This window comes from Cygnus atratus, chromosome 2, assembly GCF_013377495.2.
Source record: "Cygnus atratus isolate AKBS03 ecotype Queensland, Australia chromosome 2, CAtr_DNAZoo_HiC_assembly, whole genome shotgun sequence".
Lineage (NCBI taxonomy): Eukaryota > Metazoa > Chordata > Aves > Anseriformes > Anatidae > Cygnus > Cygnus atratus.
The window spans coordinates 63382253-63501119 of record NC_066363.1 but is presented as its reverse complement, the minus strand read 5'-3'; the positions used below and the strand labels follow the sequence as shown (position 1 = coordinate 63501119).

At 41.6% G+C, this 118867-nt stretch overlaps 1 protein-coding gene across 1 annotated transcript; it reads right to left on the bottom strand.

The window, feature by feature from the left end:
* Positions 1-38620: 38620 nt before the first annotated feature.
* Positions 38621-118179, bottom strand: SEPTIN7 (septin 7). The gene is made up of 15 exons (XM_050708760.1): positions 118105-118179; positions 117162-117563; positions 98170-98272; positions 65343-65449; positions 59486-59586; positions 58743-58877; positions 55632-55749; positions 53708-53800; positions 52375-52471; positions 50230-50281; positions 49476-49601; positions 45412-45432; positions 42511-42646; positions 40193-40332; positions 38621-39638 (listed from the first exon to the last, which is right to left on the bottom strand). Exons 1-15 carry the CDS (start codon positions 118177-118179, stop codon positions 39599-39601), a joined length of 1746 nt encoding a protein of 581 aa, XP_050564717.1. The 3' UTR covers positions 38621-39598.
* Positions 118180-118867: the final 688 nt, after the last annotated feature.

The window sequence follows — 118867 nt, the reverse complement described above, 5'->3', positions numbered from 1 at the left end:
AATTTATTACAAGCACGGATTCCCCATGGGTTCTCCTCCCTGCACCAGGTCAAGCTGATTCAACCCTCTGCTTCAGTCACCTTGTCTATAAAATTGGACTAAAATAATTCGCTTGCTTATAATAAGGGTTATTATTTGATTTAGAGTTTGCTTATAATGAACTTTGAATATCTTATCAATTTGGTGAAAGTGCAAGATGTTGAACTTTATTTTGCTTGAATTTGATTTTGAAATGGCATCATGCACCCTCAAGTCCACTCTCCTTGCAGAAACACGGTATTACTTGACAAAAATTTCAGTAAGAAACAAACTTATCCTATTAATAAAGAGAAAATTAGTTCTATTTTACCAAATACAACTCTTTCTCTTTCTCTTGAGATATATTCCTCAAGTTTTTATCACGATTTATGGTAAATCAGTAAAATGACTTCATTAAGTTCTTCATGGCTCACACAGCTGGTGTGTTATGGCCTGGTCTATAATTAAGCATTTTATTGGTGTAACAGTGTTAGAAGTGTGTTTTCCTATATTAATAGCAACAATAAAGAATGAAGGAAAGAGCAGCAAAAATCCTTTTGCTAATACATTTTGCACGTTGCAGGGAATGGATGCTACCTATAGGTTGTAGGATAAAAAAAACTTGCATGCAGGTGAGATATCCTGCACAGATGAGGTGGAAATGAGCCCAGGACACCTATACCTGCATGCTATACAGCACTTCACTTCAAATACTCCTTTGTAAGAAAGCTGTGGTTAGAAATGAACCTTTCCTGATCCTTTTCTCACCTTCCCTAGGAAGGATACACTTGGTGAAACACAAACAGTTGGACAGTTCGGGGGCTGACCACTGATAATCCCTCTTTCTCACTTGACATCTCTGATTTCACCTTCTAAATTGCTAAGGGAGCATAACTGCTTCCTGATTTCTGATGGTTTGGGCAAATTCCATCTCCATTTCTTATCTAACTGTGGGACAGTAAAGGTCATCTGGGCTTTGAAGACACACTACTTCTTGGCTCTGACTTGGAGGCAGGAGGGATGTGAAAAAACCCTCCTGCTGACTGAAATCCCACCACATCTGTCCATTGGATGGTTTTTACAGCCTTCAACTTTCAGAGTTTCCTGAACCAGTGCCTGAAATCTGCCTCAGATAGCTGAGCTTTTCCTGGGGGAAAGTTAATATTTCTATGAGCGTGAGGTGCTCTGGGGAGGGGTCAGTTCCTTCACTGTGGTGCGCACAGCCCAAAAGTGCAACTTTAAAAATATAATCATGTTATTACTATGGAGTCCAGCACAGCCTGGGAGAGAGCTGAGCATCTTGGCCCAGCTGTCTCTTGGGGATGTCTCTTGGGGAGGACCAACCCTGCAGTGTGCTGTGGTGTCTGGGACCACATGGTGGCCTCTGGCAAGGCCAAGCACAGGGTTGGGCTTTGGTGGTTCACTGAAGCTTCTCCCCAGAGGACTGGAGCTGCTGAGAAGAAACCTGCTCATCCTGTTCAAAACTGTCCATTAAATTCACATTTAAGAATGTCTTCAGGGGTAATTCAGCATTATCTGTAAACATGGATTACTGCCTTTGTTAATATTTTATGATTTCAATTAGTAATTTATATTTTTAGAAACAGAGACCATAAAAAATTTAAGACATTTTGCTTCAGTTCTGCCATGGCAAAGATCTTTTTCTCTAAATTATATTTTGTTAGAGCTTTGTACATCTGATGAAAGGAACTGTAGTGAAGTTAGAACAGATCTGCCTCGTCTCTAGTTTTCCACCAAAATATGGTTCTACCTGAGCGTATGGCAGTGTATATAGTTTCACTAGTCAAGCAGAAAATTCTCCTCTCCAGATTTCCTGACAGCACTGAGTGCCCTAAATACCTCCCATTTCACTCACTGTGTTTCTCCAGGGCTTCTCCTTTTCCTACAAAACAACCTACCTTACAAGTTAAAGCCATACATATGTGCTCCATTATATTTAAAGCCCTTCTAGCTTTTCCATCATGTGAGTATCCCTGCCCCATATATTTCCACTGCCTTGGGCATGTTTCAGCACAAGGGCAATGAGCGGGATGTCTCAGAGCCCAGAGGGGAGCAGCAGGAACGAAAAGTGCTGGTGGCATCAGCAGGGCATGTGGCACAGATGGCACCCCTTGAGCTGAATGCAAACTATGGGCTATCTTCATCTGTGTTTTTTTTGGGTGGCCCATGGTGCTCCAATGGCCAGATATATTCCCTTAGCCTGGTGCTGAGCTCAAGGGCTGCTACTGCTACTCCAGCCCTGGGGATGGAGAAGGGCTGCAGGCTGCCTTCCTCCTACATGGGCATGATGCTCCGTAGATCCTGCAGGGAGCCCAAAATGTCACCTAGCCCATGGCTACCAGCTCACCCACCCTCCCTTCTGAGAGGCTGCAGGGAAAGGGGTTGTGAGCTGGTGAGTCCTGCAGGCGTTCAAAGAACAGGGGCCATGATGATCCATTATCATTTCTCTCTTGCACATCTGATCACAGGCAGGTCTAGATTTTGGTCTGATAAGCTCCGAGCACAAAGATGACCCGTGGCCATCAGTGTTTGGGTCAGCTGTGGTGGACAACGTGGTCTGAAAAGTTCAAACAGCGTTACAAAGGCTGAGCTTGTGCTAGTCCAGGGCGTGAGCTCAGTTCAAGCACACAGATCACTTTAATATCCCCAACACCAGAAACTTTCACTAAATTTTATCAAATATAATAAAAGCCTGCATTCCTTGTGGTTGGCAGGCAGGAGATGGATCTGGGAGAGGCAGCACCTGAACATGAGAGCTGAGGGTGTCACTGCACTGCGTTTGCTCCCAGCTTTTGGCCAAACTGGGCAGACTGCTAGTTTCATGCAGATCCTACTCAAATGCAACTTACCACATTTCAAAAGATTTTTAATGGAGAGTTGGAAGACACAGTGCTGATGTGATGTTTCCCAGGAAGGGGGGGATGACTAAAGTTTTCCTAGAATCCAGCTAATTGCTGATTTGAGAACGGGCTCGGCCCACAAGCATAGAAACTGCAAACGCTGGTGACATCTTTGCTCAAGAGGCAGACAGGGGATTTCAGACAGCAACTCATCAGGGTTATGGATGCTTTTGGCAGCATGTGGCTGTACATTATCGGTGCTCTGGATCTCTGCAAACACCCAGCTGCCCCGGCTGTTCAAAATCGCGGCGCAGTTACAGGCAGGAACACATTAGGTAGTTTTTTCCCTTGTAATGTTATTGCTCACAGCTGCTGGAATTGCACATACTCTGGGTTTCAAATATAGTAAGTATACATTCACTGTATATCTTCCCCAGCACTCCCATTTTTCCACAGCTTGCTTTACATCCTCCAGGTCCACATTCTTCCTGGAGCTTTACATCAGTTTCTAAAACAAACTGGAAGATCCAGGAGGCCCATGGTGGTAAGTCACCACCTTTTTGGTTCAGCGAGTATAAGGTGAAGGAATACTTAGAGCAATGCCAGTTATTCCTCTGAAGTGCTCCCAATCCTTTTGTTTGGCACTTGTGGTACACTGAAAGCATCTGGGAGGAAAAACGTTTAACATGGGAACAAAGGGAAATTAAAGAAATCACTAGAATATAAATCTTCACTCACTCTGCCCACTCTGGCAGGATCTATCCTTCTTAAAACACTTCAAGGCTTACGCTCTCTTAAAGGGAACCTCATCTACAAGCCACAGAATTACAGCCAAGGTTAAGACTCACATTCGTCCTACAGACCTTAGCCTCATGGTACAACACGAAGGGAACAAAGCACAGAGATACAGGCAGGCCATGGTTTCCAGTCACATACCCTCCCTGCTGTACACCCAAGGACCACGCTCAGAGATGTGCCAGAATGTGGGAAGCCCAATACCAGAAATGGCTTTTTCTATGAAGACACGTCAGGTGAGCTCCAATGGCAGGTTTTGGTCCTGTTGTACAATACTGCAGCCAGGAAAGGAGGAAAAGTAATTCCAGTTTGATGTCTGTGTGATGGGACAAACGCTGTGGAACCATCCCCACTGCTCTGGATGGATTTCTCCATTCCGTCCCTGCTCTTCTTTGCATATTTTTGCAGTCTAAAACATTTCTGTACTGTGTGGGTGACAGAGCACTGGCACAGGCTACCCAGGGAGGCCGTGGAGTCTCCTCGGAGATCTTCAAAAGCCGCCTGGATGTGGTCCTGGGCAACCCATTCTAGGCGGCTCTGCCTGAGCAGGGGTTGGACCAGGTGACCTCCAGAGGTCCCTTCCCACCTCAGACATTGTGTGAATCCTTGAAAAGAACCATAGGGTGAGAAAGCAGCTCTGGGCTTTTCATTTTAAATCTCCCAAGAACTGCCTCATGCATCGATGAAACAGATTTTACAAATGTCCTTACATCTGATAACAAACCTACACAAAGTTGTCCCCACGCTTAATGAGATGTCTGAATGCTGCTTTCCTGTCAGGGAGTTGAAAAGGATCTGCTAGCTTCCCTGTGCTTGTTTCCCCTCATACTTTATGAAAAAAAAAAATCTAGTTTCGAGCTACTGAGATTAGCTGGTCAACAGTACAGGGTCAGTCCTTCCAGCCTCCATCACCCAGGGCCTTGGCCAGGGAATGTCACTCTGATAAGAGAATTTCTCCACCTTCTTTATTTCATCATAGTTTTGCTGGTAGACCACCCCCGCCCCCCCCCCCCCCCCCCCCCCCCCCCCCAGAAAAAAAAAAAGGAATGACAACATTGAGGTTAGAGAACACCCCCAAAGACTAATCCATCTGGGAAAGTTTTGCCATTTATGTAAATGGATAAAAGTTACACTAGCAAAACTAGGCCTGGAAGGATATTTATTCTGTGTGCTTTGGTTTGTGGTTTATCTTAACCTCCTTCCAAAATGGCAAACTGGAAAAAAGCAGTCTCAATTACATACTGAAGTAAGCCTCTGTAGGTATGTGTATAAATATTCATATTGCTTCCTTCCAAAGACAAAACCTGAGAAATACACTAAATAATGTATAATATAGGTCTTAGGACAAAAGGACACAATAAATGCATATTACAAGCCCAATTCTTTGCTTGTCTAAAGTGGCAGACTCCTGGAGCTGATGTAACAGTGGCCATGTACATGAGAATTTTGCCCATCTGGTTGGCCACGTGAATTTTAACAGCATTTTCAAAAAAGTGTAACATGCAAAAAAAATGCCCATTTTATGTTTTTGCTTTTAATTAAACATGGTCACCCCATAACAGCTCTACTTCAACCTTGGCAAATCCTCATCCTTCTCCTATGCCCCAAGCCCCTGTGCACCACCTGGGACCTCATGTCCTGCTGGGACAAGACCATGTCCGCCTGGGACCTCATGAGGCTCAGGCAGGACCAGTGGCCCCACAACAGGTACCTAAGGAAATATATCATTGGGGTAAAAGTGATAACTTTTCTTGTGCCTGTGGGACAGTCCTTACTCTTAGTCTGCTTGAAGGAAGCAGGAAGCATCTAACTAGGCTGCTGGAGATGCTGTACTGGCCCCACTAAAACCACCCAAAGGACCCTGTTTGAAATTCATCACCTTGCCCTGCTTTAGAGGAGAAAGTATCAAAGTTACCACCTTCCCTTCCCGATTCCTACATCTGCTCAGTGACCTTTGCCAAGGCATTTCACCTTTTACTGCCTGTACATCCACATCTGCTGAGATAAATGGTAAGGAAACATATGGCATGTGAATGCTGAGCGCCATAGGAAGCTTATCAATGAAGACACTGACAGCGTTAATCAGCAAGTGAAGGCTGGGCAATAAATTACCATTGCTAAAGAACTGTTGCATTTTGCAATGCTATTTCTCTCCAAAGTATTTGTTTCTAGCTGGAAAGTTTGCAGCCCCCCCACATTTCTGGGAGAGAAGTTTTACTTCTCTACTAACAAACAGCACAGAGCTGAAACACTCAAGATGCTCGTATCTCACTCTGTGTGTGAGACCTTTAACAGTATAACCTGATGGTGATGGCAAACAGGTAAAGAAAAAACACGTTCAGCTCGAAACGCGGGTTTTCATAGCAGCATGACCTGGGAAGGGGGAAAGTGCATGGCATGCAGCAAAGCAGCTCCTCAGGAAGCTGCAGGGAGCTCACTTGTGCAAACGCTCTCAGGGCACACATCATGGTGACCACGCGTAGCCACTTGTACAACAAGCTCTAAGAACAGCCACGCTGCACTCCCAAAGCTGGAGAAACACCTGAGCATGCAGGGGACAAACACCCTCGTTGCCTTACCCATTGTGCGTATCATTGGTCAAACCTGCCTTGATTTGTAGCCCACAGTAAACAAGGATCAGCAACGGGTGGAGAGACATTTGTCAGAAATTACTGAACACCAAGAGGGAACATTCAATCATGTATCAAAGCAGAGCCAGCCTAGGGACCTGGGTTTACAGCTAATAATATCACCTCCTGTTAACCTCGCTGCTGTGCAGAAGAGGTTTTTGCAGAGAAATCCATCTGGCTGCAGGGCTTTCACGCAGTGACTTCTCTGCTGCATTCAACAGCAGGAGACAAAAATAGGAAGAAGGTGCGAGAGGCATAATTATCACTGTTAACTTTCGCTACAACCAGTCAATTAGGATGAGCAGTGACCACTTAATTCATTCAAAACAACACCTGTTAGGAAGGAAACTTAACTCAAAGCCTAAGAATGAAAACCAGAAAGATAAATAGACCGTATCATGCCCTTCAAGCCACACACGAGATTGCAGTGAGTGGCAAAGCAGCCCCATGCAACGCCTGGCCATGGCTGCATGGACCACTGTTGGCTTCTGTGGCTTGGCTGACTTTGTGGTGCCTAAAATTGAGAGACGGATAGCAGGTGAAAGGAAGACAACATGAGCAGCTTGTCTGAGCACACAGGAAAATGCGAGCTTGTGTTAACCTTGGCTTGGGGAGGTAGGGAGCCCACCACTGCTCCTTGCCCTGTGGCTTCCTACAAACCTCTGCTGCAGGTACAGCATTTCCAGAGGCAACTGGGCCAGCTGGGAAAGCATAGCAGCAACTACCAGGAGCTGAAAACCTTCTCTATTCCCAGTGATCTTATCTGTTTCAGCAGAAGTTATGTTTTTGAGAACCCCAGCAGCTGCTGTTTGGTGACTGAAGGATCCTCAAGCCCTAGAAAAGCTGTCCTTTAATCGCCTGCTCTCATTTTCCTCTTTCACTGTCAGGTGCTGTGAGAATTAATTTGAGAAAGTATCTGTCTGGACAGTGCTCAAGCTGCAGTGGGCAATGTAGCTGGATGCCACCAGAGGAGGATATCAAGAAATTAATTCCATTTCTCTCTGGCTCAGTACACACCCATTTAACCAGAAATGCTAGAGGAGTTTTAATCCAACATAAGCAACACTTCCAATTTAGCAATAAATCCAGTTTCACACTACATGAAAAATTTTGGGAAGAAATACACCTTAAAACATCTTAAGTGTTTTCACAATTTTTTTATTTTTTATTTATTTTTATTTTTTTTAAGGAGAATATTTAAGAAGATGTGTGAAAAGGTTTGAATCATCTGCATTTATTGAATCCAGCAGTAGGGCTGATACAAACCTTGGAAAGAGCCTGCCAAATATGTGTATCCTATTAGATTTTCAGCTTATTGCTAGCACATTTCAGAGACGGAAAGCAGGCAATTGCTATGGTTGTATTTGACAAACAAGTCTTGTGAGATGTAAATTAAGAAAGCCTGTTTCCGAGATCTGCATCGTCGTTATGCCATGTTATAGCACAGAGGGAACCCTAGCTTGTGCAATAATGACAATGAAATATTTAGATGTACCCAACGGAGAATCAAACTGTCATTTTTCAGCTTTGACTCTGGATTAGATGCTAGCAGGAGCTGATTTTCCTGACGGGAGAGCAACACTCAGTCACTGACAGCAGAAGAAAAGATCACTTTGAAATCTGTTGAGCTGCATGAGTCTTGCAGTCGCTTCGCTACTTTTTTTTTTAATTTTATTTATTTAATGGATGCTACATGAAGGTGGCAGGCTTAAAATGAAGAAAAAGCCATGGTTCTTCACTCAAAGCTTCACCAAGCTACATAGCCAGAGGTGGGGCAGTGCAGCGGTGGGGTCCTGTGCACGTGAGCACAAGAAGAGTGGGGCAAAACCACCCCTGAAACACACAGCCAAATGTAAATAGTTCAACGGATGCCAAAACTGCAGGTGGATCAGCCCTAAGATCATCACCAGGCCAAGAGCTGCCAGGCAGCTGTGGCTCAGAGGCTGACACTGACCAAGAAGACATTTGATTGCGTTTTTCCTCGATGATCTTATCACCTGGCTTGGCTCCTGACATCCCAGCTTCTGACATCTTATCAGCCTTTCTCAAGCCAGAAGGGAAATGCTGAGCCATGGCCAAAAAACTAAACAAGGGAGACAGACTGTTGTGGACAGGCATTAAAAAATAAAAAATAAAGAAAAGAGTCTTAAGCTGCTGGATTAAAGAGACCATGGGGCTTTTATATTTAATTGAAGCACTTCTGTATTATCTCAGTGACAAAGCTTCGCCAGGATTATCCTCTGATTTCCAATCTCATGTCCATGTTTTAGGGCTACCTTCAGCTGGTGAAGTGATTAAGGCACCAGGCGGGCACTGGGATCCTGCTCTGCACAAGTCAGGGTCAGCACCTACGTTTGTAACAAGGGAAAAAGTCCTTAGAATGTTTAGTTGTAAAGATAAAGGTGCAGATTGTAATGATTTGTTATAGAGTCACAGAAACCAGTTCTGGAAGGGACATCAAAGAAGTCATATCCTCAAGGAATATGAATGACCCACTCTCAAAGATCTCTAGCCATGGACCTTGTGCAGTGCCCCAGAAAATTAGCACCTGTGCAGAAACTTGTTGGTTTTAATGAATGTTTTCTTCATTTTTGACACAGTGTCTGGGCTCCTTTCTCCAAGATTCACGTACAAAGGCAGGACAACAATGACGAGGCTCTAGAACTGGATCCTTCACTCCTCCGGGCTTCCCCAGTGCCCATCTCCTCTCATCTTTATAAGCACAGTGAGCTGGTAAGGGTGTGACAGGTTTGTAAGGGCCATCCCAGCCCAGTAGGCGAGATCAGACCTCCAGGTAAGCTCCTGGAGGTTTAAGATATCATTTTCTTCTGCTTGGTTGGTGCCATGGCTAAGTCCCTACATCCTACACATGCAATAAATAAAAAAATTCTGAATTTCTGAGCAGTAATTTAGTACCGGCTCAGGACTTTCCCTGGACTTCACTGGAGAAGAATGAAGTGTGCAGTGAACAGTGCCCAAGTAATGTCCCAAACACGTCCTTCCCTCACAAAGCACATAATGCTATCAGAGACCTCCAAGTGCCTAGCAGCCGTAAACAGCTGCGAGAGCTGAGCTTCCTCCAGCATGTGCCCTGGGAGGTATCATTCATCTCTGCTTCTATGCAATTTGCGTCTCTCACCATTTGTCTCCTGCTTTTTGCAAACATTACACTGGGTCAGAATAGCAGGCTATTTAGAGAACAATGGCTCTGTTGTGCTGGATTTATAAATCACTGCTATATGAGCACTGACAAGTACCGATTGCAGAAGTCATTTGTATCTATATATGTGTATGACATCTAATAACGTTTTGTTATCATTTATAATCTCTTAAAATACATGTTTACCTGTGCACCTGCAGGTGTATCTATATATAGTTCTCTGCATTTATTTGCCAACTTGGCACCCCTATCAGCCTCCTCTTAAAAACAGCTCCAAGGCCCCCCATTTCTTTATCCTCCCACCCATGTCTCCTTCCTTTTCACTTCACCTACCTGTCTTCGCTCCCCAATCTCTTGTCCCCTTCACCCCCACCTAGCCTCCAGTGCCCCACTGACGACAAGCCCTCAGTTAGGCTGTCTGCACAAAAGCAACTCCCTACACCTGTGGCAGAGGCAGTAGCCACAGATGAATGGGAAAATAAAGATATTAGTGTTAATTCTTTCCCTGTAGACACTAAACATAGAATCACAGAATGGTTTGGGTTGGAAGGGACCTTTAAAAGTTCATCTAATTCCAACCCCCCTGCCATGGGCAGGGACACCTCCCACCAGACCAGGTTGCCCAAAGCCCCATCCAGCCTGGCCTTGAACACCTCCAGGGATGGGGCATCCACAGCTTCTTAGGGCATATATTCTCAGAAAGGCCAACAAAGCAGAGCAGACAAGCATCATCTTTCTAAGCCAAGCCAAAAATATGTTCGAGCAAAATAACCCCCCAAACTCCACGACAACATAAGGAATAATTACATATTTTTTTCAATCCTTATAACTTTGAAACATCTTTCCTGATTTTAATAAACCTCACAGGTTAACCTGTACGGGTGAACTAAAGAGAAAGAACATCTCTCTTATCAGCAGACAGGTTTGCCTTTTACCCTGGCAGAGTCTGCATCTCTTCTTAATTTCTCCCCAGCCACCGGCGGTGCAGAAGGGGAGGCAGCAGAACAGCCAGGTTTGCTCATACACGACTTGCTCCCTGTGGAGCTGCTCTTCCCCTCTCTGGTGCCAGCAGATTGGAGGACATGCTCTCCCCACCGCTCCCCTGTGAGCAGGCAGCAGCAGCTCCTCAGCCACCCACGTGGCCAAATGGGGAAGGCAGAGGGACAGGGGGTGTAGGAGGGCAGCACAGCTTCAACCTGGCAGGCTTGCAATGCAAAACGCCCTCGCTGGCATCATGTAGCCAGAGCCAGCTGTGCACTGGGATGCAGCCCCAGCACTTGACAGCAGCAGATCCGGGTAAACAACCCCAGCCAGCCGTCAGGAGGGCTGGCATAGCTCGGCAGGGTGTGAAGGTATGCCCAGGGGCTATAATTAGCAAGTAATTCAGCCCCATGGGTGAATGGACCAAAGCAGCTGGTGTCCCCGCGCTATAAGCAGCCCCAAGGTTTTATTTCAGATGAGGTCTGGTTCTTTGGACTCGGTGTCCCAGAGACCAGATGGGTTTTGGGGCGTGCGTGGATGCAGTTTCTGGTTTGAGTCCCTTTCCTTATCTGCACAGGAGAACTTCAACTAGCTCTGAAACACCATTAAGAAACAAAATGGGGCAAATTCACCAAGTGGGTGAATCTCCTGGAGGCAGCGACGTTACTCAAAGTGTCAATACTACCCTTCATGCTTTTCTTTGTCACGTTATGAAATATGTAGAGCGACAAATAGCTGTTTTGACTGGAAATAGATTTCACCAAGGAAACGTTCACCAATTTTAGCACCCATTTGACCTAGGACAAAAACAGCAGCAGCACGGATCCGTGTCGGCCGCAGAGCAAAGGGAAGGCTGAGCAAATTCTTTTAGTGGTTTGCATAGCTGAGGCCCCAGATGGCCACCGCCATCCCTGTGCTATTAATAAGGACTATTTTGGAACAAATGATCATTTCACAAGCAAACAATCTTATTTATTAGCATTATCGTTGTTGCAGCCAGCTGCAAGGTGTTTCGAATCCCTCGTGCATTGCACCGTGCTGCAGATGTATCCTGACCAAGAGAGGCAATGGTGCAAAGCAGGGTCATGAGTTAGCCTCTCTGCTCAGTTGTACTGCTGGGAAAAATCTCATGGCACTTTTCTGCCCACTTGGCTCCTTACTGTAACGACCTGCAGCAGCCGTTCTCTGGGTTAGTCCCCCCAGGTATTGCTGTTTTCCTTCTCGGTGCGTGCTCTGCAAACGGGCTTTGACAACTCCGAGTGGCAGAGCTGGTCCCAGCTGAGCTGGGCTTCAGCCTACTTGTTGCTTTTTATAGGTTAAGCTCTTGCAAAGTGATGTATTCTGGATGCTGAATAAAACCACAATAATAATAATAATAATAAAAGAAGATGGGAAAGCAGGGAGGAGGATGAAGTGGTGTCAGCCCAAGATAGCACACTGGGGAGATAGATGCTCATTTCAAAGCTATCCTGAAACTTTTACTCCTTCAACTTTGTCACATAAAAAGGCAACAGTGGAGCTGGGGGTCACTGTTTCCTTATATGCTAATATTGTCATTCACTTTACTGTCAATTAAATGTCTTCTCCAAAACGGTCTTTTGGCCTCTTAGTCCTCACTGGCATGAGGAACTATCAGAAATGATAGCACAAAGCCTGATTTTCAGCCCAGATTTCCCCACCATAGTCCTGCACAGACCATGGGTGTAATGTTGGAAGGGTGAGACCTAGCACTCCCTGGGATGACAGCAACCATTTCCAGCCCCATCCCAGGCAGGAGGACGATGCTCCCCACAGCTGGGCTGCTCCAGGCATCCCGGTTTAAAATCCAGTGATGGCGAACAGCAAAGCAACCCCACTTCCATCCTGAAGACTGCCTGCCTACTGATTTTGCAGCATCTGTGAAGTTTTTTGTGGTTTGGGGGAGAAGCCAAAAGCAGGCTTGTAATGGAAGTTCAGCCACAGCCTTTGGCGTAGCTTGGCAGCTCTGATCCTATAATAAAACCCAAAGCACACGTGATTCTACAAAACAGCACCGTGAGCTTTCTATTCCTGTCTGCAGTATTTTTAGTGAACAGAGCAATTTTTAGCCATTGTGGTTTCTTTCTCTTTTGATACAAAGAGGCTGTCAAAACACAACCATCTGCTTGCAGTGCAAGGAGCAGTCGGTCAATTCGGACAGACACCCCTGACATTTCAAAACAATAACTGCTCAGCAATCAAATTCCTGGCATGCTGCGAAATGCAAACATGTGAAACTGTTACCTATGACAAACATTTCTTCACTGGATCTATCACAGGACCGCAGTGAGGAAATCCGAAGAGGAGGGAAAAAGTCAGCGTTTCTGTTGTGCAGGCAGTTTAAGGGAAAGGAATCCTAAACCTTGGGCAGATGTTTGTTTTGCATTGTGGCAAAAACATTTGTTTCCTAAACGCAGAGAGATTACAGTGTGATCTGCATTTTTGTTTAAAAATACTTCTGCCACTGTCTGGGCTGCAGCATAAACAGGATACGTTGACATTTCGGTTCATCCGAGCCATTCGCCACGGCAGGCACATGCTTGTGCTCGTAAATCTAACCCGCCTCCCCAAAATAGATCTCCGTCACCCGTACGGAGCTGGTGTTGCCTGCTCTCAGCTCGCTGGGCATCAGGAAACGTGGGGATGGGAGGCTCCATGGCTGCAGCCAGCGAGACCGAAGGCAGTGGCCAGATCCAGGCCTAGGGGACACGGTGCTTCACAGCCAGAGCCCGAGCTGTGCATGCCTCTCCGTGCCACTGGGTTAAACCCTTTCTGGCCAGTCACCAGCAGTTATCAATGCCCGGCCGTCCCTGCAGACATGGAGCAGGTCTGTTCCTTGGTGATTCATCCCCACAAATGTCACCAAGAGACCAAGATGTTTGTCTTTGGCTGATGTTTATATCGATATGAACTTAAGAAATTGCTAGGGACAATCCCACTTGCTTAATTTTTCTCCATTAAAAGAAACATGACAAGAATCTTGCAAACCCCTTGGGCACAAGAGCTGTCTTTGCCAGCAACAGGCAGCAGCTGAAACGCTGGTGGTTTCCCAGAATAAAGCCATTTAAAATCTACACAGGAAAACTCTGCTGGGTCTGGATCCGAGCTACTGCTACTACACTTCTGCTTTCCTCTATCAAAAGCTGCCCCTGCTTAATCTTCTTAGAAGACTTGTGCAATCTGCAAGAAGCCTCTGCTCTTATACTTCCTATCTTCTACACACTGACGGTGACAAGGCCACTCTCCCAGAAGTGGCACTGCCTCAGTGTCTGCCAGGAAGAGCCAACACTTTCCTTACAACATGCCTTATGCAGTGCAAGCATCTTCCCTGTAAATGCTACTGCCACAGGTCTTCAGTAACAAAAATATTTTTTCTTCTCTATTTTCCTGAGCTCTGACCTGACACAGCACACGAGGACATGCTTGACTTTAGGATGCCTGTGGTCACACTGAAACCAAGAGGGCTGCATCCTTTTAAAGGCTTGTCCTTTCAGAGTTCCAGGGCTGGTACTTGGGTCTCCCTACAGACTGGGACTCTGGGTTTCCAAAGCTCCCAAATCAGATTTCTTAGAAATAAATGTTTCTTGGAGCCCACCTTGACATTAAACACAACCTTATGTATTTTGCCTACTAAGACTTCGGTCAATGAACATATTCAAGTGCTTCTCTGCTCCAAGACCTTATTCAAACATGAATTACATGTAGACCCACAAAATCCAAGTCTGTTCCCACATCCCAAAGGCACGATGTGAATAGCAGAAGGTAGCCCTGGTGGCTGCAACCACATCAAACTAAATTACGTATCCCACAAGCTTGTGTTCCTGCTGAGATTCTCAAAACTCTGGTGAACAAGTTTATTGTCTCCAATGGTGGCATCCAATCAAGCTCAAACAGTGTAAAAAGGTGCTGGGGAAGCATATTTCACTCAACCTTCATCTCTTTAGCAAACAAAATTCCCAGAGAGCTGTCTGGAGTTTTATGGAAAAGCCATTTACCAATGATAAATGCCTTGGCTGTGGGAAAAAATTTACCAGCATATAACAACTGTAAGGGCTAAGAATGAAAGTAATTGCTTAGAAAACAGCTTCACAAAATGAAATAAAGATATTTGTTTCAACTCAGTGAGCATAAACTGCCTGTTGAATGAACAATCTTCTATTTTATTTGCTTCTTTCTGGTTAATGAATAACCAGATACGCTTGGTTTTCAATATGTGGGCAATGACTATAAATACTATGGTCCCTTGAAGCATATCTTTGCTCTCCGTGTTTCAACCCAGAAATTGATGGGGAATGCAAAGCTACTGCACATTTTCTTACAGGCAGTTGCAAATCCTTTACAAAATAGGTTTATCATTAAATATTCCTGGTGTCTCTCCTCCCCAAAACTACCTTGTACTCCAGCATGGAGTGCTCTAGTTACATTAGTATCTGTGTAACAGATCCTTTATGTTTTCCACATCTCAATTCTGCATGCAAAGGTGGTCTATAACATACAGGTGTATCTGCTAAAACACAGCAGGTGCTGAAAGAGGTGAAGGAGAAAACCCATAGAGTTTCCTAATCATTGTAAGGCTCACACAGGTGCCCCATATAGACTTGGATGTCCCAGCATCAATGGAAAGAGAAATATCTGCTCCTATAAGCCCTGAGTGAAGGTCAAGGGAAGCCAGCTGGGATGGCTAGGATGCTTCGAGTGGGCTGGCAGGTCAGGAAGTGCACTTGGGCTTCTGCTGACAGATTTTGGCTGAGCTGGCAGGTACTAGAAACATATGATGAGGAGGCGGCAGCAGTCATGACCCCAGCCTGCAGAGGAGTGCTCTAAAATGCACCCTCACCCCCCTGAAGGGGGAAAGAAAGAGCCAGGCATTTACTGCTGCTTTTTTTTTTGCTCAGATTAGGATGTTTTTATGCCATTCGCATGTTTTCTGGTGAAGGATGGGCTGCTTCACAATTTTCAATGCCAGGAACTGGCAAGGCAGCGAAAGCAAAGATGAAGCTGGCATCCAGCTCTATGAAATGAGAGTGCCTTTTTCCCTCTCCCCTCCCACTCCTTCCCTGCACCAGATGTCAGCCGGGACACACAGAAATGCCTGCCATTCCCCCAGCATGCTGCCTCTCAGTGCAGCCAGCTCCCCACTGATCCTCTCCAGCAGGGCTGACGAGGCATCTGTGCTCACAGCTCTCCATCCTCCTCCTCTCCCCTCTTTCACTAGCCTGCTTGTTATGCATGGCAGGGGTGCCATCCTGGTATGGATAGCAGATATATAAAGGCTGCATTAAAAAAAGCTTAATAAAAATCAAGGCAGGGAGGAATAACCCCAGAAGAGCTATACCAGCAGGGAAATATTAATCATTTCTGATTAATTTCTGCCTTCCTTCCAGCTTCAGACAGGCAGAATCTCCTCCTTTCTCTCCCCTGCTCTGGACTTGGTGCTTGGGTTGGTTTGCAACCAAGAGAAATGCCACATGGAAGGCCACCTTCAGAGCATCTCCATCCCACATGAAAGCAGAGCACATCCAAAGGCAGCACACGGCAACCCACTTGCATGAGACTGCAAGCCTGATATTTATCGGGAAGGCTTTGGCCATACAGAGAGCTCTCTGCAACCAGAGATGCCTGCAGTGAATAGGGTTTTAAAGGGGTGGGAGTCTTCCAAGCTGCTCAGCATTGGCCTAACACTGCTCCCAGGAATGTCGGCTGGAATTTCACACCTGACTCCACTGGGACTAGGTCAAGCCAATGCTTTGTGCTTCCCAAACCCTTTCCCGGAGCTTAGAAACTTGCTGCCCACCTGTCTCTATCCCCCAAACGTAGCTCTGTATGGGATGGCACTCAGAAGATGGGGTTTTATTCCCTCCCTCCAAGGCACAAAGAGGAAACTGAAGTCCTCCAGGACCAAAGCTACATGGAAGCCTTGGCTTGTGAACCAGCCCAGGCCCAGTGGTAGAAATATCAGCTAGGGACAAGCTGAATTTGGCAGAGACTGTATGTCTGTGGCTGAGGAACTTTAGCCTCTTTGTCCTGAGGAAACAAGACAGACTTTGTGCACAGCTCTGGAGAGAGAAAAGGAGAACACAACTGGAATGCAGGGGTGTGCTGCCCATGGGGAGGGCAAAAAAACATAGGGGCAGGGCAGGGGAAAAAAAGTCTGTGTGAGCTCACCAAGCACAACACCCAGTAGGAATCATGTTCAGGAGATCTCTCCATCAGTTATGGGTGCTCTGGAAGAGGCATCACAACCTGGCTCCTAGGGTAACTTTTTGCCACGAGCAGCAGCTGGGGAGGCTTTGCACAGGGGCGCTTCCCTCCCAACACAAGCTTGCATCCCACCTTGCAGGGAACCTACACACAGACCCAAAATCCCTTCACTGCACAGCTTTCCCTTCAGGCAAGAGCAGGTCATGGTCATGGAGAACTGCTCTGAGCAGGGACATGAGATTAAATGGATTAAATCTACTTACCCCACCTCCACCCCTCCTTGCAACAGCTGGTGGAGAAGAGCACGGAGAAGGCCAAAACAGCAGCGAAGATGTAGGGGCTCTGTGGCCTTGTGCTGGTCACCCTGCCTGCTGCCAGCTGCCACATCTTGGCCTTTGTTTTCAAAATAAATCAATGATTTAAGATGATGCCTTTTTAGGGGTGCCCAGATTAAACACTGCAAAAAGATCAAAGTTTCAGAGGGTGTTTGATGTTTTGAAAAAGCAAGATCCTTGCAGGGTGCCTTCAGTTGGTTACCCAAATGGAAAAACTGAGCATTTTACCTTTTCTTACCTTCATCCTCATCACTGGCTAAACAGCAAGATCGTACACAGAGCAAATACCCAGAAAAGTAAAAACTGGTTGGAAAAACACATACAAAAATAGCAGCAGTGACCATTTTGCAATGCAACAGCTGCTCTTGCTTTAGAGCAGCAGCCAGCAGGGGGGTCTGCCATGCAGAGCACAGGATGGAGACTCAGGAGATGGGAATTACTAACCCTTCGTTACCATCCTTCCTGCAGGCTTCTCCAGCTGTGAGATGTGCCTCTGTTCTCCCGCAGCATCCCCGCTGCTGCAGAGCTACATGTGGTTAGTAACTACAGAGGATAATAGTAGTAAAGGTGAGGATATATGTGGATATTCCTTACAAGGTGCTGGTGCACTCCTAATTTATTGCTCAGGCAGGTAGCACACAGTTTCTGAAATAAGGACTCCTGAAATGCAAGCTTGCAGTAACATAACCTTCCCTTCGCACCTCTATTCAGCTCAGAAGGGCCTTTGCTCCCCCACTTGATGTTTCCAGCTCCAGTGCTTCATGAATTTTGACTCAGTCCTTCAGAGCTGCCCAAACTCAGAGAAAACCTTCTTCGCAGGCAGAGCCAGTGGCCAAGCTCCTCAGACCTGGCCATCCCTGGACTATTGACACAAAAGCGGCTCCGGTCCCAGAAAGACTGGTGGCACTTCACCAAAACCTTCTGCAGGGCTGAACTTTCCCCACATAAATGTTAAATAACGCTCTGGCCAGCCACCAAATGGCACTTTTATCTCCTGAACAGCTTGTTTATCATCCATAGCTGACCCACTGACTTTACTTCAGACCAAGGGCAACAAGCTCTCAGGGTTATTGCAAGAACGTCAGGTCTCTGTTCACTACAGGGATCTCAGGCATGGATGAGGTGAGAATTGTAATCCCTTCAAGTCCAAGGGCCCTGATGATGGCCAGGGCAACCTCCTCCATGCTCCCAACATCAGCTTGTGATGGGGAATGTGTCCCAGCATCTACAGGCTGATGTGGGCTGAGGATAAAACTTGGGTGGGCTATTGCTACTACCACTGCAGCCACAAGCATCCCAGGTGCATCAGAGCATTTGTTTTGTTGTCTTCCCCTCCCCCCCCCCCCCCCCACTTGTTGTGTCTTTTTCTGTAAATCATGTGAGTATTTCCACTCTAGGAGGCAGGAGGCACTGAAGCAGCACTCTGGTGAAGTAGCAAACAGCACAGTGCGTTGCTGGTGACTCTGCTTGTGAGGGACGATGGTAATACCCACTTGTCTTTTCTTCCCAAACCACAGTCACTTGTTTTTGCCATGGAATTACACATGGGGCCCACTCTCCCTGACAGGATTATCCACAGGTTGGTGTATGCCAGCTGCCTGCACGCTCATGCGGGGGGCTGGAGGTGAACAGATGTGCCCCACCTTCCCCTCTCTTTTAGCAGAAGGGTTTCTAGAAGCTCCCCAGACTAGGTTTTGGCTGTGGAGCATGCTGCAGGGCATAATGGCTTTGTGAACAAGTCAGCAAATTGGAGTGATAGAGTAAACAGCATTTGTCAAGGCAAAGCCAAGGCAGGGAGACATGGGCAAAGGGCTTTATGGGACTCAGGATGGGGGAAAGTAGAGTGAAGAAGGAGAAAGGTTCAGACTGGAAATAAAATAGTAAATTATGCACAAAGGACAAGTGAGAATGCTAGCTAGCCTGTCGCTGCTGATCCAGCCACATGTACTACAAATTTACTACTACATATTGGGCTACAGCTTGATACATCCTCACTAGATAAAGGGAAGGGGGGCAGCAAAGCTTTCAAAGTAGGATCACAACTTGCCAGCCCCCTCAGTACAAGAACAGAAACCCCAACTTCCCCATCAAGCAGAAGCAGAGCTGGTTTTTTTATTATTATTATTTTATCTTTGCAAACCCAGGAGTTCCATTAGTGGCATACAGAGATCTGGAGTCAGGAGGCATGGTGGAAAGCTGAGATTTGGGCTTGCCCCTAAACTCTACTTTACTCAGCAAGGGCAGCTGCATCACTGGCTGCTGTAGTCAGCAGGAGATACACGTGTGTGTACGTGCGTGGAAGCATAGGCATCTGAGAAAGGTTTCATTTCCCTGCTGAGATGCACCGAAAGTATTTTTGGGAAGCCCGACATCCCCTTGGCATGCAAATCAGCCAAGCAGCCCAGCAATAGCTGAGGCAGCCCATCTTTCATTTTTCACTTTTCAACCAGATGAGGTAACCCCCAGGTCGGTCTCTGCAGTCAAGCTGGGCTGCAAGAGGGAGTCCCCAAAGATCTTGGTTCAACCAGAATGGGCCATGTAACTCCTCCATCACCAAACTGCAGGGAAATCAAGGAAACCAGCTGCTGTCTCCTGCCTCTGAACCACTGCTGCAGCTTCCTTGCCCCTCAGCTTGATGAAGTTTGAGAGTTCGGCCTCTCTGGCAATTGTTAAAATTCCTTTTGTAAGCAGAAAGATGTTATCACAGAGCAGAAAAAAACAGGTGTGGAGCATTTGGGCTGAAGAGCACGCAGCCATCCACCCACCAAGCAGGCCTGCTCTACCCACAAGGCAAACGAGGCTCTCACCATTCTGCAAGGTGTATCACACCTCTAAAGCTGCAGGGCTTGCCACACAGCAGGGCCTTCTGCCTCCTAATGCCTTTGTCTTTCATTTGAAGCCCAGAAGTCATTACAGTCAGGGCTGCACTAGGTATAAACTTCAAGCCAACAGGAGTCTTGCCTGAGAGCTGTTGTTTAGCAGATGCAGCTGTGTTTGGGGTGAAACAGCAAGGTCCAAAAGCTGCCTGCTACCATGCCTTCATTAGGTGGAGAAGTAGCAATGGTGCTCAACAACATCACCAGTTATTTATGCATCTGTAGGTAATGAACACCCTTGCGCTAGCTGCTATTTCCATCTTGTGGATAAAGATGTTAGTGAGCTGTGAGTCACACCTCTGCCCACAGGATGGCAGTGCCCTCTGGTTCACACGCTGCTCCCGAAACCCCCCCAGATGGGTTATGTATGTGACCAAGCCCCCTGGAACAGGGACATCAGGGTGAGGACTTTGTATGGCTTCACTGCAGCAAGGGACACACACACTGCTCAAAAATCCTGATGGACCCCTACTCAGCTTCAACAAGAGCACAAAAACACTAGACTACCTGTCAGGTATTCCGTCTTGCAGTGACTTGCAGCTCACCTTTGACTTTACAACAGCTCAGCACTTGGAAGAGGCTTACAATGAGCAGGCACTTGCAGCATCCTGATACCTCTGCACAGTGCTTTCTCTGGGAACACCACTGTCTTCCTCCCTCCATGGCCGGTGGCACCTCGATATGCCAAGGAGCCGATGCTGTACACCTACCAGAAGGTGACTGACAGCATTTTGGTTCAGGTGGCATGATAAAGGACCACCAGCAGTCAGCCAACACTCTGATGGCAGAGGCAGCTGCTTGAGGCTCGTCGGGGTGCTGGGTCTGATGACCTGAACAAAGCCACCGCTTTTCTCCAAATGGTGTCATTCAGGCACTCCCTCCGAGCAAAACCCGCCTCCATTGTAAAAGGTTGCCCCAGAAGTCAGAGGAGATACCGGGTTCATTGACCCGGTAAGCAAACAGAGCGAAGCTAAGCCCACCTTGCATCACCCATGGCCAGCCAATGCTCAGGTGGAGAGGAGAGCAGGAAGGCCAGTACCCACCCCATGGCTCTTCTCTGCTCCAGCAGGCTCAGACAAGTGACCCCTCCAAAGGACACAGCCGTCAATTGCTTAAAGAAACGCAAAGTTCAGATGACTGCAAAGGACTCACCTCACTTGCCAAAAAATTACAAAACGCCAGTGTTTGCTGAAAAGCAAGTCTGCGCAGCTCACTTGTGAGAAAGGCGTGATGCCAGAAGGCAGTGAGCAGGGCAGATGAGGAAAGACTGATCCTTGCCTAGACAAGACTGATTTTTTTGGCTAGCTTTGCTGTCATTGCCCCAAGAGAAGGGTGTGGGGTCATCTGCAGCCCAGGGCTGGGGACAGCAGTGGCCCTGGGGGGCTTGTCCTGGATGGTGAGGCAACGTTTGCTCACACCTAGCAGAGCAGGCCCGGGGCAGCTCCTTCCACTGTCCGCTCAGTCAGACGGTGACTGACCTCAGCATGGGGACTTTGAAGTCCTGCATCGCCTTTTCATTCAGACAGATTTGGGGATGAAGAGCTGGCCGCCAGGAGCTCGCCATTCCCCTCCAGCCAGCAGGGAAGGCACAGGAGCATCGCCTACTGCAGCAGCACGTTTTGCCATTGCAATGTTGGCGTGAAAAACTGCTGCTCCCCTCTCTGCCCTTGAAGGCAGCACAAGAAGACAGCTTCCTCCTCTGCACAGCACCAGCAGCAGCTGTTACTTGTCACTCTTGTAAAAGCAAATCAACACCACAACCCAAAACCGGTGGCTGGAGCTGTACGTAAGTCCAGTGAACGAAAATCTCAGTGGCCAAGGGGACAGAGCCATCAGTGCCAACACAACTGCCTACATCCAGAGGTTCAGACGGGCTAGAGGCTCCTTTGTGCTGGACACAGCAGGAATTACACAGGCATTCTGCAATTCATGACATGAAGACATGACCGCATCTTCCCCATGCGATCTGTCCAGGGAAGAACAACAAGGAGCACAGATAGCAGTGCTGGAGTGGATGACATTCACCCCAAAATCCCACCTTCAGGTTCAACCAGTCAATACAGCTCCAGAAGATTGAGGGCAGAGCTGGAAATTAAACCTCCACCTCCTGACCATGAGGAGAAGGTCTCGGATAAGGTTTGGTGGAGATGGCAGATGTTGCTAATCCAAGCCCTGTCTTCTTCTGAGCATCGCTGGGATGCTGAATCAGCAGGGAGGTACCCATCCCCTGCTCCCCTGGGGCTGTGCACAGCTTTGGTTCATTTTGTTTTTACAAGGACAAAAGGGATGGCCAAGCCTACAGAGTCAGAAGGAGGGGACAGCCCATGAGGAGCCATTTGCACTGGTCCAGCAGAAGCAGGTCAGCAGGCATAGCAATGCCCTGAGTACCACCCACCCTTTGCCATTCAAATTTCTGTGCTGGAAGCTCTTCTTTTACTGGGAGGAGGAAAAACTACAGAAGGCTCCAGAATGCAGAAAGCCACTTGTGCCACGGGCCAGGAGTTAAGCAGCCACGTAGAACCACCTAGGTTGGAAGAGACCTTCACAGTCATCATGTCCAACCACCAGCCTGACCTGCCAAGTCCCACCACTAGACCATGTCCCTTAGTGCCATGCCCACATAGAATTATGGTGTGGTTTGGGTTGGAAGGGACCTTACATATCACCCAGTTCCAACCCCAACACATGAACCAGGCCATCAGGGCAGATGAACTCTTGGCTTTCCCTGTTCAGCTGCACAGCAGTGCGTGTATGGGTATGCAGCTCCTTGCATACCCCAGGGTCAGGAGTGCTTCCAGACCCACCTCAAGCGGCTCGCCAGCAAAGCCACATTCCTCAGTGTGGTTTGGCACATTAAGAAACCACCCATCCATCCCCCAAGACTACTTTTTGAACAATTAATTTCAGCCCCTCTCACCATCAGTAAACTATTGTTCTTTACTGCTAACTGCAATGCTTTTTTGGACAGCCACTGAACATCTCACAGCACCTCTCCCTTCCAAACACACCATTTTACTCCACACAGAGCTACACACCAGCTGCCCTGCAGCAGGCATTTAAAACCCTAGAACTTGCTTCTTCTTTTCACCACCAAGCCCTACAACCCGCTTGTACTTTGGTTTCCATTACAGGGACAGCAGCCCCCAGATACATTTAGGAGGTAAAACACACTGTGTGAGGGGCTCTGATGAACCACCTTACACCCAAAATCTTTGTCAAAGAAGGGCTCGAATCTCAGCACGTAAAATTTAGCTTCTTAGGCTATATGGAATGAATACAAGAGGCAACAATTTAGGTCTAAAACCTTCCTTTTCTCCCTCACTTAGAAGGGCTTACCTGCCACTCCTGCCCTCAGATGCTGGAAATCTCTCTCCTGAGATCACTTCTCTCCTGAGGTCACCACTGCAACAACACACAGAACAGAGCAGAAACACAGCCACAAAATAACAGCCTCTGGTTCCCAATATAACCTGAGCCATACAATTGGCAGCTGCTGGGGATTACATCCCAGCTGATGGGGGTCAGCAATCACTCACAGCTACCACTCCAGGAAGGTGCTGGGATCTTTGGGGTTGGGGATGAGCCTGAGCCTTTTCTGCTTTATCCTGTGCAGTTGTTGGTGTGTTTCCAGAGCTTGCACAGCTCTGCTCCGTTCTATCCAGGAGAGGTGATGTACAAGGCTTGGGAGTGCCATCCGGCCATTTCCCACCACTGAGCAGGTGTGCTAATTAAACAAGCTATGCCATTAAACACTGAGGAAGATGCATGGCCTGGAACAGCATGTTAGCCTCCCAGCAGGGCCTGAGCCATCATAAATCAGTGCTTGCTTTACCATACCTGCCCAGAGAGAGCATCCTCGGGGAGCATACCCGCACCCATCTGCTGCCAGTGACCAACAGGCGATCAACAGGAACATGTAGGAGGAAGAAATTCCCATAAACACCACTGTCTGCTGCTAAAATTAAGTGGGAAGGGTGCCGCTCCCTAATGTACGATTCCTTCCTGTGGTGTTCCTCCTGCCTGGCTCATGGCGGTGTGGTGAGAGCGGCTCGCTGAGACGGAGGGTGAGGGCTTTCCGCAGCAGCTGTCCCCAGAGGACAGCAAGCCGACACTACATGGTATGTCGATGGGTTTTTGTAAAGGTGTTTGGCTTCTCCTGTCCTTTCCCACTAGTTAAGATAGCTGGGGCCAACACTGCTGACCCCACATCAAAGCACAGAGTGGGGCTGTGTCCCCAGCCCAGCTCTCAATCCTGGGTCCTCCAGGCAGGAATTTCCCTTCTTGTCTGTTTTGGGATGGGATCACCAACGCTCAAACAGGGATCCGCCTCCGGAGCCATGCTGAGCTTTCCAAGGCACCCAGATCCCACTGTATTTCAGCAGAAATTGGAACCAAGCTGAGGTTTTGGGGAAGCTCATAAGGTTTCTACCCCAAAACCATCCCAGCCCTAGACCTGGGCACATTCATGGCCCTCAGGTATCCTTGCTAGGGCTCTCCTCGCCTCCCCATCCTGTGACAGCAGGGAGAAATACCCCAGTTAGGGCTTGGGCACTGCTCTGCAGGCAGGGTGAGCGATGCACCAAGGTGGCTGGGGTGCTACCTCCCTGTTGCTGGAGTCTCAGCCACCTTTTTTTTGTCCTGTGGGATGAGGCATCAGCCAGAGAAGGCGACACCAAACTAGAGGTTTTAAGAGCCTCCTTCTCCTGAGCCAGCTGCAGAATGCAGGCCCTACATCTACTGCATTGGTGCCAGCTGTGGAAAACAGACCTGCCTCTGAACCCAAGGGCAGGTAACCACAGATGCTGCTTGCTTCGCACTAGGGTTAGCTGGTGACTGCATTTCAGATACGTTTGTCACAGGCTGATGACTCCCTGAGGTAGTAGCTCAAGACCCAGAGCTGCCAAGAACACGGAGTTCATCCTGCTGTGTCCTTGGCTCCAGCCCTGCTACCTTCCCCGGCTCGGACAGGCGCCAAGCACTTCCTCTGTGAGGTTAAAGAGAAGTTCAGCACTAATAAATCAGCCTCCCAACACTGTGCAACTAGTTGCTTTGTGCTCCTTGCTGGGCCCGAGGAAGCAACCCTCATCTTTACTACGCCACAAGCAGTGGCACAGGAGGCTTTGTGTGAGGCATCATCTCCACTCAAAGGATGGAGACTTTGGTCAGTGTCCAGCACCCAACAATGAACCCACCATCTCTGTAGGTAATGAGGGGTTCACAGAAACATGGAAGCTGCAACACAGTTGTTTCACTGCTTATTTGGCTAAGGCTGGCTAGGAACTGAAGTCATTCGGGAACCTGGTGGAGGGCCATCCCCCCTGCCAGGTGTTACCTCTTCCATGGGCACCATGTGCTGAGCACCCACCACATAATTTTGCAGTGCTGTCCATTCAGAAATCTTGCAAGCTTTTGTCCGAGGAAGGGTTTTTGCCTTCCTGTCCCGGTGTTTCAGACAGAAAAGCTGGTGCCTCTGCAGCATGAGCAGATTGCTTGAGGACCCCCTGAGCCAGGAACGTTGGTGGGCCCATGGCCAGGATGTCCGAGCTGAGTTCCTACATGGCATGGACCCAGCCGCGGTGTCGCTCTGCGTGGTTTGCGCTCTGGGGTTGGAGCCAGCCCTGGGTGCTTGGAACCGGCCTAGTAAGCAGAAGCTGATAAGATCAGGAAGGACAGCGAATGTGGGTTGAGGACAAAATGCAAAATCATGGTTATTTTTCTGATAAACAATATCTGAAGGCTGTCTGTGGCCCTTTCTGCACAAGCCTGTGCACCTGCACCCAGAGTCAGGCTCTTGACCCAGCCAGACGCAGAGCCGTCAAAAAAACAGTGAGTAAGTGATGGGGAGACAGACCTCCAGTAGCTCTTGGCACCCCAAGCCCAGCCTCCCCATTCCCACACCACTGCCTCTCTACTGGGGCCCCTGAGAAGGAGAAAACCATGCTGATCAGCAAAATTTCCCCTTGCTTGCCAGGCTGCGGTGCATCACCTCCTGCCCATCTCTGACCCTGCTCTCAGGCGACCCACAGGGATTTAACATCCCTGCCCAAAATCCCTCCTATCTGAAGGCAGCCATCCCCTAAAACCCAGCTCATGGTGCAGCAAACCAGCTCAGCACCCCCAGCACTGAGCCCCACGCTGTGCCCATCCCACGGGGCTCAGCAGGGCAGGATGCTGCCGGCTGCGTGCCCACAGCAGCCAGCCACAAATTGAGGCCCCACTGCCCCACAAAGGCACAACCACAACAGCAATGACCCAGGACCCAAAGGATGCTGCAGGGACACCATAGACAGGCTGCTGGTGTGGGATGATGAGCAGGGACGGCACATGCTGGTCCCCAGCTCCCGAATTAGGTCAGTGGAGTTGTAACAGCTGGCAGCGGAGCTGCCTTTCTGCGGGAATTAGGCACAAATGCCGCTCTGAGGCTTTGCTGTAAATGTGCCAGGACGGGGCTGGCGGATGCTGATGGGTCTGAACACCTGCGCTGTGACCCTTCCAGCCTGAGCGGTTTGCGCTGGGACGCCTCCTGGAGCTGGAGCCCCCCGAGCTAAACTGGTGGGTTTAGCTGCCACCTTCGCGGAAAGCAGCACGTGGAATAAAAGTAGCACAGCCACATCCTGCTGAGTCCCCACACAATGTGCCTTCTGCTCTGCCATGAGCTGCTCCCTCCCTGCACCGATAGGGTTTGGGAGCTCCTGGTGCTACAGAGCATCCACCCGCATCACGGCATGGAACCAGGGGAGCTTTTATATCCCCCCACAAACACACAGCATCTCCACTTAAGCAGACAATTGACAGACAGCAGCTTTGCGAAGACACAGGCCAGCCCTCTCAGCCCCAGAAGTGCCTGTGCAGCCCAGCCAGTCACAGGGACATGCACGGCACAGGTTGTCTCAGATAAGCCCAGAGCCAGTCCAGTTCCTCCAAAACGCGACCATCAAGTCAGTCCAGACAGAGCCACAGCTACCACCGGGGCCACAGGTTTTGAATGCTGGTGCAGGAAGAGCATGTGGAAGAGGAACTGAAATTGTCAAGTAGGAAGCAGCAGGTGTTGAGCTCGTGCCTTTTATTGTCATGGAATATGTAATTTCTAAGTAAATGGGAATGTTTATTTGCGTCCTTCTCCATGCAGCTGTATTACCACAGCTCCACGTGGCTGGGGATTGTCCTCATAGATGAAAAGATTGGCAGACATCAACCTGGTATTTACAAGAACAACATTAACTTCGAGAGCGTGTTTTAAAAGGAAAAGTTTGAGGCAAATGGAAAACTAACTGAAGAGTAACGCGAATCCCGTCCCAGGATGACAGCCACTGCAAGAGCACAAGATGAAAAATAAATTGGAAGCATTTTTGTTGCCAGTGCCCACAATGAACTTTGCTACTTGAATTATGTTGCGATTTAAGAAGCTGGTCTCCTCACCACTTTCAAATGTCATCTGCTGGGCTTTGAGGCATTTACTGCTGACCACCCATCTTTATGCACAGAAATATTTTAGTAAACTTTAAATCCTCATCGTCTCTTTGGGAATTTTCAGGACTTTCTGGGCTAGCCTTTACTGTCTGTATAGCTACAGAGATGACCTTTTGTTGTACCAAAACCTTGTAATCTGACTTCATTTTCTGGCTGCTTCTTTGTCCATAATAGCCTCACTTATTTTGTCAGTTCTTGTGTGTTTAAAAAAATATGTAACCTCACCTCTGGACCTCAGGGTTGTCCGTCAGTGCCCCAAATGAGATGGCATTTACCGACTGTACTTTTATGGAATATTATTCTCTGCTTTCTTGGAGTTGAAGCTCACTATGTAGATTTTGCACCATTCTGTGCAGCAACTCGTCTTCACCATTAGCAGCTACTGCCAGATCTGGACATGCCATGCAGAATTGCACTGCATTCAGAAGGGGAGTTGGTTGGTTGGCTTTTTATTATTATTGTTTTTAAACATCCAATTTTTGCACATCACCTTGTTCCTCATCCTTCATACCCAGGACATTTTGGTTTTGCTAGGCAGAGGCAGAGAAGTGTACCATAGAGATGCTTCAGAAGAACAACAGACACAATGGGAATGTAGCACGTGGAAGAATTTAACTGATGTTCTTTGAGTAATCAGAAATCACACTATTAAAACCACACTTGTATGGACCCTGGCCCTTTTGCCTGGATCCCTTTTTTTTGCCACAAATGCCCTAATTTTAGGCTTCTTCAAGCAGTTTCCATTTTAAAAAGTTTTGGCCTTCTCCCTTTTAGGATTAGTCCTAGATGCCTGTCTAGATGCTGGGGCTAAGTCATGCCCAAGCTATCAGCTCTGGGCTGATTACAAATTTGTGGTCCCAAGGATGGCGATGAACATGGAAGCCTGAGAGCCAAGGCTGACGAAACCTGTATATCTCAGGTCTAAGGACTGTGGCATCAACACGGTGCCAGGAGATTCCAGGTCAAAGCTTGAATCCATGTTTAAAGGGCTTTGTTTGCAAGCCAAGGCCCACACAACTGTACTTTGTGAGGATGCTGAGATTTCATGGTGGAGCTAGACAGAACAGTAGTAGCAACTCCATCAACGCACTGCTAAAGGAAATACAAGAAATTCACTGAGGAAGAGGAGCAGGAGGAGGAGGAGGAAGGTTCTGGAGGAGAGAGGTGCCACCAAGCACTTCCCTGCAGGGAAGTGTGGGTATGGGAAATTGCAGATGTTTTTCCAAATCATGCATTTAAGAAGCCATTAAAACACACACATGAACATCCTTGTGTTCAGTGAAAGCTTTTTTTCTGCATCTTTCCCCAACCTTGTCAAAGCTGCCATGTATGAAAAACATTTGTCAGTGTGCATGGAGGCATTCCCACATGCCCTCACACACCACTGACTGTTTCCAGGGAAAACCATTTGACCAACAGGAAAAACAAAACAGAAAAAACAAACAAAAAAAAAAACCACCTTCTCTAGAGGGGGACTGCAGCCCACTGCATTTCCAAAGGCTTTCCTTTGGAGTCATTGGCAAGCTGCTCCCGAGAAATGTAGGGGCTGCAAACAGAACCCGCCCTTTCTTCAGCTCCAAGAGAAAGAAAATAAACCCTTTGAGAACTTCAGTAGAATTTCATACTGTAGAGGATGTTGCCACCTGCTGTTTAAATACATGCAGACACTAGTTTTCCTGGGCTTTGGTGGCTTTTGGTCATTTCTGAGTTTTTGCAGCCTGATAAGCCTGGTCAGTGGTGGGGAAGTATTGTATGTTCCGGTCAGGGCACTAACATTTAACTTTCTGTACTTCTAAATCAACTTTCAGCAGCTTCTCTTCCACTGTACCCTGGCAAACACCATGACATGTGAAACACTCCCTCCATGCAGAGTTTCTTGACTGCACTCAGGATTGCAGATAGGTCGGCTATCACAGCAAGCAGGCATCAGCAAAGTCTCCAGAAGAGCCCAGGTAGGTACTCAAGGGCCACGTCTGCTTTGGTGCCTCTTCATAAAATCATAGAATCGTTCAGGTTGGAAAAGACCTCTAGATCATCTGGTCCAACCTTTAAGCTAGTACTGACAAGTCCACCACTAAACCATGCTATTAAGTTCTACATCTACATGTTTTTTGAAGACCTCCAGGGACAGCGACTCAACCACTTCTCTGGGCAGCCTATTCCAACTCCACACAACCCTTTCTGTAAAGAAATTTCTCCTAATATCCAACCTAAACCTCCCTGGTGCAACTTTAGCCATTTCCCCTCATCTTGGTACGAGGTAAAAGTCTTCTGGGATGATGAAGATAAAAGCTGACCAAATCTTGGGGGTCTGAAACCAAACCTGAGACAGAAGTGTTTATTATTATTGTTGTCGTTTTTAAAGAGCTATAAAAAGTGCTTAAGCTAAACACACTAGGAGCAGGTGTTGAACTGCTGCCCTTATTTGCAGAAGAATTAGGTCATAGTATTGAGGATTAGAGCAGTCACAGCTTGGTATTGGAAAGGGAAAGGGAAAGGGAAAGGGAAAGGGAAAGGGAAAGGGAAAGGGAAAGGGAAAGGGAAAGGGAAAGGGAAAGGGAAAGGGAAAGGGAAAGGGAAAGGGAAAGGGAAAGGGAAAGGGAAAGGGAAAGGGAAAGGGAAAGGGAAAGGGAAAGGGAAAGGGAAAGGGAAAGGGAAAGGGAAAGGGAAAGGGCTCATATTTTGTGAGAGGGTGGCTTGGTGGTCTGGAAGAACCAAGACCAATGCAGCCTGGGCTGTTCTGCAGGCACGGCTGATGCAGCAGCAAGGCTGGATCGCTGTTCCCCCTGACACAAATTTCCCTGGGGAGAGAGCCATCAATTACACGTCCCAAAGAGAGCTTTGGCTGCAGGCGCAGTCATGGTGCTGGGGAGGGGACAGCAGGGCAGAGCTGGGTGTGCTGATCCAGGGCACAACACAAAACATCCATCTGGGGACCAGGAGAGAAAATCCAGCAGAGCTCCCTGCTCAGTAAGGATGGAGATGCGAAGTGTAGGAAATCCGTCTGATTAAATCTGAACATACTTCTGGCTGCTTTCTGTAAGGTCTCAGGGCAGGATGGAGTTACACAGCTACTCTCTTCTTTTCTTGTTTAGTTATCTGGGAGTTGAATCAGGAGACTTTTTCTGTCAGCCTTTTTCCTGCTAGGGCATGGTCACCTTTATGGCTGCTGCCCTCACCCAGTGACCCAATCCCATGATAATTTCCAATCCCCCATATGACTTCCATCTGGGTTGCTTTTTAGGATTTATATATATATTCTTAAATGCCCGGCCTGGCCTGGCGGCCTGCGTGGTCACCAGCCCCCGGCTCCTCCTGCTGGGCCCTGCGCAGCCATGATGGATCCTCAGGGTTGATGTCCTGTGGGGACCGGGTCCGTCTGCGCCCGTCCTGCTCCCAGTGCCAGGAGAAGCTGCAGATGAGCTGCCGTGGCATGGAGGGGCTGCGGTCCCTGCGCCTGGGCGAGACGCTGCGGGACCGGTAGTTGGAGGGACGCCGCTGCTGCTGCCGCTGCCCCAGCCCCGCATTGCGCTGGAACCTTCCCCGGGGCCAGCGGGCCGAGGCATCCCACATGGGGCGCGGCACCAGCCTCACGATGGCAATGATGGGCCGGCAGCAGAGCGGGCAGGTGGCTCTGTGGGTGGCCCAGGGCTGGATGCAGTCCCTGCAGAAGGAGTGCCTGCAGGGGTCCAGCTGTGCTGCGTCGGCCAGCGGGCCCAAGCAGATGGTGCAGGTCTCTTCTCTTGGGGCCTCCACTGGCAGCTCCTGGCGTGGCTGGCTCATGGTGTCCGCGGCTGCTCCGGCGTGGAGATGCTTGTTGTTCCCGGGATGCCGCTCTGATGTCAAACAGGTATCAAGCGCCTCCTGTCTTCAGCACCTCCCTTGCGGGTCAATGGCTGAACTTCAAAGACTCGCAGCCCACCAGCAGCCCCTCAACGCCTTGCGCCCCACCAGAAGGACCTCAATGCCTTGCCTGCAACCAGAGGGATCTCAGCATCTCACGTGCCACCAGAAGGACCTCGACATCTCAAGTTCCACCAGAAGGATCTGGGTACCTCACCTGCCACCCAGAAGGACCTCGCGTCTCTCGTGCTACAAGAAGGACTTTGACGTCTCTTGTGCCACTGGAATGACCTCGACGTTGCACCTTCCTCCAGTAACACCTCCACCTCTCACGTTTCAGCTGTGGGAGCTCAATCTCTCGAGTGCCACCAGCTGGACTGAACACAGGCTGGATGCTCAGGGCACTTATGGCCAGCTGCCTTTTGTGAGGCCACAGGGTGACAGTGACTCTGGGGTGACATCACACGGCTCCTGGGGTGCCCCTGGTGGCAGCACTAACCGAGGTATCGTGACTGTTGTGAGAAAATGCTGATGTGAAATGGCTGCTCCACACTGACAGGGGTAATGTCTGCCAGGCTGGGGTCCAGGCCAGGAGCTCGGCCTTTGGCCTCGGAACTGCACCTGGGAGTCAGGGCTGTCCTTGACATGCAGCTGGACACCTGAGCAGCAGAGACGTCCTGAAGAGATCATTGAGGAGGACACAACAAGAATCTGGAGAATAACTTATCACCTGGGATGGTGATAAAGAGCCTGGGCACAAGGAAACTGTCCCAATAAAGTGGGAACATGCTTGAGAACTCAAGAGGTTTTTTAAGAATATTAGGAACGTGGTCAGCTCTTGGCTGTCCCAGGAGGATGGTAGAAATGAACAGCATCTCTTGGTTACCTGAAGTGGTGGTGTCATCATAGAATCATCACAGAACCACAGAATCGGCAGGGTTGGAAGGGACCTCTGAAGATCATCTAGTCCAACATCCTTGCTGAGAAGGATCACCTAGAGCATGTTGCACAGGACGGCATCCAGGCGGGTTTTGAATATCTTCAGAGGAGGAGACTCCACAACCTCTCTGGGCAACCTGTGCTAGTGCTCTGTCACCCTCACAGTAAAGACGTGCCCCCTCATACTGAGCCGGAACTTCCTGTGCTTCAGTTTGTGCCCGTTGCCTCTCGTTCTGTCGCTGGGCGCTACTGAAAAGAGACCGGCTCCATCCTCTCGACACCCTCCCCTTAGATATTTATACACATCTGGGGGACGAGACGCTGGAGAGCAGCCCCGCAGAGAGGAATCTGGGGGTGATGGTTGATAGCAAGCTGAATGTGAGCCAGCAGTGTGCCCTGGCAGCCAGGAGGTCCAACCGTATCCTGGGGTGCATCAAGCACAGCACTGCTAGTCAGTCGAGGGAAGCGATTGTCCCACTCTGCTCTGCGCTGGTGTGGCCTCACCTGGAGTACTATGTGCAGCTCTGGGCACCACAGTACAAAAAGGACATAAAACTGGTGGAGAGTGTCCAGAGAAGGGCTATTAAGATGGTGAAGGGCCTAGAGGGGAAGACGTACGAGGAGTGGCTGAGGTCACTTGGCCTGTTCAGCCTGGAAAAGAGGAGGCTGAGGGGAGACCTCATCATGGTCTACAGCTTCCTCACGAGGGGGAGTGGAGGGACAGGTGATGATCTATTCTGCTTAGTGACCAGTGACAGGATCTGAGGGAATGTTGTCAAGCTGTGATGGGGGACATGCAGGTTACATACCAGGAAAACGTTCTTCACTGAGATGGTGGTCACACACTGGAACAGGCTCCCCAGGGATGTAGTCATGGCCCCAAGCCTGTTGGAGTTTAAGAAGTGCTTGGACTGTGCTCTCAGCTCCACACAGGATACAGAAACACCAAGCAGCAGCAGGGAGTGAAGGCAAGGAGCAAACAGCTGCACTGGCTCATGCCCTAGCAGGTGATTGTGGCCAAACCTGCTTCCATTTCACTAGTACTGACACCCCTGCCCTCATCTCCTGTGAGAAAGGTGACATTTTTGCTTTTGCATGGAGAACAGAGTATCTGTTCTCTTTTTCATATGGAAAACTAAAGAAAATAATGATTTAGGTGACTCGTCCAAGTTCTCAATGGTCTTTGCTAGCCAGGTGGAAGCCTGAAGGCTGTCGGCAGTTTTCAGGCTTGCATCGTAAAGCACAGGCTTTCTCTTAGTGAGAAATCAGCACCTGCACCCTGCCATGGCTCTGGTTTACCTTTGCTGATGCCCAAAGGGCAGGGCTGCTTTGGCCGGAACGAGGACGGTGGTTCCAAATTGTCTCCAGATTTTAACACCACTTTTTCCAGCATAAGCAAAATTCAGATCAGTGGAGACTTCAGAACCTCATTTACCGCTGTGCTGCTGGAAATCAGGACAGCTTCAGACAGGCACATAGTGGTTGAAACCAGGGCAAAGCTGGGGGCAAGCTGCAGCCCCATACAATGATGGGCAAGGGAGGGGCTGGAGCAGAGCAGCCCTCGCTCCAAAAGGCAGTGGCCACCCTGCAAATGACGCTGCCCTTGCAAGACAAGCACACAGTCCACAAAACACAGCATCACTGTGACTAGTGTGGGACAGGCTGTGTAAGAGCTGAAGCCATGGCACTGGATGAGACATTATTGGGTGCCACTTCTCTCCTGAGAAGTACTTGCTGTGGCTTATCTGTACTCACCTCACAAGAACATGGGGATGTTTCACTTTAGGAAGAAGTGATCCAGTGGCTTCCAAATGGAAGGAACAAACTATTTTAATATATTCATGAGAAGCTATTGGCAGTAGAAAACAGGTTCCTCTTGGCTATCAATAATCTTTAAAAACTATAAAATCTGCCTCTGACATTGCTACACAGCTGCTTTTTCCATTCCTTGGGCTTCCATGAGATTATTGCTAGCAGACTAGGAGGGAATTGGAGAAGGCAGATGAATAATATTCTCTTAATAAATCAAAACCACAAGTTTTATCTTGATTTACGCAGTCTATCTATCTCAGGACAAGCTGCAAGATGATCGCCTTCATTAGAAAACTGCTCTAGCTGCACAAAACAAGCATTGTGGCCACCTCAGAGACCTCTCTGGATGCCAGCATTGAGGTGATACATTACAGAAAGATGAGAGAACTTGAGCTGCACTCCCAAACACAAGGCAAATGGATGAAGATTTCTACTGATTTCCCTACGTCTGTCAGCAGTTTCTTCTGATTATATCGCTTGGAAACCCGGTTCCCTCAGTCATTTGCTTTTAAAAGCTCATTAGAAGAGCGCAGCACACATAGCAGATTATTAGCACTTGCATTAAACAAAGCTGCTCACCGGGGCAGAGCTGCGGGTGCCTCGGCAGCATCTCTGGCTGGCTGCCCAGCCTGCTCTGCAGACCCTGGTCCCCTCCTGCCACCTGGGGGTCCCCCAGGCAGATCCTGATGAATTGTTTGGGCTCCCAGATCTCACAGCTGGAGTTACACAACCTGGAGACCACAGGAAGGGAAAAAAAGACCTTGTGTGTGCTGTGCTTCCTCACTGCTGGCCATGGCCAAAATTAGGAGAACCCGTAGCAGCACAATGTAATGGTGGAACAAGATGCTGCTCCACAATCACCAGGTGGGTGAGGAATCCCATTCGCACCCTCTGAAGATTACCTCTCCTGTTTTTTACCAGGAGACAGTGCACATTTCTGAAGAGGAACATTTGGGACTGGATAAAAGCCATGGGAAGCATCCAAGAGTACCAGCTGAGTATTCCCTTGGAGAAATAACCATGTGACAGAGGTGGGAAAAATGACAAGGCAATGCAGAATTTCAGAAGTGCTCAGTTCCTGATGGTATGTGAGTAGCTCATTTCAGGAGAAGCGACAGCAGGTCCCAGTTCCAGCAGCAGGCTGGCATGCTGGCTGGCCACCAAACCTACCAGCCACCCAGCAGAACAAGCTACTCGACAGGATATGGGATGAAGCACGATCAGATTTTGGAGAAGGGAGTAATTGCCTTTCATGAACCTTAAACAGCACAAGCTCAGGAAACTGAGATGTTGGCAATGGAGGAACGTAAACTGTATTAAGAGAGACTTGAACACATTAAGGTTAAACTGGCAAGAAACTTAAGAATTGCATGCAAAAGCTAGCCCTCAAGGAAAAGCACGTCCTTAGCTTGGGCATATAACACAGCCTGCCCTCACTACCCAAGGAGGAACTGTGTGAGCTAAGATGAACCCTTAATATACTGGTTGGCTCCACAGTTACAGCTACACCTGATTTGGCTACACCTTTTGCTTACTTCCAAAGCATAAACTGGTAATCTCCCACCCAGTCCCTGATTCCGATATTGATTTATTTGTATTGAAACCTTTAAAAACACTGTTTTAAGCTGTTTGTATTTAAGCCAGACTGAGTTGTTTCTTGAACCAACAAAACCAAACCAGCCCTCTTCTCAAACAAGGACCTCTTTGTTATGCTTTTTCTGGATATTATGAAGATTACCTCTCTCCCTAGGATGTCAAATTGAGGAGTGTTTTTGGTATTGCTTGAGCAGCATGCCCACAAGGAGTACTCAGGTGATACGAGGTCACCTGAACTCAAGAGGTACAGCATGTGGCCTTTTGAGGGATCAGAAAGGGCACCAGCTGGTCAATGACTACCAGATGGGAAAGCTGCTGTGAAAAGTGAAACCCTCAACACCATTCCATGTTGTGGTTTAACCTGGCAGGCAGCTGGGTGCTACACAGCCATTCGCCTACTCCCCTCCTCCCCAACCCACAGTGGGATGGGGGAGAGAATCAGGGGGAAAAAAGTAAAACTCATGGGTAGAGATAAAAACAATTTAGTGGGACAGAAATAGAAGGGAAAATAATAAGGGAATATACAAAGCAAGTGATGCATAGTGCAATTGCTCACCACCAAGTGATGCCCTGCCATTCCCTGAGCAGTGGCAGTCCCCCCAGTTTTATTGCTGAGCACACCACTGCCGTATGGTGTGGGACAACCCTGTGGGCAGTGCGTGCCAGCTGTCCTGGCTGCATCCCCTCCCAGCTCCTGGTGCACTCCCAGCCTCCTCCGGAAGCTGAAACTCCTTGCTCTGTGCAAGCACTGCTCTGCAGCAACTGCAAGACCAGTGTTCTCATCGTTGTTCTCATCCTAAATCCAGGATGCAGCATCGTACCACCTACGGGAAGACAACTCTATTCCAGTCGAAACCAGGACACTCCATCTAAACTGGACATCAGTATTTCATGCTGGAAGCAGGAACATTAGCTCCCAGATACTTAGGATGCTGAACCGGAATCGTGGGCAGCCAGATAAGCAACCCAATATGGGAATCTATTTCACATCAGAAGTAAGCCCCAGGTTTGCGGTCTTCATTTGCTTTTTCGTAACACACACACACACACACCTTCATATCTATCCCCTGTATGAAAGTAAATATATAGCACGCACATTATAAATATATGGGCTGGTGTAGCACCACTTTCAGCAGGTCTGTTTGCAGCGCCATGCATGACAGGCCCTGTGATTATTTTCCCTTCCTCACTACCTTAACAGAACACAATCAACACTGCGTTGAGATGTTCTAAAAGAGTAGCAAAGTATCTAGCCGCATGCATGCCAGAAGACTATATTATTCTCTAACAATTACTGTTGTAGAAACACCTAGGTGATGTACAGAGCTGCTCTTTCATACCCCTTATTGTGCTTAGTTCAGTGTGTAAAGTTTAACAGCACATTAAGGGAGGCAAGAGAAAAAGTCACCTGGATGCAATAGGTTTCTGACCAACTACTATACATCAGCCCACAAAGCCTCTGCTGCAGATACTTTGAGTTGCGACACAAATAAGTAAACTTAAGTTGCTATTAAGTAAAATGAGTTTTTAATTTACAGAAATAAAATGTTTATATTATTATATATTCAGTAGGAGAAAAAGTGGGCTGTGTCATAATACTTCTTCAGCTTAAACATTTTTTTATTGGCTACAGAGTTACTCTTTCAAGCTGATTTTATTTATTTCCATTTATTACGAGAGTGTGGAAACTCTGAAAAAACTCTGACTTTGGCAAACTCATACTCTTTTGGTGAAGCCCAAACTTACCATAAAAATCCAAGCATTTAAGAAACAAGTTCAGAAGGGACACACATCTTCCACCAAACGGACAATGTTCCATTTCCAAAACCAACTCAGAACACGATTTCCATATGCTCTAAATTTTCATTCAAATACAATAGCTATGTTATAGAATATTTTATGCCCTCATAGAAGAGACCTAACCAGAGCATAACCTCATTTCTGATTACCCCAAATGTGGGGGGTTGGGTGAGGGTGGGTTTAAGGTGGGGACAGAAAGAGAACACGTACAATTAAAATGATTTGCTGATAAATTAAATCCTTATTTCAGAACAAATGGGAATGCTAAAGCACAACCATTTCCATAGAAAGCAAATCCAGAGCTTTGACCAATCCTAAAAGCAATTCAGAACTGCAGCTTCTTTTCCATGCAGTAACTTTTACCTGTTCTTTACATCATTCAGTTTCACGAATTCCACTGAAACCTGAGAGGGCAGGCAGGGCAGACACAGGAGCTGTGATATATTAAAAGATGTCAGATTTTGCAATTATTTTGCAATTCTGTTTATTTGAAAGGGAAAACTATGTCCACTTATTGATGATCAGTGTCTCCTGTTAAAAGAGACAGGCAGTGTATTTAAAAGGAGTCCTTTATACAGACTACTGAAAAGCTCTTCACTGGGAAGCTGTATGAATAAATGACATTTCCAGTAAGTATAATTCACGTAAAAAAAAGCATGGTAGCAGGAATAATACAATTAGCATCTGCAAAAAAAAAAAAAAAAAAAAAAAAGCTGTTCTTCATTGTTTCACGGGCAAACAAAAGATATAAGGAGTCCACAACAGTTTAAGAAGTTACAACTGTTCTTTCTGTTCTTTAAATACCAAGCTCCTGACTACTACTACTACTAAAACTGTCTCAATTCACTTTGAAAACAAAATAAAAGGATAGAAAACAAATGCTTGCCAATGAGCTTAACAGAAGTTCCTGAAGAGGCTGCACATACGTGCATCTAGCTGCATTATAACACAAAAGCTTCTAGAGGGCATAAAAGACAATGCAAAAGGCAGTATTCCTGAGCCTGGAGCAGGTCTGACATGCAGTAGGAGCGTGTGGACAGCTGGTGCCCTCTTCTGGACAAGCTAGATTCTTGTTTTGCCAATGCAGAGCACAGTTGGTCCCCCAGCTACACACTCAAGATTTACTAAATTCAACAACACACAGGCATTTTCTGTACCTTAGACTAATTCCTCAGGCAATTCAAAGACAGGTCAATCAAGTCCAGTGGGAAAGAGAAAGCTGAAGCACTTCCCAAGTAAGTGCTTGGCTACACAACTCCTTTAAAATTTCTGACACAGCACCATATTACATCACAACATTGTTTATTATGTGACTTTTTACAATACAAACAAAAAAAATACAGAAATGCAGTATATGAATACAGCTAAATGCGAAATGGTGACTTTTTCTTGAGGCCATATTCCCATTTCTAGTAAAATAAAGAAAGACTGCACACAGGTAGAAACAGGTTGGTAATTAACTCCACAATTTGCCTAGAAATGACCTATAAATGCGTTTTCCTGCTACTTACCATAAAATGTAAAAAGGGAGTTAAAGGAAAGTTTTACTCACTGGTTCCTACCATATGAAAGAAGCTATATTCTATTTAGGAGGGCCAATATATGGAAAAATATCTAAATTAAACGTTATTACAAAAATGAAGCAGTAATGAGATCCTTCAGGCTAAAGAAGTTACTAAATGAGAATAGCATATATTTAAAGAATCCAAAACATAAAAGGGTTGTTATAAAAAGCTTAGGTGCACTTTAAGCCTATGACTTTTGTTTTTCCATGTGTACTTTTAAACAATGGAAGTGTCAAAAATAGGGTCAACTGTGTTAGACTAAATTACATTATTGTATAAGCTGCACTGAATGGAATTCTTGTATTATAATAATAAAGAAGCATCGTTTGCATCATATTATGGCAATTTGTCCTCACTAAAAACCGTCTTGAGTCCTTGCATTTTTTAATATCCCGTAAACCGTCAAACCACCAGAACATGATTGTACAACAGTAAAATGTTTTCTTTTGCATTAAAACGACATCTGTTTAAAAAAAAGGAAAAAAGGTACTTAGAGCTGTTATTTTTCCAAGTACACAACACCCTAGACAATTCAAGGCATCTCATTCTCCATCAAAATTAACAAAAATTTGTCATGCTGTTAAATCCATTACTATGGATACAACTGGTGCAAAATTGGTCAAACGGATCCAACAAACACTGATGTCCAGGCTGGCATATTGGCAACTAATACATAACTGGTGGTCAAAATGATGCATTTAAAATATCTTCCCTTTCTTCTTGTTCTTTTCCAAGGTTCTACAATGATATTAAAACAAAAACAAAAAAAAAATAAAACAAACATTGTCAAACATTGAATACATGTTATTAAAATCACTTTTTATGATTTTTTTTAAATAAGCATTTTCTCAAGTCTTACAGGTTGCAATAGACTGTATGAAAATGTATTGTATTCACAGTACTTGCACATGAAGTCAAGCAGTGCATTTATCACATTACCCCATCTGTGGACTAGGAGACTTAATCAGTTTAATTCTTGAAGCTTTAACTCTCCACCCTTCAGAAGTCTGCTACAATCTACCTTTCAAATACAACTTTTTTTTTAGATAGATCTGGCTATGTATGAATATAGCATTTTTCCAGATTAAAACTTGCTTTCGAAGCTAATAACAATCCCAGTATTTTTGAGAGGTGTTCATCTGTAGCTAACTGCAGTTTAATTTTTTTTTCTTGGATTTTAAGTGAATTTCTATAGTGGTCAAACACCACTGACCATTATTACTATGGAAATTTCCTTTTAACACAAAGCTACAGAACATTTACTATGAACTGCAGATTAACAATCAATTTACCTGGAGGAATTCTGTTGTTCCAAAATACGTTGCTGAGCTTCCCAGTTCGCTTTCTCATCCTCAAACTGGCGACGCTTTTCCTCTAATTCTTTGTGTTGTGCCTCCAAATTCTTTTTCATTTGCTCATGGCGTCGCTGCAGCTATAGAAAAAGTCATGAACAGACTCAGCAAGGACACAGAGCACTGCAGCAACAAACATCAGCAACTATACTAAAGTGAGATAGTATTAGTTTCTCTTCAGAGAAAGTAACTCTTAAACCAAAAGTTCTAAGGTTATGATTATAATTAAACATATATAAAAGTGTATTAAATCCCATAAACACATTGTAGAGCTTACAGAAAACTCCCCAAATGCTGCCTGAGTCACAAACCAGAGTTGTAGGCAGTTACATGTGGCAAGCAACAGGAAACTCAAGGAAATGTTGGTATTTTAAGCAAACCTTAAGCAAATTACAAAATATTTTAATATCAGTAATACATAATGTAGCAGCTTTGACTTTGTGTGGAGAAAAAAAACACTGATTTCATCCTATAGTGTTAACTACATTAAGGATCTGTTTGGAAAAACATTATTAAATGGATTAATTTACTCACTAATTAAATGAATTATTAGTAGTATTACTGCAGTGAATTGTCTACACTGCCAGTATTGCCTAAGAAGTCTCTTCTGCAAGCTTCTGGTGATGGGACTGGCAATCAAATGCCCTGGATGCGAGAATGGAGACACTGTGAGGAAAAGTAATTCCATTCATGTGCTGCAACAAGTTTTTCTAAATGAGTTCATTAAAACTCCCTCTTCTCTATTGCGAGTCCTTATCTCATGCAAACCCTTCAAAACAGATTTTACTTTTTTTTTTCCCATAGAATCGTCTAGGTTGGAAGAGACCTCCAAGATCACCTAGTCCAACCTCTGACCTAACACTAACAAGTCCTCCACTAAACCATATCACTAAGCTCTACATCTAAACGTCTTTTAAAGACCTCCAGGGATGGTGACTCAACCACTTCCCTGGGCAGCCCATTCCAATGCCTAACAAGCCTTTTATATACTTCAAACTCAGCATGGTCTACCGCCTACTTATAAAGATATACAATGGAGTTTACAAAGTCATGTATGAAGAAAGGGGGAAAAAAGAACTTATCAGTTTTTACTTGTTCATTCAATTCAACAAGATGCCATCAGTGAAAAAAGTCAAGAGATAGTACATGAAAAAAGACCTTTTTTTTTTTTGTCCTGTTTTTCATATAACAATTTATCTATGGAGTTATTGTCACAGCACATTGTGGAAGCCAGAATTATAAATGAGTTCAAAATATTTGAGACAGAAATTAAGGAAGCAAAAGTTCATCAGTGCCTAAATAAACACTGTGTTCCAAACAAAACACATAGCTTTAAAACTCTCAAATTTCTGACTGGTCTACCTTAGTATTTATATCCCTTGTTTACCTATTGACTTCTTTTGATGAACAAAAAAATAGAGGAAAAAAATAATGCAAGCCATCAACCTGATTCAGTATACAATGGTTCCTTACAATGCCTACACTGGCAAGCATTTCAACTACCCTGCCAAATTTCCTCACTTTCCCTCAAGTTTGGAGCCAAACTGTATCTTTATGAACACTGACTATTTTAAACTCTTCTATTAAGCTTCTCGAGAGAAGCTGCTTCCTCAAAACTTTAAATCCATTTTCTAGTTTAATATAATTTTATACCAGTCTCTTAAAAAGAGCACACTTCAAGGGCTGCTTGAAACCCATAAAAACAATTTCACTGTGAATAAAATCCATTCACCTGGATGAGACAGAAATTAGAGTTAAATATCTATAAAATTTATGTATGTTCAAATGACACAAAAACAGTGCCAAGAAGATATGCCTGCCTCTTTCTTCATCCAGTAACTCTTATTTAGATGATCCCTTAGACACTGTATCAGAAGTTCCTCAAATGCCTTTTCAGTATACAAAGCAATTTATTATTACTAAATTAGCTGATGTAAAACATGAAAGTCTGAAGAACTTTAAGCTAATGTAAGAAAACAGGTATAAAATATTCCAAAGAAGAGGGGAAAGAGAGGGTAAGAAAATTAAGGAGTATTTTAAAATACTGTGATTGTGAAAATAAAACAAGAATGTATATGAACATTATATATGAACATTAAAGTTGCATTTGAAGTTTGTGCTTATACCATTTCAGCAAAGAGAAGAAGCTGGGAAAAATAACTGAGTTTTCTTTAAACATAAAATGTTGGAAAGTCTTGGAGAGAAGAGCCATCTTTGTATTTGTTCACTTTCAAGCCTATTTAAGACATTTTCATTACCTCAGCTTCAGAGTCCTTCAGTTTCTGAACTTTTTCTTTGACTTTCATCTCAAACACCTGTTCCATCTCCATTTCCATTTTTTTCATTTTGGCTACATGCTCTCTCCTTTCCTCTTCCATCTGTGCCAACGGGCTCCTGCCACAAATCCAGAAGAAGTAGTTAGCTAATAAAAACTTTTTTTTCTTTCTGTTACATTTGGGTATCTGTCTAAAAAAAAGATAAAAATGCTGAAGCATTATGATAAATAACACAGCTTAAATTCATTTTGCATTATTTTATTAACTGTTAAGTTAAGCTTCCTACAAAAAGGAAATTTCACGCAGTATCTCCCCCTCCCCCCCCCCCTTTCGATTTATCTTACATTAAGGTTAAAGAAGCTCTTGACTTTATATCTTTGGTAGAACCTGGTCATGGGTAGGGAATAAATCAAAGTTACAAGTAATAAAAAAAAAAAAAGAGCATCTTCCAAGTGATCTTCAGGCATCTTGTTCTTTGCAGTTCAAATACATATAAAAATCGATAGAACTTTTATGTAGAACAGATTAATAAAAATTTTTAACAGTGTTTCACACAGAAGTCCCATTTTTCCTTTAAATTGTCACTGTTAAGAGTGATCATAAGCATAAAGTTTGCATGGCAACTGTGTTGAATGAGGTGGTCATACTTCCAAAGAGATAACGTAGCAAAAACATTTTGGGCAACTGAACATTCATAGAAATGTTAGCTGGAAGACTTTCCTTTAGAAAATTATTCATTAAATTGATGTATAAAAATAATGTAGTTATATATATATATGTGTATATATATATAATATATATTTTTAGTGGTTGCTACTTTTTGGAATTCTACAGAATTTTTAAAGCTGTATAAGCTTGTGACCCACACTAACATGGTGCAAGCTCTGAACAGCAAATTTCACAATAAATACTCAAACAGGATGATTTTGATCCAAGGATGATTGCTATATACAGCCTTATCATAAGAATTTCATGCTGTTCAACAAAAGCAACCCAAACAAATCACTGGCCTCTATTTTTCAGTTTTGAGTATGCATGGCTTTGGAAAACATCAGTTTTAGTTGTCTTATTGATAAAAATGGAGAAGAACTGAATATAGAGGGAACAGTTACAATCAACAACAGAGGCTACCTGCTGTAATGTATGCATAATTTGCTCAGGCAAGCAAATTATAAATTAGAGATGGCAAGTTTAAGCCCTACCAGAAATATTATTTTCACTTTCAGTGCTTAAAACAAACATAAAAACCCCAAACTGTTCTGCTTCAATTCATGCAGAAAAAGCACTGTAGGAGGTAAACTAATTAAGGAACTTCCAGCAATGACTGAAATAAAATTAGCAACATCCATTTTGATTCAGAATTTACCACTCATTCTTAAAGGAATGAGCTTACATATCAGACATAGTTAAGATCTGTTTTTTAAGATCTGTTTTGACTGTTAATGGCTCAGTTCATCCTTATTGCTTGCTCATTTTTGACAACTAGACATACAGTGAAAGTAAGCAGGGCCCCATAAAGTTAAGGCCACGTGAACAGTTTTTCAAATACCAGCATTTTAAAACGTGCTTTAAAGGTGACGATCGGGAGTGGTAAGGAGAAAGAAAATGGCGTTTCCACAAAAAATCTGATTGAATCTGAACTAATAGTTGCCAAGTTTGGACTGGTAAATAAAATTCTGTATTACATATGGAACTGAAACTGATCCTCAGTTTAATGGTTACTCTAGCCATTCAAAAGGCCAACTGCTAGGAACTTTTGTCAAGGAAAAAAATTTGGTTAAACATGGGTCACATACAATAATACACAAAAAAATCTTGCGTAAGAAGAGAATGAAAGAGGAGGTGAGTAGCGGTATTTGTGTAAGCTAACCATCTGTCATAATAAAATTATTTCATTGTTACCTTTTAGAGGTGTAAAGTTCTCAAATATGCCTGCTCTTCAAAAATTAACCGAGACATAGATCTGAATACTAACAGATCATTGCTGCAGTTTCTACAGACTTGAAAGGGAAGTAGTACTGTCCTTCTGTTGACAGCCTAATTGTCTTATACAGATGTCAGGCAAGCTTATTTGAGAATTTGAGAAAGTGGCAAAAAACAGTCTGCATAGAACATTTGATAAACTAACACGCGAACATTTACAGCTGAGATCTTTACAACAGAGGTCACAGCTAGTTCTGTTGGGTCATAAGTATGTGACATGGGTAAGCGCACATTATCCTTTATTTCAGGATAAAATAATACAAGGGGCTTAAACAAAAGAGAGCTAAAGACAAAACAATAAATAAATATGTAAAACATTTAACTGATTTAACAGGATGTATGTTAAAGCAGCCCTCTAAGATCTGCAAAAGTTAAAAAGTTATTCTGCATGTGTGCAAAGTGGAACCTCTGCAAGCCAGTAATAAGATAAACGCATGGTCAGAGAAGGCTGAAGTAATTAATTTCCCAATCCAATGAAAACTTGTAAATTTACAGATAAGTATAAAGAATTAGTGGAATTTTCATAAGCATCTATATAAACATGATGGAGCTTGAGATAGAAACTGAGTAAATTTCACCATTTATGCACTGAAACAGCCTTTTCTACTCATTGCTGAAATTTGACCATATTTGTCTTGAAGCTTAGCCAAAAAGTTCCTAAAGAGAAAGGGTTTTTACAGAGATATTTGTCCCTGAAATTATTTATAAGTTCTTAAAATTTACGTTATCACTGCTTTATAAGGAAAACAACAACAACAAAAAACAGCTAGGGAAAAAAACAATGCCAAGAGCTGGATAACAGAAAACTGTTTTAAATTTGAAACATTAAACAGTAAAACCCTTTTTGTGTTTAAATAATTTTTGTCTAAGTTTTTTGGAAAAATTTAAATGACCACTTACATGCCTTCAACTGTGTCAAATCTAAAAAACAAAAAATACAGAGGCTTAGCTTAGCATGCTTAAATAAAACCACAAAACCAAAAAGCAGTAATTAAAAAAGTAAATTCATTATTAATAGATTCCTAAAGCTAATTATCTGCTCCCCCAAAAAGCAAGCTTTTCACAGTAACAGGAAAGACTGTTAGTTAAAGCTTATTATGTTTAAAGTTCAGTTAGTAAATCACTACACCGTGTAGATATTAATGCAGATTTGATGTGCAGGTATTTTTAGCAATAGTTTACCTAGAGTATGCAAGCTCTTAAAGCGATTTTAAATATTTTAGTGACACGAACAACCACTTGCTATAAACAAGTTTTATGAAACCAAAACCATATTGAGGCTTATCTACTCATTAAAAATTATCTCCTAGTAAAGGACATTATCAATGATGTCCTTGTATTAATGAAATTAATAATGTTCCTGTGCTGCAAAAAGAGCACTTCACATCAATGGCCAGCAGAGGTCTCACCGGAGGCTGTGCTCAGCTCTGGAGGAGGCTTCACTGCAGTTATTTCCCCCGAGCTTGATGCTTTACCCAGAGCTTGTGTTGGGTTAGCATTTCACATACACCGTAAGAGGAGAAAAAGTAGTTTGAAAACAAGATTCTCATATTAAATCTCACAACAAGTAAGATGGGTTTAATACTCTAGAACTATTTCACTGAATTTCCTTCTCTCTGGTGAAAAGGAAGCAGAGAATCTTATCTTGGTTTTTGGTAAGAAAACAGTAAGAATATGGTCAAAAGGAGTTAGAAGTAGTTTAAACTAGGCAGTTAGAAGGATTTATGCATTGTGTATTTTGTGACCCAGTGTGCCAGTTTATTGAACAAATCCCTAGATAAGTAAGGCTGATCTTTACAATATACAACATGACTTTCAAAGAAATAAGGTTTTATGTTGAAACTCACTGAAAATATCAACTTCATATAGCAAATTAAGAATTTTATATTTCAGAGCAAATGCAAATTTTAGCATATGCCACATAGTGCACATGTAAAATTATAGTTACTGCACAGTGTGAAGTTATCGATATACCTGAAGATTACCCTTGATGATTATTCATATATTATTTAAGAGATGGAATGTGATCTTGACAATTTGAAGAAATCAGACACTAAACCTAAAACACAAAAAGGCTACATAATCATGGTGCATGCTTTGGATGGCTCTTAGGTCAGTGTGTTACTTGTAGAAAAGTCTATTACAGTTTTACCAAAGCAAAGGAGGGAAAAATCAAAGAAAATTATCATCTGGACAGAACAAATTGCTTCAGTTCATCTGCACAGTATTATTAAATCTCATAACAGGGACTCGTACTGATTTTCACATTTGCACTTTTGTCCAAAGAAATAAGTCAACAGTTGCCTGAAAAATAAAGATCTGCTAAGATCAGAAAAATATAGCTGCATTAAAGGTTAAAAAGGTCTTTCTGGTCTCCGATAGCTTTTGGAGAAGTGCAATAACCAGAGCTTGTACAATCTCTGCTTATATATACTCTTCCAGTTTACAAAAGGAACAGCAGCTTAGGAGTTTCCAGAGCCAGAGGTTGTATCTGTGTTTAATAGGATGCTTGTAATACCACCAGACAGCATCAGAGCATGTCTCTATTCTCAGATAGAGACACTGGACACATCTCCCATTAAAGAATCAGATTTCCAGAGGACAAGTCAGATATTGCTCCATTTTGAGACACAGACACTTCTTTCAAAAAAGGAAGCAGCCAAACATAAGATTCCTCAGGGGATGCACAGATAAAGCGTTAACATTCATTCTTCCCCCTTTCAATTCATTTCTAGGAAGACACACATGGTTATTAGGAAAATTTTCTCTATGCTGCTTCACCTATACTAAATTCAAAACCATGAAAGCACATTAAGCTTTAACATGCTTTTTGGCTTCAAAAAAAATCCTGATAATTCAACATATGGATAAAGTAGCAAGACAAGAATAGCATCAGCTGCTTAATAACCAGCACGTGCATTCATGATTTATAATTTTTTTTTTTAAGTCACCCTGAGTTTGAAGAAAAACTGCAAAAGATTCAAAATTCGTTTTAAGTTTGCAATAGACTTTGCCATCTTTCAGATGGCTGAATTAAACTGATAACTTATTTCTCGAGAAAAAAAATGACAGCTCAGAGTGCCATCTCTATTTATTCACCTCAGAGATTCAGTGCTGCAATATTCTGCACAGCAGATTTCTTAGCAAGAAAATCAGTTCCAAAAGGCACTTTTAACTATAAATATTCAGGTGGAACAGCACAGTGACCTCAGATGACAAAAAACTAAGCATGATTCTGAAAGCAAAGTAATTCCAAACATTTGGAGCACAAATTCTAGTGAAAAAAAAGTTTCAGCAATTACTTCAGCAACTGATTGACAAGATTGAAAAGATTGAAAGAGGAACAACACAAACATAGTTTTGAAGTCCTTCTGGTACAGGTATATATATACAGAAATGCATCTTATTTTGTTTGTGGTATGGGAATCAAAAAAAATCACTTTTTTTTAAAGAAGAAAAACAACAAACAGTACCTTGGATATAAGTAACAGACTAAGTTTGTAGGTACAGACTAACATAAATACAAACAGGCACAAAACACAAGAAATAGTAAATGTTATCACAAAAAACAAGGTTCTTCTAAATCTAAAGAAAATCCACTAAGATTTGGAAATGGAGAAAAACTGCTGCTAAACACTACATTAAAAAATCAAAACAAATTCCTATCATACACAAAAGAGCAATAAAATGTTTCACTTTTCAGTACAGTAATAGCAAATAGCACAGTAAAAAATACAGTGAACAGTACACCAAAAAAAGTATAACAATAGCAAGTTAGATAGATACTGGAGGCAATGAAGAATTTTCTATTCTGCATTATCATTAACCCACTGTCATCTAACAAAGAATTAGGCTCAAGATCTTTCACCCAAATGCTCAAGAGGGCTTTCTTCCCTGCTGTTACTAGCTGTGCTATTTTGTTCTCCATGGTGACCATCTCATTTAGTAATTTCTGTTTTTAAAACTCCTCCCCTCTCAGCCATAACACTGTACTGTCATGAGGATGAAGTGCACCTTGAGAAAAAGTTCCAACATACTTGCTATATGTACTCAGGAGCTTTGACATGTAAATCAGGGATAATGTGATGGCAATAAATATGAGAGTGAGAAGTAACCACTGTGCTATAAACATATTTGAGGACTACTTCTGTCTGAGACTTGACCTCACTACATCACTAATTCATAATAATTTAATAAATTATTGTTGATAAATGTAGAACTGGGGAAATGCATGTCTTAAATGAAAAAACATGGTATTCTCAAATAGCATTGTATACGAAGAATACAATAAAGCTTGCTTTTAAATCTTCAAATAATTTTACCATGTTGGCAAACAGCTTGCTGCCAGTGGCAGTCAAGATGACTTACTAGCATTAAAGAGCAAAAACCACAACAAAAATAAAAGCAAAACTCCTGCATTGCAACTTTCCTCTCACAATAGATGAGGATGTTGCAATAATTCCACCATCATGATAAGCGACCCTAGAAGCCATGGCAGCCATTCAATAACGACAGCGTGTCTGGATTTTCAAAGTTTCTAAATAAATATTAATCTATTTTTCTCTCAAAAACATCCCTGATGCTGACTATTGAGTATTCATACAAAAAGAAACAATAATGCCGAAACACTATATATACCAAAACAGAAACACTACTGCACAAAAATTTTCCAGTACGTACTAATGAAATAAAACTTAGAAACAGTAAAAGTATGGTTTCTCTTCAAAACTGAATCCAACTAAACCCCATTTTTTAACCTATTCACTTAAGACTAGTGTAAACCTTAATGAAACAGAACAAAACCAAATCACGAGTAAGCCAGAAGTATAGTGTTCACAGACCAGAATGCAGCAAAGAGGCAAATGACTGAAGAACAAAAAGTGAAATAAAGAATTCCCACCATGAAACCAACTAAAGAAATGGCAGAAGGATTAAAGAGCAATACAATCTCAACAAGAACTTACTTTGTTAGCTGCCCTTTGTTTTTGTTGTTGTCAACACCGTTGTAGGTAACAGCTGCCAGTTTTCTGCTCCTATAGTTCTCATAATGTACGTTGTTAGTGACATCCTTCAGGTCCTGCATATGAGTTCTGTCAATAAGTGTAATTTATCAGCTTAGTACACAAATACAAAATACTGTGTGTAAAATTAGTCCATGCTCCTTTTGCAGATTGACTTAAACTATATTCTGCCATTAAAGCCCCGTTCCCCACAATGTTGTCATTCTTCCATTTAAATAAGAGCTGTCAAGACAGCTAAGTCACAGAAATAATATATTATTTTGCACTGAATTAGCAATTGTTAGAGCAGATGAACTTACTGAACCGCTGTGAATATAGGAAGAAAAACCTCTCAGCGCTTAACACAATGAAGCTTGCTTTAGAAAATGCTGACACTGAAAATTTAAAAAGATGCCTGCAACTAAGTACACGTCAGCACTAACAGACAACTTGGGTTCCTATGGTTTATCACTTTTTTTTTTTTTTTTTTTTTAAGAACAAATCAGAAAGAAGATTGGTATCCAAAAAAAATTCACTGGCACCACTAGCTAGATATATGGTTACACAAATTGGTATCAAAGAGGATAAAAATTTGTTTACAACTAAAAACATCAGATTAGTATGAACTCACAAGTTTAGATCTTTTTTTCCTCCAACATATAACCTTCCAGCCTGTTAGGCATACTAGAAAACTCCATGTTACCCATTAGTTGCTTACCTTATCAACATGTTCCTCAGAATTGTGAAGTCACAGTGTTCCCCATTTTCAACTGCGGAAAATGATAATTTTTTTCTTGAGACTCAAACCAAAACACATGCCTTACTCAAAGAAAAGACATCATCCACTTCCTATGCTCATTCAACAGGTTACGCCCAGACTTTTTTCACTCACGCAGGATACATGTTTACAGTAGAAGAGCATTAGTGATGCGACTTTATCAGTACATCTTACCAGCCAAGGTAGGTTCCCTTAAGCCATACTAGGAAATTGTACTCTGAATCAGTATAGCAGAATAAACTACCTCAGCAGAAACAGTTTTGCCAGTTTAACTAACTTCATGATCCCTTGGAGGCCCTGTCAGCACAGCTGTATTATTAAAGATCAGACATTAACTGAAGACCTCAGTCTAGATCCAGTTACGCCCAAAACCTTTAGAAGACAGACTTCATGAAGTCTATTTCTCCCTCCAGCGCCACCAGAGGAGATGCAAGTCTTTAATTTTAATGCATCTTTTGTTGTTCAACTAAACAAAGGAAGTCTGTATATTCAATTTGATGCACTTGTCTACAAATCAAGAGGGTTGGCAGCTGTCATTACATTCCATCTATTTCAGCAGTACCTGCCATCCCATTATTGTATATGAAGCGGATACTATAAATGGTATTTCAGTGAACAGTGAAACACTATTGGAGAAAAAAGCACACCACAGAATCCTCTCGAGTTCAAAGAGATGAGGGAGAACACAAAGCTCTTAGCATACAAGAGGAAGGCATGAGGCAGGTGCCCCTGAAATAGAGATGGACATTTTCATGGGGAGGAGGAAGTAAATTGGAATGAAGGAATTGAAGTAACCTGTGTAAATTCAGTGAATCCTGCAGAAAAATGAAGCACATAACCTCTTCACGTGTCCATGATGCACCTGAGCTCCTGCATTTATTTTATTCTGTGGTTTTTACACAAACTGGTAAGTTCCATTCACACAGTGCATGTTATCTCTGATCATCCTATCCAGAGCTGACCAACCCAAAGTCATTCAAATAGGGTCCTTTTAGCCAGGCTGTAGTTCTTCCCTTCCAAAAATTATACAACCACTTGAGTGTGAAACATTTTTCAAGTTTGTTTTAAAATAAAGAAGAGCAGTACCATTTTGTACATTTCAAAATACTAACGCAAGAGCCTTAAAATAAAGCTTGATCATCTCTGGTGCAGCTGGTTTTTACTTTGTGCCAAACCTCATTTCCTGCCAGACATGTACTTTAAAGAGAAATGCTGTAGCTTTTTAAAGTATTGGTCCATACTGTGCTTGGTTTCTTTGCTATTTTGACCCGTATTGAATTTATAGTCATTGCACTTGCAAGGCAGAAATAGTGAGAAAAACCTTCTCTTTCTTCAATACATGCACACTACAAGGAAAAACATGTAATCATCGTGGAAAAACAACACAAGTTTATAACAATTCTTTCACTTATATGGCATGCTGTGAGCTTTATTTTTCATGTGCTGTTTCAAATAGGTAAACAGATCTGAAGCACAAGTAATAGTTGTCAGAAGAACGTCGTTACCTTTAAAGCTTATTTTCTACTGTTAGAAAGGTCTAAACGAAGGAAAAAAAGGAACTGTGATACCTATTTAATTCAATACAAGGTACCTCCCTGTTGCTAAGCCCCAACAATTAAGGCTAATATATTATGGGTATTTGATGGGTATAAGAATTTGGGTGTAAGAATTTTTTTTAATTCTTCCAGAAACTTTAAATTGAATTTATGCAAGTCAAGCTGATCAAATTAACATTTATAATGTGAATACCCTGAAAAAAAGAATTCAAGAAATGAACACAGTTTATATGAAAGAAATTAAAATAAGAATGCTAGTGAGCACTTGTAATTTAAGCCTCATCTTATGTAGGAACTGTAATAAGTTACTACAGGCTTCTACAATTCCTCAGTGAAGCTTCAACAGGAATCTGCTTGCAAAATTACACGTTGCTGAACCTTTACCTTGTTCCTGTCAGAATAACAAAAAATGGTACGTTCAATAAATTTCCAGCCAGTGCACATTAAACCAAGCATTTTAAAAACATTTCAAATAAAGACTAACATCCTAATACATTTCAAATGGCTACAAATAATGAAAAAGCCTTACCTTCTGCAACTCCCCATGGGTACTGCCTTCCTCTAACTCTCTTGCCATTGACTTCAATGATCGTATTACTACCTACCACAGCAAGAGGTAAACGATCCTACAAAATAAAGTATTGCTTTAAAAATCAAACTTCTCTTATGCAAAAATATACCAAAAGCATACCCATGTATAAACTTGACCAAGGGCTATTCGGTGCTGTAACACTGCAGTGCAGCTTGCCCAAACTGCCAGAATAGTTGCATTTACTGACCTCTTGACTTGTTTTTATTACACGCATTCTACACACACACCTTTCTGAAATTCCCTACATACTGTCACATACTGTAAATCTGGGTAAGAAGCAGACACCACTGTTACTTGGTAAGCTACACAGGCAAAACCATTTTCTATTTAATTAACTTGCACAGTAATTATTTATCAATTTGTATCCCCACCGGCTACAAGGGTTGTTACTTTGACTGGATCTTGCACCCAATTTTCAAACATTTGCCAAAAAAACTAATTCAGGTTCTTGTTTTCAGCTGAAGCAAAAATCTTTTCAGTATAACAAGCAAAGTAGTCAAGAGCAGCTTCAAATAGCTGAAAGGAACAGCATACAAAGCCAAATATTTTGGACTTTCATCCTTGCTTTTATGCTTCCTCTTCTCCTTTAGGCTAGCGCATCTTAGTCCCAGAATAGCATTCATTTGTGCTATTTGTGTTTTATCTATCCTAGGCGATTCCCACAGTAACAAAAGATGTAAAAGCTTTTATAGGCTGTTAAAGCTACTGAGCAAAAAAGTGAAGTCCATCCACATGAAGGACTTCACCATGAAAGAACAAACCAAAAAACACAAGTAAACGAAGAAGTCGTGCAACAGCCTGACAGCCCAACAGTCATTCGGATTTCCTTTAGTCATTTGTCTAAATTAAGGTTTTGGTATATCAATTGGTCAGACATCACTTCTATTGAGTGCAATGCATGCAATTCATGCCACTGCACACCTCTCTGAAAGAGGATCCTTGCCTCCTACCAAGCTCACAGTCAAATGAAGTGTGGCAGGCAGGCAGAAGTCAAACAGGGATGAAATAAAAAGAAAGCAAATGATCTTTCAAAAGTTTATTAATGAGAATGTGATCTCATGTTCTCATTCTAAATTTCACCCATTAAAGGACTGAAGTAAATCTCTGAGAAGAACTTCATTCTCTCAAATGAGAAACAGTGCATCTTAGAACAGCCTTACATCTCTTTATCCTCTACATTTTGGTGGGCTCTTCACTATCAACAAAGCTTTTCACCCTCATCTCCCCCCCCCAGTCAAAGGGAAACAGAAGCAGTTAAAAATATATTTACCTTTATCTTTTTAACAATCTTACTTTCTTCTTCATCATCCGTTTCTGGAAATTCATATATTTTAATTTTGTGTTCTTGGATTTCTTTCATTATCTAAAAACAAGGACATGTTATTTGCCTGAGGAATTCATAGTCTTATAACAATTTATTTCTTGCTGCAATCTGATTCTCCCTCTTTGCACACTAAGGTGATTAACTTACATCATAGAACTTGTACACATTTAACACCATCAGGCTACTCCAAGGGATTATTAGCAGGACCATCACTCCTGTGGCATGAGAATGCGGATTAGAGCCAAAGACCTCATAACTAATGGAATGCTATCCATCAACGCAAGGCACAAGAATCAACCAGCAGTTTTCTACATCTGGGCCAACAGGAAGATTTACACGAATGGCTGCTCCACCTGCACATGCAAAAACTAATACCATCAAACTTAAATTCTCAGACTAGTCTAGCAACTGAATACGTTATAAAAAAATTGAATAGATAACTGCTGGCATACTTCAGCCCTTTGACTTCCCACAACAGCTACTGCTGTCACACCTATTCTTTTCTGTTTCCAGCTCACCTGAGCACCAGTTGCTTGAAGCAAGATCATCTATTTTAGATAGAGCTTGTGATTGATGGACTGATTCCAGTGGCAAGTTGCGTTGAAAAATATTTGCAAGCACTAATGAAAACGTAAGAATAACTGACAGCCTGATCAAAAATGAGGCTTTACTGTTTTGGTGCCTGATTTGTCTGAAGCATATTTTTAGAAACAAGCTGATTAGTTTTCCAGAATTTTAGAATGGAAAAGTATTAAGCCATTTAGCTGACAGCTACATTGCAGAGCCTTTGGGAATATTTCTGGTTCATGAGTTTGCAATCTTATAAGGAATATATGCTTCCAATTCAGGCAAGGACTTCTTTCAAAGTTTTATTTTGGAAAGTCTGCCATATTTAACATCAACTCATTGATAAAGCTACTTATGTATTAAGAAATATTCTGCATTCTACCTTTTTCCCCCCTTCCACACAGGGTTACATCCAAAGAAAAACCACTTGAAACACAAACAAAATGGACTTCAGGTCTACAGCATCTTGCCTACGTTTCCCCATGGCAGAAAATGTCATTGCATTTTAAGTCTTAAATCAAGAGCTTTTCGCACAGCATTTCTTAATGCCAACCTTTTTTTCCAGAACCTGTGTTTTTTTAAACTAGGACGGGACTCAGTTCAACAAAACCAACTTCATGTCTCATTTTATCCTGTTCCGTGTTCTCCTTATCCTCCTCCTTGCATAGTTGAAATAAAACAATCTACTTGGGAAGCATTACTACTAAATTTATTGTAGAAACACAAAGAAAATTTCATTTGTATCGATGTTGCAATTATCTAACCATCTTTAAAATACATTGCTACAGCCCAAAGCTTAACACAGGCATACTGTTTCTAAGCTAATATTTAACATATCTTCAATAAATACATGGCATTCACTCTCATGTTGAAGTGCTAATGAAGTCAATAATAGGGTATATACTGTTAAATACTGTTTTTGTATGTGTTTGGGGGATTCTTCATTTGTTTTTGATTAGTTGGTTTGGATGTTTTATTGTTCTCTTTTCTTTATTTTAAACAACTTCTGTTAGGCACCTAAATCTTGAAAGTTCCCTTCCTACCTTACTGATTTTTATCTCAGCAGTGAAATACTTCACCTGCCAAGAATCATGCTACACTTAGAACATCTTTCCCTGAGGACAGAAACAAGATTTCACCAAGAAATATAATTAAATCTAGAGATATAAATTACTTAGCTTTGCTGTCTCAAGTCACTGCTTCAGGGTTTAAATTTTGCATACAAGAAGTTAAATCTCACCATTTCCATAGGGACTGGCTTACTAAATCAGCCCGCGTTGTAAATATTCATCTTTCAACTCACCTGTTTTTTAAACTGTTGGCATTCCTCAGGTGTAAGTGTGTCTGCTTTGGCAATGAGTGGAATTATGTTCACTTTTTCATGCAGGCGCTTCATAAACTCTATATCCAAAGGCTTAAGTCTGAAAGACAGCATTAATTAATATAAATTGCAAGGCTTTGAACAAGAACATACAAATGATTCAGGATTTGTCCTGACAACTGTTCTTAAGGCACTGATTTTTAAGTGATAGTCTTTTTTGAATTTCATTCAAGCGTCTACCAGCCACTGCTATAGGAATTTCCTAGCATAGTATAATGCTAGGAAAGTAAATCGTAAGTTAATGTTACTAAGCAGTCAAGAGAATTCTGCTAGCTGAAATTACACTTAAGTGATAAAAATTCTTCTACCAAGGTTGCAAAGTTCGTGTCATTAGCTAAAAAATAGTCCTATTTAAAGCCTGACTTGGTAGGAGTTTATAGTTGTGAATCATACCGTGTTCACATATCCAGCTCTACTTTCTGAAAATTATGTTTATTTACATGTTCTTTCCTGAGAGTGAGCTGTAAGATTCTTTTATATATATATATTGCTAAAGACAGTTAAAACTGTGGCCTGTATATAAACAAAGCAGAAGTATCTCATCTCTAAAGTACTATGTTTAACAAAAGAGCGTTATGAAAGAGGATGGCAATGACTTAAAAAATAAACACCAACCACACAAGTACATCAAAACACCAGGTATGGGTCAAAACGGTCAATAGTTCCTGCTTGCTAAAGTGAAGGCACAGGTTTTGATGCATTAATGCTTCAGAATTATAACAAGTTCAGTCAGGCTTAAAGGATTCACTTAAAGGATTTAACAAGATTATTTCTCATATTAAATAAATTAGGATTAGGAACAGATTCATTTGGTACTCAAATTAGCTTCTCCTCCAAACCATATACATACATACATAAAAGAATAAACAAAACGTCACAGAAAACTTATTTATCTTCTGTTTAACAGTTTCTACTTGCCACTGAAATTTGCAGCATGTTTCCTTTAAATAGCTAACACTAATGCATGTCTAGTTTAAGAGCACTGGTGTGGCTATCCATTCACCCCTGTATGCTTTCCCTCTCATTTCAAAAAGCTACCTAAATCAACTTCTGGCTGAAGGGCAGCTGCCAAAGCAGAATAGTTCCCAACTACTGCACTTGCTCTTAAGGTGGAGACTGAAGCAGGAAGCCTTCACGTGAAGAACACAGAACTACAAGAAAAGGCTGCAATTCATTATCACCCCATTCACTCATCTAGAAGGCCCCCCACCAGCCCCTCCTCTATCTCCCCCTGCCCCACACAAACTCATTAGTTCAGATATTTGTGGGGGTACCAGCTACAAATGATGGAAGTTGGACTCGATCTTTGTGGGTCCCTTCCAACTTGGTATACTCTATGATTCTACAAAGGACCAAACCTGCAACTTCTATTCTGTATAAATCATAAGCTGGCTTATACAAAGGCCTAAGGACAAACAAAAGCAAGTTCACCTACAAATGCTTTAACTCACTGTAAACAGACCCATGCATTAAGAGTGATGAGTATTGTACTTGATGAGCTACATGGGCACTGTCTGCACACGAGACACAATGAGGACTGCACCACCACCAGAAAAATACAGCTAAGAAACGAGTTCTTTCAGAGACGAGAACATCTTAAAAGAAGAAATGAATGCTAACAGAAGCACCAATTTTCTCTGTGCTCCATTTATTTCCGTAATTAGATGACAATTCCAATCATTTACTTCAGAAATTGAAAGACACTAGGCAAACCTAACTCAACTTTATACATTTTCAAGAATAAGATGAAATACTACTGTAGGGAACATACACTTCCAGCTTTTCATCTCACAGACAGGAGTCAACACTTAATTTATCTTAAACATTATTTCCTTACAAAACAATCTGTACCTTAAATGGGTTTTAAAAGTTTTAACTTACAGAAGGAGGGAGGAAAAAAAGATGAGATGTTTTTTAAAGAATGTCAAGTCTATGCTCAAAAAAATTGACTAATACAAGGAAAGATTCATTTCCCTTTATTTACATGAAATTTTACTTTGGCACAACTAAAAGCCAGTAACTGCTAAATATTCAAATGTTTGAATTTAAAACTGACATGCACATTGAATAAAACTGACATAACAAACACACACATTGATCAAAAAAAGTTTAGTGAAGACAAGTCTACATTAGAAAAATAGCATTTTCTTTCCAAATTTTAGAAGTCTGTTTAGTTCAAAATGGTTATTAGAATCATTCAGATGCTAACTACAGAAACTGAATGTAATAATAGGCTTTTTTCACTACCAGAGGAATATTCCTCAGAATTTCTTCATTACTTCCTTCACAGCATTTTACTACTTTCGATCTAGTCAACAGAATAGGCCACTTATCTTCTCCTCCTTCTGGTTTTGAAGGTACAACTTAAAGAGTCGCTGAGAAAATTAATCACTTGTAATACAATAAAATGCTAAGCAACAAATTTCAGATCTAGCTGGCCTTCATCTAATACACCCTGGAAATACAGTTCTCTCTCTCCACCACTAGATAGAAGTCTGATCAAATTAAAAATTAGAAGGGGTGGAGGATTGCATAATAATTGGGAAAAAAATCCAGAACATGGATATTGGAATTGTCACTAGTCAAAGGATTACACTCCAGGTGAATAAAACATTCTTAAAAGGATGCAAGTAGCTTTCCATCTTCGATTTATCATTAACCTCAGAGGGAAAGAAAAATCCTGTTGCCTGAGAAGTGAACCAGCTTCTACAGTTGAAATTTAAATGTGTTTGAGCAAAGACATACATATCAGAAGCAATCCTGGCACTTTTGAAAACTTATGTGTTTTTTAATTGTTCTATTTTTTTTCTTGTTACGCAATTCATGCGCCATCATATTGTCTAGTGTTCTAACTTATTACCTGTCACGCTTGCTGATGTTTGACAAGTCAAAGTAAGTTCATCTTTGAAATTAAACATAGTCTGCAGGTCATTAATAAGCCCCTATCTGGAACTTTTCATACATAAGAATGCCAAATCTGGGTGTTTGCTGAGATATAGACAAAGAAAGGAAACAAAACACACTAATACTAACCCATGTCCTGAAGGAGCAATGAAGTATAAACAGCACTGCACTCTATTATCTGGCATCTGACGTCTGTTCACTCGAGATTCTGCATTCAGGTAGTCCTCAAATTTACTGTCAATGTAGTCAATAACAGGCTGCCAGCTGCAGAGGTTACATGAATAAAAAACCCGTAAGTTACATCACTTATGTAAAAAAAAAAGTCTGACTTTGCTAAGAATTAAATGTACACTATTTCCCTATGACTTTTTTTTTTTAATTAAAAGAATTCAACACAGTATATTTTAAGCAACCAGCTCCTCAACATACAATCAAGTTACATAGCTGTACAGATACAATCTGCTAGCTCACTGAAAAACCCTTTCAAACACAATTACCATCACTGTAATAGCATTAAAGAAAATACTTTAGGAGAGTATAGGAATACACAAAAGGAATACACTTTCTGGTCAAATCTTGTGAGGGCATACAAGTAGGTTTAGCATACTGGAAGTGTTGATAGAGAGCTATATGTTCCATTCACTTTAAAGATAATTAGAGAGAAGCTGATTGTGTTTCAATCAAGTCATAAAGGTAATAGAAACTACCGTAGTCTAAGTTTTCAGTTAACAGAAAACTACAGACAAGTTTAAAGCCATGAACATTTTAACTGAAGATCTAAGTGTACATTTTGAAAAAAAGTCAGAGGGTATTGTATCACACATACAAAAAAGATACAGTATTTTTGTGGGAGAACACAAAGAATGTCTTACCAATTACTATTATCCACAGCATCTCCAAATCCTGGTGTGTCAACTATTGTAAGTAGTAACTGAACACCACCTTCTTTGATTAAAACTTTTGACTGCTCAACCTGTAAAACAAATGAGATTAAATGCTTAGCAATTTACCCATTGATTTTAAACGCTAGGAAAAGAATTGAATGAATAAGAAATCTGACAAAGAATTGCTGACCTTTCTGCTTCAGAGGCATATTCTGCTTCAGATCAATTTGCTTTGCTTATAAAATCAAAATTATTTTGATATTTGTTGATTCATACATTTTAAATTTAAATCACAACTTTTTTTAAACTCAGTAATAGAACCCATCTAAGCATATAAAATGTCCCAATAGTTTAACTCTGGTTCAAAAGAGGAAAAACTCTAAACAACAATACTGATGCCAGTACAAAATACATATATGGGGGGAGAGAGACAGAGAGAGAGAGAGATCGATCCAGACATTCTCATACACCAGGCACCATCCTGAAATAATTAACTGATGAAATAGCTAAATTTGGTCATTTAAAATAAGGTTACACTTTTTAGAACTAATCCTCCCCTGCCCAAACAACCCAACTAGGCTAGAAACGTAGCTATACTCTAGTCCAGTTTATATCTTTTTAAGAACATATTTGTTTGTCTTCAATTAGTGCAATACTTGGGAAAGGAATCCTAGAAAGTGACGGTTTCCTGTTATAGAGGCAGAGAGATGGGAAGGTAATGCAATCTCACTGCAATCTGCTGCGCCAGAACTCACGTGACCGTAATGGTTTTCTATTAGCTCAGGGCACGGATGGAAGCCTGACTCAACACAGCAACTGCTGCAACACAAGACATGATGCAAGTTTTGGGTGTGGGAGCACCTGCCCGAGTTGTGACTACCCATCTGCAGCACAGCTCCATCCTCTTGCAGGAAGCAGGTCATGAAACAGAAAGCTCAAGCTACACGGCAAATGGATGGCTAACACTTAATATCTCAAGAATTATTGACAATGCCAGCATCAGGTGCCCTGATAAAGTAGCATTCAGTGAAAAGAGAGCTATAAGCACTGTCGTATCAGCCAGTCTGATCCACAGCAGTAAAAAAAAAAAAAAAAAAAATCACATTAGCATTTTGGCTCTTTTGAACTGCTCACACATTTAATCACGCTTTTTCTGATATTAAGACAATTTCTATTAATTACTAGTGAAGCTGTTTTCTTGATACAGAATTAAGAAATTAATTATGCCCGCCATTTATTCCTAACAGCAAGTGGCTGCAAATAAGTTTGCAGATGTTTATGCCACAGTGTTGCTTAACATACTTCTTTAGCCTCCTGATCATTAACTGGGGAGAGAAAATTAAGTTAAAAGTAACTAGGTGAACCCTTAGAGAACATGCAGTAATGAACTTTCAGAGGGAGTAGAAACTTGGATAATGAATCCCATCTGGATGGTCTCTTGACCAGCTCAAGATTTGAGAGATCTCAATGCTACTTAAGTGCTTGCACATAACTATTTGTACAGCTGAAATGGATTGGCTTACAACCACACCTGAAAATTGCTGCAAACTCTTTGCAGTCACTGGTCATGTGATGTAACTCCAAACTACAAGATAAATTAGCACTCTGCAGAAAGTCAAACTAAATACCTCTTGCACAAGTAAAACACTGACTGTAATTAAGAGGATGTTCAGAAGCACAGAAAACAGCAATAAATAACTCCAAAGAAGCTGGGGCTCTGTATTTAATCTCAGAATTTGTAGACCACTATTTTCCCCTACTTTTCAGCACAGATCCTTTCCAAGCCAGACCTATCCATTTTGCTGCTAGGTCTTGACAAACAAATACAACAATACCATGTCTGTCTGCAGCCTGCAGTAATCATGAGCTGGTTCCTCACTAAACAAAAAGGCAAAAAAAAAAAAAACCACCATTAATACATCTTCACAAAACAAGAATTCCCAGCACTGGGCTATCTGGGTAGCTAGTCACAGGAGAAGGTAAATTGGAATGGACTTGGAGGTCACTTAATTCCATCTCCTGCTAGAACGTGCCTAACCACAAAGTTGGGAAGGTTTAAGATAAGATTGAAGAACAAACAACAAAACCAAAACACACAACACCCACCAGCCTAAGACACCGCCAAGTTACCCTTTCAATAACTGCACAATTTCTATCCTTCCAGAAGGAAAGCAGTGAGAGCCTGGGAATGCATATGCAGCATTTGAAAAACTTAAGTTTTAATTGTGGTGAATAGATCTTTTTTTCCCTCGAGAGTGCTACAGAGAAATTTTATTGTACACAATTGATGCCAGAACTCAAGACAGTAATCCCCAGGCACACAGTCAACTCAGCCAAGAGTTTACTACTCACAAGCTTTAGCACGCAGGAGATTAACTTCTGATTCCTTGAATTCTTTTTGCTATCTTGCATGCAGTAACCACAGAGCCCTCACATAACTGAGCTCTCTGTAAGCATAAGAAACCTGTAACACTTTCAAAATACTGCAGATGATAAGGTTAAGAACTGTAGTATTGCCAAGTGCTACAAGGTATCGACTTAATTCCCTGGCACGCAAATTCCCAGCAAAAATCATTAAATTATTACACTCTCATAGTGGAATGCTTATTCAGAAAAAGCAATTAATCAAGTACAATTTTGAATGTGTGTTTACAACAATGAAAAAGGAAGGTCAGGAGATCTTTAGAAATGCCACACCACATGTTTTTCCTGACCCTGTATGCTTTTAAGTGTGGCTAAATTCCTGAAGTCACCTTCTGACAAGTGGCGTGCAGTAACTGAGTATCTGCAGACAGCACTATTATCTTCCTAGGTGGTGGGGATTTAAATTCTTGTGTTTCATCAATTCATGCAGATATCTTGCAGAGCTTTCAAATACCTACAGAACAAGAAACTTAGTGCATCTAGGTAAGTGTGCCATGAAAGCATGGGGGACAGGCAGATCATGTCCACCATACACTGTAAGCAGTAGAGATGGCTGGTGAGAGGCAGCAGGTGAAGAACCTGCCATAGAGCCTCTGTGTCTTTCTTTTGTAACCCGGATGGATGTGCCCATACATGGTCAAAGGCACAGAAAGCAGCAACATCTGGAAAAGATCCAGAAAATCTCTGTAAACGAGTGTCATTCATAGTTAAGCATCCAACTGTATCCTATCATCTGGTTTTACAAGTATTCCCAAGGGATTCGTGGAAAACATTAGTTCAAGCCTTGGAATTTAAAACTTTTTAATAAAAGTCTACTCCGAGCGGCCATTTTCCCATGCACTCTGGCTAGCTGGGTCACACTGGTCTGTCCTCTAGCGCTGCACCGAGTTCTGTGATGCTGCACACGTTACAGCTTGAGGAACTTCAGTGGATTAAACAAGACTGCATCCATCTGACATCAAGTCATTTACTATTAGCTGTTTTCTATGTTTTCCATGAAAGAAATACAAAGAATCTGCCTCACAAAACAACACTAAACCACTACTGCTTTCAAACATTGCCCAAAATACATTTTGTAATTATCTGACTGAGACTGTTACACGATGCCTAATCAATAAATGGTTCCCACCATATAAGAACAGGAAATTATTACCACCAAGATTTTAGGATGCTTTGGCATCCTAAAATTTTTTGTCTGTTTCACCTCTACCCTACAAAACCCTTAGCATTGTGTTTTTCAATTCAGAAAGGTTTGCAGTGGCAAAGAGCACAGATCCCATGGATCCAAAGAGCAGCTCCTGCTGCTAATTCTTTGGTTTCATATTTGATTGGAAGCTGTGTGCTGGCAATTGTGGCTGTTTTGTATGTGATTCCAAGGTTGTAGTGGCAGACTATTTTATCCTCACTTACAAACTAAAATAAGACAGTTTCATCTCTGAAGAATGCAACATGTCAGGATGATTAGATTATCTAATTTTGCAACCAAGCAGATGAAAGTACTTAACTCGGATTCCAGAAACTCCACAGACAGAGTGTTCAGTTAGTTTTCCTTATAATGATCCACCATTAGTCAGGGATGGGCTGAGTTAATTTGAAAGCTGGCTTGCAATTTTTTATTTTAGTTTGTATGTAAGTTCTTACTATTTTTCCCAATGAACTTGAATTGATTTAGCTTCAGCTACCAATGTGTAATCAACAATAGCAAAATCACACAAAGCCCTTCTACCAATAAGTTTTACAGCATTCACCAAGCTTCATCGCCTTTCCTTAATAAGTGTATCATACTAGAAATAAACTATTTGCACCTTTTTCACACCACTTAACATTTCTTTGAACCATGTACCTAAACTCAGCCTAATTCAAATAATCCTCTAGTACCCCTACTAACAGGCTAACAAGCCCATTTTGTCAGTCACTGTTATATTAAAACTGACAAAATAGCTGAATAGACATGGCCAAAGCTTAGAGAAATGTAAACATACCATCAAACTCTGGATGTTCAAAAACTTTCCTCCAAATAAAAAATAAAGTAATAATTAAAAAAAAAAAATCAATATTCTGCAACAAATACATTTTGTATTAGTATTCAAGCCTGATGTTGACCTAACTGACAAGCAGTTTTATTTAACCTTTTCAAGTATGAGCATAACTAACATTTTCCTGGTCCTCTGGTAATGAAATTATCCAATGTTCTGAGATTGAAGAAAAAAATCCCACACTCCAAACAAAAACAAAAAGCCCACAAAACACTAAGGTCAGTGGGTCATACCACTGGAGTAGCGTTATCCAATTCCACTAAATAAAAAAAACATTTAATTTTAAAGCTTCTCTTTAGAGTTTTGAGTACCTACTAGCTCAACATAGGCTTCCTAATCCCCTCATGACAGCTCTGTAAGTAAACAACTTCAGACATAGCTGAGGTGCTCTGAGACTGTCACATTTTGCAGTTGGTGGAGCCATGCTGGACCACAGCAACTGCGAGCCATAACCTGGTCTTCACCAGGGGGTGAGTATGAAATTGGATTATCACAAGCTGTCTTCACCAAAATCTTAAACAAGTGACTGATGTGCATCAAGGGAGATGAGCAGAGCTCATCTGTTCCTACTCAGTTGCTCAACTGCAGAGGCAGAAAGTAGCATGCTGAAGAGCAGGAGTTTTCTAAACCACCCACAACACTAAGAGGACATTTCATTATTTCTTAGTATTAGGCAGTTTTCACTTTCTTTTTGAATAACATTTTTATAATATAAACAGCATACTTTTTTTTTTTAAGAGAAAAATATATTGATTCATAGCAAAATATTACAGAAAACAAACCAATTAAGTTCAGTTTTTTGATCTAAGTGTTTCAACTGTATCATGCACTTGCAGGAACATCATCTTCACCCATGTAGTGCTTAAGTCAGCCAGGTTCACCCTAGCCAACAAATGTCAGAATAACAACTTACAACAGGTAAAAAAAATGTACCACAAAGGACACAGGTTGCACAATATTGCCAAATACTTTTACACAAAAGATTTGCAGTCAGTAGAAAGACCGAATACGGTTTCTAAAAGCCTGCCTTAAACAGTCGGAGGTTTTAGCACACATTTAAGTATTTCTAATATACATACTTAATATTTAAATTGATAATAAGGCATTCCACTTCCTGTCAGGACTGCACCTGTATCATGTTTCTAAAGCACAAGCAGCACGCAAAGTATCTCGGGGATCCCGCCCTTCAACAGCCTACAAGTTTCATAACCTGAAAGCTCTGTGTAGTTACTGTACGCTGAGTGACACCCTGAATATTTCTCAGTGGTTTACACTACGGCTGCATTTACTTAAAACACATGTACTTATGTGACAACTGTATCATTTTATGTCACTAAATTGCAAGTTAATTTACTCAAGCTGCAGTCTTCCGCCCCAAGACATACCTGTACAGTCTTTTTAATTCTGTGTGAAGGACCTGGATACTCCGGGGAATATAATTCTGTTAAGAATAATGAGTTGATTAATGTTGATTTTCCCAGTCCAGATTCACCTAGAAGAAAACAGAACAGTTTCAGTAAAACTGGTAGTATCACATACAGTATAAACACTTAGCTCTAGATCCAAGTACTCTTAAAACATAATACCTGAAAACATTCACTACATTCTGAGGTTTTGAGAAGCTATAATCTTTTTCAATTTCAAGGAAAACTCTGCATGTGTTGTGTTTTTTTGTTTGTTTTTTTTTTTAAACAGAAAATCCTACTGTTACTATTAGATTCTATAAATATTCATTTTTCAGATCACATTTTAAAGTAGTGCTAAATGCATTTAGCACTTCTCCATCGCTCCCATTACAATGCATGAAGATGATATTGCCCAAATTAAAGTTTATAAACAAACCATCTTCCTGGTATCAGTTTCTGGCACTATGCCAAAGCACACTAAGCTTTCTCCTTTATGTCAACTATTATTTGAGGGTCTTAATGGGGGGGGGGGGGGGGGGGGGGAATTTCAGATTAGCCTGATTACTGAAGTCACAAAAGCTAAAGAAAAGAAAAAAAAAAACACCACCACCACCACCACACAAACCTATGTGATTTGCATGGGAAATTTGTAAAGGAGCTATTTCAACACGACAATTCACACCAGAATGAGAACTAAATAAAACAGTATATGAAACTGATGCTTTCTGGTTTAATTTTTCCATGTGCAGTGCTGTGAAGATGTTAACCTAAACAGAGAGAGTGACACAGAACTACGCTCTTAAACTAAGAAATCTGGATGCAAACTACTGTAGACGTATTTACACTAAGGGAAAAGAACCAACTATGCTGCCCCCATACTTTAAAAAGACAAAAAAAAGGTTTTCTAAGCCCCATCAGCCACCCAAAATAACAATTGATTTTGAGACTAAACTCCCAGCTTCAAAACTTGTCTTGAGATAAGTGCCCTAGGCCAACACAAGTAATGCAGAGCTACAAAACAGAAAGTAGCTATGGACCTCAGCAGACAAGAGTGTGTCTCCACTGTAATCGCTGGCTGGATTTCATCCACAAGCTAGCTTATACACATCAGCCAGCTCAATTACAATTGTGGAGCTTGAAGTCTCTGCGGTATTGAGCTGAGCAATCTGATTAGCTATCCTGTAAATGGATTAGCAGCTGCTGAAATGCTGCAAGCAGAGCTCCTGCAGGCTGGCCCTGTTATTAGCGGCGCTTGTTCTCCGAGCCCGGCCCTGTGTGACAGATGAGCTAACAGGCGCTTCAAGCGGGTCCGGCTGTGCACGAAGACAGGCTACAACAGCCTAGGAGCAAGGAGACACGGCGTTACAACCTCAGCAGAGCACTGCTAGGAACACCAACCCCAAAACGACAGCTGTACCAGGGCCAGAAGGGGCGGGTTTGCTGACAGGCATCTCACCACTACCATTACCGATTCTGCCTTTCTCCATGGTCAGACATGTCAGAGCTGTGCCTCGAAGTGTTTGCTTGCAAGGGATGCACATCCACTGCTCTTCACTTGCAAGATCTTCAGGGCATGGTCAGCAGCAGTTTAAAGGCCTTTCCCTACTGAGTTTGCACCAGACAGAAGCTCCTGAAACACACGGCCTTCCAAACTAATCTCTGCAGCCAGACTGAAACTGTGTCTTCATCTCAGCACCCTGCTCAAAATGCACACATCGTTCCGGATAAGCTGGGGTGTTATTTATCCACCCTGCTGAGCCTCCCTCTAATTTTGCCATTTATAAAATTCACATTCTTTCATCGATCATCCCTTTTTCAGTTGACCATAATCTCACAGAAGGCTCTCTACTGAACTGTTGAAGAAACACGCACGGGCTGCAGCATGGCCAATACCCGCGTGGCCAATTCCTCTTCAATATGCAAAGAGTTGTCCCTTCTCCCCTGTCAGGCTCACTGCCTGTCTTAACATGCTGCAATATTTAAAGTGGAACACACACAGAACAAGCACTTTTCCCAAAGATTACACTGCTTGTCACGTTGCCATTGAAACTGAACATATGGAAAGGAGATTTTGAACTCTGAAAGGATCCAATGAAAAACCAGCAGCTCACCCGAGATGGTTATTGCAGCTGGAGCACTCTGTACAGGCTGGCCCCTGAACTACTGCAGCACCAGGCACGGACAGATCTGTGTCCCCAAACCCAGTACCAAGGATGAGGTGGCAGTTTTGAGCCCAAAACATCTATGAAGGTAGTAAAAGGCTGCAATAGCAAATACAAAATTACACTGAAACTGTAGAAAAAAACACCCATAACAGGAACATTTGGTACTTTACTATGGGGAAAATGCTGCTTCCACTGCTGTCAAGCAGGAGTTTCTCTGCTGCCTACAGGGGATGCAGAGTTAGAGAACTGAAGCGTATTCAAACAAGTCTAGCCAGCCTCTTCAGACACATTCAAGTATTCTGAATTTAGCTAGAAATGTAAAACAAAAACAAACAAGCGAAACCTTTGTTTTTCCCATATAGAAGCTTGTTTAATGCAAATTCACCTAAAAGGATTCCCTCCCTACTGGAAAACCTTGAGTTGCAGCTTCAGAGGATTCAATGGGCTATGAATACTATGAACAAAACATAACAGGGAAAACAAATGGAATTTACTTTGCCTTAACATAACAAAAAGACACATCCACAAAAAATGCATCCTCCCATTTTCTGTAACCACTTCTGATGACATTTTGCACTGCTGCCACACCATGAAGCCAGGAAAGCACCATTTCAGCGTGCTAACTCCAGTCACTCTATGCATCATGATATGTTCCGAGATCTAGCTGCCTAATTCACACTAGGTGATTTTTAGAAATATCCTGACTTTTCTGGTTTCAGCATAAAATGTTTCATTTCACAATTAAAAAAAAATACTCTGACTTTGCAGGATAATTGGAAACCAAACATTCAATTACTATGTCCTGTCTAACTACTGCTGACTGCCTTTACCTTGCCCTCACTCTCCCACTACGTGTTTTATATATGCTTCAAGTTCTCCTGAAAAAACACTGTTCCTTTTTCTTAATTATTTTGTGTCTTGTCTATCAAGAAATTAGAGCTTCAGAATTTCCACATTTGCTCAAGCTGTTTTTACTCTGTAGATGCAATCCTTTGTTCGACTGTAAGAACTGGCACAAGTTCCAACTCTTCTCAAGTCTAGGAGTTTCTAAATGTTCATCCAAACACTGGAGCTTTTCTCATACTTTGGTTAACAATTAGCATCTTTATATGGATGGCACATCATTTAAAGTTAACTTTTGATAGCAAGGTTTCTTCTTCAACAAAGAAAACACTGCTCAAGTAGTTCCCTTCTCCTCTACAAAGGGGAAACCTATAACGTGAGAAAATAGAAAAGGAGACAGGAAGGTATATTTAGCTTTTTCTTTTCTATTTCAAACACATTTTTGGGTCTGAAGAGACTACCAGTAACTGCTGGATTGGCCTGCAAAACTACAAAAAATAGTCTCCAGAATAATATGAAAACAGGTAAGTACAGAGAATAAACAACTGAAGAACAATGAAAACATGGAAACAGGGGTAGAATACTGCTCCAAAAATTTAAAATAAAATTTACAACAAACAAAAAACCACTCCCCTCCATCACCAACTCAGGAATAATTGCTTTAGGCTGAGCTATATAAATCTTTCACCTTCATTTCCAAATCACTACTAAGTTATCACAGATCAGGATTTTTGGATAATCAGTTACTGAATTTATCCTACAGTTAACGTGCATGTGTTCAATGCACGTTCTTCTCCTGTTCAAATTCCATCAGCTCTTCTTGCAACTTTGTTACTTCAAAGGAACTTATGCTGCAAGCATCTCCTCCCTATGATAATAGAAATGAATTGTTACCCTTAAATCTTAATGATGCTGCTTTTTTCCACCATTCATTGTTATGGCACGTTGAGAATGTGGCCTCTTTCCAACCTCCTCCACCTTTTCTACCTCCTCCATCCTTATTTAAGCAAGTACAGAAATGGACAAGCAGTCCAATTCAGTTCCCAACTTTATACCTATTTGTTATTTTATGAATAACTCCTACTGGAGAGAGCTATCTTCTCATTCACTTATTACATTTCCTGATAACGCACCACAGTACTTCTTCTGGCTATCATATGGCTCTGAAAATCCAGGATCAGTTTTCTATTGTGATCTCCTAGTATTTTTAGAACCTTGTTTTTCTAAAATCCAACCCTTCAGCACATAAGCATGACTTACACACTTAAATTTATGAGAGTTCATTAAACACATCAAGTGATCTAGCTAACTAATCGATACTGAAGATTCTCAGTGTGCTCTCTGCATGTTGTATCAGCATTTCCTACCCCTTCATTACTTACGAATTACTCTGGCAGAACTCACCAGAAGTTTGTCCACTCTTCCCTAACGAGTGCTTAGCTACTGGCAGTCGAACAGTATTTCATGTTGTGCCCTGTGACATACAACCACACAGCTGGGAATGTGACCACATATACTATCTGTACTTTGGAGTTATAAGTTGCTTTCCCAAGCTCCAAGTAGGACAATTTGTAAGCCTTCAGTTAAATTGCCCTAAGAAGCATGTTTCAGGTATTCCCACCAAGAAGACCCAGACTCAGTGTATCTACTAACTAGTGTATCTACTAGCACCTACAGACTAAGAGAATGCATCAACTGCTAGCAGCTGCAGTGGGTGAGAGAAAGTAACTCCATCCTAGCAGTAGTTTATTAAAGACAAGCTGCCAACACCTCATGTCCCAGAGTAAACAAATTCTTTACAAACTGCACGGTTTTTCAAAGCTTCCACTGCATTCTAAGAAGTCTGTATTTAGAACTACTTAGCACAAGTAAGTTGACCACAAGTGGCAGATGCTTTACTGCTTTCTGCAAAGGAAGGTACATAACACCACATCTCTTCTCGGCTGCAAGGGGGCAGAGTTTTTTAGTGCTCTTGACAGCCCCAGATAGTTATTACAAAGAGATCAAATGCAACAGAAAAATGCTGCACCTCCCAACAACACAGATATACAGAATATTTACATCAAGCCACATTTTATTTTTAGCAGGTGAGCTAGATTTTTGATGGAATTTCTTCCATTTTATGAGTTCTAACTCTTGTGTCATTGTTTGTTAAAATATAATCCCAGTAGCTTAATGCTGGTGATTCAAAGAGCTTGTCAGATGACAAAAATAATGCACTTCATCTCCTTCTATCCTTGTACAACTCACAGTATGTGCACATGACAGCACTTGCACCTTTATGCAGACGTCCAATGGCCTTGATGGTACAGTTTTTAGTTTTGATACAGAAGTGAAGCTACATGATTAATCAAAGTTCATTATGAGGCTGCAGACTAACACGTAGCACTGAGTGCAAATAAAGCATTAAAAGCCCAAAATACAGAGAATGGTATGATGGAGCAGGCCTCTCACAAAGGGGGAATGATGCTCTGTTCTGCCACACGTCATTAGAGATGACCACAAAAAGCGGAGGCTACAAGATGCTTTTAATTTTAAGGCTGATTTTAGAAACTTTTGCAAAGGCTAGTTCCTGCCTTCGGCACTCTACAAAACGCAAAGCAATGCTTCAATAAACGTATGGGGACAACTAAACAAAACCTGTTGGGAGCTGGGGTGGGCTCAACACCATGCTCTGTGGCTTCTCCCATGTAGGATGGTGTCTCGTGAAGTCGTGCAGATAGTTCAACTTTGTATTCTCAGACACTTATAAAGGGAAGAAAGCCAAAGCTCCGCCATTTCGTAATTTACGCTCTTAATTCAAGTTATGGAAGTAACATCTGTTAGAGCCACAGAGTTGATCCTAGCAAAACATAACAGGGAAGTCTGCTGGCTATAAATTTGCTTTTGCCTATCAGCAACTGCGTCAACAACAACAAGAATTTGACGTTCAGTATACAAGGAGACAATTTCATCAACTTTCTTCGAGCATAATTTAAAATTTAAGTGCAGTAACTGAGGACAGACTCTTGGCATATTGTTCTGGCCACAGATCCCATTTAAATAATTCAGAAAAGCCATTAAAAGCAGGGAAGTACTTCAGAAGAATACTGAAACAGATTCAAGATAGCATTTTTCAAATAATGTTATTCCCTCTCGAAGCAGAAGCAGTTCTCGTTTTCTACGACTTGACAGATTAAAATGGCCATGAAGCAATGGTTTAACTGACCACGTTAGACTTTGGCTGCTGCCAAAACGAATGGCCCCTGCTCCTAACCAACTACTTGTGCTGGAACTCCTAACACACCGTGGAGAGGCAAGAAGTGATCCTGCTAACTAAGGCATTAGGGGGCTGGGGGTGAGAAAAGGAGGGAAAGTAAGGGCCAGACAGATGAGCTAAGTCAGGTCTACAGGTTTCCAAATATTTAAATGTAGATTTTTACATTTATATAAATATATAAAATCAGATCTCTTCTCTGCAAAGCCATCACTGACAACTAAAGTCAAAGAATTTACAGCTCTTCATGAAGAAAGTCACATTTACTCTAATTACCTATGTAGGCTGTACTCCTGATAAACAACGTCTGCAAAGCAGCTGTTAAAATAGGACGTGTTACTTAATTGATAATGAGGGGAAAGGAAATTTTTTTTTATTTTTTTTTTTTTTAGTTCTAGCTTACTAAAACCAAAGAACTGAAATCACAAATTTCTCTTCAATTTTGGTTCCTCACCCTGACTGCAGATGAAAGAACACCCCGCTCCTTTGGGCCATCCAAATCCTGTACCACCAACAGCTGAAGCATGGCAAGCTGGGATCCCAGCTCTATGGAATCACAGGTACACAGCTAGCAGCTGCAGCCCAGGCATGCCAAAGCTTACCTCAATTCATTTTCGGTGCTAGTTAAAAGAAACCCCTACACCTGATCAAGCTTCAGTCATACTGCAATGCAGTTTAAAAGACATTACAAGCAACAAGAAGTTGCCAAAACTGACCTACATGGAAAATCCAAATGCACAAGCTCTCTGTGAAATAACTGGGTTGAGGGATTCAACTGAAAATGACAGCAACTGCAGAGCTCCAGGACGACAAACTTCTGCGGTTAAAGTCCATAACCAGCATGCACCTTGAATTTTCAGACTTCAATGAAGACAAAACAAAGCCAACACAAGAGAAGAAAAAATATCTTGGTCCAAAATGAAAAAGTGAGGAAAAAAGTTGCTTAGATGCTAAAGGATGCCTTTTTTTTTTTTTTTTTTTTTTTACATACATCTGAGAATACCACTGCTTGCTCTGGAAGAACTATGCATCTAGAGGAAGCTGCAGAGCTGGACTTGCTCTCTGGAGAGATACAAAGTGATGCATATAATTCATTACATTCCCCAGTTATATGAATTGAAAAAGGAGAGAGGGAAAGACAATGGTAACACGAGATTTTCATCTATACATTACTATCGACAATGTACTATATAGCATTTCGAGCACAGAGTAATTTTTAAGATACCTTCAGTTCTTGAGTCAGCAGATGTTAACCAACAGACCACAGATTAGTTAGTCACAGCAGGATCCTTCATTACTCAGGCAAAAAAAAAACCACACAGCTATCTACATGATGATGAGAAAATACTAACAAAAAAAGTGACTTGGATTTCTTAATCTTTCTGAATAAAAGAGACCCTGGTACAGATACAGGACCCACACCTTAAGGACAGTATAGCTTGCACTACTTGCTTTCTACTTAAAAAGAAGTGTTACAGAGCAACTTAAACAAAAGGAGAGACAGGTGAAGCACATTAGGCAGGACGTCAAAAAAATGAAACATCTGATACACTAAAGCATGAGCAACAGTATCACAGAATTTGCAAATGACAAAAAACCTGATTTTTATGCACATGGAAATTAATAAGTCTTCCACATAATTCTACAAAGAGCACCTTGACTTAGCACTCCATTAGCTCTTTGCTTGCAAATCATGCATAAGAACAGTAAAAAAATATTGAAAATAAGCATTGAGTGCTCTCAAAATATGCCAGGTGAAACATTCCGCTATTAAAGCGATCCACAAAATATGTCAGAGGACTGAATTGAGAGATTCCTAGAGCCAGTCACAATTCTTTTCAACATCTTATACCTTGTCTCTAAATGCCTTCTCTCCTGAATGTCTCTGCAAGTGCTTGCTGTTGCAGGCAGCACAAAGGAAGCTGTGTTTGGACAAGGCACTTCACTTTAGTGAATATCTGGCATCTTCTCTTCCTTCTCAATGTCTGCTGAGTGGTCAGCTATTGGTTTCTGCTATGCCTGGCACTGACGCAGCAGAAAAGTGGTGAACAAATACTTGCCAATATTAGCAATTTTGGATGTGTTCTGCATTTTTGTCAGCAGTGTATACCTCCAAGACCTAAAATACAAAGGGTCTTGCTATTTCTCCTCTACTACAGTGTAAAAGTATCCCTTTAAATTAGCCTTTCTAATACAAAATACCAACAAAATCTCACCTCATCTCCAATTGCAGTATCTATGCTATTCTAGTCTCTAGGTTTCACAAGGGATTTTACAATTATTTGCTTTTTTAGGGCTAGGAGTACATAGCATATTCTAGCAATTTCCATATACCAGAACCCAAAATATTAGCATAACAGCTTTACAGTACTATGGATTTCTATTTTATCTGAACTTCAAAATCTGAGCTGAAGAAAAAAAATCTTATGTTGCTCTCCCACAGTAAAAGCTTGTGCCATCTTGAGGAACTTGCCTTAGTAACAGTCAAATGGATTCCTATTGAAATTAGTTCTTGCAGGTAAATGCTTTATCATCTACTTGTTTCTACTGAAATGGAAATTTACTAATTAGCCTACAAAAAATTAAGAAAAGCTTCAGTGATGCACCGAAGTCTAAAGAAGATACATTTGATTAACATGAAGCTATTTATTTACAATTTAACATATTTGAAAGCTCCCCATTTAATAAAAACCTCAGAGAGTCAGCTGCAAATAAAAACAAGTGAGATTTCCATACTCAACAACTGTTTTGTTTCAAAGATCCTAAATAACTGCTATAAAGCTAAGACTACAGACATGCTAAACAAGCTATCATTCATTAAACTGATGAGTTTTTCTTTTTAAGATAGGACCAAAGACTTACCTTCATCCTACACAGGATTAGGCAGCAGCATTAATCAAGGCTTCAAAAAGAAGTGTCAACTCAAAAGCACGTTACCAAACTATGACATTATGCATTTATTAACAGCAACTACTTTGATCCATGACTTCAGCTGAGCAGTGCTACAGGTTGTGCTCCTCCCGAGCTCTCAAAAATTTCAGACAGCTGCAGAGTCCACAAAGTACAATTTCTAAATACTTAACACCTTGGATTATTTCTCAATGGCAAAACTGACTCATGCATAGCTTCACTTAGTATCTTTAATGTGGAAGGTATCCCTAGGATGACCAGCTCCTTCAACTACAGAGGGCTGAAGATTCTTCAAGGAAAAGTATCTGAGATCATAAACACAGATCCTTCAACGCAACCACCACATTACAGGCAGTAATTCTGATGTTGAAGATTTTTAGCCAACACCAAGCAAAATTCCAATACAACCAAGGTTCATTTTGACAAGTTTCTGCAACAAATGATTAATCACAAAGTTGTACCAACCAGGATCACCACCAAAAAAAATGAAATTCCAGACTCCACACCACCTGTTCTCTGTATTGACGTGTTTTGGTGTTTTTTTTTTTGTGTGTGTGGTTTTTTTTTTTTTTTTTTTTTTTTGTCACTCTGAAAGACTGTCTGAAGACTTAACCTTCCATGCTGCTCCCAGAAAACTCTCCAGCTGGATCCATACGCTAATCCAATCTGGACAAAGCACTGTTAGTTGTTAGTTGTCTCAGCAGCAGCAAAGACTGCAGGCTGGTCAAAATCTGAATTACAGCCTGAAGAAACAGTTGCTGTTGTTGGACCACAGTTTTTCCTAATTAAACCAGAACGGCGCTTCGAAAATGCCACTGAGGCCAGTATGCCTCTTCAAGTATTTAAAAGTCACAGATAATCATTTCTGTAGTCTTATTTATGCAACTGAGATCCTCTGCAACTGAACTTTCCATTTCTAGCATCTTTAAAAGGTTGTCTGCTACATTAAGCAATGGGGTGAAAAGGGATTTCCAATATCTGTTAAAAAAAGATTCAGTTTAAAAAAAAGCTCTAGATAGTAACTAGTCAAAAAGAGACTGACCACATATGGAATGCAGAGTTTAATTTTTTCCCCTTCACTTTGTTCTGTTTTTCATTAAGTAAGAAAACTCCTCAAAGTTTTGCAATGAAAAGTACTCAAGTCTCATTTTCCTAAAAGTCACAGTAACCTGGTTTGGAAAAAAAAACAAGCTGACAAGTACATGATACTGAAACGGAAATATCCTCTTAAATTTTAGTTTTTTGAAGGGGTATGATTACTGAAAGGCTAGACAAATGAGAAAACACAAATCTTGAAATAAACAAGTCTAATGCTGACTCTAGTACAACACAAAAAGTGTTTTTTCTGTATAGTGTTTTATCCATTACCTTCTGTGACGCTAATCATCCTTGCCATGTTCCGATGGGAAATCTCTCAAAGGAACCAGTGATCTTGGAGACAGCAGCTCTAGTTATTTTCCACTGGTAACTTTATGCTAGTCACATTACAGACCCACCAACAATAAAACGATGGAAGGAGGACTAGAAAGAGACAGTTTCCCACATCACATTGGTTGGTGGAAAAAGAGCCATGTCAAAGAAATCCACTGGTATCAATAGTTTGTTTTTTTTTTTTTTTTTTTTTTTAAAAGGCAACCAGATGAGAGGTAACAAACTGCAAAACAGAGCCATGGCCAAGGCAATGACTGCCAAGGAACTTGCATTGATTCTAATACATTTGAAAAGAAAGATGCAATTCTGGATTCTTCCTAGCTATTTCTAAATGCTATGACTGGAAGAGCTCGTTGTCTAGTACAGCACTCTTGTAAAATGGAAAACAAAACAAAACTTTTACAGTTCCAATAGTGTCATTTATTGTTGGAACTTACTACTGGGAAGAAAACAAGGCAAGTTTTTGTACTTGCATATCCATAGTATTATTGGGAACTCCATTCTCAAAATCAAAGGCAAGACAACAGCCCCAAACCAAGATCACTTAAATGAAGGTCTGAATGAAACCTCCTAAGGAAAAGGGAAAGAAAATCCAACAGATTCAGCAGTCTTATTGCACCATAAAGCATCTCAAATATCAGTCTGCATCAGAAGATAAATAAGCATACACACACACACACACACCAGAATCAACAAAAATTAGAGGAACTTGGAGAAGAGAAATTTGGAAAGCTTTTGAAAAGCACAAGGAAGTTTGAATAGAATTGAGAAGTAAGCTGATAGCTGGATCTAAAAATAATAGATATGCAAAGGCACCCCCAGTCTATGCTGCTTTGACCAGAGCTTGCTGGCACCAAAGCCATGCAGAGGAGCTGTTCTGAAAGCAAGGGCAGAGTCCTAAATTGTCTGTCACACGGGGAAAGTGGTAGCAGTCACCCCAGCACCCAGTTACATTGAAGTCAAACAGTCCCAGAGAAAAATCAATCAGAAAGCTGTGGAAAATGGTTTTAGGCAAGATTCAGACTTCAGCAGAAATGTCCGCATCATAAAATACATCAATAAGGCCTTTCCTCTCCCAAGAATCTTTGTTCCAAAAATAAACTCACTGTAAGCAACCATAACAAGCTTCCTCTTTACATTATGCATTGCAAGTTAACTACTTTTTACAGTCTGTTCTAAATTCATTTACACTGTAAAATAAAAACATCAAGGTTGTCACTACCACCCTCCAAAACACCGTCTTCCCTTCTAAGTAAAAAGAGACTCTTAGAAACTCATCTTCAATAATGGTTCATTTAAATTACAGGATTATAGGCCTAAATTGCTCCAGAGATAATTCAGGTACTAAAATGACCAACCAAAGTTACTCCTAATTGGGCATGACTTGCTACTTTTGCTACCAGAGCTACATTTCCCAATACCCTCCCCACCCCTCGAGCAGCGGCACCTGTCAGGGTGCTATACTTCTTTTGCCTGGACAGGCAATTTCAGAAATTAAAAAGAAAAAATTCCTTCTCTACCAGCTACCATCCTAATTACTGCAAAAGGAGTCTCTTCCTGCCCTTACCCCCCTAAAAAAGGGTAAATAAAAGATGCAGGCTCCTGCCTCTTCTTATATTTGAGGGCTTCCCCTCCCAACATCATGAGCAGGAGCTGTGCCATTTCTAGTACTTAAAACCATCCTGAAGGCCTGAACATAAAGGTAATATATTCCTTGGTCAAAAAAAGTTCCTAAAACATACTTACCTATGATTCTGAACAGAACTATTTAAGAGTATTCAATTAGAGACTTAAGTTGAAACATTTCTTTAAAAGTAAAGTATTTTAACTTTCCAATCCTGAAGTCCTTGTACCAGTCCTACTGAAGATATCTCGGGAAATGAAAAAAAAGTTTTTTTTTTTTTGTGGGGGATTATTTTCTTCCATTTTACAGACTTCACTACAATGACTAAAAGGGCTAGTCACCAGGAGTGAAGGAGACGGAGTAAAGTGACCTGGATGGCTACTTCCAGTCCCGAAGTTCAGATTTCTTTGTTTTTCAAATAATTAATAGCCCATAAAGCTCTACATTAACATCTATAAAGCGATCAGACAACAGTAATGCCTACAGCAAAGGAAGAAACGAAGGACATTTTCAACTCTAGTGCTTCTGAAAGCAGACATAAGATGTTCTCTGTCATTAAGTTTATGATCTCAAATCAGGTCAGATTTACTCAAAGTCAAGTTGATTTCACGGCACTTGTACAGGAGCACAACAAATTTGGTTACATCTTCATTACCAAGCAGACTTTAAAGAGACTTTCACTGGTTTCTTTTTGCTACTAGGCTCAATTTCCTTGCAGATCAATACAGCTCTATCGGCCTCTATTCAGCACACGTTTGGAAGCACCTCATCCATATGTTCCTTCATACTTAACTGACCATGTCACAAGTGGGAACAAGCAGAGAAAAATAGCATTAGAAACTCTCAATCCATCAAAGAGGAAATGGATCTTCCTGCCAATTTCCTCATTAGGAAAAAGCAAACTCAGCAGGCCTACTGCAGATCCTCAACCGCTCTCTCTATGCTAAACATCTTGACATTTACGGAATTAAGACCGACAAGCTTGAAGCTTTTTACTACTGGCAAGTTTGCAACAGTTGACAAAAGTAATCTAAGAATGTTCAGAACTACTCTGGCTAATTCAATTTAATGATGCTGATGCAGAATTACATGAAATGATGGCAGACAGCCAATCAGGCTGCAGGATGTGTCTTCCTTCAGTTAAGTACAGTGGTGGGGAAAAAGGAAAAAAAATGTAGAACCACCTTTTACTGTCATGTCATGAACACTCAACACCAAGTTGTGCCAGGCCAGGTGTGCACTCACGATTGCTTTAGACCTAAATGCTACAGAAGAGCATCAAATGGTAACACTCTCTGAAAGAACCCATAGCTCTTACCTCAACTTGGTGTACAAGCCCCTCAGCGCAATATACACGAAAGAGAACAAAGATGCACAGTAACTTCTCAGGAACGCTAATTTATGCCCAATTCTCCTCTCCTCCATTCTGCAAATTTCTGCTTTTCAAGATGTAGACTTAAATTTTAACATTATAAAATAACACTAAAATGGTGTTTTACTTGAAATGTTTAAGTTACAGCTTACAGCCTGCATTTAAATTCATGATGTGCTTTTATGGATTCTTTCAGCATTTCTACATGTAAAAACCCCAGGCTTCTAAAACGTGCTACTAGACACATAGTGCCTTGCTTCTTTCTCCTTTTAAAGAAATCAACATAACTTAACAGCAAATATAAACTACTTTCTCCATACAAGAAAAGCCAAACATTGCAAAATTTCCATAGTAATTCATACTACTGGAGTTAAACAAGATTTCACTGCACCTAAGGCCAAGTTTACACTTTCACAAGAACAACAGCTACAATAAGAAAAATTTCTACCATTTCTAAAGAGTCAAGATGGGCTTTATTGCAAGTCTATAGTAACAAAAGCATCTAGATCTGCGCATTATTACTGTAGGAGTTGTTCTGTAACTGGCAGAACCAAGCCTGATCTCCCAGACACCAGTCACCATCGCTTCCTAAAGGCAATTACCGCAGCAGCTTCCTCCTTCAGCCCTCTTGCCCGTCTCTCTCGGCCTGAGAAGTGCCCTTGGCACACACCTCAAACTGATGGGCCAGCAGCTGGAACCTGCTGCAGGCATCCTGGACACAATCTCCTGATTTCGTTCATCTGAACGAAATGCAGTTCTTATGCTGCAAGTCTACCCCATGATGTGGGAAAGCCCAGTAAATGGGAACAACTGGGAGCTTCTCTTCCAAAACAAGTCGGGATTAGAGCTAAAACTCCATCGCAGATGCAGGCAGCTAGCATGCTATCTGCCCAAACCAGAAACACAAGCATGACTTGCTAGCCAGTAACAATTCTGCTAACAAACCAGCTAACCAACACAAACCATAGAATAAAAAAAGCTCATTTATACTGTCCTCCAGGGACAGAAAGGCACACAATCCTATACAAATTTCATTAAAAGCATATACCTTCGTGAGATTCCTGATCTTTGGTACCTCTTGAAATTCCTCAAGAGGTCCCAGTGTTATCCAGAGAGGGACGGAGGAAAAGGCACTGGCAACCAGCAGCATGAGCACGTAGCCTTCCGGCCATAAGGAAGAACAAATTCACTGGTGTCAGACAACAGGTATGGGGAAAACAGGACTGATATTTTATGCAGACATCTGCAGTCCCAAGTTGAACTATAAAAGCACTGATTTTAAAATCTGAATGCAGAATACTCCCCCAGTCTCATGGGGCTCTTTTGCATGATCACTGCCAGCCTCAGTTATCTAAACGATTTTTTCCTGGATACACAATCCAATGGTACAGGCACGCCTTTATGGGTCAATCCAGAAAGAAAACATACTTCTCTTCTCCTCTTTCCTCAAAACTGAAGGGTCTCTCTTCCCACACCCACAGAAAGGAGTGAGGAAGTAAGCTTTTATTCAACCAAGAGGGGAACGAACCCATAACAATTTTTTCCTTATATTTCATATAGGTCTGTATTAATTCTTTTGAACTCCAGCTTCCTTACACAGAACCTGTTGGTCTTTTAACTCTCTCACCCTTCAAGTGCAGAAAGTGTTTCAAATACAGCAGAGCAGTGCTTTCTAGTCCTCATTCCCTTCAGAATGAAGCAGCCTTCGTCAAGCCAAGAGTCATTTTCTCCCCGAGCACGGTGGTGGTTTGCCAACCAAGGCAGCAGGATTCACGCGGGACAGTGGAGACGCTCCTGCTTACAGGGTCCAACCTGAAAGAAATCCATTATGTTGGTGCCTTGGAAGTGGGAGGTAATTACTGGGAGCAAGGAGTTGACTCCACTATCAAATAGGGACTAGAAATTAGTTCTCTTAACCTTCTATGCAAGAATCCTACCCAAGAAAGCAAACCTGAAATAGCCTATGTAAAGCTATGCAATTTTTCAACCATACTACTACTCTCAAATCTGTGGTTTCATACCATTTCATAACCCACTGAATACATTTACAGTTCTAACATTAGTCCATTCACCCAGAGAACAAGCTGCAGAATATGGTTAGACTACCTTGAATAATATTTTGTAAGACATGCACATACACTTGCAAAGAAAATGAATTTAGACCATAGGGGAGCGATGGGAACTTTATGCCATCTCTGTCCCCACAGTTATGAGAAGAAAGGATGGCCTAGTATAGATGTAACAAACACACTCCTATCTGACACATGCTGTTATGCACCAGACCTCCTAAGATTTCATAAAAAACAAGCAGCATACAACTTTTACGTAAAACTAAAAACAAAGCAAACAGAAATGCCAAACCACACAGCAGTGAAGTTTTAAAGTTGCTCTCATCTTTTCCTTTTACTTGCTCCTTTTCCAATAGCACTATTCAACCCAAAGCACAGATGAAATACTACTTCAGAGCTTCAGTGCACTTAACAAGGATCAACACTCAACTACTATGTTTCATATATCCTCAAAGTGCCAAGAAAAACATGTATTTAACTCGACAGAAAGCTCTATTAATCCATACTATTCATAGCTTACACAAACAGTGCTTAGTTTTGATTTATGATCAACGCTAACGACTGATTAGCAAGCTTAGAACAGAGAGATTAAGCAGGCTGTTCTGAAAGGCAAGCTAGAGTAGTTTCAACAAGTTTTGAGTAGTTATCAACACAGAACAAGTCACAGTAACTATAAATGAACTCATGTATAGCCAACAGGATATAGAAAGATAGTAAAAAGAAAAAAGCACCTTTCAAAAACAGCAGAACACAGCAACTTCAATACAAACTAAAAAGGTAAAATTTGATTGCATTTTAGCAAAACTTGTACTTTGCTGGAAGCTTTTTTCTTCTTCATACATTCAAAGCTTTCCTTGTAATTGTATAGACAATCTCTATATCCAAGTTTTGTTTTTAAAAAATAAGAATTCCAAATCCCTACACTCTATAACTTAAAGAGTGAAATTATAGGTCCCAAAACAGATGGAGAAGGCAAAGAGCTTGGGAACAGCTTCAATGTATCTTTTGTATTCTTTTCAGCAATACTAGACTTCAAAAAGAAAAGCAGCATGTTCTGCTGTTCTGGATGCAGCTAATTTGTTATGATCTAGAGGTTTAAATGGAGACTTCAGATGAAAATGTCATGCTAAACCCTCTTCTTTCAAGCTAGACAAGTGACCCAAATTTTCAACAAAGCACAAGGAGAAAGGAAAAAAATAAAACCCTTCAAAATTGAGAATATTCAATATACCCACGGCATGATTCAGACCATGAGTGAGGAAATGGACCACCACATCTGTGGAAGAACTAATTTTGAACCTACCCCTTATGGTGCATGTCTGTTAGACATGACTCACAGAAGACCGAAATAAGTCACCCAGATGGCTACAGAATGCATTTAGCGATACTCTGAATACACCAAGGACAGGACCAAACTTACATGTTTAAGCCTTCGAGAGGAAACACCCGATGAGTTCACATGAAGCACAACACAAGAAATCTCTTAAAGAGCTACGGAGAGGAACATACACTTGTAAAAGGGCATCCATGATGAATTATATAGACTAATTCCAAAAGCTTAAACAGAACATCAGCAATTGAATTTATTCTGAATAGAGTATCTATGCACAATGTCCTCGGCACGGTACCCACTAGACACAGTCCATCAGACAAGTCTCCCACAACAGATCTGCTTGGAAATAAACGGTGTTAAGTGGCAGATTCTTTTTCTGATCTTTGGAGGAAATGCTGAATGCCACCTCTACTTCACTCAGCTGTGTGATTCCAGCGCATTGTCGTATCCTCGTCTGCAAGGACTTCAGTCACCTTCCAGAAAGATCTCAACATGGTGAGAACCAGCAAGCTGTAAAGGACAGAAATCTGGTGGGCAGGAGGGTACTGCAGAGACCCTTTTGAGGTACACTGGAGAAGGCTGAACAGATTCACCTTTGTTCACAGAGATAAGGAAGATTCCTTCCCCCAGCACCAAACCTGAATTGTGGCATTGTAGCTGACGGCTGCACGTGCCAGCACTACCTAGCCCAGTCACTCTGTTATTTTTAAAACATTTTAACCACAAGAACTTAATTGCTAATTATTTTTGCACTGATTATCTTTGCAAATCAAAATGTACTGTATGTCAAAGCTAAGTAGCAATACATAAAGTTGCCTTAGTCTTCAGTTTTCACCTTCTCTTTGAGGATTTGCTACGTCCAGGTGGGAAAATACTCGCTTTATCCCAGAATAGCTTCAAGAACAGTAGCTTTTGCTTGCTTCTAGAAGCAGATAGATCTGAAGCTATACATATGTTCTGGCATACGCAGTCACTTTGTTACAAAATGTAGAAATAGATGAAGATGTTTTTGAATACTGAGCAATAAAAAGCCTTCTGGAAAGAGTCCAAAGTACATCAACAATAAGCTACACTGAGAAACAAGATCTCTGGACGTGAAAGGATGCTAAATATACTCAACGCTAGTGCTATGGCACAGCAGCTTGAGCAGAACAGGTAGCAAGGCATGTGAAGATATGGCTCTTGAACTTCCACTCTCAGAAGCATAAACATAATCAAGACAAAGTTTAGCAGACCAGTCATACATGATCCTCTACAGATACAATGTTAGTTTTTTTGGTTATAGTACTGTTTTCTTGGCTGGACAATAAGAATTGCCAAAATAATTGCTTCTTTCTTTTTTTTTTTTTTTTTTTTTAAAAAAAAGATACCTAATTTAAAAGCTTTTCGCTGTATCCTGAAAAGCCAGCTGAGTTTTTTGAATCCTTTTGCTTTTGATGTAACAAAACCTATCATAAAACTCAGCTATGAGGATGCTCATATAAAAAGCCAAAATAATAATAATAATAAAAAAATCTTAGCTAATTGCGACTACAGTTCATTATAAGCAAGAGCAGCTATTTATTTATCCCTCATAAAAAAAAATAGAATAAATCAGTACCACTTATTGAGGCGTTCATGTCACTCAGATAATAATGTAAGTACTGGTATGTGCACCAGAAAACACTTGCAGGAAAGAACAGGAATTTAAAAAAAATGATACTTCGTGGGAAAGTTCACAGGAAATACATAGCAGGCACTGACAACCTAAGTTTGACGTACACACCCACCTCTCTAAAAGACACCACAATCTGCAGTATTTCTAACTGTGTCAATGTTCATTTTCTATCTTCTCTGTAGAGTTTACAGTGCTAGAGGCTCTCAAATTCTTATCCAATAAAAGCCAGTCTCAAACTTGATCTGAAGAATGTTGATAGCTAGCATTGTTAGATCAATGTCTACCTGAAAAAAGCAAGCAGCTTTTAAGAATGTGACTTTTTTTTTCCCCTAGAAAATACAGGCTCTCTTCTGCAAAGGTCTAGCCCCCAATAGCTGGAGCAAAGTACCAAACAGCTTTCTTCTTCTTAAGACACACGCTACAAAAAGCAACAACAAAATGCAAAAAAAAAAACCACCTGCCACTTCTATTATTAACCGTATATCAAAGGTGGTTCTAAAAAAATTAAAAGTTTATACAACTGGGTGTCTGGATGAAAATGCACATTAAGCCTTTAACCACTTACCTGGGGAGAAAGGGGGACTTCAAGAGGGCGCACTCCATAAAGCACCAGTATGAAGAATATGAAATTCTTCAGGTTATGAAATATGAACAAGTTATGAAATGTCTCCCCAAAAGACAAAATGCAGTTTAAATTTATCATTTAAAGGCTAGGGTCCTAAGCCTAATGCTTATTTTTCAATTCAGTAGGTTGAACATAACCTAACCCTAGAAAGTTATATCCAAACTACATCACTTACAAACATTCAAGCAAGGAAAGAACACAACAAAACAACATTTAAGTGAATTGTGGTTGTTTATTATTATTATTATTTTGTTTTTAATAAACCATTTGAATATAGATCATATTGAACATTCATGACTTTCTTTTAAGCAGACAGCAGCAGTCAGTCAGGGAAACTGGTAAATACACAATAAACATAAGGCTATTTGAATAAGCAGAAGAATTCCTCTATTTCTGCCATCAGCTCATCTTTCTTACCAGTAATGAGGAATTTTTTCTTGCCCTGCTCTCCAACAGCATAAAAATGCATACAGCAACATATTGGTTTAAAAATAGAATAGGATAATCAACTAGTTTTACTCATTAATTATAAAATCTCTTCCTTATTAAAATGAGCAATATTGACAAAGGTATTAACACTCTGCATATTGAAATCAGTGTCATTCACATAAGAACTACCATTAAATGAAATTTAATTAAACATAGTTTCTATCTGAAATAATACTATTTAAATTTTGATTAAGCAAACACTTAGTACCATGCCATGATTTCAACTGCTGTCATAATGCTAATTCTCCTTTTGATTTTCTGTACTTTTTACGTATCTCCTGCTGTCTGTATGCTTGCCTGGTCTCAGTCAGCCACCCAACACAATTTAATAATAGGCATTAGAAAAGATAAATGCAGCACTTTGCATTAGGTCAAAAGCAAGTTACTTCTACCACAAAATTAAGTTTATTTTTACTCCTCCCACACCCCCAAAAAAAGTAGACTGATAAAATTTAAAAAGATCAACAAAACCAGGGGCAAACGCATACACACACAGAACCTTGTATCTCCCTATTCATTACACAGTACAGTTTATTTTTTGAACTTGTAGGTCTCAGCTCCTTTCTAACTAGACAGATATACAAAAATGTTTTGTAGTTGAAGAACAAATGCTTTTGTTATTTTAAGCAGAGGCTGATTTTTTTTGAGTAGAACCTCAAATAGCCTGAGTATCTGCAAAATTTATAAAGCACTTCCCAAGTTAGTTTTATTTTATTGTTATCTGAATGCTTGCCATTTGACATAAGTCAACCACAGCAGATAAATTCACAGTGAACTACAAATTTGAACACACACCATCCTCATTCAAACCACAGTCTAAGAGCATATACAGTATATAAAACCCACGTCCTTTTACATGCTGTATAGACTGAAATAGCTACGATAATTCAAGGCAATTTGTTCCCATTCAAGGGATAGTTAAGACTAAAATCTGGCCTGATTATCCAGTCTCAACTCATTCGTTTCCAATCAGTCACTAAAAATATTTAATCATTGAACAACCTCACTATTAAACAGTGCAAAAACTTTAGGTAAAAGGATCAAAGTGTACCGAGTGAGAACTACTTTAGAAGGACAGTGTTTATTCCCCCACAAGAAATGGGCACAGATTTCGTTTCCCAACTACTAGACTGCCTTAGCCTGCTAATGGAATTAATAAGTAACATGCATTGTTTGATCAAATTCTACCTGGTTTTGCACAAGGAGTAAATTTGAAGCATATATCGATGGATTTTGCAAAATGACAAATAGAATACTTTTCCCCGCATTTTTTTTTTTTTTTTAAGCTTCAGTTGCTCGGGAAGAACTAAGAGACAAAACACAACCTTGAAATAATCATTCAAATAAAAATTTTTATGTACTCTGAACATCCCAGACTACAAATGGAAAAATTTCATCATGGCTTTACAGAACAAGTGAATGTAAAAAGCTATCCTTATTGATCCAGAAATCTACATACAGGAGTGGATGTGGTATAGCATGCAAGATTATTCTCTTCGAGGTCTGACGTCTTTAGGGTTTCCCTAAAGCTCATAAACTGGCTACAAACAGTAGTGACTACATTTAAACTGAACACTGTGCTTTATGCTGCACTAACCTCTCTGCAGGTCATTAAGTAAAATTAACCTAAGCAATTTGATGATCAGTCAGGGTCATTCACAGATGCTTTGAAGAGTCCCTTCTGTCTTTGACTTGTGCCATCCTACATGAAGACAATGGTATTTTTACTTCGGGTATTACTTGAATTGCTCAAAGGCCTCTTTGACAGGCTGTTAGTTGTCATGTAAAGTATTTTCTGGGGGTATCAGAACAAAACAAAAAACAAAACAAAAAAAACTTTTCATCAATGGAAGATGTAAATAGTTAGTAAGGAGATCAGTGAAGAAAAAATAACAGGAAACAGACAGTAAACTTTCTCATACCTTCATCAAGCATGAACAGATGGTAAAAGAATTGCAGACTTTCAAGACAAACAAAAAAGTTTACTCAGAAAATCTGTATCTCCCTTTTAACTCTGCAGGATAAACTTGAACAAAGTCTCCTCATGGGAAGATGATGTAGATGTGAAGGCAAGTTAACAGAATAATACAGACACAAACTGAATGGATTATAGATTTCTATCACAGAGTCTGAGAAGATACTTATAAATGAGGAGATATTTATAAAGGAAGATTCAACCAGCTCTTTACCAGAATAGTGTATCACAGGTCAACCATCCATAAGAATTTCAGAACACTCCTGAAATTACCTCATTTTTAACAAAAATTGGGCTATTCCAAGAGAATACAAGTCCCATTACATCTGGGACAACACTTCAAAATCCTTTAACCTGATGAACTGTTGGTCTGATGGGCGAAAGCCAGGTCCTAGATAAACTTTCAACCACAGTAAAAACAACACAACTTTTTGTTATACCACAAGCTAGTAATGTTCAGGAACAACAACAAAAAAAAAAACAGATCTTAGATAAGAAGAGATACATGGCAGTATGACCCAAACGTCGGAACTAATGAGATTTCAGTTGCTTCAAAAACATATGGTTCCCTAACTTGCTTTTGAATATAAAACATTAATTCTCTCCTGAAAATAGGGGCAATGTGGATAAAGGCAGCAATAATAATCAATGCACGTGTGCAATCTATTCCTATTCATGTATTTGTTGCTCAAGTCCGTGCCATTTGAGCTTATCAAGTACCACCAACTGCTTATGTGATAATTACAATATTTTTCAGCAGCGGTTTGTTTTACAGTTCTTCGTTTTAACACAATGCTTGTTAGTCTCTTCTGGAAAGTGCCCCACAAACATTCCAGAAACTGCCTTCAGACCACTGATTTGCTATTTAAGTAAGTCTAGCTACAGAAAACAGACCCAAGATCCAGGATCAGCCTATAAATTCAAAACTTAACAGATGATGACTTCAGACTGCAAAACTGCTATTTTAAAGAGAACTGAACTGCAGTTTACAGCTACCAAGGTCATCTGGGAACGCCTCAGATTCTTGTCAAGTAACCAAGATGTCACCTTACATAGAAAACAGCTCGGCTTCATGTGCACCAAGAAGTAAAACACCAGCCAGATGCTGTTAGAACTGACTTGCTGCCCTTAACCCCTTGGATTTCTGCACTTCAGTTGGGCTGCTTCTCATTCCGAGGAAGGCCAACAGCCTAATTCCCTTAAATCACAGACTCCTTCTGCCCTTCTGGAGGAGCATCTCACCCTGCAAAACACTTGCTTTTCATTAATGGAAGAAGTACTTGAATGATGCACACTGCATTAGCTTTGACACATTCAAAGTTTTGTTCTAAGCTGTCAACATAATTTTTGGCTCAAAGCCTCATCACTTATGAAGGTTGAAACTTCAGTCATAGAATGCCAATGCCTAAGCTGCTTGTGAAATTAGGAAGTTGGGCCCCTCCAAAAACAAACAAACAAAAACGCAAAAAACTAAAAACCCCAAAACCTCTTAGTTCCTTCTTTCTGTTAAGCCTGGTATGTTGAACAATGTCATTACACACTTGATATGCTTATATTAACACTGACAGACATGTAGCATCATTTCAAGATAGAGTTTAGGAGTTTCTCTATTTGCATTTTTGGTACATGTAACAAAACCAGCTAAACTGAAAAGCTGGGATGGAAGTCAAAGCTGAGAAGAAACTAAACAGAAAAATTAATTTGATGAAACATGCAACTTGTGCAGCCTTGCTTCCCTTCAAGCACTGACAAATCTAACTGCTCTGGCCTAGGTATTATATAAAAGCAAGTGAATGGAGAAAAACATCAGACACCACCACCATCAGAATAGAAGTGAACAGAAATTCTTCCTAGAACAAGTTCATTCTCTTTAATAAAAATAATCCAAGGCAGAAGCAAGGTATAAACTCAAACTTGTCAGTAAACATACTCAGAAGCTCAACAGAAAACAACCCAGAAAAACAAATGAAACATTTGCATACAATAGCCATGCTACACACAAACACTGGAGAAATGAACTAAATTTAACGGCTTCAAATGGAGTCACAGTGAAGATGTGAGCTGGCTACTGCAAAATCAACCAGAGGGAAAACATGTACATTGAATCAGAAGCGTCACATTTAATGGGTCACTGTGGCTTTACTACAATTGGAAGTTTGGACCATAAATACTCCATCCAAGAATATCACTTTGGTCACAAGATTAACCTACTAATTCATGAAATTTTCAGCATTTTTTGATACAGCAGGCCAAGCCTATCGTTTTTAGCCAACAGGAAGAGACAAGCTATTTTCAACCCACACAGCACGTTTATTAAAACAAACAAAGAAAAGAAAATGTACTTTGAATCTAACTCCAGGGTTGTGGCAAACACTGCCCCAGAAGCAGCCCAGCAATACACTGGCACCTGATTATCCAAGGCAAAGAAAAGGGAAACTAACCACACAACTTTGTAACCCATCATTACTTACAACATGGGCAACATTTTGCTCATACCAATGCACTACAAAAGCTCAGGACAATCTGATGGCTTCTGAGGTTTGAATCAAACATCAGCCATCTGATAACCAAGTTAAGCAGCCAAACATCTGCTAGTTAGGTGCCTCCTTAAGACCTGGTTAAATTTACATGTTACTTTAAACACCATCACATCCAAGTATGTACAACAGCAAGACTAGGACACCATGCAATGGCCAATCACTCTAATGTTAAAAAAAAAAAAAAGCTTCGTTCATTTCAGTTAAGTTGCAAACCTCAAAGCTCTAACCAAAAGGAACAAGAACCAGATCCAAATGCTGATGTCACCATAAGGAGAGATCAACAAAAGGACTGTAATATATGAAAAACCAGCCTAGTAACAGTGTGTTATATGAAATACCAGCTTAGTAACGGTGTGTTTGTGTACATGCACACACATGTGCACAGATGTGTAAGGACATTAGCAAGGACAACTTTATTTAGAAATACACTGAAAAAGTGATAAGCTAGCAGAAGGAAAATAAAGAAAAAATATTTACATAGATATATGGAAAGAAGTTTACAACAGGCTTGAAAACAACTAAGATGAAAAGGGTTAATTATATAGGTTTGCAGTGGAAAACTCCAGAAAGCTTAAAAAAGACAGTGAGAATAACACCTACACAGTGTACCGCACAGTACCTCATTAGGTTTTCATGAAATTCCCTGAATCCATCCCTTGGAAACACTATTTTCAATACAGACAGAAGTAAAAGATTTCGTATAATTTATTACGAGACTGACAAGAAAATGATCTATGAAACAGAAAAAAAGAAAATGTTTTTAAAAGAATCATCACTTGTTCAAAGAAATAAAAAAATAAAAATATTTCTTTTCAAAGAAATAAAAAATGGGTTATAGGCAGCCTTTTGCCAAGTTGTGTGTTCATATTCACAAAGTTTGCTGGAAGTCTCCACTCAAAACCTCTGTGAGGAAACAAAACACACACATTACAATAAATATTAGGTTTTGACCAAAACACTGCCACAAGAAGAAACAGTTTGGTTGAGTTAAATACACCCGGAAAGCTTCATAAAACCTTTCCTCAGCTGCTTCCTTAACTCTCAAAACAATATTTGAATATAATACACTTGGCACATAGTCATCAGGACTCTGTAGTCATATGATTGCATATTTCACATGCACAGGCAAAGCACAGAACATACCTCCTCTTAGGTACGGCATCCAGGAGGAGATACCATGCTCAGGTTGGCCTTCATACAATCTAGTCAGCAAGCATGGCATCCAAACAGTTAATAAATAAAAAAAACACCAAAAGCTATTAAGACCTGTGCAGTGAGCACTACAATCCCAACTAATGTTGTAAATTGCTAATTTAAAGAAAATGAGTATTGAAGAACTGCTGTTTTAAATATCAGTTTCACTTCCAGCCATTACAGTCTCTACAATTCTTCTTAGTTGCAAGCCTAAACTATTGTACAGTGAGCAAGAGAAATGCTTAAAAGCAGTTTAACAAAAATTAAGGTGAATTTTTTTTCATATGGACTGAAAAAAACACTACATTGAGCAATTTGTGAGACTATGTGAAGAGCTATGGTTTCTAGATAAACTCAAACGCTAACCGACCTTCAGCAACACTACATTTCAACTATAATACAATGTAGGAAGTTTCCCTTTCTCTGTCAGGTTTTGGTCATGGAGTTTTCTTACCCCAACATCAGAAAAAGGCAGAGGAACAATACCACAGACGAGGTGAGAAGAGCAAGCATGCTGCAAAACTCTGGGTTTCATTGCATTACAAAAGAAAAAAAAAAAAAAGGAAAGAGGATGAGAAGATCCCATTGAAGTGACAGTCACATAAACCTATACTGCACTTCTCACCTAAAAGTAACTCAGGAAGAGTGCAATGCAGGCCAGTAAGCTCACAGTTAGATTAGTGACCTTTCACATCTGGAGGACAAACACACTTTTCCACAGAAAGATCTTCAGAGTTCATGTGCTCTCCAAAACCTTTGATTGAGTTCTGTCCATGCAAAGGAACGACATGCTACTAATACTCCCAGTAGCTACTGATACACCCAGTACTTTTGTACAGGGCTCACCAGTGCAAGAGGGACACTGAACTACTGGAGCAAGTCCAGAGGAGGGCTATGAAGATGATGAGAGGACTGGGGCACCTATTATATGAGGACAGGCTGAGAGAGCCGAACCTGTTTAGCCTGGAAAAGAGAAGACTGAGGGGAGACCTCATTAATGTAGAATAAAATAGAAGTCAAAGAATCATAGAACAGAATGTCCTGAGTTGGAAGGGACCCATAAGGATCATCAAATTCAACTCCTGGCTCCACACAGGTCTATCCCAAAATTCAGACCACATGACTGTGAGCACACAATCCAACTGCTTCTTAAACTCTGACAGGCTTGGTGCCGTGACCACGTCCCCGGGAAGCCTGTTGCAGTGTGTGACCACCATCTCAGTATAATAAACCATCTCATATATAAATCCTAAAAAGCAACTGAGATGAAAGTCATTTGGGGGATGGGAAATTATCATGGGATTGGGTCACTGGGTGAGGGCAGCAGCCATAAAGGTGACCATGCCCTAGCAAGATAAAGGCTGACAGAAAGAGCCTCATGAACCTGTGGCAGAAGCAAATGCCAGCCGGCCTGAGAAGTGCCAGCCTGGGAGCTGTACCACAGGGTGCAGTCCTTCAGGAGCGGACTGCTCCAGCATGGGCTGCTCTCCACAGAGCAGCACAGGAAGCTTCTCAGACAAAAGGAGATCCATTTTGGGTAGAAATCAGGCCCGTTTTATACCATTTATACCTCCTACCAATAGGAAAGCATAGGACAAGGGGGAAAGGTCTTAAACAGGAAGAGGATAGACTACGCATTAGGAGGAAATTCTTCACTGTAGAAGGGTGGCGAGGCACTGGCACAGGTTGCCCAGAGAAGCTGTGGATGCCCCATCCCTGGAGGTGTTCAAGGCCAGGCTGGATGGGGCCTCGGCCAACCTGATCTAGTGGGTGGCATCCCCACCTATGTCAGGGGCGTTGGACTAGATGGTCCCTTCCAGCCTCGGCCATTCTGTGATTCTGTGGTGAGGCGTTACTCCAACAACAGCGATTATCCCAAAGGTATGTGTCACCTTTAGGAATACCCCGGCTCCATCCTAGGCTCCACCAGTTTTCTGTACCCTGCACACCCACATCCGCAAGTTCTCCTGAATTCTACGTGTCTTGCTTTGGGGGTGTGTTTTATTGGTTAGGGGCAAGGATTAAGCTATCAGTTTTAATGCTCTGTAGAGATCATCACTGGAACATATTGAATCCACACAGCCAGTATGTGAAAGACAGTAATTTTTTAGGTCAAAAAATTCTTCAAAGACCCTTTCTTGTTTCTGTACTTCACTGAAACCTCACAATCCTGTCAACAGAATACCTGTAAGTTGAAATCTTAATTTTTTTTTAATCTGGTTTCCTAAGGGAGCCATGTCTGCTCCACAAGGGGTGGACACAAACTAATACTTTTCTTTACAGAATGGGCAACAATGGGAACTGAGAGAGTGCTGACCTGGCACCAGCCAACTGGCGCAGCAGGATCATCGTGCAAGGAGCTCCAAACGGGCCACTGCCAAGGCAGCAGTACAGAACACGCGACTATAACAAAGGTTGGAGGAGAGGACTAGAGGAATTGAGGTATTTTGAGGAATGGAAGTTACAGGGGAAATGGAAGCATGGAGGCAGGGCATATTCAAGACAAAGCAAGCTTTGGTAGCTCCTTTCTTTAAGGAGCTTTTTGCTTCTGAGATAGATGCATATGTCAGGGTACACCCCTGACTGTACATAGACAAGGAAGAGCTCTGTAACTGTTAATGCAACCACACATCCTAAGGACGCTGAGAAATGACTGGGAAGGTCAGAACTCTCTTTTCTTCCCATCTAGGTCTGAAAACGAAACGTGTTTTAACATAAACTGTATTTGTATGGTAATTGAGACTTCATGCCTCCAATATAATGGCTAAGTTAGGCACTGAATGCTCTTCATTAATCCAAGCAAGCCAAATATGAAGGACACATCGAAGCCCAAACATACACTCAGATACTGCAGTAGTAGAGGCAATAAAGAAACCTTAATTAAGAGCATTTCAAACCACAGCAGATCAACACCAACCGGAAACATCCTCAAGTGGTTGGACTGTCTGTCTAATGTTATTTTTCACTTAATTATTTTTCCTATCCTGTCATATACTTGATGGTTTTGTTCCTGGCTCTAAAGTGCAGCTGTGGAGGAAGGGAAGCCATGCGTCAGCAAAGGCCAAGTCCGCATGAGCATCTGAGGCCGTCGGCATGCCTGTTGGCCTGATAAACAAACTGCAGCAGAAAGTGAACAGAAGGGTAATTCTCACTAGAACATGATCCATCATCACAAGATACCACTATTAAACTCGTCAAAGTTTTCTTCAGGGACCAGTAAAGCCATTTTAAAACTCAAGTGTGCTTTTTCTTTAAGGTAACTTCAAGTCTTGCAAAATACAGCCTTCTACTTTGTGTCCAAGCAAAAAGCCATGTTTAAACCAAAACATTTCAATGTTTGCATATAATTACCAACAAAATGCTATCACAGCACTGTATGATATTTTTCTTTAAGCTGTAATCCACAGGTGATCTACAAGGGTAAAGCAACAATTAGGAAGCAAAACAGACAATTTGCTACAGCAAAGGGTTCAAAACAGCTCTCAGAGTCAAAGCTACCACACAGTCAATCAAGAAACAGAAACTGTGCAGAAATGCCTTCTGGAAAGCCACCTGCCTGGAAGGCTTCTGCACATGTAAGTAAATTTCATGATTTTTTTCCAACAAAATTTAAAAGTCCAACCTCTAATATGAGTCATGAAACCCAAACATCCGAAAGCATATTACTCTAAGAAAAGCTACCCCAAATAATTATGCTGAAGTACCTTGAGACTATAGGCAAAAAGAATTTTAAAAAAATATGACTTCTTATTTACTTGGTTGTTATTTCAAAACATACAATACCAGTATAATTTCAGTACAAGAACAAGAGGGATTTTCTGATTCAGCGCTTAGACAAAAGACCACAGTGAAAAGCAACAATTTTTATTCCACACCTCATTACCCTGAAACAAAACAAAAAAACAAACACACCCACTACTTATAAAAGTGTAATTATATTAATAAGCAGACAACTAGAATTTCACAATTAAGATTTCCTTAATTGTGAACTCCTAACCGTAGTAGTATTGCTACCGGAATTTCTCTTATAAGTTTGACTTCGGCAGGCACTTTCCTCAAAAAGACTGAGAAAGGGAGACTACAGTCTTGATATTATTTAGATGACGTATTTATAGTGTTGAAACACTTGAGAGTCCAACCATCTTATATTTGAAGAGATTACACAAAATTATGAATGAAACAGCCTGCAAAGTTGACAATTTTGCCAGTGGTGAGCTTTAAATATTCAAAATGTAGAAGTAGTTTGTATTAAAGCATTATTTAAATGTCTTCTTTTGAACATATCAAGACTTAAGCTTTCAGTGCCTATTTCTGCCTCCTTGATGTCTTATCCTCGGAGAAGGCACCTGTTAGCCTTCATTCTACAAATGGAATTTCAGAAATAGTGTGATTTAATTTAAAATACTGATTGGCCTTTTAGAATAGGTCCAATACAGAATTCACAGTCCGATGAAGGTTTCAAACACAAAATAATACCCTAATTACAGATGATCAAGTAGGAAAAAAGGGCTCAGTCTTCAGTTTCCTAAGAAAAGTTTACAAACACTACCAAAGGAAACAATACAATTTGGAGAAAAAAAATGAATATAGTCAATGAGTTTGAAATGTTGCAATGCTTATTAAGGCTAAACGTTGCAGTGTAATGCCAGTTCCTGTTTACAATGATTCCAAAAACATTAAATACAAATAAGGATATATTTTAACAGCAACGATTTATATTTATATGCATTTCAAACACTTTACATTTAACAAACACCTGGGAATTAGCAGCTGTGTTTACAGAAGAGACTTCCCTAACAATACACAGATCCTACCAGGCTCGACTCAGACCACGTTACAGGACAGCCCGCTGCCCGCGTGGCTGAAACAGAGCCACTTCCAAAGCTGTACCCACAACCACCTTCCACCAGCTCCAGTAAGGAGCACCTACATCCTGGATCTGCTCCAGAAACTATAAACCAGCTTCTTCAACAGACACTGGGCCTTATGCTTACCTAATTTCAAAAGCTCTCTATCTTGCTACACAAATCCAGTAAGTTGAATTGGTAATTGTAGACTAAGTGAACAACTAGAAAGCAGTACCTATACAAATGCATTAGCAGCAATGGTAAGCCTCATCAACACCTGAAAATTGCTGGGCGCAGACTGCAATACACTCCCTTGTATCTCTTTAGCAACCAGAAGCACTGGTCCCTGATTTTCATTTCAGACCAAACAGATGATATACTGATGTTGAAGCATCTATAAATAAAGCACAGCCAGCAGACTAGTGATTGTGCAATCCACAGTAAAAGGCAGCTACACACACATGACTCTTGGCAGCACAAAAAGCAAAAGATATTTTGGATTTTCACAAAGAGACGATACAGTGTTCTTATTCAGCCAGCACTGACCATATACAGATTAGCACTACATTCTGAAACGTTTAAGTCTTAATAAGTGGATTATAGATAGTTCCTTTCACTACTGCAGAACTATACCCTAATGTCAGCTAAATACCCTAGCCCAAGCCAGAGTACACTACCTCAAAGCAAAAATGCAACAAGAGCGAATTACTATTACAAATCAAACTGCCCACTACAGGTCAATTTCTACCAACAATAGCATCCAGTAAAATACAAACTATTTCATCTTTATATTTAAAAAAAATGTGTCTTTTCAGCACATACATTACTAGATGCATCACTGAAGTCCAAAGGAAAAAAAATAACCACCACTGCCATGATATTAGTACCAAATGATCACACAGCATTGACTTCTGTACTTGGGGTGGGGGGAAAACAGCCAAATTTAGAATATTACTGACAATTCCGCTCAGCGAACATCCAGACAATGGGACAAATTTGCTTACACATGAAGTCTTAGTATTATGTATAAAAACAGTACTAAGTATAAAAGTAGTAACAAAATTTTCTAATTGAGATCTCATTTCCCATCAAATTGTAGACCAACTTATCAAAGAACACAATCTTCCACCATTTCCCTAAATGCAACTGCGTTAAACCGTACAACAGGCAAAAGAACACTAAATTAATTCTATGCACTTTTTACAGCTCTAATACATCACTACATTATTTGCATTTTAAGTAACTTGGTTTTTGCAGGAATGAAACACCGAAGTGCAAATTATAGCCCATTTTGGTTTAATATTTACAAAAAATGATTTCCTCCTTTCCACCTTCCCTTTCTCCCCTCCCCCCCAGGGACAATAATGGAAAACCAAATTTTATTTAAGACTGAACAGTTTTGTAACTATTCATTATGCAGTTGGATGATAGATTACAAAGGGACTTTGAGTTGCAAAAGAAAAAAGCAACCCTCAAATTTTTAAATTCTCACTTTGCCATCAAAATAAACTGATACTTGACCTTAATTTCTACCTCTGTCAATAGCAGTTTTATGTTACATATCCATAACGACTGCACAATAGATCCATTGTATTGATGACAAAACATCAAAGCATTAAGCAAACTACCCAAATTACAAGATAAAGGAAGACATCAAAGAGACAGATGACTATTACAAAGTTTCTTTTGTTTGTTTTAATAATTTTAACCATTAGCATGACAAAAGTGAGACACATAGCCAGTACATATGCATCAGTTAGGCACAGATATACCTAACCTTAATAACGATCTACTACAGTTCAAATACTCAAATGAGGGGAAAAAAGGGAAATCAGATGTCCTAGCAAGACAGGTAATAATTTGGGTCATCACCGAAGCCTAAATGAACCATTATGCCCAGCACACTTCATCCATACTAACTACAGTTTCAAATTCTCTGTAGTCCATAGGGAACCGACTGTTTACATTTGGTTTTCTTTGCAACCATACAAGCTAGAAAGGTTTGTTTAAATTAAAGCTTTGATTTTGTAGCACAGTTTTGTGGCCACAGAAATGCAGGATACATGGGATCCTACCGAATGGTGATGTTCAAAGAAAGACTCCAGCTTTACTTTTGGATCCCGGATCGTCATGCTGCATTCACAATTGTAAAAGCAGTTCCATTTTTTATTCAAATGAAAATACAAGCTCAAACTACTTTTATTCTGTCATAGTTGCAAGTATACATTTTAGACAAGATCCACACTGGCCCTTTTTCTTAAGCTCTATGAACTGTACAGTTCTTTATTCTCATCCTTGCCTACTTGCACAAAACGTGTTCTTTTTGAACACTGTGGAGTGTTCTTAACAGTATGGAAATTAAGACATTTTTCTCATGAGATCACAGAAAACATACTTACATTATCATGTTAAATTTTAAGAACTATGCCAACATACTTCCAGCAATCACCACTGAATGAATAAAAAAGAAACGTACCTACTACCATGAGTGTGAACTCAAATCCTCTCTTCACAGACTTCCGGTAAACTTGATTTGGAAGATTTGCAAACCCCACATATCCTTCAAGGTTCTTCTGTTGCTAAAATGAGATATTTCAATGAAAAAGTTAAACGAAAAGCTTGCAATGTCTTTTATTGTGCTTGTATCTTAAACTCTTTAACAGTTTGCTTCATTTTCATTTTTAAAGAAAGGTGCTATCTATCCTACCTCTCAAAACCCTAAGCTGCCTACATCAAAGACCATGCAATGTACTGCAGCAATAAACAGGAAACCCTAGTTTTCTGACTGGATTGCTAAAAGACTGGCACAGGAAGTTAGCTATGCTAACAGTATTTTCAGTAAGTTCAATTGCCATGTAATGAATGTGCAAGGACAATAGTGTAAAAGTGCAAACATTAATATATACTCAACTTTGTTCCAACACCCATTTGAAACACATGCAAGTAGTATGAGTGTAGCTCTCCTATAGTTTTGAGAGTCGTGGTGGTACTGCCCCAATATTATCAGGACTAACTTGACAGTGACTTCTGCATCACACAATTGGAAGCCTTTATTAATCCTTTCATGGTAAATCCGTTTCTAATGTATACTAATGCAGCATGTATTGCAACAGACCCTTCACACATGCAAAACCTTAGTTTACTTGCACTCTGAAGGAGTCATTCAAAATATTGCCTACTATGAAAAGAGATGAGAATTTTGGATGTTATCCATTACTCCTTCTCACAACAACAAAAACATTGAATGTGCTTAAAATGCCTCTCCATCACTCTACTAGACCTGACAAACCTCCAGAAATCAGCCATGTCATGTTACTTTTAAACCATTCTTTCAGTAGAATTCTATCAATGGGCTTGTTGATCAGGCAGGTCTGAGCATCTTCTGAGATGAGACAATTTAGTTCTTTTACAGAAAAAACGAAAATACTTTTGACACAATTGCCTACTGAATGCAACACAACATACTGTTTCACATGGAGCAACGGCTTTAAAACCTTAAGTTTTATATCCATCCGCAGTTGACAGGATGTGATTTGATACCACCTCTACCTCAGATTTTACAACACTTATGCACATCCTCGGAGCTGAAGCACTGTCTACAAATTGGAATTCTCCTTCCCACAATTAACTTCAAGAGGACAGAGGGATTCTACAAACATACAAAACGTCATCTGTTCTACTACAGGCACTATTGCCTCAGAACTTGACTGCATGGGATGGAGTACGGTCGATTTAAATTTAGTATGTGGTTGACCCACGTTTATTTAGATTTTTTTTCTAAACACTGAAATCAACAAGTAAACTTGTTAGAGTAATAACTTCTAGAGTTAAAAATATATGTTTATTTTAAATTAAAGCAAACATTCCTTGCAAGGATAGAAAAACTCTCTCTCTTTTAAAGTCACTGAATGCAAATAAGAATTAGCTTCTTTGCCTAGTGCTGTGAGATTGCAATGAACTGACTTTTTGTTTTAACTGACGTAATTGCTTTCTCCATTTGGCAAAGAAACCATTATTTTCAATCAAGGCTACGCCACTATAAAGATATATTATACTGGTGCTACCACTGAATTTAAATAAATCCAGAGTCTGAATTTAGCAGAACTGTTTTGAAAGAAAGGATTAAATCCTAGAACAATGACCAGCTCTAATTTAGTGATAATATACTAATTCTCCTTCAAGTTTAAAAAATGCAGTATCTTTTAATTCATTAACTCATAGAGAATAAAAAAGGAACATTTAATGACAGCCTGCTAAAGCCAGGCATTGTAGCTTCGAGTTCAAATACACACAACAGGACAAATGTTAGTACTTCTCCAAATGTGCAAATGTTTGCCTTCTGTCATCAATAAACTCTTTAAGATGCTTTTTGATTGAATTCAGCCTTAAGTGCTGCACTAATCTTATCTTAAAGGTTTCAAAAGATTTTAAAAAAATCAGCCAGAAATGTAAAAATCCAGGGACCATTTTACTTCTCCAAGCTATTACTACAACTTTTGAGAAATACGTCACATTTTAAAACACTAAATAGGAGCCAATGCTTCAGAGACAGTACCTCACAGGCAGGTGGATGCTCTTTAAGGCATTAAAACTTTCCTCAACAGGGCAGGTCCTTAATAACTATTAAGAATATGTAATTGCTATTCATTCTACAAGGTGTAAAAGACCTAATCATATTCAGACACTCCTTATAGTTCTACTTGTCAACCAGTCACCTGCATCTGTAGGAATTAAACCTACATGCCTTTTAATGGAAGCCATACTTACAAGAAACAGCTTATTCCTTGCTTTACATCTAGGTATTATTTCTTTTGCTTATAAGAATGCCTTTAAAAGTAATTCTTGTTTTAAATTATTTTTATCTCCTTTCCTTCCTCTTTACATAGAGTTGCACATTTAGAACAGTTTTACTTCTAGGAACTTTAAGAAAGCTGAGTATGAACTGCTAAGCAAGAACATATGGCAACTTTCAGGTTGTTTGCTCCATTAAGTGGATGTACATTTACATCCATAATTTGCTTTATTTTAGACAACAAAATATAAATTCCCCTAATCAGAAAGATGTCTGAAGTGTCATACCTGGCATTAATGCTGTGTTTAACTTCAGCATTTATACTCTACCAATAAAGAGAGCCTTTCTAAAAACCAAAGTTGGTTGCCAGACTCAGATTTCTGGTATACCAATATCAATTAAAATCAGTGCTTTCAACGTACAGATTTCGAAAAAGGTCTTAGTTGTTCGGGAACCTTCTGCTTCTAAACAGAACAAAAAACAGAAATCAAGGTTCTTAAATTCTTTAAACAGCTTTTACAAGAAGTTACTTATTACTTTTCTGTTGAAGCATTAGCCTCCACTGTATGTATCACTGTGTGGGGTGAGATCTCATGTTTCCAATACTTACAAGAGCTTCTCCTTATCTTTTATTCCTTCCTGGTTTTCAACCAGCTGCTACCTAAGCTCAGTTTCAGTTCACCTACTAAAGCCTTAATGTTTCTTCCATTTGCACAATAGCTGTAATATGTCTTTATCAAAGGAATACTTACAGCTACTTTGTAAACAACACATTTCCATCATTTCCAGTGTTGAAGACATGGATAGAATACATCCAAGAGTAGTCCAGTAAAATGATGAATGTGAACCATCACAGCAAGGAGCCCACACAGGCACAGCAGCAATCCAGGGAGAGTAACAGGGGTAGTGCGAGGAAAGAAAGAAAAAGAAAGAAAAGTTACTTACATTTGATCAACAAAGTTACCCACAACATTTTTAATCTAGTATACTTAGAATACAGCGTTTTACGCAACCACAATTTAGTCTGTTTTATACAGACGGCTTCCTTTCATGATAAGGAGCTACACAACTTGCAAACCATTTGCCAGTACAGGTGGTCACTCAGTAGTCCTTACTATTCTAGATGTTCAGCGTGCTTTCATTTACCATATGCTACCTGAACCTGCAATAGATTCACAGGTATTTTTCTTCATAGGTGCTCACCACAATATGTAATCTAATTTCACCACGCTACTGTACATTCTTTTTATTTTAGAGTGGAAAAGGTAACAAGATCAAAGCCATCATCATCATGAACACCCCTCAGGTTTTTGTATTTCTTTATCGCTTTATACATTCAGTGAGCAGGGCCAATTCACTTAATTTCCCATACTGAGCATTAAAGCATTACTGCAAGTTTTGGCATAACTGTCTTGGTAAAACAGCCAGAAAATAAAGAACAAATCAGCGTGCACAAGTTAAGTGCCTTTTTAATATCATCTGACTCTGTAGATGACAAAAGATCCAAGCTAGTTCTCCAACATGACACTTAGAATATTTTAACTATAAAACCGTATCACAAAGACCCTTTAAATTTCTGGGGGTTGGTTTGTTTGCTTTTCCACTAAGTATCTTCCAGTGCTTGAGCATTTCAAGATACTGTTACAAGAAATAAATATATAAATCTCACTGCCAAGTTCTAAGACAGCAGTCAATGATGCTACTGAGCCCTAACACCCAGTTTTTAATCAATTCCATACTCCCAGAGGCTCAGAGCCTATTTCTAGACAATTTACACTGTCATGAATACTAGCTCAAACAGCACTGAGGTTCCCTTCTCCTTTACTACCTAGTGGGATGTGTGCCTTCTGCTTTTCCAGTCCCCCTCACAGCGTATCAGTGTGCAGAGCCACAAGAACTCTGCACATTTAGTTCTTTGCTGCTGCACTCTTCCAAGGAGGCAAAAAAGCAAAGCCCTGCCCATCAGTCCTAGTCCCCCTCTCTACCTGCTGAAACCAAGACCCAGCACAGGACACTCCTTGAAGCTCTGGAAGGACAGATGCACATGCAGCAGAAATGAAGCTAGCTGTAAAGGCTGGGAAACCAACTAACATTGCAGACACCACAGAAATATAAACACCCAGAAGTTTTGATATCAAGCACCAAGTTACTATCATTTATCATGTTGCACATCACCACTTTCAACTTTGAAACAAGGCAGTGCTGTGAAAAAACTGTGACATCCACATCAGTTTGCCAAGCACACAGTAGGGCCTGGTTCCTGGTCAAAACCAGTATCATTACGTTGAACAATGTAATTTTCAAACCATCACCCTGTAAGGATGGCCATCGGGTTCAGGCCAACGTTCCTGCCCTCAACAGCGGCCCAAACCACGCATCTAAGGTACTGCATACCATGGAGTAAATAGACAGCGCTATTTCTCTAAACACGTTGGTAGGCACCACAACATACCCCTCAGGCACTTAAGATGGGGGTATTTTTCCACTTAAATAGCATTTGACTGATTCTGCTTCCATGCACTTGTACACCCTTCTTAGCATCACGTCAACTGAGTATCCACAAAAGCCCTGTAGCAAGGGCTCCCTCCGAATCCCTCTACATGGTTAAACAGATGACCTTCTCAATTCAAACTCCTCACCTGTTAGTTAACTGGTGCACAGTGCTACCTTGGAAAACAGCCTTAATAACCGAGCACACTTCTCTGAGAAGCAGCTGTTTCATGCCTCTGATCACCTCCAGTGCTCTTCTGCAACACTTCCAGATCTGCAAGCTTCTGGAGAGGTCAGGTGGGAACTATGCATGGTATCCAAGAGGCAAAAAAATCACAGATCTACACAGTCACATCACGTGGGATCTCCTGTTCTCTGTTCCTTTCTTATTTTCTCCCAACACCCAGTTTGGTTTTCTGACTACTGCTGAGTAGTGAGCTGACGCTTCCAGCGAACTGCAGCACAAGCCCAAGACCTTTTTCCCAGGCTGTAGCAGATGGTCACAGCTCCCTTCTGAGCGCACAGCACAAAAGCAGTCTGTATATGGATCACTTTACATTCCCCTACACTGCGTTTTAACTATCAACTTTAATGAAGTCTTGTAATATTTTTCTGTAAGCCCTCATTGTCATTCGTCATCTCTGCTCTCACTTAGCACAAATGAAAGCAAGTCATACAAGCAATTTCACATTGGCCTTAGCTGACTTATGATGCATCCAATTTGTATGCTCAATGTTACTTTAATAGAGGCTTGCCCCAAGCAAAATGCCAAAGCCCACATAAACAAGCAGCAGAGCTGGTGCTTTTAGATCCATCATTTGACCTGGTGGATTAACAGCCAACAGCAAGCTGCTGTAACTATGCAAATGATGAGAAGAAAGAAAGGCGGCACTTTCCTAGGAGGCACTCAGAAAATCCTTATTACCTTGCCTTCCATCAAATCTATCATCTGTGTTGTCACCCAGTCACTGTAATTTACATCTCTCCTTTATTCTGAGCTGACCATGTCCAGGAACAGAAAAATTCCAAGTCATTCTTCAGGTAATACCATCTGGGCCAAAAGATGACTGACATTATGCCCACTGCCTGACCAAACAGCACACCTTATCCCCTTATCAAGGAGAAGTGCAAGTCCAAGGTGAGCTAAAGCCATTTTTTGCCTCTACTACATGCAACCCAAGAGCTCAGCTCAGAGCCTACATGGCTAAGTGCAGCTGTTGTGCACTGCCAGCCTGTTACAGGATGTTATGATAAATGTAAAGGATTTACGACCTAGCCAAACCAATGGCAAATATGAATGAAGACAGCTGGAGAGAAAAAAGGATAAAATAGAAAAACAGTTCGACACTGGGGGAATCTTTGACCTGGCCAAAGCTCTTCTGTTATACCAGGGCTTTGGAGCTTCTCAAAGTTATTCTAAAAGCAAGAAATGCAACACATTTTTCCCCTATTCTCCTTCTACGATTCATCATCATTTTAAAAAGTCTCCAGAAGCATCCCAGAAAACCCAAGAATGAATTGCTAAGCTCTGACTACACTATAAACAACATAAAATAGTCTTAGAAAGGGCACAGTTACTTGCTATATTAGGCATGCGATAGCAATGGCACTTAACAATGCAAACAGAAGGTAATCATTTTTAACTTATTCCATGCATTTGGAACAGTGAATGCATTCCCAACAGAATATTTTTTTCTAAAATTTACATTTGCTACGCAGCCAATCTGTTCCTGTACGGTATCTAGGCACAGGGCAAGTTTCTCTTATATGCAGTTTACTTTGAAAATTCTTTCCTTTTGGCAGGTCCAGTACCTTCATCTGCCCTAACACCGCTTTCAACAAAGCTAAAACGATCTTTTTAGAACTTTTAACTAATTTCTCCATACTCTTTAGCCACAATATGTCTATTCAGTTTCTTACCATCAAGTTATAAATAGGATCGGTTTAGGTGAATTTCCAGTTTTATACAGAAAGACTATTCTATAAAGCACTATTTCCTTAAATATACCTGATGTTGTAACTTTTTTTATTATTATTATGATTTTGTCCGTTGCAACAGTGCTAGTTCTTTAAAGTTCCGCAGGTTTTGGAGATTTCTAGGAACTGGGGTGGACAGACTAGGAGATACCCTATCAATATGTTCGGGGCCTTAAAAGCTTCCCACAGCTTGACAAAGTCTGCATATTTTCCAATTTTCAATATGGAGGCAATGCATAAAGCATACAGCTAAAACACATACCCATCTTGCCCTACCTCATCCCAAAGGCAGAGAGCAGCTGTATGTTTTGCAATTGACAGTTTTTGTTCTTAAAATAGGTGCTTTAGGTAGCAGTATTTAGTGTAGTAATGCTGTTACAACACCCCTAGCACTTGTTATTACAATAGATAATACCTTAACCTTGCTTTTACAAACAATAAGATATACTCAGTCCACATTTACAACAAATACTAAGTTTAAGAAGCATGTAAAAAACAATCTGAAAGAGGAAACTCATCAGCTACAGCTGTAGAGTTAAGCTTGTGCTGAACATCTACAAAAATGTTTTTCCTTTCACTGTTGAAAGTATAAACATCTGCCGAGTCAATAACATCTGCCATAATCTGCACAGCAGAAGTCTAGCACTGATGAAAGGGAAACTGGCACTCCTATTCCCTCTAGTACACATCAACTGCAGACAGCAGAAACCTACTAAAAACCTTTTGTAGAAGGAAAGCTTGGCTTGCGAGTGCAAGCCTGGGGTCTTGCCTACACTAGAAAAATTTAAAACTCCTCAAAAAGGATCCAAAAGAGAAAATTCTTTCCATGTGCAACCACTATCAAGAAACCATGATCTCTTTCAGCCTTCAGGAGCGAACTGATCAAATTAGTAATCAGTAACTTCAACCGCTGATGCAGTGACTGCAGTTTCAAGGCTAATTGTTCCTCTAAGTCTCACTGGGCGTAGCCACTGAGTCAGTATCAGTGAAGAGTCAGCTGGCTTCAGACACTCTCTCTCTCTCTCTCTCTCTCTCTCTCTCTCCCCCCATGCCAGACACTAAGATCCGGTTTATTAACAGATAGCACTGAAGCACATGAGATTTCTAAGAGCAAAAGGATTCTGCACTGCAAGAGATCAGAAAGAGCTGGCAGCACAGTATCTGCTGGGCTACAGGCAACGCACCCACATGGAAAGTGGAAAACTCCAAAGAAAAACAAAAGGAACATAACAAACACACTAGTAAACCTTAGTTCACCTATTATAAAAAATAAAATAGCTGCTCTTCATAGCCAGTGTGCAGCACACAAGGGCATGCCTGAGCAAATGGAGAAGGCTGCAGTAGCTGCAGGGACCACAGACAGTGCTGTCATTCTTCCAGCGGCCAAACAAGTGCAAGAAAGCAGACAACTGCAGGAAAATGAAGCCAGCTAACTATTCCAAAAAAACAAAACTAATGATGGATAGGATGGAAAACAAACAAAACAAAAAGTTGTCAACCTACAAAAAGCAGGCCTGTAGAAGTGCAGCGTGCTGAAAGAAGTCCTACCTGAGATGACCCCACAAGACATCCAGGCCAGCCACTCGCAGCAACAGTTCTTGTGTCATCCTCTACTAGAATTAGCTAAACAATTAATTCATTTAAGGAAAAGGAAGCTTTCCTTTTCATTTCAAATATAATTTTAAGAGTACAAACACACAAGTTGCAATTTGAAAGCTGCTTGTTCTCTTTGTTCATTTTCCCACTTTACCCTTTTTTTTAAGGGAAGAGAAAGGCCTTAAGACTGGTTGTAGAAACTGACACACAGAACACCATCACGTAGCAACTTGCATCTAACTGCAATGACCCATTTGAAATCAAATTTGATGACAAGTGACTGATTATCTTCTGCTCCATAAAGCAGGGGTGAAGAGGCGCAGAAGACAGGGATGCCTACAGAAAGGGGTCACCATGAGGCAGCCAGGGGAGACAGTGTCAGAACAGCAGCAGCCCAAGCACCAACCAAATGTGACGTAGTGTTATCTATCACTTCTGACTTTCCTTTCTAACTCCTCCTCCTCAGACTTGCTAACATTGAATGTTTATTCTGATACAAACACAAAGGCTAAGCTTGAAGTTGAAAGATGCAAAGGAAACATATTTTGTAAAGAGCTAAAATATGAAGGAGCTTTGTTTCAAAATATTTCAAAATAGATGAATCTTTATATGATTCTGCTATATAAAACCTCTGAGAAAAAAAAAATAAACAAAGGAATCTGTATTCGGCTTCATATTTCATGTCCTTTGTCTAGTTAGTTTGTGTAAGTTTCCCAAAGAGATGTAAATAAACTTGAAAAGAATTAAGAAAATGGTGGGAACTTTCTGGCAGTTTTACCACACTCAAACTACCTTCACCTCCTGTGAAATCCATTAAAGTAAAGGTTTGAGAAGAGCCACCTTTCAGGAACCAGAAATTCTCCACAATGTAGGCAAGTGCCTCAACTTGGAGACCATTTCAAGTCTTACTCACTACTGGAAACCTAGTAGAAAGGGCAACAAAGCGTCCTAACAGCACCATTAAGAAACATGTGTAAGTGCTGTGCTGCCAGGTACCAGTTTTGATCCTTTGCCATTTTCTTTTAATCCAAATTGAAAATACTTTCAGCTCCTTCAGGTTCACATAATCCAAGTAACATTGTATTTTTCTGCAGAATTTGCATACAGGTCGGTCAGTTAAACAGAGACTCCGCAAGTGGTGATACGTCATGGTTTATAGGTCTCACTCTTTAAAGTGAAGTGCTGATTTCCTCCCTCTCCACCCCAAATCTTTGGGTGAAGTAGCAGCAGCAGCCAGGGCTTGCTACACCTGCCCAAACATCGGGGTGAATTTTTCAGGAAGAAGAGATTCCTGCAACCCGACTGCCCCTATTTCAACTGGGGTGCTTAGAAGAAGGCAGACATGCACTTTGTGCCTACTTCTGCTCTGTGCCACGAATACAAAAGTAAACCCATTTGGCTCATCAAGGAGACGTAAGGCTGGCAAGCCAAGAATTAGCCCATTAGGCTAGAAATGCAGCAACACCAGCAGACCTATTTCAAGTACCTTGAGCACACAGATAAGCCACAGAGTTCAATCACTCATGCAGAAAGACTCTGGTACTTTCACCATGCTCCAGGTGCAGTGTATGCCCCGAGAATCTTGAGAGAAGTTGCAGCACGTCACCCCTGGTGTTCCTGGTAACACCAGGAATTCTCACTTAACCTACCTAGGCTGAAGGGCTTTTGCCATGTATTTCTGCATGGTGGATGCCACCCGTTCCCATATGGAAGCCATCTGCTTTCCTGTATATTCTTTTATTTTCCTACACTAGTTTCTATACCAAATACCTCAAGTTCTGACTTGCAGGAGGCTTCACCAAGACAGACACTCTGCACTAAAACTTTCTAAGAGACACATCCTTGTCACTTGCCTTTTACCATTTACTGCCTTTTGGGCTGGCACAAAACAGCCCTCCAGAACAGTGTGAACTGAGCACTTTTGAAAGCACTCATCCCTATGTCTCAGACAAGCAATTCTTTTGGAAAAATTAACATATGAGGATATCTCATCACTAACAAGATGTTATCAGCTGAACACATTTAAAATCATTTTTATGAAAAAAAATCATAGCGATACCTAACACTGGTAGTGGGTTAGGTATTTTTCCACAGCATTCATTTCCCCTCATAACAGCACATTTTAATGACACAAAGACAGAAGTCAGGCTTTTAATTACAAGCTGAAATTTTCAGGATACTCTAAAATCATATTTATTTTTACGCTTCAATATTTCTGCAAGATGCATCAAGAATCAAGAAAAGCACCTCAGGATATTCTTAAATTAATAATATTTAGAGGATTTTATTTTTTAACTATTTCCACACTTCCCGTGGAATGCTATGTTTATAATAGGAAGAACTCTAATGAGACCAAAGAGATAAAAATAACAATCAGGTGCTATTTCAAAGAATGATGCCAATTAATAGAAACAGTCAGTGTGTTAATCTCAGATGCTACCAAGTTCTGAAACACAGCTGGCTGCCTGCATTGTTTTGAGCTATTTCCTAAGCTGGAGAGATACCACAGAAAGATAGTTCCCATTGTAATTACTGCATAAGGAAGACAGTAAGTAAAGCCTGGCTGCCATCAAGATCTCACACTATTGCAACCCACAGGGAAACATCCTGATATGAAAGAATGGTCCATACTGATAATAACATTAAAGCTAGCTGATACATTTTAAGATGATTACAATATATAATTGGTATCTTACAGATGAGAGGTAATTATAAGTTGGCAGTTAGAAACCCTAAGTTTGGATTTCATTTATTCCACATAAAGGAATTCATTTTTACCTCAGTGATCACCGCAAACATTTTTCAAAGAGGAACGCAAACCTTGGGACGGCATTCAGCACACCGACAGTCCAACTCCCTCAGGTGCACAATTGATGACTGCAAGGACCACAGCCACAGCTCCATCATGGTGATCAACAGCATCATATCTGCTCGTTTCCCAACTTCCCAACTACTTTAATTCCTGGCACTAGACACCAAGCTGGCTGTGAAGAGCATGTGTTACGCGGTCCAACATGTAGAGCAGCAGACCAGCTACGCTGCACGATTAGCAATGCTAAGTTTTAGAGTGGGAGTTCGCACCTCTCCTTACCTGGCTGCCACACCAGAGTGCCTGACAGCCAAGATTCACAACTGGGAACACAGCTGAGAGAACAAGAAACACAGGGTCATTTTCACTACCAAAAGTGAAAAAGAATTGAACTTAAGGAAAACGAGTCACCTTTACCAAAGGGGATACTGATACTGGATGCCTTGCAGGCATATCGCTAGGCAGGAAGCAAGAGACACAAAGTGAGGACCAAGCAAAATTCATTCCACAACCAGGTTAGAGGCCATCCCTAAATGTTTTTTTGGAGAAGCTGTATCTTAATCTCTTCCAACATCTTCTCCAAAATCAACTCTTGCATCTGTTCAGACAAACAAGATGTCAGCTTCCCTTCATTACCAATGCATTAGCACTCACGTCCCATAACCCGGTATGCATGAAACACTGAATCCTGATATAATTTTGAATTCACTGAAAATTTCAACTGCTTAAGGATCCAGAACACAGCAAATCTTGAATACCTTCTGCAGATGCCCTGTTAAACAACTATAAAGGAATAAACAGCAACCAGCTGAAAAAAAGTAACTTGCTAAATAAATTTAAAATGGCTTGTAAGGAACAAGTCGCTTCTGAAATTCCCAGCTTTTCTTGCTAATTGTTTATAGAATGGGTACTCAACATCCCCATCTTCTTCTCTTCCCTTCAAGCACCCAGCCTCTAGTACTGTTTTGAACTTCTAACACTTTAAGGCAATTTTCTTTTACCTGACTAAAAAGAAAGCTCCTATAAGTTCCTGTAAGAGTCCTCAACCTCACAAGGTCTGAAAAAGGACTGCACAACCATATCCTCTAGCTTTTACCCTAGTCTCTTTAAGGTCTTGTCTTCCATTGCTTCAATCTCTTCCTTGCAAAGTCAGGTTCCTTCCACTGCTCTGAAGTTTGCAGATGTCCAACTGCAAATAAGAGCACTGAAGGTCAATACTTGGCACAGCTGAACAACAGGAGACGTCCGTGAGCTCCAGTAAAGAGCACTGCAGCAGTTCGCAGACTATTCTTCCCTGGAAGTTCTCCATCAACTACATACTAAAACATAAATATATATATATATATATATGTATATATATAGAAGGCAATAGGATGGCCGCCCTTTGCCCATGATCAAGGGATTACTCAGACCTTAATTTCACACCATCTGTCAATGCCTCCCAACAGGAAACTAATTTAGTCTTGAATCTCTTGGTTTATTACTATACCTTACCTAACTAAAAGTCTTGTTTGTTTTCAGAGGCAGGGGAAAAAAAATAGAAATAAAAAAACAGGTTTCTTGGACTCACACCACTTTGGGAATTTTCACTGCCCCAAACTTGAAACCATTCAATTACATTTGAGCCAGCATCCGGAACTCAAATTTTTAGTCATAAACTCCGAGTTTTGCATTCTTGTTTTAAAAAACTACAGGGAGCATTGGCAACATTATACAGCAAGAAAAATGTTTGCTGTCAGAAAGCTTCCAGAAAAATCACATTTCTCCAGCAGCAGCTGCTAATACCTCACGACCACTTTGTTTTTGACAAGAAGTCCGCTAAAAGTGGTATCTTAACTCAGTTAAAACATCGCCACAGTAGGATCTGGCCAGGACAACAAGGCCCTCTGTGCTGTAAGATTTCTACAGTCATCATCAGTCAGGGCTTTTGTTTTGCACATCACTCACGAAAGCCCTAACACTGATATTACCACAAAGCTCTCAGGTAATGCTGCAACAACAGATAATGACAAGCAAGTCACCTCACCCATTCAGCGCTGAAGAGTAAATGACAGCAGTCAACACAGCACTGGGTAAACTTTGCCCACTTATGGATCCTCAACTCAGTCAGCAGCTCGGCACAGAGGGGAGAATGCTGCCTTCAGAGCCACCGCCACTCCTTGCTCCAAGGGGATGGGGTTTTTCCCCTTTCCCTATCTTAACCACGGGTAGAGTGGAAGTAAACAAGTTGTACAACTAGATCAGCTGCCGCGTATCTCCACTGCCTTGGGCACACTACCACAGCCTTCAGCCTACGTTAGGACTGAGTGGAAAAAAACAGGGTGTCAGGGCGGGAACAGAAAATCAAGCTCGTGTCTCTCCGCAGCAGTACCAGGCTAAAACAGGCACTGAACGAAGGATGCACCAAGCCGTCTACAGCCAAAATGGTCCAAGTCCCATCTCCTGCCTACAGCACACTTGCCTTTTCTTTAGCGCCAACACTTCTGTGATCCCATGACAGGAAAAGGTTCAGGGAGCTCAACTGAGAGGAAACAAAAAAAAAATGGGGGAAAAAAAAAAAGCAATTCCTACAAGTTGAGCTCCATGAAGTGCAGGGCCAGAGAGGCACCATGGCAAGGGCAGGGAAAGTAGCCCAACTGCCTCCCTTCAAGACACTGGCCAACAGATTTGCCCAGAAACCGTACCACCAGGGTGAGCTTAGGCTTCCCTCCTGTCTGCCCTGGTAATTGTGCAGCCAGAGAACAAGCCAGATCAGCTCAAATATCCAGCTGAAAACTACCCTACCCTAAGGTTAGCTTTCATTTACATCAGCGAGCTCATCTAGTCATACCAGTCACATGAACACCAAAGGTAACACAAAGTAGAAGAGACGAATACACAAGCAAGAAACTCTTTTTCAGCTGCAGTCCAGTTACGCAAGTGTAAGCTATGAAATCCTTGGGTAAAGGTGTTTAAGAAAGGGAACCAAATGGAAAGGACACTGTTCAAAAGTATTGCTGGGCAGCTAAAACTTCCTGTACACTGTAAAATAATTATTTTGCATATAAGAGCCTAAAACACTCCACTTAGCCAATATCAGAAAAGACATGAGTTAAGCTTTATGCTAACCGTTACCTCAAGTACTCTTGGCAATCCTAACCATCTCCATAGGTTAAGTTTCATCTTATTTAAAGTTCAACTTGAATCACTACATGAATACTCTTTTAATGCATGAGATATAAAAAAACGCAGTATTTCATGCACTCTTCTTCTAATAATCTGCCTACCCATAACACAGTGACAACCACTGGCACCAGTACCAGCGTTCACATTATCTTAAATTTTTCTCAGTGTCAACTACAGTAACTTACAATGCTTCTCCAGGCAAATGTCACACCAGAAATTTTGCCTTCAACAGCAGACTGACTTTCTGAAAGGCCTGATTTAATATAATTAGTCTATGATAGACTGTTTTCTACATAGAAGGTAACTATTTTGATTGAGATTTGGTGAACTGCTACTTCAAAGCGCAATACCCCAGTCTCACCAAGCACGTGGAAGAGAATGCCTTGTACCTCACTTCCGTTCCTCTCTTTCTGTCCCTTGCTCTTAGCACGCTTTACCGCATAACAATGGAAAAAGTTTACAATGTGATATTCTTTCCCTCCAGAACATGTTTCTGGCCACTGTCACCCCTTGGTCTTTTTGTGGTCAAATGCAAGAGTCTCAAGTCAGATTCATTCTTTCTTTCTTCAGATCTCTCATCTTTTGTGATTATGATGCAAGCTTCCCAGTTAAAAGGCTCTCTCTAAAAACGCTGACACTAAAACAATACACCGTATCCCAATATCGATCCTTCTAAAGCTACAGGGATCAACAGAAAGAGAAATCTCCCTGATGTTTTAATCATTCCTCCCCCTGCTTTTAAGTCCTAACTTCTTTGCTACTCAGATAAACAAACACACACACAAAACATTTAAGTGTAAAATGGACAAAAATCAATTAAAAACATTCATCATAAGAAGCGATTGTCAATGTTGACTAAAAATTGCTTTTAAAGTCTTCTACACTAAGAAATAACTCAGTTATAGTTCAGTTACATTCAGAAGCTAGTAAACTTACGCAACACCCATAGTGTTATTGTTCTGCAATATTGTTTCCAAAATTATTTGCAAATGCATTCTGAACCACCATCCTTTTAAATGATGGAAATCTGGCAAGAAAAAACAGCTCTATAAAGAGCAGTTTGTAAATAAGATACAGAGTTAGAGCCACTGAAGAACAACTTTGCCTGAAGTGGCTCTGGGAAGGCCAAGGAAGCTACGCGCCGACCTGTGCAGCAGCAACACCGGCCTGGACAGGGAGCTCGGCACGCAACTCACAGACAGTTTCTGCACGGCACGCTTATGAGGGTGGAAGAGCACTAAGGCACAAAAAGCAGAAGTCTGATGAAGCAGCTTTTGCAGAAAGGAAGTCCAGGATGTACATCAGAACAAGGTCAGGTGCGTGCCTTATGTACCTCTCGCTCAAATTCCAACAAGAGGACAGCAGATACATGCTGTCTTCTACATCCTTGTGAGCCTGCACGTTACTTTTCCATTCTTAACTTAGCACGAAGCATCAGAACGTTATGAGGTTCAGTAGCCTCACAGCCATGCTCATGCAACGCAGCAAATGCCTGGTTTTTCAGGGCAGCTGCAGTAAACCAAAGCAGAAAGCAAAACTGCACATTACATAAGTGAAGAGTGATTTGATTCCTTACTGAAAAGGAAAAACCAGAACAAACAGATAACAGCTACGTGATGACGTTATGGAACTATCACGATGCTGTGATTAAACACGGGGCAGCGGCAGGAAAAAAAGTCCAATTTGACTCACCATTGACATACATGAACTGAAACTCCCTCTGACAAGGTGAGCAGGAAGTCACTGGTTTCTGTGAGCAGAGTTTCTAGCCCTTGCAGTTGAGAAATCTCCTTACTTCACCTGTGTCACCATCCCCACCTCTGTAATACATCTCATAAACATCAGTTCAAGACTGGCAAACCCTTGTTAAGGACAGTTTGTGTCCGCCTAGAGATTAACACTACCCCAAATTTGAATTACTAATTTAAACGAGACTTAACTAAACTACTTAAATGGTGACTAAATGCCATTTTAATTACAGAGAACACATTTGCAATTAATTGGCTTATTTCAAGAGTGAGAGAACGAACTTAGAGAAAACAGAACATCGCTCATACATACACATCTCCGGTCTAGACAGGTTAAGTGAAGTCTGGCAGTAAAATAATGCTAAAAATGAACGTCGCGATACAGTTCTGAGAAGAAACCTCTCTCCTACACCCTCTCCAAGGTAAAGTTTCCTCCACTGACTGTATTTAGAACGAGGCTGGGATCTGTAGCCCTTGTAATGCATTTGTAATTTGTTGTATTAATGTGTATTTCAAGGTGGTACTAAAAACAAGAAAAATAAAGCACTGGGGAAGTTACTGAAAATTAAGAAATTTAAGAGTAATGAAAGCACCACTGAGTCAGCAGTCAGTCAGAGGGGAAAACACCCAAAAAACACACTACCATGCATGTTTACACGCACTTCTAATGGGGGAAAAAAAAAAAAAAAACAGAATTTACTGTATTTTTGCTTACAAAAAGCACAAATCTGATCCTTTATCTCTGCTTAAGATAAACGATGAAGTTTCTATGCATACATACAGACACATGTTTCTTCGTCACATTGAGTACACATTCAAAGTACCACTTTAACTGTAGCAAGTCACTTGTTCTTGTGGGTAAACTGAAGGAAATGCTGCGAGTTATTATCAGAGCACAGACCGATACACACGGTTCTGGGTATGTTTGCTTCAATTTCAGAATGACTAAGGAGCAACCCTTTCCCCCACAGCAGTGGACAGAGAACAGGTGATGTTCTTGCGTTTTGATTCCGATTTCTGTGTGGACAAGGCAGTAGCTGACCTTTAAAGCAAAGTCTTTTTGAAACCTGCTCTCCTCATTAAAATTTCTATTTATTGGTCTCTGCTACGTACATGTTAGCTAAAAGGAAAAAAAAAAAAAAGCAGCTATCTGAAACCAGCAGGAAATAATGCTCTTATGTATACAAGTCATCAGCCAGAGATGCCAGTAATCTCACAGAAGTGAACAAGACAAACATTATAAACTACGCTGGCATCAGATGAAAGATACCTAATGCTACACTAAACTACATTTTATCCAATTTCCTAATATTTCAGCTGGCAAGGACTTTAAACTACACGCAGACAATTACAAAGCAGAAACACAATACTATTAGTTTGGTATCTAGTCAGAAATTAAGTTAACATCGAATACCAGAAAACTACTGCTACGAAAATGTCTTGCATAAGAAGGTATGATCTGCCTTCTAGTTAAGATATAAAGCAGCGGCCCATCTAACTTCCAAGGGAGCTGCACATACACTCACATGGATTTTTTTTTGTCTCAATATTAATATAGATCATAGATATCCCTACACATGGAAGAATTTCTTTCACGGCTTGTAATCTAAAGCCAGTGTCAAGCAGAGGAAGATTCTAATGGACATGAAAAAATACGGATACTTCTGACAGCCTTGCGTTCGCTTATGTTTTGTCAGCAGGAGGTGGCATACAACTGCATGCAGAAGATTCTTGAAGGCTGTTATGCTACAGAATTACATCTGTACATAACCGGTTCAGTCTGAAGTTGACAACGTCATGGTAAAATAAGTTTCACTGCTTTTCCTAAAGTTGCCAGCTACAATTATTCCTGCAGGAGCCCTGCCTTTTCCTTGGTCCCAAAACATTAAGCAGTGCTCCCTTTTGCTCTGCAGGACCAATCTGGTAAGCGAGAGGATAGCATCTGAGCTGTCTGCAGAGCATTGCTCCCAGATTTTGGGGGTACAGGGGTGCACTTGCGATCCCCCCTCTGCTTTTAGTCGCAGCCCAGGCCAGGCACTGCAGGCGAGGAGCGGCCGGGAGCCAAGGGGAATAAAAAAAATAATTAATTGAATATATAGATCTATAAGAATAAGACGCAGTTTTGTGGAGGGAAAGCAGGCTGCAGCCTGCTGGGTGACCTCAGGCTGCCAGCACACATCCATCCCCAGGCGGCCCCTTCCTCCTCCTCTTCGCAGCGCCGTGCTCGCAGTCCCACCCGCTCCTCTCCCCGCATATTTCCAGGCTGCTTTAATTCCTGCAGCGAATTCCTCCCTCCCAAATTTGGGCGCAAAACGAGAAAAGGGGAGGAGGGAGATTGGGGTGGGGGGAAGAGAAGAGAGGAAGGGAGGGGGGGGCGGAAAAAAAAAAAAAGAAAAAAAGGAAAAAAAGGCCGAGGGAGCAGCAATGTCTCTGGCATTTTCGCTTCCCCGCCGCCCTCGCGCACGATGCGATTCGGGCGGGCAGGAAGTGAGCGCGGGGCGGGGGGGCACACACAGCCGGTGCCGGGGGGCCGGGGACAGCTCACAGCGGGCCGGGGGACACCGAGGACACCGCGGGGACCCCTCGGCCCCGCTGCCCGCCGCCGGGAGGGGGTTTGGGGCTGCGCGTGGAGGAAGACTGCCGCCTCGTCCGCAGACCCCCGCCCGCCCGCTTCCATCATGGAGCCCCCGGCGCTCCCTCACACCGTCACGGCCCCGGGCTGGAGACTCACCCATGGCGCCGGCGGTGTCGCTGCTGACGCTAGACTCCGGCTGCTCGCTGCCCTCCCTCCCTCCTCCGCCGCGGCGGCGCGGACCGAGCTGCCCCCCCCCCGCCCCTCCTCCTCCTCTTCCTCCTCCTCCTCCCCGTGCACCGCCCGCCGATTCTCCTACACCCTCTACGCCGATTCCACAGAAGGGCCGCAATGCTTCCGCACGGCGCCTACACGCGCCGGACGCAATTAGCGGTGCGGCTCCGCTCCGCTCCGCTCCCCCTCGCCTCACACGCCCGCCTCCTCGGGCACGCAGCGGCTCGGTGCGGGGCTCGCTGCCTTCCCCACGTCTCTCCACCCGCCTCCCGCGCGGCCAGGCCCAACTGCCGTTTGTCCGCCCGCCCCCCGTGTCAGGGGAAAAGGGGCCGCCCGGCAGCCATTTTGGAAGCGGGCGCACGCCGCAACGCCAGCGCTCGCGGGGCTTGCCCAGACCAAAGATGGCCGCCGGCCCTGAGGAGCAGAGTGAGGCGGTACGGTTCCTTCGTCCCCCCTCCTTCCCGTCCCCCCCGCCAATTTGCTTGGGCTATTCTCGGAACGCCGTTACGCCGCGCATGGCTCGCGCAGCCCAGCGAGCGCTGCGGCGCCTTGCGCTCCTTCCGCACGCCCGCTCACGCAGTTGGCTTGGGAGGACCCGGGGCTGATCCCTCACGCCGAGTCCCGGCTGAGGGAAGCCCGGTTCGGGATGGGGCCGGGCTCTTTCCCCTCACGAAGGGGCGTTCGGGACCTATTGACGATCTCCGCCTCGTTCACGGAGCCGCCACTCCTCTTCCCTCACAGCTCGGCGGGAAGGGGTGGTGGCTCCGGGCCCGCCCTGCCGTCCCTCAGTGCCGGGGGACAGCGGGCAGCCTTCGGCCCAGGCCGCCGCCGGGGGGTTCCGCTTCCCCGGGGGAAAAAGGCGATTTTCTGAAGCAGGTGTGAGCCCTGCCGCCGGGATGGAGAAGTGAAAGAGCTGCCAAGTCATTCATCTTCTCCGCCAAAGTCTCGCCTTTCTGGCCATCAGCGGGGGATGACTTGGCGCGCACGTCCCAGCAGTGAATGAAAACTTATTAGAAAAAAAAAAATACTGTTTGAACGCAGCTGTTGGCTAGATAAAATCCTTCCAGGAGATGAATGCGCTGAAAATCACACTGCCAAGACATAGCGCTTGGGCTGGGCTGTTATAGTCCTGAGACCCTAAATTGGCTCCTCAGAAGTACCCTTACGAGTCATGGTAAACTCAGTCATGGTAAAGAAGTGATACTGGAAAAGGATGCACACTAAAAGAGGGGAAAAAAAAAAAAAAAAACTACTTTTGCCTTTCCTGTTCAACTACATACCTCAATGTTGTATTTCCTTTTTATACGCGGGACATCTCTTTGGAGCCATTTAAACTCTTTGTATATTTTATGCTCAAACTGAAATAGTGGATACCTATATTTATGATGTGTGATTTGAAACATAACACGCTTTCTTTTGTGTTAGGGATTTCTGAGCATGGTCTGTTCCTTGCCTTTTCTTTCTCACAAGACACAGTACATTTCTCTAGTACAAAAAAAGGTACTCAGCAAAAAGAGAAAAATACACAAATTTGTTGTATCAATGGTTTAACTCTTTTCTGCTGTTATTAAGGGTACATTTTAAGAGCATGACCTGGTACTAGAAGGATGAAAGCAGCAAGTTCCATTTCAGTTGGCAAAAGTGAAGACGTCAGTAATATAGTATTTCTGTAGGTAGACTTGTAGCAAGGCAGGAAGGAGCAGCAATGAAGACACTAAGATGGTCCTTGGTTCTTTTTGGCTTCCAGAAATTCTTCTAATATCTTACTTTACTTTTTCTGGTGTATTTGAT

Coding starts and splice junctions, on each gene's coding strand:
- SEPTIN7 (XM_050708760.1), bottom strand. CDS start 118,179: ATGTCTTGGCAGTGTGATTTTCAGCGCATTCATCTCCTGGAAGGATTT. Junction 58,878..59,485: donor GCTGTGGATAATAGTAATTG/GTAAGACATTCT, acceptor TAACCTCTGCAG/CTGGCAGCCTGTTATTGACT. Junction 50,282..52,374: donor CCCATGGGGAGTTGCAGAAG/GTAAGGCTTTTT, acceptor CATTTTCCGCAG/TTGAAAATGGGGAACACTGT.